We start from the raw sequence: 102,756 nt of genomic DNA, 5'->3' as shown, positions 1-102,756 counted from the left end.
TGTTTTTAGGTGCTCTGATAGTGGCATGAGCAGCACTGGGGAAGGCTCTCTCCCACTGTCTCTCTGCTCCCCAAGCAGCTGTGGCTCCATCCAGACCAATCTCATGAACTCCTCAAGTGTTTGGGGAGCTCTTCATGCTGGCAGTAGTACAGCCTTGAGGTGGAATTAGCAGAATTACCTCTGTTCCACTGTCCCACAGTCCTCCTCCTTGCAAGAAAACCTGTAACACAGCTGGTCCTGTGGCAGCTCCGAGGTCAGGGAAATCAGGGAGGGGCTGTGACTGGAGAAAACACCTGTGGGGAAGTGGCAGCCCCGGGGATGCAACAATGTGGCTCCAGTTGTCTGCCTGAGCCACCTCCCCCCTGGGTGCAACGCAGAGACCAGCACAGGCACCCGTGGCTCGCTGTCACCCTCAGCATGCTGGCCCATGGTGGCACTGCCTTCAGCTTCGGGGAGGGCCCCCCATCCCGCATGGATCCCAAGTGGTGGCTCTCAGCCTCGCTGCTGGTTTGTCACCGGGCTGGTGGGGACAGCCAGTGTGTGCTGAGCTGCTCCGTGACTCACACGGGGGGTCCGGGTGGTGCCGCTGCGGTGACACGGCTGCGACAGCCCAGGAGCAGGGATGGGCACGGCTCCCCTTCCTCTGGATGCAGCTCCCCCTGGCCGTGATGTCCAGCCCAGGTATGACCACCCTGTCCCACCTGCACCCAGCGATGGGGGTATGAGGGGCAAACCAGAGACACCCTCTTTGCTTGGGAGACAGCGCCTTCCTCGGGGGACAGCCCTTCCATCGGGGGACAGCGCCTTCCTCGGGGGACAGCCCTTCCATCGAGGGACAGCCCTTCCCTCGGGGGAAAGCCCCTTCCTCGGGGACAGCTCCTTCCTCGGGGAACAGCCCTTCCATCAGGGGACAGCGCCTGCCTCGGGGAACAGCCCTTCCATCGGGGGACAGCGCCTTCCCCGGGGAACAGCCCTTCCATCGGGGACAGCCTTTCCCTCGGAGGACACCCCAGTCCTCGGGGGACACTCCAGTCCTCGGGGTACAGCTCTGTTCTCAGGGGACAGCCCTTCCCTCGGGGGACACTCCAGTCCCCGGAAGACAGCCCAGTCCTCGGCGGGGACAGCCCTTTCCTCCCACACTTGCTGCTCTGCCCCAGCAGTGCCCCGGGAGGGATCCAGAAGGAGGCTACACTGGCAGTGCAGGTGCCCAGAGCCCCCGATTTCTTTGTTTCCAGGGTGGGAACTGCTGCAGAGCCACTGTCAGCCGGGCCGGGCATCCCCAGCACGCAGTGCCACAGCCCCAACGGGGTTGTTTAACCCACCCTGGGCATTGCAGGGTGCCCAACTGCTTCCTCTCCTGCAGAAATGAGTGTCACGAGCATTTCTGTGTTTAGGGCACTGCACACGTGCAAAGCCCCTGGAATGTTCGCAGGTGGCTCAGGGAAGGGGCTCGGTCAACCCCCACAGTGGAGTCTGGTGTGGCGCAATCCCTGTGTCCGGGCTCCTCCTGTGCAGACCCCGCTGTCCCCAGGGCTGCCGTGGCCAAAACTGCCCCGGAGAACCCCAATCTCTGTCCCTTGGGAAGGGACGGGCAGTTCCCCAAACACTTCATGGGTGTTTGTGCCCAAACCCGCCTCTCTGGGTGCCCGAGTTCCCCAAATCCCGCCCTCGGGGTCCCTGCATTCCAAATCCTGCCTTGTTGCCTCCCAGCCCTCCAGATCCGCCTGAGCCTCCAATCCTGCCTCGTTCAGTTCCTACATCCCAAGGGGCACGACCCCAGAGGGCACAGCCTTGCCCACACCCCACCCTGTCCAAGGGGAAGTGGGAGATGCTACGTGGCCAAGCAACGAAATCGTTACAGCTTAAATAAATCCCATCCAAAATCATCAACCTTGGGCTAATCTGTGGCCAGGTGGCTATTCCAGCAAAGAAAAAAACCCCCTGCTTTCGCCATCAGGTGTTTCTTGAGGCAGACAAGAGGCGAAATAGGTTCTTTAAATAGCGCAGCACAAGAGGCCGCTCGCTGGGGAGGAGGCGGAGTAGCTCCCGCTGCTTGGGGCTGAGGGTCGGCCCCGCACACGGCCCCGTGGGGGACACCGAGCGAGCACAACGCTATTTATAGTGCTTGGCTTTTTAAGAAAACAAAACCCCATCCAGGAAAAACAGCGCTGGTACATCGGGAAAAGTAAAGCGGGCACCGAGCCCGGTCCTTGGGAGCGCCCTGTGCCCTCTGGGGAACACCCCAGCACCCTCCGGCGCTCGCTGGTGCTGAGCCACAACTGGGGACGGGAATCACTGCAAATTTAGGGAATTATAGGGAAATTCGCTCCGAGGAATGGGCTGCTGGCATTCCATGGCTCTGTTAAACTGGAAGTAGGGAGATGAAGGCTCAGATGTGCTGGATGGGGGCTGTGGGATTAATTAATGCCACTCCTGAGGGAGTGGGGAAGGGGAGGGGAGTGGGTGGCAGCCAGGGGTTGTTGGCAAAGTACCCAGGGTTTGTGGGACCACGGCTGCCCCCCGAGCCCAGGGCACACCCAGAGCCCCCCCACAGCAGCCTTGCTCAGCCCTTTGGGGTTGTTTTGGTTTGGAACACCCCTCATGGCCTGGACACCTGCCTGGGGCTTGGACCCACCCCTGGCAGCCCCAGCAAAGGTGTCCCAGCATTGGGTGCCTGTGAGCACCTTCCCCTCCCACTGCCCTTACACGACCAGGCACAACCAGGGGTGTATTTTTTTCTCCTTAGTTACAGCATTTTCATCCTTAAAACCTCTCAAGGCACCATGACCCCAGCTCAGTCCAGTGCCAGGGGCTCACCTTCCCCGTGCCCTGCAGTGGGATGGGAGCTGGCCCTGGCCCTGCTGCCCAGCCAAGTGGCTACCACAGCTGCCCTGGCAAGGGGAGCAGGGCTGTGTCTGACTCAGCAGGATAAATAGAGGAGTTAATACCCAAGAGCTGCTGGACACCCCTTGGCCAGACCATCCAGCTCATTCCTGCATCTGCTCCTGACCCACTGGAGCTCTGGGGCAGCTCCAAGAGAGCCTCAAGTAATGCTGCAGTGAGGGAAGAAGGGGGAAAAGAGAAAGTTCTTCTTCCAGCACCTGAGGAGGAGGGGACACCATTCCTGCAGTGCTGGGGACAGCAGGAGCTGCCAGTGCCAGCTCAGGGAGTGTTGGCTCCCAGTGGGGTGAGCAGCAGTTTGAAGCCATCAGAGACACATAGCTGGAAGAAAAACCTGCCTAAATGCCTCCCAGCAGGCTTGGGGGAAAATCAGGGTAGAAATGAATGGGATGAAACCCACAGTGAGATGACTTTCCATCTTGGGAAGTGTTCAAGCCCAGTTTGGATGGGGCTTGGAGCAACCCGGACTAGCGGAAGGTGTCCCTGCCCATGGCAGGGGGATTGGAATGAGCTAAGCCTTAAGGTGCCTTTCAGCCCAAACCTTTCTGTGATTCTGTGGTGATTCCATGACATGAGCAATGCCTGAACATACAGCAGAGAGATGGAGGAGGGCTCTGTGGGTCTGCAGAGGGGCTGCTCGGTGGGTTTTGGGGCACCCCAGTTGCTCCCAGGAGTGCTCAGAGTGCATCCAGCTCCCTCCCAGCTCCCTCTCCCAGCAGGATTCGCCAGTCTGGCTTGTGCTTTTCAGTGCTGAGATATAATTAGTGCCAGTTCCTCAGAAGCTGTCACTCACCATCACGCAGCGTTTGCTTTTCTTAGGAATGTGACTAACTGGGAACGACTGAACACGCCCGGGAAGGTGGAGGTGAAAGCGAATATTTTCCTTCCTTCCTGGGAAGGAAAAAAAAACAACTTCAGGAGCCACTTTGCAGCCTCAGAGAGCAGAATAAACTTTGACAGCGCTCGAGGAGGGATGTGCCACGTGCCAGTCACACCAGGACACCCACGGTGCCTCCAAACACAGGGAATCTTGGAGCCACGGGCAGGTGGTGGAAGCCACGGGCAGGTGGTGGGAGCCACGGGCAGGTGGTGAGAGCCATGAGCAGGTGGTGAGAGCCATGAGCAGGTGGTGAGAGCCATGGGCAGGTGGTGGGAGCCATGGGCAGGTGGTGGGAGGCGGTGGGAGCCAAGGGCAGGGAGGATGGACAGGTTATGGGAGGCATGGACAGGTGGTGGGAGCCAAGGGCAGGTGGTGGGAGCCATGGACTGGTGGTGGGAGCCACGGACAGGTGGTGGGAGCCACAGACAGGTGGTGGGAGCCACGGGCAGGTGGTGGGAGCCATGGGCAGGTGGTGGGAGGCGGTGGGAGCCAAGGGCAGGGAGGATGGACAGGTGGTGGGAGCCAAGGGCAGGTGGTGGGAGCCATGGATAAGTGGTGGGAGCCATAGGCAGGTGGTGGGAGCTATGGACAAGCTGTGGGAGCCATGGACAGGTGGTGGGAGCTATGGACAGGTGGTGGGAGCCACGAGCAGGTGCTGAGAGCCATGGAGAGGTGGTGGGAGCCACGGAGAGGTGGTGGGAGCCACAGACAGGTGGTGGGAGCCACGAACAGGCGGTGGGAGCCACGAACAGGCGGTGGGAGCCACGGACAGGCGGTGGGAGCCATGGACAGGCAGTGGGAGCCATGGATAAGTGGTGGGAGCCATGGGCAGGTGGTGGGAGCCATGGACAGGTGGCGGTAGCCACAGGGAGGTGGTGGGAGCCATGGGCAGGTGGTGGGAGCCATGGGCAGGTGGTGGGAGCCATGGACAGGTGGCGGTAGCCACAGGGAGGTGGTGGGAGCCATGGGCAGGTGGTGGGAGCTATGGACAGATGATGGGAGCCATGGGCAGGTGGTGGGAGCCCTCGAGATGCTCATCATAGCAGGGATAGGACCACACAGAAATCAACCCACCCCTCTGCCAACCCCTTGTTTTCCCCCTTCTGCTTTCCCCATCTCTTGCACCTCCTCGCTCCACTTGTGCCCCCTCCCAGCACAGCCCCTTTACCATGGGGGGTTTCTTCCCCCATTGCTGTTGTTGTCCCGGGCCTGAAGGGGCAGCATCGCCCCATTCCTGCCCTCTGGCTGTGACCCACCTACAGCTGAGGCCTCCAGGGAGCCCAGAATCTGCTCCTGCTCTTTCAGATGGGTTATTTCAGAGAGGTTTTATGTTTTGTTGGGAGGTATTTTTAGAAGAAGATAATGTGGCTGCAGCTCTCTTGGGAATCCTTCTGTCCCCGAGTCATTGTTCCTGGAGCTCTTGGCTCAAACTGTGCAGGACCAGTGTGGAGAAATTGGGTTTCTCAAAGCCAGTAATTAGGGGTTAAATGGGAAACTTTGGCTAAACCAAAACTTGGCTTTTTTGTTGGGTCTGAGGTCCAAGAAACTGGGAGGGCCCAAAAATCTAAACTCAGGTTTATGGTCAGTTTTATACAACCCATGAGAAACCAAGCAAATAAAAGTCAAATCTGAGTTCAACTCTTTGCTTTAATGCACCTTGGAGATAAGTTAATGAAAATATCCTCATTTCTGCTCTGTCTGGTGACCTCAGACATCCCTCAAAGCCCCTTCTTGGCCTGAAAACTCCCCCTCTGATCCTCACTAACCCACACTGGTCCCCATGCTCCCTGTGCACCTGGGGAGATGAGCACCTTTGGCACAGGGGCATGGAGGTGTCGGGTCCATCCCTCCATCCTCATCAGCACCAGCAACCAGCCTGGTTTGGCTCTTTTGTGCTGAAATGATGGCAAAGAATTCTGAAGGAATACACTGGATTTTTTCCAAATTCGTGGCCTTTCGCTTGGAGAAATATTGTGACTCAAGATCTGAAAATGAACAGTTTAACATATGAAAAAAAAGGACTTGGGAAGGATGGCCGAGAATAACCCTTTTCCCCATCACCCCCACATGTTGCCTGTGCAATTCCCTTTGCCCTTGGCAGGGAGGAGCTGAGGGTTTGCTGGAGTGAGGGTGGAAGCAAAGGAACCTGGAGCAGTTTCCTAACAGAGGAATCTCTTGGCACTGAGGTGTTTTACCTTGGCCTGTCCAGGTGATGGGGAACAGGGACCTACAGGTGTGGGTCAGACCCACACGGGTTTCATTGCCCAAGGACTCTCCAGGACACAGAGGCAGGGCTGGGAGGCAAAGCTGGGACTTCCCACCTGCCACAGCCCCCTCCTCCACACCCAGAGACCCCACAGCCTGCAAAGACATGGATGTGGAGCTGAGGCTTCAGGAATACCCAGAGCATTTCAAATTACCCACCACTAGAAGGACCAACAGACACGAATTGCGGGGAATGCAAATGAGTCATGACCAGGAGGTCTCACAAGGTCTGAAAGCCATGGGAGGCTCCTGGCCATCTTTCCTGCTGGCTTTGATCGGGCTCTATCCCACAAAGACCTCTGAGACATCAACCTTTGGTCCCAACTGCCCCAGGACACTGCTGGTCCTGTACAGCAGCACTGCCAGATGTAATTCCCCTTCCCTCAGGCTGGGCCATGCCATCCATCCATCTATCCATCCATCCATCCATCCATCCATCCATCCATCCATCCATCCATCCATCCATCCATCCATCCATCCCTCTCTCTCTCCCTTCCTCCCTCCCTCCTCCCGGCAGCGCTCCGCAGTGATTTGTTGCAGTGCCGGCTGCTCCTCAGGGAAGGAAATAAACGCACTTAATAGAGTGTTAATTAGGGTACTTAATCACTACCAAAGGTCCTGGTGGAATCCACCTGCTCTTTCCTGAGCTATCTGCACCTGGGGGTGGACAGAACAAATGGCTTCAGCTGCACTTGACCTTCTCCTCACCCCGGCCGTGGTCTGGTGGGCAGCAGCAGCCCAAGGTTCGCTCCAGCTGGAGCTCCTGGTGGCTCATCCCTTCCAACTCCACGCTTTAGAACCAAGGAAATGTCTCTTCCCACCTCTGTATTCCTCACCCAACATATTCTGCTGGAGCAGCTCCACTCCAGATACAAACCATGCTGAAAATGAAGTGGACTCTGGGAGATCCAAGGACATTCCTAACTCCAGGTGCAGCTCTCGCCCCCATCCTTCCCCTCTGCCCTTCCTTCACAGTGCCTGTGACCTGGAAATCACAGGGAAGGCCCAGCTGGGACTACCTGCATGTTTTTAGTTTATTTGACACAGACTGCAGTGGAACCTGTGTCTCTGCTGGTGTTGGTGCAGCTCCCTGGGGCTGGACCAGGTGCAGAGGACACTTCTCAGCGTAGCTCTGAAAGCATTTTGCCCTCAATAAATCTGGGCCAAGGTACCTAAAGCAATACTGCAGGGGCTCTGGGATTTAAAGGCCTTCATAAATCCTTCCTTAGCTTTGCCCTTCAGGTCCAGCTCCTGTTCCTCTCCTCAAGGCCCTTGTGCTTCACTCCCACCCAAGCTGATCCCAGCCCGTGGGTCCAGTCCCCTCTCACCTCACGGGTCTTGGGGAGCAGCTTCTCCTTCTCCCATTGTCTCCCACATTCCAGACCCACCTCCAGCAGCTCCTTGGGCATCTCCTTTGGGAAGCAGGTCCCACAGCAGCCCCTGATCAGCATCCAGCAGTTCTGTTTGCCCCTCCATCACCCTGCTCCTCACAGGGAGTGCAGCAGGACACAGGGCTGGCCATGTGTCCAGCCTCATGTCCTCAAATGTCACAATCCACTTCCCCAGGCCCAGCTGATCTCACTCCACTTCCAAGAAAACGCTTTGCAGGAGGTAACCAACTCTCTTACAACTAGTCCTAAAGTCAGATTTTCATAATCTTATGCAGTTTTTAGTACTTTCTGGAAAAAATTCCTGGAGATTGCACTGTTTCTTACAAAGATGAAGGGGGAGAACAGTCGAGTAGGTTGTCCAAGTGTGGAAACCACCGCAGTGGTTTGTATTTGTGTTTGTTATTTTCTTTAGGAGCTTTTAGAACAAATGACAACCACTAAAGGTGCTCATTACTGGCAACTCAAATATTTAACATGCTGCTGCTGTGTAATTAATTCATCCTTCCCTTCCTTGGCTTTCTCTGTCCTGTCAGGGCACTGCAGAGGTTCCAGCAGGTCCATACAAGCACCAGCCCATCAGGGAGGGACTGAGAGGGACCCAAAGAACATCCAGTGCCACCACCTGCCATGGGCAGGGACATCTTTCAGCAGCCCAGGTTGCTCCGAGCCCTGTCCAACCTGGCCTTGGACACTTCCAGGGATGGGGCAGCCACAGCTTCTCTGCCCAACCTGTGCCTGCCCACCCTCACAGGGAAAAATTCCTTCCCCATATCCCACCTAAACTGCCCCCTGTCACTTTTTTTGAGGCCGTTAACTCGGACACAAAGGGGAGGCATTTACAAAAAACAGCCAGAGGTACAAAGGGGCAAACCATTTCCCTTTGCAGAGCTTTGCCTCCAGCACAGAGGATGAGGTGCCCTGACAGGTCGCCCTGGCACCGCTTCATCCATTCTCCTCACTCCCAGACTCGCCATCCCACCCGGCTGCTGCTCTGGGGACCAACCACAGCAGTGGGATGGGCAGGGGGTACAAACTGCAGCCAGGCCTGGCCGAGCAGGAGTGGGCAGAAGGGGAGAAGGAGGGGGCAGGAGTGGGCAGGAGGAGAGAAGGAAGGAGAAGGAGGGGGCAGGAGGGGGGCAGGATGGGGCAGGAGGGAGCAGGGGGGGAGAAGGAGAGGGCAGGAGAGGAGCAGGAGTGGGCAGGAGGAGCCAGGAAGGGAGAAGGAGGGGGCAGGAGAGGAGCAGGAGGGAGCAGAGGGGGAGCAGGAGGGGAAAGGGAGGGGGCAGGGGGGAGCAAGAGGGGAGCAGGAGGGGGGCAGGATGGGGGAGAAGGGGAGAGGGAGGGGGCAGAGTGGAACAGGAAGGGAGCAGGATGGGGCAGGAGGGGAGAAGGAGGGGGCAGGGGGGAACAGGAAGGGAGCAGGAGGGGAGCAGAATGGGGCAGGAGGGGAGCAGGGTGGGAGCAGAGGGGCAGCAGGCAGCGGCAGCCCCGAGGTTAATTAGTGCACAGAGAACAAGTGCTGGCAGGACTGTCCACGTGGGGAATTATTAACAATGTTCCAGGGGATTGTTTCCTCTCCAGGGCCGCCGTGGGAAGGTTTGACTTGTCTCAGGGGCCTCTGTTAGTCTATTTTCTTTCTTGTACCAATCAAATGTGGTTTGTTTTAAACAGCCACTAACCCAGGCTGGCACAGTGACTTTAAAAGCTCCTGTGGCAACCAGGACATGCCAGGCACAAACAGCAGCTCAGAAACCACCTCTGCTGCAGAGGCTCTCCACAAACACACTGGAGCATCTGTGGAATTAGCAGGAAAATGGGAACACCAAGTGTGCTCAGAGAGAGATAAAATCCTTGTGATGGCTATTATTGTGCAGGTTCTGGAGTCACCTGCTGTGACAATCCCAGCCCCGAGTGCCAACATCAGTCCTGCCCTGCTGGCACTCAGAACTCTCCTCCTTCAGACCTTCTGACTTTGGTCCTTTGCCTTCAATGGAGTTATTTCTGGGTGATGCTCCTTGTGCAGTGACTCAAAGTCAAGCTCACACACACTGGAGTTAAAATTAGCTCCATTTATTTGTTGCCAATGTGTGGCCCAGCAGGGCAAAGACCAGGCAGTGTTTTGGATTTAAAACGTGGTTTTACAGAGCAGCTGCCCTTTGAAACCCCACCTTGTTCTACTGCATCTAATCCCATAAGTTCCTACTCCTGAGAGCATCTTTGATCCAGTTTTCCCCATACAAAGGTGAGCTGCAGTGAACCACACAGAAGTGAAGACCTGTCCTGTAACAAACCTGAAAAGCTCCGAGCACATGGTCCTATTTTTGCTGTTAAATGTCTGTTCCAGATCAGTCAGTATTTGTAACAGTCTCACAGAGACCAACACGGGGGGAAAGAGGGAGGAAACCAGGAATCCAGGGAAAGGCAAGGGCAGAGCTGCAGGGGAGGATGGAGGGATGGGGAGCAGGGGTGGGATGGTGGCAGGGGAGGCCCTGGGTGACCCCCTCCTTCACCAGCACATCAGCTGTAATGTGTGACACTGAATTATGAGCTGCTCCTGCCTTACACCTCTGCTGCACAGCTGTGTGGCTGCACACACAGCAGGGCCAGGACCCCTCAGTCAGCAGGGAGGGAAAGCCAAGGCCTGGAATTCTGTCCCAGCCTGAAGTTCAAGGAAGAGCCTCTGGGCCATGTGCCTTTGATCATACATGACCTTTATTGGAGACAGGTGGGGTCACTTATTATACAGAAGTAACATCACGCCATTCTCTTCCCATTTATTTCCTTTTAGTCTCCTTATAAATCTGTAGCAAAAGTGCACTTTTAACAGTTTTTAATCTATAGTATATATCTTTCAATATTATCTCTCAGTCAGGTATTTTATTTGTAAAAATGTATCACCAGATATACAAAATACATGTCTAGTGTACTACATTAATTTTTGTATTTACTGTTTAGATTATTTTTAACTCAGTGCTCTCACTTTTATTCCATTTTTTTGCAAGACTGAGTGATGACAGTCTCCTGGTGGCACCACCAGGAGAGGACTCACAGCTTGTGTGTGGAGAAGGGGAGAAGACTCTTAGCCAGGAACAATTGTCACACAATAGGAACAAGATGACAAGAACATTTGCTGCTGTTGAATGTGTCTCTTAAAATGACAGTACTCTGTATAATAAAAATAATTAAAAAACCCAATGTCCATAATTCATCTTCTGGAAGAGGAGATGTGCCAGGAGAGTGGGAGCTGCACCCAGCTGGAGCACAATGGTAATGATTAATTTGCAGGTGGAAGGCAGGAGTTAATTGCTAAACATTACATTTGTGGTCATGAGAAGAAGAAACAGACACATAGAGCCAGCACAAGGAACTGTGAAATGCTGCTTTCCTGAGGACAGTGTTTTGGTAAAATACTGAATATCCTGCACAAGCCACAGAATTGCATAAGTTAAACATCCTCAAGAACAACAGCCACTGGAGGACAGATGAGGGGCTGTGCTGAACAGCCACACACAGCACAGGGTCACCCAGCACGGTGGACACAGGGACACACTCGCTCCCACTGGGCTCCAGAGCCAGCTCTGACAAGCTTTGGCACAGCAACAGGGCTTCTCAGAAAGAAACTTGCACCAGATTTTCTGAGAGTTCTTACAAACTTCCTTAGTCTTTCCTTTCTAGTTGTCCTTGAGATTATAATATATACACATGTAATGGACAACTGCTTGGTTTCAGTCTCCAAAAGACCAACAATTCCCTGTTAAGCAAGGCCTTGAGAGGTAAAACAATCAGAAGCATTTTGAGGGGGTATTATGGTTCCCAGATACCAACAGATGACAAGGAACACTTACAAGGCAATGTCTGAGTGGGTTGGTTGGTTTTGTTTCTTACCTGTTCATTACCTTGAAGCCTAAGAACACCTGGATTAGTTCCATAAATTCTTCCCTCAGGTAACCCTTCCCAATTAGTGCTGTTTCTGTGGATTAGCATAGATTCAAAATGCACCAGTTTGCTTGGAATTGAATGAAATGTGGAACAGATCCTGTCTCAGAATGAGGGCACTTTTGGTTTATGCAACACCTCCAGGGAACGCTGGAACTTCAACTTCCTACAGCAACTGGTTGCAGAGATGTTTCTTGACAGGTCCCTGCTCTGCTCCCCTGGGATCTGCAGTGATGGGACCTGCAGGCAAGAGAGCTGCTTCCACAGCCAAACAGCACAGGCTGAACATGAACACAGTTCTCTGCCTTCTGCAGAGGGGACAGAAGAGTAAAAATCAGCATACAAAAGGAGCAGTGCTGTTAGTGTTATCTAAACCCACCACAATGCATCCTGGGGAGGTTTACAATGCTGCAGAGAGAGGGTTTTGTCTGGTTTTCTTTATGAAAATTACAGACATGACATTTCCAGTATGTCTTAGCTTTGCACTGCTTCTCAAGTCTGAGTCACCAAAAATATCCAGCAACCAGCTGCTGTTCTTACCCTAAAATACGCCTTCAGCTGACACTGAATGTTGGAATCGTTCTGCTACAATACAGAAAAGCCACAAAGGCAGAAACCAAGGGACAGCCTCGGGCCAACAGCAAATGGGAAACAGCCTACAATGCCACTGCTCCACCTCTTGCTCTGCTCATGGCCAAACAGGCAGCCAGGATTCAAGGAGAGGTAACAGAGAGTTTGGAAGATAGCACGTGAAAGAAGCCCCGGAAGGAAAGTGGAACGGAAGCTCTTCTGGTGACGGCAGCAGCACTAACCCCCAGAGGGCAGGGGAGACCTTCCTCCTCCTCCTCCTCCTGCTGCATCTGTCCTGGTCCTACAGCAACAACAGAGCTGCTCCTGCTCCCACAGGCACCTTCCACCCTTGATCCCTTTGTTTCTTGTACATGTTCCTTCTGCCTCAGTCCCTTGACTGGTAGAAGAGGATGTACCCAGACTCGGAGTTCTTGGAAATGTCTGATGTTAACCCATAGAATTCTTCAATGGCCTGTGCATCAATTTTCTGGAAATGAATGAGAGTTACAATTAGTTGCAGTCAAAACACCCCCCTAAGAAGGACTTTCCCACATAAAGTGGTATTTCCAGCTCTTGGAGGTGATGCTGGAAAGCTGAGCAGTCCTGACACAGTGACACCCCAACATCACTGAATCCAACCAAACACTCTTTCCACTTTGTAACTTATTCACTGTGGAAAAACCAGGAAATCAGGATGAAATAATAAACCTCACAGAGTGGGTGCACTCTTAAGCTGGGCTACAGCAGAAGGGATCCATGAAAATGTATCCTTAAAAGAGTACATGACATTTTCCTATTTGCTTTCTCATCCAGACTGGGATTACCTTTCCTGGGTATTTTGCAATGGAAATGAAAGAAAAGGCAGTTAATGATCAGCACAGAGGGGGTTTTGTGCAGTACATGTTGAGTAGATTTAACACCCAGCTAAAGTAACTCCAGATTCTGTCATTATTGTGACCCTCTTAAGAAGTCCTGCAAGTGCTGTTGGGAATCCCACCAGGAAATCTGTGGATCTCATCTCCTTAGGATCTCCTGGTCATGAGAGCTTTCCTTCCTTAGGATCTGCTGGCACAGACCCTACAGCAGGATTACAACAAGGTTTTGTTTCAAGAACTAATTATTTGCTGTATTAATGAAATTAAGTGGTCTGCTTATATTTAAAGCTGTGAACTCTGTGCAGAAAAGTTGCCTTTTCTTCCTACTCCAACCAGCAAGGCCTGTAGGGTGTTTTAAAGGCTTTTAAAGATGCAAGTTCTTTGCATCTTTGCAATGTCTTGGTCCTGTCCTGCTCCTGCCAACAACTGGCTTCAGATTCCTGAGTTGGATTCTGCAGTCAGGGGAGGGGAAAACACTGAAACAAAACCCTCCCAGGGTCCTGTGCTGCTCAGCACTGCACTGGGGCAGTGATCTGAAATACCTTTAGAAAATGGTCCTAAAATACCTTCAGGACTCTGGATCCACAGAGATGAGAGGCTGGAGGGAGTCTGAATTAGTTGTGGACCCAAAGGGAGACAGAGGCTAAAGTTTCCCTTTTTATTTATATATTTGTGTTTATATGAAGTTCAAGAAGCAAAAAAATGTTCAGAATACAGAAGGCTCTGGGCTGACACCTGCTCTGACTGTGAGAGGGACAAGCAGAGCCCAAGCTGTGCTTCCATCTCGAAGGAAAGGGCCCTGCTCTGACCACCCAGGAGCCTCCTCAGCTGCAGAACTGTTTGGCACGAGGTGAAATCCCTGAACACAGCCTGGCACCCCCAGCAGGCTCAGCAGCACTGGTTTCTCCAAGTGGCACTGCCAAACTCCCTGTGAGCTGAGCCCAGCCTTTCCCAGCCTTTCCCAATCACAAAGAACAGACAGGAGTTTTCAGAGGGTGCATCAACTGCAGAAATTCTCTCTTGAACAGTTTTAAACACCTTCTGTTACAAAAAAACCCCATGAGGAGTGGGGGAAAAAATAACCAGGTGTTTTGTCTTTTCCTCTTCTCCATTTAGGGAGTGCAGAGAGGCTGAAATATCCTGCTGAGGGCTGTGGCATTTTCACACCATTTATTAACATAACGTTACTACAGACTGTTAGACCCACATTTTAACACAAATGCAGGGAAAGAACATCCTCCAGTTCTTGCAATATATTTAGCAGACAACTCAAACGTTTTATTTTAAGTGCCAACCAACTTGCCGTGCAATCAAGCCCATTTCCACTACTCATTCCAAATGCAAGTCAAACATTTGATTAATTCATCCCACAGATATTTTTAGTTTTATCACAGCAAAACTGGCTCCTTCTTTCATATCACTATCCACAGAAAGCACAGTGGAACTGGAAGAGGATTATTTACACTGTTCTTCCCATCCCTGGGTGACCACAGAGTGTGGACAGCAAGGTTCACCCCCTGCACCTCTGGGGTAACAACCAGTGGATGGTTTCACAGCTCTGAGGATTCTGCAGCCTCACCTGGCATTGGAAATGGTGTTTCCTGTTAACTGAGCTCAAGTCTCCTTTGTTCATTTCCAGACATCAGTGCTGGTTTTCCAAACCAAACCCTGTCCTTGCAGACCATTCACAGCATTCAACTGACTCCTGCAAATCCCTGAACTGACTTTTAGGCAAAGCCACTCCCTCCCTTCCCTGCATGTGTAGAGCTCCCTGGGTGGATGCTTTTCCCTTCTCTGCTTCAGGTAAATATTGTCACTGATTTATCACTTAATTGCTCTAATAACAGTATGTCAAATTAGCCAGAGATGAGCTTAGCCAGAGAAACTCAGGGTTCTCAATTCATTTTGCTTGGCACAGGATCCCACTTGGACTAATTTGCCTCCTGGATCTGGTGCTTTTCCACATATGCTGCAGAATGTTGATCATCCATCTCCAATCTAATTGAAAGTTGGCCTCCCAATGAAATCCTAACAGACCAATAAATATGCCTTCCCCACCCCTGACATTCAGTGGGTGATCAGGATAAACTCCTTCCTATTGGCAGTTCAGAGCTATTCATTCCCATCCCTTGCCAAAAATGCAATACAGCTTTTTAACTGTATTTCAGGGGGAAAAGGTTCCTCCTGTGCTCTCTCTCAGCTGCAGAGTCTGCTCAGAGCTCTGCACTCAGCTGCCCAAGTCTGGGTTTTTAGGGAGCCACATCTGGAATGTGAAGCACCCAAAGAGCTTTATTTTTGCAGCTTTTTAGATAAACTCTATGAAGATGAGCTTGAAAAAAAGAAAGGCACCGTTAAAATTAGAAAAGCTCCTTGAATGTCCTGCCCAATAACAGACAGCACATATTTCAGAGCCATGTTTTGGCACATCTATGGAAGTGCCAACAGTGTTTGCTGATAAACAGAAATTTGGTTTTGACCTGAAAGCTGAGGTACAACACAGGAGGGACTGATAAAAAAACAAATACAGAGGAACAAGAGAGTTATTTTACACCCACTTTTAAAATGCACCCACTTTTATTTCCTGAAAGACAGTGCATTTAAAAACTATTTCCAAAATGAGGTGACAGAATTCTGTACTTGGCCCATGACAGAAACAGAGGAAAATAACCCCAAAAACAGAAAAATGGGAGAAAGGCAACTGCTGATAGTCACACAATCAGCTCATACCCCTGGGAAGTCACAGCTGATGCTCAGAGCTGAGCAATTATTTGAAACAACTTTAAAATTGACAAGTCATTACATTTTTACTTCAACCCAAGCAAGGCTTCTGCTGCACCTATTTAACACCTGCCAACAGGCCTTGACCACAAGATGTCAGAGGAAAACAGGACACTTTCATCTTTACAGAAAGCAACTCCCCTGTGGCATTTGTTCTGCTGATATTAATAATTATGTGGAACACGTGGACACAGAAACCCTGTGGGTATCAGCCCTTACAGGTATGTTAGCAGAGAAGGTAAGGAAAAGTCTGTCTCAGCTATTTAAACATCATCAGTAACAGCCCCAACATTTATGGCATCTCAGGGCCTTACTACAGCCTCCCAAATGTTGCTTTTTCAGTTTTTCTACACTTCAATTTGCTGGGGAAAACTGCCTGCAAAAACATAAGGGAGAAGCTCTGAAAGGCAGGAATGAAATGCAAGTTAGAAACAAAAAGGAGCCAAAAAGCTGGGCTGAAATAGGGGCACATGACACCCACCTCTACAATGTCATCATCAAACAGCAACCAGAAGCCATGGCTCTTCACAATGGTGATGTAATGTCCTCGGTTTGGGCCACTGCCAGAGAGAAGGGTTGGAGCTCATTACTCTGTGCCTCCCAAGGCAGGAGCACAGGACCCACCACTGCTGTCCCACAGGATCCACCCACTGCTGTCCCACAGGACCTACCACTGCTGTCCCACAGGATCCACCCACTGCTGTCCCACAGGATCCACCCACTGCTGTCCCACAGGATCCCCCCACTGCTGTTCCACAGGATGCCCCACTGCTGTCCCACAGGATCCACCCACTGCTGTCCCACAGGATCCACCCACTGCTGTCCCACAGGATCCCCCCCACTGCTGTCCCACAGGATCCCACCCACTCACTGCTGTCCCACAGGATCCCACCCACCCACTGCTGTCCCACAGGATCCACCACTGCTGTCCCACAGGATCCCACCCACTGCTGTCCCACAGGATCCACCCACTGCTGCCCCACAGGATCCACCCACTGCTGCCCCACAGGATCCACCCACTGCTGTCCCACAGGATCCACCCACTGCTGTCCCACAGGATCCCACCCACCCACTGCTGTCCCACAGGATCCACCCACCCACTGCTGTCCCACAGGATCCACCACTGCTGTCCCACAGGATCCCACCCACCCACTGCTGTCCCACAGGATCCACCCACCCACTGCTGTCCCACAGGATCCACCCACTGCTGTCCCACAGGATCCCACCCACCCACTGCTGTCCCATAGGACCCACCACTGCTGTCCCACAGGACCCACCACTGCTGTCCCACAGGATCCCACCCACCCACTGCTGTCCCACAAGATTCCCCACTGCTGTCCCACAGCATTTCCCACTGCTGTCCCACAGGACACACCACTGCTGTCCCACAGGATCCACCACTGCTGTCCCACAGGATCCACCACTGCTGTCCCACAGCATTTCCCACTGCTGTCCCACAGGATTCCCCACTGCTGTCCCACAGGATTCCCTACTGCTGTCCCACAGGATCCACCCACCCAATGCTGTCCCACAGGATCCCCCACTGCTGTCCCACAGGACCCACCACTGCTGTCCCACAGCATTTCCCACTGCTGTCCCACAGGATCCCACCCACCCACTGCTGTCCCACAGGAGCCACCACTGCTGTCCCACAGGATCCACCACTGCTGTCCCACAGAATCCCACACTGCTGTCCCACAGGATCCCACACTGCTGTCCCACAGGATCCACCCACTGCTGTCCCACAGGATCCACCCACTGCTGTCCCACAGGATCCACCACTGCTGTCCCACAGAATCCCACACTGCTGTCCCACAGGATCCACCCACTGCTGTCCCACAGGATCCACCCACTGCTGTCCCACAGGATCCACCCACTGCTGTCCCACAGGATCCACCACTGCTGTCCCACAGGATCGATCCACCCACCCACTGCTGTCCCACATGATCGATCCACCCACTGCTGTCCCACAGGATCCCACCCACTGCTGTCCCACAGGATCCCCCACTGCTGTCCCACAGGATCCACCCACTGCTGTCCCACAGGATCGATCCACCCACCCACTGCTGTCCCACATGATCGATCCACCCACTGCTGTCCCACAGGATCCCACCCACTGCTGTCCCACAGGATCCCCCACTGCTGTCCCAGAGGACCCACCACTGCTGTCCCACAGGATCCCACCCACCCACTGCTGTCCCACATGATCGATCCACCCACCCACTGCTGTCCCACAGGATCCACCACTGCTGTCCCACAGGATCCCACCCACTGCTGTCCCACAGGATCCCCCCACTGCTGTCCCACAGGACCCACCACTGCTGTCCCACAGGATCCCACCCACCCACTGCTGTCCCACATGATCGATCCACCCACCCACTGCTGTCCCACAGGATCCCCCCACTGCTGTCCCACAGGACCCACCACTGCTGTCCCACAAGATCCCACCCACCCACTGCTGTCCCACAGGATCCCACCCACCACTGCCCACAGGATCCCACCCACCCACTGCTGTCCCACAGGATCCCACCACTGCTGTTCCACAGGATGCCCCACTGCTGTCCCACAGCATTCCCCACTGCTGTCCCACAGGATCCCCCACTGCTGTCCCACAGGATCCCCCACTGCTGTCCCACAGGATCCCACCCACCCACTGCTGTCCCACTGGATCCCACCCACCCACTGCTGTCCCAAAGGATCCCACCCACCCACTGCTGTCCCACAGGATCCACCCTCTGCCATCCCAGCTGCACTTCCCAGCTCTTCCTGTTGTCTGCTGTTACCCACAACACTGTTTAGGTGCTTAATGTTTTTACCAAACTGCTTGAAATCAAATTTCTGACTTCTGCTACTTGCAGACAAAATATAATCAAAATACACAATTTCACATCTTTAAAAAACCCCCACAATTAAAATGTGCTATTTCAATCCCTGCTTTGCTGCATTCACCCCTGCTGGGCATTCTGATCACTGTTCAGGAACTTTAACTTTTGAATTAACTCAGGTCTGAAATATTTCATGTGCACAGGAGGTATTTCTTGAATTCTCAGGCTTTCTGTGACTGCTGTTCCCACTTTCCTGGTGGCAGCTTCCCAGTCCAATCCCACTGCCTGGATTCTCACCTTAAAGGTAGGGTCAGCAAAATGACTTTATTCCAAGAGTAAAGGCAGGCAGAGTGCCCTGAGACCAGAGCAACTGAGATAATAAACTATATGGATGGAAAACTACAATTTACTGACCTCAAATCCTGAGAAAACAGCCCAGGAACAAGTGGAAAACCAAAATATTCCCACTCTCCAGCTTTAGTTTTCCTTTAGGAACTACATGAGACTTTAAAACAACCAATATTAGCACCAGCTTTAGCTTTTCCAGTCTGTCCAGAATTATTGATAACCAAATTATCCAACACAACATGGAACTTCCTTATTTAGAGGAACCAAATGAAAACTGTCAGGGCAAAAGATTTAAAACAATTATTTAGAAAATCTCATTTATCTTAAGCCTTTGGTAAGTTCCCAGTAAGGACTGAAACCAGAGGAGTCACAGGACTCCTAAAAACCCAGTGCAGGATAACAGGTAAAAACAAAGGCATTTAATACCTCTGAGTTATTTAATCAGCATTATCAAAATATGTAAGTGGAGGTACAGGGGTGGCAAATCAGGAACTACAGAAGAAAATGCAGAGAATGAGATCTTAAAATGATAAAAATTAAATAAAACTGTTGTACCACAACAGAAATCCCCTAGAATTATCTAGTTTGTATTACATTTAGTCATTGTATTTAGCTGTACTAAATCTATGCAATGTTAGTATTGATTGTATTTGTTCCTCACAAAGATATCTCAAAACATCTGTGAGCTCTAATAACTTATTACTTTAAAACCCACCCTTCCAGAAGGCACTTCTAAACATTTCTTTTGCCTTCCATAAGCACCTTTTTCCCTAAAGTGCTTAAAATTTTTTCTTCTTTGCATCTAAAAACAGAAGCAAAGCCACTACAACAAAAGTTGATGAAGAAAACAAGGCTTTTAAAACCTCAGCAGTGCACAGTTTATTCCACATGATGGCACCAGCTTGTAAAGGAACTTCAGGGAGAAATGGGACTTGATTTTCTTTTAGTAAGTGCTTTTCCAGATTTGTTTTTATTCCATTCAGCTTTCCTGGAAAGCAGGGTCAGGTTTTTGGGTTGTTGTTGTGTTTTTCCAGACTGCTCTTACTTTGCTACAGCCTGTCTGAATTGCCACTGTATTTGACAGCTGACAAAAAGACAAACCTCAGACCCAGAAAGTAAAATTTACCCCAGCAAAAAGCAGTGAAAAAGACAGAAACCTTTTTAAAACACTTTCAGCCAGTGCTTTGCCCATTCCAGTGTGTTTGTGATCTCCCAATACCTGAGGTAATTGGTGAGTGCTGCCTTAAGGAGCAGAGAGCCACCTGTAGGATGTGGGATACCTTGGAACCAGTAGGATGTTTCCATGTATGGCTGGTGAACTGACTAACCAACAGTGTGCTGGCATGTTATACAGAAGAGTAGATAAAAGGTGAAGCTGTAACTAAAAATGAACTCTAAGTACTAAGCCTTCTGATGCTGCTGTGCCTGATCTCTTCTGTCAGGGTAAAGTAGATTTGTGGTGGTCAGAGGAGGCAGAGACAACTCAGGCTGCAGTGGGATCAGAAGGCTCACTGAAGACAAAGGACTTGATTTTTAGCTACAGCTTCACTTTTATCTACTCTTGTATATACCATGCCAGCACACTCTTGGTTAGTCAGTTCACCTAACATACATAAAGACATTTCACTAGTTACAAAGTATCACACATTCTACAAATAGCTCTCCAGTCACAGAATCATAGAATCGATTGGGTTGGAAAAGACCTCTGATATCATCAAGTCCAACCCTTGGTCCAACTCCAGTTCCTTTACCAGATCATGGCACTCAGTGCCACGGCCAAGCTCAGCTGAAAAACCTCCAAGAATGGGGAATCCACCCCCTCTCTGGGCAGCCCATTCCAATGCCTGAGCACTCTCTCTGCAAAGAATTTGTTTCTGCTCTCCAACTTCAATTTCCCCTGGCAGAGCTTGAGCCCATCGTGCCCCCTTGTCCTATTGCTGAGTGCCTGGGAGAAGAGACCAACCCCCACCTGGCCAGAACTTCCCTTCAGGCAGTTCCAGACAGTGCTGAGGTCACCTCTGAGCCTCCTCTTCTCCAGCCTGAACACCCCCAGCTCCCTCAGCCTCTCCCCACAGCACTTGTGCTCCAGTCCCTTCTCCAGCCTCGTTGCTCTTCTCTGGCTCCGCTCCAGCCCCTCAATCTCTTTCCTGAACTGAGGGGCCCAGATCTGAACACAACACTCAAGGTGTGGCCTCACCAACGCAGAGTCCAGGGGAAGGGTCACTGTCCTGGGCCTGCTGGCCATGCTAGTTTTGATACAGCCCAGGATCCCACTGGCCTTCTACTTAGTCCTTAAAGATGCATTTATCAATACTGCAAACCTTAAGAAATACACACACACACAGAGTCATCCCCTACACTCTTCTGACCAGCCCCTTCACCCCCATAAATGGTGACCCCAACAGCCAACCACCATTCCCAAGGGATGCTCTGGGCCCAGACTCCTTCCCACGGCAAGAGGGGCACCCCCAGTGCCAGGCACAGCCACACACCTGCCACAGTGCACCACCACAGCCACCAGGTCGTACATCCTGTCGGGGTTGGTGGCGTCGCCCGAGGTGTTGAAGAGCCGCAGCTCCAGCGGGAACACCACGCGGTAGGACAGCTTCGTGTAGCGGTGCAGCTGGTCCATGTACTTGAACCTCTTCAGGTGCAGGGCCAGGATCATGGGCAGCTTCTTCACCCTCATCCTGCACACAAAAGCGGGTTCAGCAAGGCACAGGGAGTTCAGGTCACCCCTGACAAAGCTGTGCTCAGCAACAGGGAGAAGCTTCTTAAAAACGTGGGTCAGATTTTTAAAGTGCTGCTTTTTCCCACTTATGTTCCACTGAGAACAGGCAATATTTATTCTGAATTATTAACTGCACAACTGACACCTGAATGCAGGACAACAGTCTATGCTGAAAACATCAATTTTTCATCACATCAGTGGGAAGAAAGAGGTGCAATAAATCTCTCACTGCTCTGGCTGTGACTGAGTCTGAGGTGAGAAAGAAGATTTTTCTCATTTTCTTATTGCTCCCAGACAAAGCAGATGGGATGGTTTGCAGGGCCTGTAAGCTGATTAATCCTAACTGGGCAAAATGTGCGTGTCTGGAAGCACCAGATATAAACTCTCCTGGGAGAAATACAAAATTAATCTCTTTATTTCTCTGATGAGGTCAACACAAAGTTGCTTGGTCTCTCCTCTCTTCCTTACTCCCTTCCCCACCAAAAAGACAGACATGAACAATCTTACCTTTTCTTTTTACTGCCTTCACAAGGTGTGTTTTCCCAACAACTGCCCTGTAGCCTGAACACTTGGCCCTTACCTCTTCTGTGCCTCCTGTTTGCTGCGACACTGCTCACAGTAGTACTTATATTCACTGCATAGAGTTTCAGTGTTACTAAATCCCCTGTGGACAGGAGAGAAGAGTGGGATAAGCAGGAATATTCCAGACCATCCAGGTAAAAGTTACAGCTGATAATGCTGAAAAAACCCAAACAACACATGGAAGATGAAGCTCCTTTTATTCACATGGCTCAGAAACCCATTTCAGGTGTATTTGTCCCACTCCTGGGATGTTCAGCTGGAAACACCTGGAAACATCAGCCCCTCAAGCACTAACTGCGTATTTTCTGGGCAGGAAAGGAAAGAAACAGCCATGAGGTGCCTGAGGTTTGCTGGCATCAGTAGCCACTCCATGTTTTCTTTGGTGGCAGAAATGAGATGTTCAGCTCTGCAGCCACTGCCCAGCCAAGGTCTGGGTTATCCTGCAGCCCCAGCAGCTCCACTTCCATTATCAGGCACTCAATTCCAGAGCTGGGAGCAGCTCCAGTGTCCAAGCAGCTGCTAAGCCTGGGATGTACCACACAAACACGTGGAGCAACCCAGGGAAAACAAACCTCACCCCAGCACGAGGAGCAGGCAGCTGAAATGCTGTAACAATGTTAAAATAATCAGGGATTTATCATGAAGCCAAATAGAGCCTGTTTAGTTTTGATAAACCCTCACTGTACGATGGAGCAAATTCAAATGCCCATTAAAGAAAGTGAAAATCAATCTTACATGCCATTAGTGCTCATTAACTACCAAAACCACTGAAACCCCACAATATTTTACCACACAGAGCTACTAAACCAGGCTCTTTCCTCCTGACCAAGGGCAGGTGTTTCTTCCCTTCCCCAATAATCCTGTTTACCTTAGACAATGTGTAATGGATGTATTTTGTTCCACATCAACCGAGAGATCCAGAAAGTCCTCATCTTTGCTACTAACCTTAAAAAAAATAATAAGAGGGATTTGGTAGCTGTTTAGAACTGGCAGATTTCTTTGAACCATCTCTGGAATGGTGCAATGCCCTCAGTGGTAAAAAATAAATATACACACACATACAGGTCCTTTCTTGAGGCAAACTAAAATGCAGAAATAATCTGATGTGTTGTGAAAATCCAAAGAGGAGTATTAAATAAAACCCCAAACCAACAACAATCCAAACCCCAACACCCATGAAATAAGGCACAAAAACCCAAACCCAAAAGCCTTTCTCAGTAAACCTCTCTCCTCCTCAAGACCTGAAGACACATCGGATTATTTCAGTGGCAAACCCAAGTTTTTAACCCCTCAGAGCAGCTTTCCCCACATTCCATTCTGCTCTGCAGACTGGTACAGCTTTTTGCTGCATTTCAGGGTGTTAACAGCCACAGCTCAGAGGAAAGGCAGGAACAGGCAGATGGCTCTTCAATTAAATGGGTTAGGAGGGAGGAAAACCATCTTTCCATTTGTGGAACACTCACATTTCATTTCAAAATCCCTGAGACAGAACCCTCTTAATGTCATTTTTAGAGCTTCTCTTCACCACAGAGCCGTAACTTTAGATCTAAAATGCCAAGAATGGTCCTTTCTGTTGTAATCACTTCTCTGTTTGTTTTTTTTTTATTTTGTATCTCCATCTGGGTTTTCATTTTTTTAGAACTATTAAGTCAGAGCATATGACTAACTACAAATTTCTAGTCTGAAGGTGGTGTGGTTCTAATTCTGGATTTCATGGCACTTTTTTTGCTCTCAGAGAAGAGTGGCCACAGAGCAGCACCAAGCAGAGAATTGCAACAGCAACTCAGTTCATCCCTGAGTTAAATAAAGAGGGAGCAGCTCTCATGGAGGAACACGACATGAACTGTCAGTCACTGACACAGGCAGTAATAAGGAGACAAAAAGGCAGCTTGGATCAGCCAGGTGGGGCCTGCCAGGCTGGGAACAGGGAGGAGAACAAGGCAAACACCACGCTCTGCTAAGCAACACCCCTTCACAGAGGTGAGACACTCCCAGAACAGGCTCTGCTCTGTATTTAATAGGGAGAGTGCAATTTCATCCACCCTAATGAATGAAAAAGGGGGCTCAGCATTGGGGCAGAGGCTGCAGCCCCTGGGGAGCTCTAAGGGGTCTGGGTGTGGTTTGCACGTACAGCCTCACAGTTAAGACATCTGGTTTCATTGGTTAGTGTTCCTTGGAAGATGTCATGGACCCACGTCAGATCAGGCTTGTCTCCCTCGTCACTCTCCACGCTGCCGTTCTGCAGCTTCCCATTCTGCTTCTCCTGCTTCTTCTCCTCTTGCAGCAAGTCAGCAATAGTGTTAAGCAGGTAGTTCAGGAATTCATGTGCATCCTGCTGCATGTAATTATCAAATAATTCTGGAAAGGAAGAGACCAAGAATGAAAACATGCAGTTCCTTCACAACCCCAAGTTAAAATGCTTGTAGCACTCAGTGCATGCCCTGCCCCTCCTCTGCCCTGTTACACAACTGGGGGTGACACTGGGGGGGTTTGAAGAACTGCCCTTTGTTGTTCTCACAAAGGGTGTTTGGTTTATCCTCAGGCTGCAACAAACACACAGCTGAAAAATAACATTAAGGAAACTTAGTTTGGGCATTTCTCAGAACTGAAGAAAACCATAATTAGTTTGGAGTTTGGGGGGGGGGGGTTGTAGGTTTTTTCCTTTTCTTTGGAGAGGGAGAGAAATGAAGAAATTCAGATGTGTTGCCCTGGGCCATCAGCTCATTAAGTCCAGCATCAAGGGGCAAAAATCCCCTACTCTAAGTTTGTTATCTTTTCAAGTTCAAGCAGAGATGATAACTCAACATCCAGAACTTTTCCTCACCAATAGCCCTGGGAAATAACCGCGAGTTCTCATCCCAAGGAATCCATCCCACCACAAATGTGAGGGCAGGACAGGAGGGGCTGAGTCTCATCCCAAGGAATCCATCCCACCACAAATGTGAGGGCAGGACAGGAGGGGCTGAGTCTCATCCCAAGGAATCCATCCCACCACAAATGTGAGGGCAGGAAAGGAGGGGCTGAGTCTCATCCCAAGGAATCCATCCCACCACAAATGTGAGGGCAGGACAGGAGGGGCTGAGTCTCATCGCAAGGAATCCACCCCACCACAAATGTGAGGGCAGGATAGGAGGGGCTGAGCCTCATCCCAAGGAATCCATCCCACCACAAATGTGAGGGCAGGAGAGGAGGGGCTGAGTCTCATCGCAAGGAATCCACCCCACCACAAATGTGAGGGCAGGAGAGGAGGGGCTGAGTCTCATCGCAAGGAATCCACCCCACCACAAATGTGAGGGCAGGCTGGGAGGGGCTGAGTCTCCTCAGGGTTCAGCTCTGGCCAAGTCCTGCTGCCTGTTTGGCCCGGGCCAGCCTGGAGCAGTGCCCTGGGGTGTGCTGACTGCAGCACAGCCCCACAGGGCTGCCAGTGTGGGGAACTGGAATGCTGGGGCTTTGCAAAGGCTCTGCACAGGCTCTGAGCTAGCCCAGCAACAAAGACATCAGGATAACCCTCAGAGGACCAGCCCAGTGCTGGTACAGCCCCAGAGGTTTGGAATTCCCACCACAAAACCCTTCAGGAAACCTGTTAAAACCTGACAATTCAGACTCACAAAGGAAGTTGCATTTACATTTTCCAAGCCTTAAAATCCCTCATATCCCCATTTACCATTTTCCTTCCTCAGTCTGGATATAAATTTCTTGGGTGGGATGACTCCCACCTTCTTCTTTTGCGTGGCAATACTGTTGAAGAGATCAGAGAGGCAGGTCAGGAGGCTCTCCTTCTTTCGGGGCTGCACCTTGTATGCCAACACTTTTTCCCGAAATGGACGACAAAAATAAAGTGCCTGTAAGACTGAGTTGCAGTAGCAGGTATTGCCGAACTGGTCAAAACAGAAGAGAGGAGAATAAACGGCCTTGTAGCAGGGCTGCCAACAGCAGGGACAGAGGCTGCTCGCTCAGAGGGACACACTGGGGCACTGGGAATGCTGCGTGTCAGGGTTAATTGCTGGGGAAATGCAGAGGTCATTTGCTGGGGAAATACAGTTCACTTACTGGGAAAATGCAGAGTTCATTTACTGAGGAAACAGAGTTCACTCAGTGGGGAAATACAGAGTTCACTTAGTGGGGAAACAGTTCACTTAGTGGGGAAACAGAGTTCACTTAGTGGGGAAATACAGAGTTCATTTACTGGGGAAATACAGAGTTCATTTACTGGGGAAATACAGTTCATTTAGTGGGGAAATACAGAGTTCATTTCCTGAGGAAACAGAGTTAACTTACTGGGGATATAGAGATCACTTAATGGGGAAATACAGAGTTCACTTAGTGGGGAAACAGAGTTCACTTACTGGGGAAATACAGTTCATTTAGTGGGGAAATAAAGAGTTCATTTCCTGAAGAAACAAAGTTCATTTACTGGGCAAATACAGAGTTCATTTACTGGGGAAATAGAGTTCACTTAGTGGGGAAATACAGTTCATTTAGTGGGGAAATAAAGAGTTCATTTCCTGAAGAAACAGAGTTCATTTACTGGGCAAATACAGAGTTCATTTACTGGGGAAATACAGAGTTCACCTAGTGGGGAAATAGAGTTCATTTACTGGGGAAATGGAGTTCATTTACTGGGGAAATGGAGTTCACCTAGTGGGGAAATAGAGTTCATTTACTGGGGAAATACAGTTCACTTCCTGGGGAAATAAAGAGTTCATTTCCTGAGGAAATAAGAGTTCATTTACTGGGCAAATACAGAGTTCATTTCCTGAGGAAATAGAGTTCACTTACTGGGGAAATACAGTTCATTTACTGGGGAAATACAAGCAGGGATGGTGTGAAAGACTGAGGCTGCTGGGAACAGCAAGGGAAGGCAGAGACAAGGATACAGGGATACTGGGAATGCACATCAAAAGTAATTAAGGGATTGTCACAAAAGCAAAAGTTCTGGAGACACAGCAGTGCTCATCCTGAGAAGGGAGGGGTGCCAAGGCCATGAAATAAAATAAATAATATATTATGAATTACTAATATAATCAGTAACTATGGCCTGTTTCTAATGGACTGCCTGGAACAGGGAATGCAGCGAGCAGTCCCCCAGCCCTGCCTGAGGGCAGTGCCACTCAGTGATAAGCACCCCCAGGGGCACCCCCAGGGGCAGCTGGGAGGGAGGGACACTGAGATAGCCCCACATCACCCAACCCACAGCTCTGCAGCTGCTCCTCTGAAATTCAAGGCCCAGCTGCCTGGGATGAGGCTGGGGCTCCAAGGCAGTGACACAAACCCTGGGTCTGCCAGTCCACACACATTCTGGGCATGAGATTCTGCATCTCCAGAGCACCCAGAGCAAAATATTTTAAATGAATCCAAAAATGACAGCAAAATACTTGAACTAACCCAACAAAGCACACAGATGTGCCTCCAGAGCACAGACTGTTTGGGTGAGTGGCACTCAGAGGCCCAGCCAGTGCTCACCAACATCTGGTGTGGCCACTTCAGCAGAGTGAGTTCAACAATCACTGCGCTGACTGAAACAGTTCAACTCACACAGCTGAGGGTTACAGGTTACAGATACATCAACAGGAATTTATACTGTTTCAAACAGCACAGAACAACAGTTACAACTTATTGGAAAATAAGGAAAATAAACATGCAAGCTGAGCAAACAGAGGAATTGGGATAGAGCCTCACTCACATGCTTGTTAGGGACCTAGAAAACAAATACCACACTAATTAAACTTACCAAATAAATTGGCATACAACACAAAATAGGCAAGATTATCAAAATAGACAAAACTACTAAAAGTCTCATTAAATATTACTGTTTTCATGTGAGGTATCTACAGGACCTTTCTGTAACCACCTCAGGAAATTAAGAGAGAACTAGAAATGAGCATCTTAAAAAATGGAAGGTCAAGGTGCATCAACTCAAAAAAGTTTGCAACACAAGGAGTTAAAGAGATTTCAGGACTCTGTTCATGGAAAAATCATGTCAAAAAGCAGGAAGGCAACTGGTCATCCATGTCTTGCTTTGATGCTGCCCACACAGGAGATAAATTGTTAGAACCAAACTAAATGGAAGAGTTAAAGGACTTAAAGAACTAAAATTCCATCCAAATAGCTTTAAAAATTCCCGATGGTGAGATGTTTTACAGTAGCCCAAGTGATGTGGTGAAAAATTCACCTCACAGCATGATTTAGGGTTTAAAATATCCTTCTAAGTAGTATTTCCACTCTTTGCTATCACCTTTACAGAGGGCAACGTGGAAGAACTTTTATTCCTTGAGCATTTCAGGTATTTCACAACATGCCAAGTACTTTACAAGACCAAGTGATGCATTTCATTCCAGCAAATCTGTCTTTTTCCATGTTAGAACAAAACCCTTGCAACTGTGAGCAACTCAGGGCCTTGGGAAACCTCTGAATGTCTCAGTTATTGATCTGCCCCTCTCTGTATCAGAGTTCTCCACAAAGGGCCACTGTTATGTGGCAGCATCACACTGAAACTACAACCAGTTGGTGTTTAGAACTACACAGCAACCAGATCTTTCCAACCATGACCTGAACTTTGCTAGAAAATCTGCCTGAAAAAGAAGAGGGCTCCAACCATTTGTCTTTAACAGAGCCCCCAACCCAGATTTTCAAGGCAGTTGCTCCAAACCTGGACCTGCATGCACAGATCACTTACACCAACTGTGCATAAAGGCTAATGTTAAATAAAACACATGAGGAAAAAAGAAAGGAGCAAACACAAAGATTTTAAAAGCTTTTTGGTCCCTCTGGTACAAATAAATACTTTAAATAGATGCCAAATCATGGGGGGTTGCTTAAAACTGCCTGTTTTTAGAGTCAGCATTACCTAACTTCCTAAGAACTTGTCCAGTGTAAAGTTAGAAAGCTTATTTTAACATAGAAGGTTCTTAAAATGAGAACTGAGATGAAATTCTGGAATGCAAACATTGTTCCCTCCCTCCTGCACTACATTACACACTATTTCAGCAGGCTGGCCCCCTCTGCCACCTCCTCTGCAGAGGCTTTAGCACAGTTTCACTGCAGCCAGGCTGGCTCAGCTCACTGACCCAAAAAGAAAAGAACGATTAAACCCAAATTTTGCAGCCTCCATTGGCCACGAGTCCCACACCTGACTCTATCTGCAGTGCAACCACATGTCCAAGAGCATTGATGTTGAAGCCATGAAAGCCTTTAAAATGCTCCAAATCGTGAAAGGACTGGAAATAACTCAGGCAAAAGCTCTGCAGAACAATGGCATGAAAATCGTCACCCGAAAGAAACCGGCTGCAAGAAACGAAGCACAACAGTGTTAGTCACATTCTGTCCTTCAAAACACAGAATGGACGTGGTTATAACAACTCTGGTTATTTTTAGGCCGCTATTTTTCCTCCTCACACTATTCAACACTCTGCTATTTATGTTACAATGGAGATGCCTCCCATTTTTCTCATCCTGTGCAAACCTCAGCAGCTTTGGAATGGCCATTAACGCCGTCCGTAAGGAGCTGAGCTCTGCTGGGTGTCTGCAAACACAGCCTGGCACAAACCCACCCACACGGCAATTAATGGGTTTCTAATGAGCAGCAATTAATATCACTTCGGAGCTACGGCCTTATTTGGTGTGTGAAGAGACTGAGCATCTTTCAGCTCTCAGCACAACACACCCCGAGGAGCAGCAAACACAAATATCCTGTTTCTGTTGTGCCAAACCTGCACTTCCCCATCCTAAACAGGAGCCACAGAACCACTCTCTGCATGAACTGACTCCCTTCCTTCCCTGGGGAAAGATGTCACAGGCCCAAAAGATCAACATCCATGCTCTCCACAGCTAATCAGGCAGACAAGCCCTGCTGCCCAACAGATCCCACTTGCCAGGATCTGATCAGACCCACACACTGACTGAGACAAAGTACAGCCTCTTGGGGGATTCACAGTGACCCAAGGCTGGGGGAAAATCAAAAAGGAATTCCTGGCCAAGTCCCTGCCATTCCTGCCCTGGAAATGCTCCTGCTGCTCCCACCATGGATGTGCTTTTAGCAAAGTGACACATTCCCATATTCAGCTGTCCCCACACCTGCAGCTTCAGGGTAAAACCCAACCCCTCTTCCCCAGAAGAGCAGGTGAACAACGTGCACTCTTCATTAACTCACACTCTGCATTAGAACAGTGTCATTGCAAATGTACCAGAGTGGGAAGGTTTCTCTCAAAGGCTTTTTAATAAACACTCTGTATTTCAGGTGAAATTTCTATCTTGTTCATAACCAGGCGGAGCCCCACATTGCAGGATGAGGTGTCTGTGCAGAATCCCACCCCAAGTGAGAACTGCCCATCAATAAAGACCTCACAGACAATCCTGTTAAATTCAAATTAAGGCATGAATTAAAAAACAGTTTTGCAACCACAGAAAAGTTCACTTACATTGACCAAGCCAAAATAATGCTCATTCACAGGGAACTGCTCAGGACCAATCTCTTTCTCCAAAGCAGAGGCATTGGCGCCCTACAAAAAAACATGTTTATGTTAGAGAGAATAAAAACGTCCTAAACAATCCCAAGAGATTTCAGAGCACTGCTGTAAAAACAAGGTGAGAATTAGCACCTCAGGTTTGCTGTGTTCTTCGAAAGAAAATCACTGTGATGCTTTATTTGTTATAAAGGTACCGAGGTTTCATTCTGAAACTCAGCTCCAGGAGCCAGAATTAGTTACCTGATGCAACAAAGGGTTTTCTGCTCCTGAATTTATTTGAAAATTAACACAAGAAATTGTTTTTACTTATTAAAACATCAGGTGAGTCACAGTGACCCAGAAACACCAATTTAGCCAAGAAACTTGTAAGACACAGAGAACTTGTAAAACTAAAGAACAGAAACCATGGGATAAAAACACCTGTTGATGTGAATGGCACAAAGGGCTGATGTGGCTCTTTATTATTTGCACCTCATATAAAGAATTCTTGACAAAAATCTTGCCTTCATTGACACCACATCAGAAATACTGCCATTATCTACCTTATTTGTGGACAAGAGAAGCACAATTAGAGCCCCAAAAGAACAGAAACACGAATTTTATCAGACACAAACACAGATCACCTAAAAGTGCTTTGGCCTCACTTGATTTAAGGCTGATACACTTAATTTTGTGATGCATTTTGAGACAACCTTGAGTTTGGAGCAACACAATGAGGACAGAACTTATTTTAGATACAACTGAAAGATATCACTGCACATCCATATGGGTTCACTTGGCATGTAAAGCAACAACTACACCATACCAACATGTTTTTTTAGTTTTTTACAGAGTGGTTTATGCATCTCTTTCCATTTTCAATCCACCAACACCTGATGTCAGGCTCCCACTTGGGATCTGGCCCTTCCCTCATTCCCTCCATCTTTGCTCTTTAATGTTTCCTCTTGACCCTCCATCAGCCCTGTGCTGTTATTTATGCAGAATCCAAACACTGTGGACTCTTAATTCTGTTTGAAATATCCAAGTCACACCAAGTATAACCTTCTGCAACCAGAAATCCTTCCTGAAACACCTCAGAAAAGCACGAAACCAAAAATTACAGTCCAGCAAAACCCAATCCATCTATTTCCCTGAAGCAACTAAAGCTTTTTAATTGCTGAGCAAATATTTCAATCATGTCCCTATTAACATAAACCACAGGCAAGTGGAGACTGGATGGACAGTTCCATCTAGATTGTCTTTAACAGAGAAATGACTAAAAAACTAAGAGACAGGAAACAAACCAAGAACACCCTGGTTCACCAGGAGGGTGCAAACTGTAGCTGATGTCCCCCCACCAGGTTTGCAGTGAGTCACATAAACCAAACCAGACAGAAACACAGGCCCAAAACTGGGACTATAAACCCCACAAAGGCCTCACTGGGTGCTGACAGATTTACAACCAAAGCTCTGCACAAGCAGCAATTACACCCAATTTTTTGAGGCATCAGTGCCAGCTGGAGCAGCTCCTCTCATTTGTTTCCCTGAATCCACTCCCTGCTCCCAAGGAGTGATTTTTTCCCCCCACTGTGTCCTCCCAAAAAACCCCAAACCAAACCTGGATCCTGCACTTTGGCCACAGCAATCCCCTGCAGCAGCACAGGGTGGGCACAGAGTGGCTGGAGAGCAGCCAGGCAGAGGGACCTGGGGGTTGGATTGACAGGAGGCTGAAGATGAGCCAGCAGAGTGTGCCCAGGTGGGCAAGAAGGCCAATGGCATCCTGGCCTGGCTCAGCAATGGGGTGGCAGCAGGCCCAGGGCAGTGACCCTTCCCCTGGACTCAGCACTGGGGAGGCCACACCTGGAGTGTTGTGTTCAGTTCTGGGCCCCTCAGGTCAGGAAAGAGATTGAGGGGCTGGAGCAGGGCCAGAGAAGAGCAACGAGGCTGGAGAAGGGACTGGATGTGGCACTGAGTGTCCTCTGAAACACCTCCAGGGACAGAGAATCCAACATGTCTTGATCCAACCCCACTCTGTGCCCTGGGCTGGTGATCACAGTGGGGTTGGATCAAGGGTTGGATTTGATGATCTCAGAGGTCTCTTCCAACCCAACTGAGAAGAGCAATGAGGCTGGAGAAGGGACTGGAGCACAAGTGCTGTGGGGAGAGGCTGAGGGAGCTGGGGGTGTTCAGCCTGGAGAAGAGGAGGCTCAGAGGTGACCTCAGCACTGTCTGGAACTGCCTGAAGGGAAGTTCTGGCCAGGTGGGGGTTGGTCTCTTCTCCCAGGCACTCAGCAACAGGACAAGGGGGCACGATGGGCTCAAGCTCTGCCAGGGGAAATTGAAGTTGGAGAGCAGGAAGAAATTCTTTGCAGAGAGAGTGCTCAGGCATTGGAATGGGCTGCCCAGAGAGGGGGTGGATTCCCCATCCCTGGAGGTTTTTCAGCTGAGCTTGGCCGTGGCACTGAGTGCCATGATCTGGTAAAGGGACTGGAGCTGGACCAAGGGTTGGACTTGATGATCTCGGAGGTCTTTTCCAACCCAATCCATTCTGTGATTCTGTGGTTACAGAGATAACCATCAGCAAGGGAGAGCTGCTGATATGGGGCTCTCCAGGGGCTACTCCAGCTCTTCCTTTACACTGGTTTGATCCACACTGACCTTGGGTAATGGTGTAACAGGAAATTATAACCAAAATTCCATTAAATTCACCAGAGGTGATGCTGGTTTTGAAGAACTCTCAGTCTGGAAAAGGGCACTGAGGTCACATTCTGTGTGTTTGGAGATAGGGAAGGGACATGTGCAAATCCTGCAGGGTTGGGGAGTTCAGTTTAAGTTTCTCTGAACAGTTTTTCTGCCTCCTTTGTGATCTCCAAATTTATATCAAAGAACACTGGAAAACAGCCAGTTAAAGGAGGTACCACACCCCACAGAACCAGTGAAACCAGACAGCCCAAACACTCCACTCTGGAGAGCAACACATGGAATAAATACTGAGCAAAGAAATAAGGGCATCAGACAAATCTCTGCAGTAAGTAATTTAATAACCCAGCATAAAGCAGTGTTGCAATTCAACTGAGCCACCACCTTGTACCCCACATGCACCAACCCAACCAACCCATCAGGGCTTTCCCCAAGTGTTTCCTTGTATCCACTGCCCAGAGTTCATCAACTCGGGTGAGTCAACTGCAGGGCAGATACAAAAAATAAGGTTCCTTAATCAATTCAATGCTAATTAATGTGTTAATTACACCTGAAGCTGTAAATGCCCCACCCCTGAAAGAGTCCAAGGCCAGGCTGGGGCAGTCTGGTCTAGTGAAGGTGTCCCTGCCCACAGCAGGGGTGGAACTGGGAGGGCTTTGGGGTCCCTCCCAACACAAACCATTCCATGATTCTGTGATGATTCTGAAGTGTCTTGACAGAGAATATTTTAAATCAGCCCACCCAAATCATTAAAGAAACCAAAGCAAAACAGGCCTCAAAACAATTGTGGGAGGAATCAAAAAATCACCAACTAGTCATGAATAGTCCTGAAGATGCAAACTTGCAAATTAAATACAAAACACACGGAAGAGGCTCCAGGAAAGGGACATTCCTGGCATTCCATGGCCAAACAACTACACTGCAGAAGTGCAGATGGTCCCTCAGGAGGGTCAATGTCCAGGAGAGCGGCACTGAACAACAAGGACGTGGGGTGGGGAAACTCCTTCATGGCAATGGCACAGCTTGGCCTTGGCTGCACTTCCTGCTGGAAACTCGTCCTGTTGGTGAGTCAGGGGCAGAACTGCAGCCAAAGAGCAGCCACTCATCACCAGGGATCTTTGCAACTCGGGCTGCAATTAGCAAATTAACCAGCTGGAGATGGAATCCAGGGCAGCAGGAACCATCTCTTGCCATAATGAAGCCTAAAGAGCAGCTTGTTTTCTGACTGAGGGGTTTCATACACACCTTCCCACCCAGGCTAAAAGATGTTTCCATCTGCCTCAGATCACAGGAGTATTTGCTCACAAGAAACAACCCACACTTCATAACTGTAGAAACATAAAAGTCACATTATGATCTAGAAATAAAATCCAACCAAAGTGGCAAGTCTGAAAATCTGTAGTTATTATTTGGGGGGTCAAGAGAAAGGCATCACTTCTGGGTGCCACTGACAAACTTCTGCATCTTATGGTTCTTTGCACATCTAAAAACATAACAAAATTGATGCTGTTTGGCTGAACTACGACAGATACTGTGGGAGCAACAAAAAATGACCAGCAACATCAGTAGAATGTCCCAACTGAGTGAGTTTGGCACAGAAAAGCCAAGCAAACCGTGTAGACTAAAATATAAATATAAAGCTTAATGCAGAATAGAAGTGGCTTCTCATTGCTAGTGCAAGGCAAAGAAACAGTGGGGTAATATCCTGGAGCCTTCCAGGAGGCCCAAGGAATTGCTCTGCTGCTCCAGCTCAGGAGGATGAAGCTCCCTGTACCAAGCTCTGTGAGCAGAAATGAAACACAGATTTATAGACTCGACATCTAATTCCCTAGGGAGGAAAACCTGCCCCTGGCTCAAGCACATGTAACACTGATTTATTTACTGACAGCATCAGACTGGGAGATGAGAATGTAACACAGTCACACTGCTGGGGGAGGTGACAACGGAAGCTTCAGCCACTTGTAATCAGGATTTTTATTTTCTACCAGTTCCTGTGACTGAGAGTGTTGTCTCAGAGGTTGGACACGCTGCTCAAGAGCTCCCCTGTTCTGTTCTGGCATTCTCAGGCAGAAAAATGAAACCTGAACCACCCCCCTCTTATCAGTTCAGAATATATACAGCTAAAAATGGTTAAGGCGGCCCCAAAACCACCAAAAAAGTACCTCCTGCCAGAGCTGCAGTAATTTTTTTTATGTATATTAGCTAATTGAAAAAGGATCTATCCAGAACATTTGTGCTCACTCATTTCCATCTGAAAAGACAAAGAAGACCCTTAAAAATTCCAGTGTATCAAATGTTGAGGTATCAAACAAAAGCACAGGGAATTGTTAATATTCATGTGTTTCTCCATTTTTCACACCAATCCAGTGAGGGACATCATCACATGAACATCAAGGAATGTGAGAAGTGACTGGCAAGTGGGGATCAAAGGTTGGACTCCATGACCTTGGAGGTGTTTTCCAACCCCAGTGATTCTGGAATTCTCTTCTATGATTAGATATGTATGAGAGACAGAAAACAGGACTGAGCAAACCCAGTATTTACCCAAAGAACCCCAAAAGGTCTCCAAGGCAGGTTTTGTTGAGTTCAGTAAAGCAAAAAGGGCTGTGAAAAGACCAACCTGAGGCCGCTGTCCAAGCAGGCCATCCCAGATGGAGAGACCCCAGAGTATCCCTGAAACTTTAACTGAATAACTCACCAAAATCACAACAGGCACCTGTCAGGGCTCCCACCTTGTAAGCTGTGAGGGAGTTTTGCTCATAAAGATGTCTCAAAGATTTATTTCCAGATCAATACACCGTGGAACTGGATGAAACAGCAGCAGGTTTGTGTTTCTCAGCCAGATGACTCTGGTAACTCCCTGAGCCCCACAGAGGGGCAGAGAGAAAGATCCTCAGGCACTGTGGGCTCCTTTAAGCTCTGCAAAGAGTTTGTGACTATTCCTGACAAGAAAATGGGGATTGTGCCTGGTCTAGCTTGAATTGATTTCAGGAACTGGAAATGTATCAGTGATTTCCAGGGGCTTCAATAGTTTTATGACCTTAAACTTGTTGGATTTGTAATTACTCTTACAGGGAAAAGGCTTTTAGATTGTACTCACTTATCTGACAGGAATTGTAGGAGGATGAAGAAGAGTGATCAGCTTTTTACACACTACATAATTATCATCATAGAATGGACTGGGTTGGAAAAGCCCTCTGAGATCATCAAGTCCAACCCTTGGTCCAACTCCAGTCCCTTTACCAGATCATGGCACTCAGTGCCACGGCCAAGCTCAGTTGAAAAACCTCCAGGGATGGGGAATCCACCCCCTCTCTGGGCAGCCCATTCCAATCCCTGAGCACTCTCTCTGCAAAGAATTTTTTTCTGCTCTCCAACTTCAATTTCCCCTGGCAGAGCTTGAGCCCATCGTGCCCCCTTGTCCTATTGCTGAGTGCCTGGGAGAAGAGACCAACCCCCACCTGGCCAGAACTTCCCTTCAGGAATTAGCTCCATGGCAGAAATTTTAACAATAACATATAATAAAACATGAATATAAAATAATAGCAAAAATATTATATATAAAAATAAAATAGATAATTATGTCATAATAAAACATAATAATATTAACAACTCAGAGCTAAAGAGTTCCTGTGAAGCTACAGATGAACACAGAGTGATTAACAGATGAGCTGCTGCCAGCTGAGAAATCCACATTTCCAGCATCCTCCTGGTGTTTTGTGGAAAGAAGACTCCACATCCAGTGAGGTTTTAGAGAGGGACGTTTATCCCAGGCCTGGGTGCAGGGGGGAAGCTCCTCCAAGAACATGCACCCCTGGTCGAGTTAACAACTGCTTTATATGCAAGTTCTACATATTTATTATTTCTCATGCATAAACATTATTTTCTTAGAGAGGGCAGGGTTATTATAATGAGTTTCAAGAACTCATTTCCCTTTTCTCTGCCCCTGCCACTCCTTCCTGTGCCTGCGTTTTCCCTCCTGGGAATTCGGGGCAGGGTCTCTGCTGGGCTTTGGGGATGAAGTTGATGGTCTTCCTCCTGTGAACTTTTTACCTTTTGCTCAAAACTGCCCCAAACCGGCCTTGTTGGCACCTGCAACTGGTCTAATTGGTGAATTTCTCTCCTTATCTTGTTCTTTTGACATGTTTCCTGGTTTATCCTCGTTTCCTGGGGTATCCCGGCTGTTTTAATTAGTCCAACAGGCTCTGGGGCCTCTTGGTGTGGCACCTTCAAGGACAGGTCTGTGCCTTGTGAGTTTTGCTGTATGTTCTACAGTGAATTTTATAATAACTACTAAGCAAATTCTATGATAGGTATATCAATTAATAACATTATCAATTAATAACATCAATTAATAAGCATAAGTAAAATAAGCATAAGTCTCCTCAGTCACTGGTTCTTGCTTCAAGCTACAACTTTCCCCCTTCCTGGTGTTCTGAATTTGACTGTTTGAGTGAAATCCTGACCAGTCACAACAACGACTGGACTATCATGACAAGGAGTTCCCACTCACGGCCGAGGCAGCTGCTTTGGGCTGCTCTGAGGCCCCTCTGCAGCCCCGGGGGTGGTTCCACAGCGCTGAGCAGGGGGCGAGGCGCCCTCGGGGCACGAAGCAGCTGCTGCTGCTGCAGCTCCAGTCAGAGAAAGGATCCAAATCAGCCCAGCATTGGGTCAGCACCCCAGCCCTTGTTCAGAGCTCTTGTCAAAATAATCAGGTCAATGCTGTGCTGCTGCTTGAGCAAACAGGGAGCTCAGAGCTCCAAAATGGGAAAGAGCCACGAGTGGGAGATCCCACTGCGGCCTCTGTAACAGCCCTGGGATTGGGGAAGGGGCAGCAGAGGAGACCAGGGCTCTGTACCAGCCCTGGGACTGGGGAAGGGGCAGCAGAGGAGACCAGGGCTCTGTAACAGCCCTGGGATTTGGGAAAGGGCAGCAGAGGAGACCAGGGCTCTGTAACAGCCCTGGGACTGGGGAAGGGGCAGCAGAGGAGACCAGGGCTCTGTAACAGCCCTGGGACTGGGGAAGGGGCAGCAGAGGAGACCAGGGCTCTGTACCAGCCCTGGGATTTGGGAAAGGGCAGCAGAGGAGACCAGGGCTCTGTAACAGCCCTGGGATTTGGGAAGGGGCAGCAGAGGAGACCAGGGCTCTGTAACAGCCCTGGGATTTGGGAAAGGGCAGCAGAGGAGACCAGGGCTCTGTAACAGCCCTGGGATTGGGGAAGGGGCACCAGAGGAGACCAGGACTCTGTAACAGCCCTGGGATTTGGGAAAGGGCAGCAGAGGAGACCAGGGCTCTGTAACAGCCCTGGGATTGGGGAAGGGGCAGCAGAGGAGACCAGGACTCTGTAACAGCCCTGGGATTTGGGAAGGGGCAGCAGAGGAGACCAGGGCTCTGTAACAGCCCTGGGATTTGGGAAAGGGCAGCAGAGGAGACCAGGGCTCTGTAACAGCCCTGGGATTGGGGAAGGGGCAGCAGAGGAGACCAGGGCTCTGTAACAGCCCTGGGATTGGGGAAGGGGCACCAGAGGAGACCAGGACTCTGTAACAGCCCTGGGATTTGGGAAAGGGCAGCAGAGGAGACCAGGGCTCTGTAACAGCCCTGGGATTGGGGAAGGGGCAGCAGAGGAGACCAGGGCTGAGCTCCAGCTCTGGGGACTCCAGTTATACAGTGGTTTTGAAATCATGCAGGAAAATCCATGTAACAGCAGGATTTATAACTCTTCCCTAACCATTCATGACTGGCTCAACATAATGAGACAAACTACTGATGGTTCCTTTGGTTTCACTGAAGGACATGGAAATTTAGACACATCTAAGCATGTCAAGCAATGCTGTATGAGTTTTTTTAAATGCTAACAGGGATAAAGCAGTTGCTTAAATATAAGAAAAGGAAGTCCTTCTCATCTTTGCACAAAACACAGCTACAAATTTCCAGTCTGATCTTTTCTCAGTACTGCTGGTCCTGACAAAGTGTACAGGAAGTCAAAATAAGTGTTTGCTGAGCTCACTTTGGGGCACTCAAGCACTTCAGATGCTCCATTTACGGTTCATTTGAAGACAATGAGAGATTTCCAGAACTCTTAAAATCTGGATGTCTCCCCCAAAGTTCCAGAAAAATTAATACCTACACATTGTGCAATGTTTAAACTGTAGTTTCCTCTGCTTGCCTACAAACTTCAGCTGCTTCAGTCTCACCTAAACCACACACAAGCCTAATCCCATCAGCAGATCCCTTTTAAAAGCTGCAGAGGATTGGTTAATTTAAAGTCCTCTCCTTACAGCCCATGGAAATCTAAAGATTCAGCCTTTCTTCAAGGCTAAACTACTATTTTTTTAGCTCAGTGCAGGATGTTAATTCCCACATTGCATGATTTTACAGTTATGCTTCTCTCCTTGCAGTTAATACTCAGTTCAAACAGAATAATAAAAGCACCATAACTCTGGGTATCTGTAACCTTTGACTGGAGCTGTGTAGCATCATTGGTGTAGAAATAAAAATCCCTCATGATAGATTAGCTTGGACTCAACACCACCCTAACTTGGCTTCTGGACTGGAACAGCTTCTTCCCACTGAGCACCCGCCTGCGAGAGACATTTCCCTTAAAGAAAGGGAGAAAAAGGAAAAATACCTAAGAGATTTTGGTGTCCACATCACACCTGATGAGGTCTCTAATTACTCACTTGACTCTTTTAACAAATTAGAGCAGGGTCATACTAACAACAGCTGGGCAGCAGCTTTCAGGATGTGCAGCCTCAGCATCAGAGGAGCTGCTTAAACACACTGCATGGCTGAGGAGTGTATAAACCAACAAAAAAAGGGAAAAAAAGAACAAGCACGCCAAGGCAGAGCCAGTTAAAACCTTTCAGGAAAGAATGTGCAGGAGAGGAAGCAGCTCACAGTCTGCCTGCACTTGCTTTGCTGCAAACCCCGATCATTGTTCCAGCTCCAGGACTATCAAAGTCGCCCTGTGGGGGAGTGGAAGTGGAGCAGACTGGGGTTGTATTGCTCAAAGTTTACAGAACACACTGTCATGATTGTCTAAACACAGCAGATGCTGCTTCCCCATCTTTAGAACTCCCGGGCTGTGCAGCCCCGAGGTCAGACAACAGGAGTTGTGAGCTCAGTCACCGCTCAGCGATTGCAACAATCCCTTTCCATGTGTCCAGGAGGGCCGTCCCTGCAGGCAGAACAAATTCCATGGAGCTCTGGACTCCAGCACTTTGCCTGCACAGGCAGGCTGAGCACACCGATAACCTGGAGAGGAGCAGGTGGAACTGTCACAGACAAGACAAAACTCCTCCAAGCGCCACGGGATCTGCACAACGCCAGGAAAGCCTCCCATGTCCAACAGGGAGAGGAGCTCACAGAGCACTCTGGCTGCTGCAGTGCCATGGAGACCACAGGGAAACCAGAAAGGGCTGTATTTCAAAATCAGTTTGTTCCTGTGAAGCCTTAATTGGAGCTGTCTGACACAAATGAAAGCTGTGCCACACACACCTTTATTCACGGAGCAGCTGGTCCTGCAGGGGCCACAGGAGCCACAGCTCAGAGGCAGAGCCTCAGGCACTTGTGCAACCCCCTCACCTCGTGCTCTTAAATCAGACAGCAAAGCTGGGCTCCAGAGAAAAGGATGCTGGAGAAAAGGCAGCAGGGACAGGAACTGCTGCTGAGTCTCCTCTGGGGAAGCAACTCATGTCCCCTCCTCACTGCATCCCAGATTTCCAGAGCTCCCAGATCATCCCTCTGAGAGCAGCCCTGCCACATCCCTCCTGACAAGGGGCTTCTCTCACTGCATCCCAGATTTCCAGAGCTCCCAGATCATCCCTCTGAGAGCAGCCCTGCCACACCCCTCCTGACATGGGGCTTCTCTCACTGCATCCCAGATTTCCAGAGTTCCCAGGTCATCCCTCTCACAGCAGCCCTGCCACATCCCTCCTGACATGGGGCTTCTCTCACTGCATCCCAGATTTCCAGAGCTCCCAGGTCATCCCCCTGAGAGCAGCCCTGCCACATCCCTCCTGACATGGGGCTTCTCTCACTGCATCCCAGATTTCCAGAGCTCCCAGGTCATCCCTCTCACAGCAGCCCTGCCACATCCCTCCTGACATGGGGCTTCTCTCACTGCATCCCAGATTTCCAGAGCTCCCAGGTCATCCCCCTGAGAGCAGCCCTGCCACATCCCTCCTGACATGGGGCTTCTCTCACTGCATCCCAGATTTCCAGAGCTCCCAGATCACCCCCTGAGAGCAGCCCTGCCACATCCCTCCTGACGTGGGGCTTCTCCTCACTGCATCCCAGATTTCCAGAGCTCCCAGATCACCCCCTGAGAGCAGCCCTGCCACATCCCTCCTGACATGGGGCTTCTCCTCACTGCATCCCAGATTTCCAGAGCTCCCAGATCATCCCTCTGAGAGCAGCCCTGCCACATCCCTCCTGACAAGGGGCTTCTCTCACTGCATCCCAGATTTCCAGAGCTCCCAGATCATCCCTCTGAGAGCAGCCCTGCCACACCCCTCCTGACATGGGGCTTCTCTCACTGCATCCCAGATTTCCAGAGTTCCCAGGTCATCCCTCTCACAGCAGCCCTGCCACATCCCTCCTGACATGGGGCTTCTCTCACTGCATCCCAGATTTCCAGAGCTCCCAGGTCATCCCCCTGAGAGCAGCCCTGCCACATCCCTCCTGACATGGGGCTTCTCTCACTGCATCCCAGATTTCCAGAGCTCCCAGGTCATCCCCCTGAGAGCAGCCCTGCCACATCCCTCCTGACATGGGGCTTCTCTCACTGCATCCCAGATTTCCAGAGCTCCCAGATCACCCCCTGAGAGCAGCCCTGCCACATCCCTCCTGACAAGGGGCTTCTCTCACTGCATCCCAGATTTCCAGAGCTCCCAGATCACCCCCTGAGAGCAGCCCTGCCACATCCCTCCTGACGTGGGGCTTCTCCTCACTGCATCCCAGATTTCCAGAGCTCCCAGGTCATCTCCCTGAGAGCAGCCCTGCCACATCCCTCCTGACATGGGGCTTCTCTCACTGACCCAGTGACACACACAATAGTCGGGTCTTGCTGCTGCAGCTCTCAGATATTCTGCAGCTTTTCAGGTCTCTGAAAGAACAAACACAAACAGATCCCCAGCTGTCCAAACCCAGTGTTTTCCAGCATTGTTCTTCTGGGAGCTGGCAATGAGGTCTTACCATGACCCTCACACATCCAACAGTGGAGGAACAATGCTGGAAAAAGGGGGGAAGTGGATGCTGAGGGAAGGCAAAGCCAAACACCAGGAATTTATGAATATGTTGTAACTTCAGACATTACACAAGTTTCACAGGCAGTAAATTCACACATCGATGGATCTGGATGTTCACAGCTCAGGAGAGGTTAAGTGGATAAATCAGGGAATGGTTTGGGTTGGAAGAACCTCAAAGCTCACCCAGTGCCACCCCCTGCCATGGGCAGGGACACCTCCCACCAGCCCAGGTTGCTCCAAGCCCTGTCCAACCTGGTCTGGGACACTCCCAGGGATGGGGCAGCCACAGCTTCTCTGGGCACCTGCCCACCCTCCCAGCCAGGAATTCCTTCTTTAAATGTAGCCTAAATCAACCCTTGTTTAGTTTAAAACCACTCTCCTTTGTCCTATCACAACAAAGTTTATCTCTGTCTTATAAGCCCCCTTTCAGTTTTCACTAGAAAAGGAGCTGAAAATATAAAGTACAACACAAAAACAAATCCAAAAGATCTTCAGTGCTGCCCTTTATTTTGGCCACAGGTCCAGGAATCTCCCAAACTGGCATTTGTTGCAGGAAGCACTGAAAGCTACTCCCTTTTTTCTTAGCAACAAGACACTACTGCATGTAAGCACAGGTTAAGTCAATTTATTCAAGGTATTTGCTCTAGATCCTGATTAAAGCATGAAATAAGAAAGATTCAGTAACACAGAGCACCTCTTGAACACTCTGTTGTCCTTTCACCATCTTTCCCCAGGGACTCACTCCATGCTTAAATTGTAACACCCCATCAGTCCTCTGGTACAATCCATGTTTAGTTTCCATGAGTGGCCCAGGTACTGCCCAATTTCCTCAGCTCCCCAGGGCACAACACATTTCAGAGCTCAGTGAAGCCATGGAACTGTAGAGGTTTACAGACAATCCAGGCTAACACCAAACACCAGAACAGCAGAAAACCCTCATCCATGTGGTAGTTTGGGGCTCCTGCAAAATCCCAAAGCTCATTCCAAGGGAACTGCCCATGGAAGGTTTACCACTGGCTGCTTTGCTTCCACTCCAAACTGCTGCAAGTCCCAAACCTGGGGCAGCAACAACAAACACCCCTCACACCACCAGAGCACAAACAACACGTGGGAAACTCTGCACACCTGACCCACCACACAAGGGTCCACATGTGCCTTCCCCTCAACCAAAGTGGGTTATTCTCAAGATGGGTTTCAAGTGCAAGGATGAGTCTTTGTTTCCTTCAGCTTCCCAAGCAGCAGAGCTCTGCTGGAAGCAGAAATCTGCTGAGCCAGCTCTGCTTTTATCCTCCCTCCTTTCCCCTTCCTCAGTGATAAACGTAAATGCTGTAAAGGCTGTTTGTCTGATAAAGCCAAACCAAAGTTCTGTGGCCCCAGGTGAGGTGAGGTGACATCACACAGCAGTGACAGCCCTCTGGGGCTCAGCCCTGCCAGTTATTCAGGTGGCAAATGGAAATGTGGCCCTTACAAAGGATGCACTCAGCTCCTCTCCAGCACTGAGGTCCGTAATTATGCCCACACTGTTCTGATTCAGAGCAGTGTGTAAAGCACCACCAATTTGTACACTGGATTGGAGCTCTTCAGGCATGTCTTACTGGTTTAACAAACAATTACACATGGATCCAGGGCAGGTGGCTCTAATTGCCTTCCAAGAAACAATATTTCTGCTAACAGCTCACTGCTGACTTTCCCCAAGCTGGCAGAGAGGAAAAGGCCAGATCTGGGTCTCACACTTTGCTCCAGTCTCGTGTTCTGGTTCAATTCTCCAACAAAAAGTGGCAGTTCTGTCAGTGCAACAAACAGCCCCAAGTTCTGACTCAAAAACTCATTTCCAGAACTGTCCCAGAGCACAGAAGACACACTCTGGGTTAGGGGATGCAGCCAGACCTTGGGAATTCAGCCCTCCTTGCTCTCTCTGCTCAGCCAAGGCAGGATTCAAACCTTCCCATCACACAGGACTGCACAGACTCCACCTTTCAGCACCACACATTTTCCCCACAGAACAAAATGCCTCAGCAGTGCTCTCTGTCTCCCCTCCCACTTGCTGTTGCAGTGGCTGCAGAGAAGCCCCTGGGAAAAGGCTGGGACAAAGTGAGGGAAGGGGCAGGGCAGGGAGCAGAGCCCTGCTGGTGGCTCCTGGCCACGATGTGTTTGGCCATGTGGTGTCACAGCCTCCCAACAGTGAATCACAGCACGGGGACACGGGTTTGCCTCAGCTCCCCATCCCTGCAAGGCCGTGGCTGCCACAGGGACCTTATGAAATCAGGGGAAAGGAAATGCAACAATCCCCAGGCACAGGGCAGCTGATCCACTCTGAAACCTGCAGTTATGGCAGGGTGGGGGATATGATTAAACCTAAACCTCATTACTCTCTCCTAATGAGTTCAGGCACTGACTTAATTTTGAAAGAGATCCTGGAGAGGACTGGAGTGTCTGAGGTGCAAAGGCAGGTCCTGGGATGCTGAGGGGTCTGACACTGTCACAAGCCTGTGTTTCACTGTCCCAGCCTGAAGCACAGGTGACGACTGGAAGTGTTGGTAAAAACTGCATATTTTCCTAAAAAAAATATGTAAAGTACTGTACAATCACTACATATTGTCATAATCCTGAGAAAAGCAGTTTCCCAAAGGAACTTTATTCACATATTTAAGTGATTTTATGAAGAAGGCTCAGGTTTTTCATATTCACTTTATGACAAAGCAAACAGTACTTTTACCTACTGGCATTCATTGAAATAGATGCAAATAAACTGACTCGGTTTTAAAACACACCACCCAGACCTTAATTTTCTTGGGCCAACTGAAACAAAAATGATAATACTGACACTGAGTTTAGCCAAGCTCCACACCCACCTACAACACTGGTGCTGAAAATCCCCCAGCGTTTGATGCCACAGCTCCACAGGAAATGTGGGAGCCAGTTTCCTACAATTATTCAGCACTGGCTGCACTGCTCAGCATGATTTCTGCTGGGAAACAGCAACTTCTCCACTCCAAACAAAGCCAGCAGAACCTGCTTCCCCCAACGCTGGAAAGGCTCCTGGAGGAAACACCCAGAGTATCTCAGGAGGGACTCTGGGAGGCCACAAACACCTGCTCAGCTCCCACCTCTCAGCCCAACCAAAACCAAGGCAAGCACAGCAGCAGAAATGAATCCAAAGCTGGGTTTGTGCAGCCAGAGCCTCCAAAACCAAATCCCACTGGAATGTGCTCAGGTTTGGCTGCACAATCCCTGGGAGATGCACTGGCTCCCATGTGCCCTCTTAACCTGAGGGCCAGTCAGCTGATCTCAGGAATGCATCCAAAATATTCTCTGGATTGGGTCAGTCCCTCTGGGGTGTAGAATTCCACAGCACAGTCAGGACTCAGGCACCTCTCAAGGCCTCAATCTCACCTGTATCCAGGATGGACAACTAAAAAAACCAAATTATGTTGAAAAAACCCATCTAGGGAGGTCAGTGAAGTTCTGGGAAGTCTTGTCCCCAAAACTCTCAGTCAGGTATCCACTGCCAGAACTTTGAGAAGGAAAGATTCACCTCTCTTGGTGAGAGTGTTCCTGGGAAACTGCACTCAGTTTGTCCTGTGTTCAGCTCCTGGGTCTGGAGTTAAACTGGGAGTCACTGGGAAAGACCCAGGAGAATCCTGCACCCTTTGCACAGGGGCAGTCAGTGAGCTGGTGTGCAGGAGCCCCTCCCAGGGCTGCAGTTTGCTCCCGAGCCAAAGGACATGAAACCTGCCCTTGGAGCCCTCCAGACACGGCACTATGAAAATCCTACTGAGCCCGAGCACCCCCAGCCCGACCCTGTGCCGGATTTCAGGGATTCAGCCCCTGGCACAGGGCAGGGCCTCTGGGGGAGCTCTGGCTGGTGGCAGTGCCAGGCTGCACTGGTGCCCGTGTGCCCGCGCCAGCCCCGGCACTGCCGCTCTGACACCGCACGGAGCTTCATTAGGGATTCTGCACAACCCGGCAATCACCGCCCGCCCCGAGCGGGCCCTGGGGGGACTGCAGACCCTCCCGAAGGAGCAGCCGCCTTTTACACCCACCCGGCGGCAACACGGCCCGGCCGGGAGCGCTCCGGGCCCCGGAGTGTCCCTTCTCCCCTCTGCGGGACGGGGGCAGCTCACACACAGCCCACCGGGACCTCTCCGAGCCCGGAGTGCCCCTTCTCCCCCCCTGGGGGACGGGGGTAGCTCACACACAGCCCACCGGGAGCGCTCCGAGCCCGGAGTGTCCCTTCTCCCCCCTGCGGGACGGGGGCAGCTCACACACAGCCCACCGGGAGCGCTCCGAGCCCGGAGTGTCCCTTCTCCCCCCTGCGGGACGGGGGCAGCTCACCCACAGCCCACCGGGAGCGCTCCGAGCCCGGAGTGTCCCTTCTCCCCTCTGCGGGACGGGGGGAGCTCACACACGGCCCACCGGGAGCGCTCCGAGCCCGGAGTGTCCCTTCTCCCCCCTGTGGGACGGGGGCAGCTCACCCACAGCCCACCGGGAGCGCTTCGGGCCCCGCAGTTCCTCTCTCTCCCCTGCGGGACGGGGGCAGCTCACACACGGCCCACCGGGAGCGCTCCGAGCCCGGAGTGTCCCTTCTCCCCCCTGCGGGACGGGGGCAGCTCACCCACAGCCCACCGGGAGCGCTCCGAGCCCGGAGTGTCCCTTCTCCCCTCTGCGGGACGGGGGGAGCTCACACACAGCCCACCGGGAGCGCTTCGGGCCCCGCAGCTCCTCTCTCTCCCCTGCGGGACGGGGGCAGCTCACACACAGCCCACCGGGAGCGCTTCGGGCCCCGGAGTGTCCCTTCTGCCCGAGGGGAAGCACCGCCTGCCCCAGCCCCGCTGCGGGACGGGGGCAGCTCACACGCCCCCACCGGGAGCGCTGCCCACCCATCCCCGCGGCGCTCCGGGCCCACCCACACCCTGCACACCTTTCCCACCAAGATTCGGGGCCGATTATCCCAAATCCTGCCCCGGCATAGCCACCCCGCTCCGGCCACGGGGACCCCTCACCGCCCTCACACCCCCCACACCCTTCACACCCCACTCAGACACCTTTCACACCCCTTACACCCCTCAGACCCCCCTCACACTCCTCACACCCATCAGACACCTCCCGCACCCACCAGACCTCTTTCCCAACCCTCAGACACCCCTCAGACCCCACATACACCTTCAGACCTTCTACACACCCCTCTCACGCTCATCACAGCCCCCACACTCCCTCACTCTCCTCGGGGCCGGCGGGACCTCCCCGAGCGATGTATGTAACCCCTTGTGCTGATCTCAGAGCGCCCCCGGGACAGACTGCCGAGCCCCGAACCCCCAGGGAGAGACTGCCGGGCCCCGAGACCCCCCCCGGGACAGACTGCCGAGCCCCGAACCCCCAGGGAGAGACTGCCGGGCCCCGAACCCCCAGGGAGAGACTGCCGGGCCCCGAACCCCACCGCGGGTGGCCCCAGGCCCCGAGCCCCGCCGGGAGCGGATGCCGGGCCCCGACCCCCCGCCGGGAGCGGATGCCGGGCCCCGAGACCCGCCGGGAGACACTGCCGGGCCCCGAGACCCGCCGGGAGACACTGCCGGGCCCCGAGACCCCCCGGGAGACACTGCCGGGCCCCGAGACCCCCCGGGAGACACTGCCGGGCCCCGAGACCCCCCGGGAGACACTGCCGGGCCCCGAGACCCCCCGGGAGACACTGCCGGGCCCCGAGACCCCCCGGGAGACACTGCCGGGCCCCGAGACCCGCCGGGAGACACTGCCGGGCCCCGAGACCCGCCGGGAGACACTGCCGGGCCCCGAGACCGCCCCTCGGGAGAGACTGCCGGGCCCCGAGCCCCCCTTCAGGAGAGACTGCCGGGCCCCGAGCCCCACCGCGGGTGGCCCCAGGCCCCGAGCCCCGCCGGGAGACACTGCCGGGCCCCCCGGGAGCGGCTGCCGGGCCCCGAACCCCACCGCGGGTGGCCCCAGGCTCCAAGCCCCGCCGGGAGCGGCTGCCCGGCTCCGAGCCCCCGCGGGAAACACTGCCGGGCCCCGAACCCCTCTGGGAACGGCTGCCGGGCCCCGAGCCCCCCGGGGACAGACTGCCGGGCCCCGAGCCCCGCCGGGAGCGGCCCCGGGCACTCACCATGGTACAGACCGCGGCGAGTCTCCGCACCGTCACCAGCGCCTCCATCCGCGCGCGGCCGCCGCCATCTTGGGCCGCGACTGACAGCGCCAGCTGCGCACCCTCTCACCGGGCCCTGCGCGGCACCGCCCTCCCTGCGCCGCGGAAAGTGCGTTCCGGGGCACGAACGGTCCTACGGCGGGGATGGGGATGGGAGAGACACCGGGATATGGGAGAGAGAGAGGGATATCGGATAGAGAGAGGGATATGGGAGAGAGAGAGGGATATGGGGGAGAGAGAGGGATATGGGGGAGAGAGAGGGATATGGGAGAGAGAGAGGGATATGGGAGAGAGAGAGGGATATGGGGGAGAGAGAGGGATATGGGGGGGAGAGAGAGGGATATGGGATAGAGAGAGGGATATGGGATAGAGAGAGGGATATGGGGGAGAGAGAGGGATATGGGAGAGAGAGAGGGATATGGGGGAGAGAGAGGGATATGGGATAGAGAGAGGGATATGGGATAGAGAGAGGGATATGGGATAGAGAGAGGGATATGGGGGAGAGAGAGGGATATGGGAGAGAAAGAGGGATATGGGAGAGAAAGAGGGATATGGGGGAGAGAGGGATATGGGAGAGAAAGAGGGATATGGGAGAGAAAGAGGGATATGGGGTAGAGAGAGGGATATGGGGGAGAGAGGGATATGGGAGAGACAGATTTGGGAGAGAAAGCAGGATATGGGATAGAGAGAGGGATATGGGAGAGAGAGCAGGATATGGGAGAGACCAGGATGGGAGACAGCTCGGGATGGGGGACAATGCTGTGATTTGGGAGAGACACCAGGATATGGGAGAGAGCCCGGAATGGGGCAGTGACGGGATTTGGGGAGCCTGGAATAGGGCACTGAGCAGGATGAGGGGCAGCCCCGGGTATGGGACCCTGCGGGACCCCCTCGCTCCAAGGGCCCTGGGATGTGGGACAGACCCTGGATGTAGGAGAGCCCCAGCATCCCAGGAGAGCCCAGAACCTCCCAAGCTGAGAGGGACACACCAGGATCAGCGAGCCCAACCCTCAGCCCTACACAGGACCATGCCCAGGAGTCACACTCTGTGCCCCAGAGCATCATCCAAACCCTCCTGGAGCTCTGGGAGCCTCGGGGCTGTGCCCACTGCCCTGGGGAGCCTGGTCAGTGCCCACCACCCTCTGGGGGAAGAACCTTTGCCTGAGATCCAACCCGACCCTGCCCTGGCACAGCTCCAGCCATTCCCTGGGTGCTGTCCCTGCCCTGACACAGCTCCAGCCATTCCCTGGGTGCTGTCCCTGGCCTGGCACAGCTCCAGCCATTCCCGGGGTGCTGTGTCTGCCCTGACACAGCTCCAGCCATTCCCTGGGTGCTGTCCCTGCCCTGGCACAGCTCCAGCCATTCCCTGGGTGCTGTCCCTGCCCTGGCACAGCTCCAGCCATTCCCTGGGTGCTGTCCCTGGTCCCACAGAGCAGAGATCAGTGCCTGCCCCTCCTCTGCCCCTGCCCGGGAAGTTGTACCTGCAATGAGGTCTCCCCTTAGCCTCCTCTTCTCCAGCTGGACACACCAAGTGCCCTCAGTGCCCTCACACCTTCCCCTCCATGCCCTTCCATCACTGCAGGACCCCCTTCACTCCAGGACTCTGGAGGGGGCTGTGCCAGCCTGGATTCCCACAAGGGGAGGGAAGTTCCTCAGGAACAGGAGCCACAGGACAAGGGGGAATGAGTGTGAACTGAAAGAGGGGAGATTTAGGTTGGATATTGGGAAGGAATTCTTGGCTGTGAGGGTGGGCAGGCCCTGGCACAGGGTGCCCAGAGAAGCTGTGGCTGCCCCATCCCTGGAAGTGTCCAAGGCCAGGCTGGACAGGGCTTGGAGCTGCCTGGGACAGTGGGAGGCGTCCCTGCCCATGACAGGATGAGCTTTAAGGTCCTTCCAAGCCTTAACAAGCCTTAACTCTGTGGTTCTACAGTCCCTGTGGGTTCCTTCCAGCTCGGGCTATTCTGTGATTCCCTGATTCCCTGGGCTCAGGCAGGAGCCTGGAGGCCCCAGTGGGATGTTTCCTTGGCCCAGAGTGGAGGCTGGAGCCCCACTGGGATGGGCAGTGCAGGTGTCACTGGTGGAACTGGAGGATGGCCATGGGGAGCTGGGGGATGGGGCCACCCTGGAGCACGATGGAACTGCCACTCCCAGGGCTCTTCCCAGGGTTTGGGAGCACCCACAAATGGGATTTGGTGGGAATGGGACAGTGTTGCCCCAGTGACACTTTGCTGTCCCACACTGAGTGTCCTGCCCCAGCACAACTGCTGAAAATGGAAACTGTCCAGTGTAAACCCAGGGAAAAGGAGTGGAAAATGCTCCTGAGCCACCACACAACTCTGCCCTCAGTACACCCCAAAGGCAAATGCTGCTCAGAGGAATCCTCCCTTGGGCAGCCTGGGCTGGGTGGGGATGTTTGTCCTCTGGCTGGTTCAGGTCTCCAGGCTGTGTCCAAGCTCGAAGGAGCCTGGTTCCTGTTCCATGTTACCCACGAGCTGAGGGTGTCCAAAGGTGGCTGGAGCTCCCTGTCACCCCCCCAGCATGACAGCACCAGTGCCACCCCCCAGCCCTGGCTGGAGCTCCCTGTCACTCCCCCAGCATGACAGCACCAGTGCCACCCCCCAGCCCTGGCTGGAGCTCCCTGTCACCCCCCCAGCATGACAGCACCAGTGCCACCCCCCAGCCCTGGCTGGAGCTCCCTGTCACCCCCCCCAGCATGACAGCACCAGTGCCACCCCCAGCCCTGGCTGGAGCTCCCTGTCACCCCCCCCGCCCCAGCATGACAGCACCAGTGCCACCCCCCAGCCCTGGCTGGAGCTCCCTGTCACCCCCCCAGCATGACAGCACCAGTGCCACCCCCCAGCCCTGGCTGGAGCTCCCTGTCACCCACCCCCCCAGCATGACAGCACCAGTGCCACCCCCTAGCCCTGGCTGGAGCTCCCTGTCACCCACCCAGCATGACAGCACCAGTGCCACCCCCCAGCCCTTGCTGGAGCTCCCTGTCACCCACCCCCCCAGCATGACAGCACCAGTGCCACCCTCAGCCCTGGCTGGAGCTCCCTGTCCCCCCACCCCCCCAGCATGACAGCACCAGTGCCACCCCCCAGCCCTGGCTGGAGCTCCCTGTCACCCCCCCAGCATGACAGCACCATTTCCCACCTCCAGCCCTGACCCCGTGGGAATATCTGCAGGGAAGGGAGGCTGCTTCAGTTCCCAAAGCACAGAATTTTTCCAAGGCCAGGACGTTTCCATCCTCTCTGAGTCACTGCCTGCAGTGATGTTCTCTGGTGCACCCTGAGCTCTCCACGTCACCCACTGCAGCCTCCCTAGGGAGGGGGTTCAACAACCCCAAACCCACCCTCACAAAACATCCTGGAAGTGAAAAAGGACATGTGCTCCTCACAGGGCTGCCACCAATGGCACTGCACCAAAATCAGGGGCAGGAAACCCAGAAACAGTGGAGTCTGAGCAGTGTTTAACCAGACTGAACTGTGCATTTAAATGCTCTCTCTCACACCCCCAGACAGAACCCAATGTGATTCATCACAGCTGGAACAGCAGCATCTGGGCACGTTTCCTCCCCCTTTGGCCTCAGAGTCAGAACAACTTGGTGCTGGGTATAATTATGGGGCTAAACCAGTGGTCTTGTCCCCAAAACACCTTCTGAGGTTACTGCTGGAGCACACACAGATGCACTTTTAATCCACTTGGCACACAGCCGGGCTCTGTGCAAGGTGAAACCCCAGGCACACAAACTCTGGTTCCTCAAGCATGTCACATCCCTTTCTGCTCCTTTCTTCTCTCCTCCTCTTTTGCCTCTCCCACCTTTGAGGGTGTTTAGTCCCTGGGAGCAAAAAGGTAGTTAAAGAATAGTTTTTGCTGAGTGCAGGGTGAGAATTGACCTTTTGGGTCCTGAGTTTGCAACAGAGAGGGTCAGCCAGAGCTGCAAGGATCAGAGTGCTGCTGTTGGGATGGGTTCAGGAGTTTTATCTCAGCATCTGCCAAGGCAAGAGGCCTTTCCCCAGGGTCACATTCACCATTTCTGCTCCAAAATGAGCCGTGTTTCTCCATCCAAGCCCCCCTGACATCGACATACTGTACAAAAGATGTACTAGAGGCAAATGCAGCTGTCACAGAGGGACTTTTGGTGGGAAGATCCTTTTTGGCAGGAAGGGCAACCTCTTTCCAATGTTCTGGGATCTTTGCAAGGTCGTTCTGGCTCTGCTCATCTCTCACTCCTTTTGTACAATGTGTGAGGAATCACTACAGCCAGTTTTAACAGCAACCTGACATCCCCCTGGGACAAGCACTGTGGTAATGGCAAATAGTTTTATTTTTGGGAAGCTTCATCTCTGAAGATGTGTAGGAGGGCCAAAAACAATATAAATAGAAAATCTTATAAAAGCAGAGCCAAAAGCAACACAGACCAATAAATAAATCTGTAAAATATCTGGTGTGGAAATAACACAATTTATGTACAACATTCAAAGGCACAAATCGTTGCATGAGCAACCCAAGGAGTGGTTTGTGAAATCTCCAGAACCATCCAAGTGTTCCCAAAGTCACTCTCAGTTTTGCAAACATTCTCCCTCTAACTTAAGCTATTGTTTTTCCAAGAGAATTTGAATTTAAAACATGGGTTTCTTAGCTAAATATAAGTCCATTGTGCACAAACAATGAAAGCCTCCTTTAAAAACAATTGTTATTCTACATGCCCAGGGTTATACAGTGTCAAAGAGTGTGAATCCTTCTGCATGGTTTCACTCAGTGAAAAGACTGTTCTGACAATTTAGAAAATCAGAGAAGGATCAGGCTGGAAAACCTCTGGGGTTGGTTCTATATCTCACTTGAATTCTTTCACAATTATAGGCTAAAAGTTATAAGGAACTTGAGAATAGATTTGAAGCTTTTGGAGAATGTGCTGGGGTTTTATTTTTACCCAAAGCCCTTCTCTCTGGGCAGAGATTTCTGCACCCAGTGGAACAAGCCTTGGGCAGAAGCACAAAGAGGCCTTGGCTGGTGCATCAGAAATTCAGACTGAACCCAGTTGCAGAGGAACTAGAAATGAACCCACTGCTCTGCTTCCAACATGCAGCCTAAAACTGCTTTCACATTTGATTTAAGCAGCCAGAAGCCCTCACAGCTGCCAAAAGCAGCAGTTCAACATTTCCTGCACCACTGCTCTCCCCATCCTGCCCCCACACACGTCCTCTCCTGTGTCAGCACCAGCAGCCACCCCTCCAGCACATGGGAAGCAGCTCTCCCAGCTCCTCACGCTGCTCCGTGCCCGTGGTCCTGACTCCCCTTTTCACATCCCACAGCCAAGCTCAGCAGCCTCTAAGCTCAGTTTACATTCTTCCCTCTGCCTTACATTTATCCAGCCTAAAGCTCAGCCTCCAGCTTTATGTGGCTCCAACTGACTCACTTCAGGGGATCCCTCTGGAGCTCCTCAGCACTGGCACAGCGTTGGGTGTCCCAGAAGGACTTTAATTGTTTCAGGCAACCTTGGAACAAGCCACGAGTTGTGTTTTCAGCTAGGAAGGTCTTTGCTCATACAGAATATTCTTCATGATCTTGTTTAAGTCCTCTGGCCTTTTTCCTGGGCTGAGACTCCCGTGGCCACCTAGAAGCTGATAGATATCCTCCTGCTTGGATTTGCAGGACTGTTGTGATGGATACTTTTACATTACTCACCAACATATGCTTTTAATAGCAAAATGGAACAAAGGTTCCAACCTCCTTCTCTGGAAGAGGCAGACAGTGACACGCTGCTTCTAATCCCAGATTTACAACATGTCCAGCTCAAGAACACATTTCAAAGTACTCTATTAATTGACCACAAGGTTTTGAGCTTTTTCCTGTTTCTCCTCTCGTTTGGCCTGTTCTTACAAAACTTGTGTGAGATTAAAGCAGCCTGGTAATGAAATTTCCTGGAAAAGATTTTTTTTTTTGTAGTGTTTTAGTGTTTTAAGTCTGGAAGCAAATTTACAGTGGACGATTTGAACACCATTCCCTCGGGAACTGTGTCCCCAAAGACACATGATCTGGAGGCTCCCTCCCAGGACCACAAGCTGCGAGAGCCTCCAAACATATTTTCCACCTCTTCATCAGCTGACTGTCATGATGGTCACAGTCATAGCACCCAGTGCTTGCACAAATACTGCTGCACAAGTAGCTCTTGGAGGGGAAACAGGACCTTAGAGAAGTGACATGTCCATAAATCTTCAGATTCTTGTGCTGATTTCACTGGACTGCTCTGTCCCAAAGCTGGAGTTTTGTAAAGACTGTTCACATCCTCTCAATGCTGGTGTGGAAACTGAGACCGTGGTCTCCAGAGCTTTGGGAAGGGGCAGCGCCCTGGGGACCGGCTCTGATTTCCCAGCCTCTGGTTGTGCCTCCCCCCCAGCGCTGCCCTCGGGCCCTGCTGGGCAGAGCTGGGGGGTATGCTGGGGGTGCAGGCGGTGCTGTGGCACAGCTGGGCACTCACTGGAACCTCCATCCTCCCCACAGGGAGCCGAGCCCACTTCTTCCTGCGGGAGCGCACGGAGCACGGGAAGGATCTGCATCCTCCGTCCCCCAGGGCTGTGGGTGGATCAGCTCGTGGTGCCGCTCTCGTTTCCGTGTCTCCCACACAGCGGGGCAGGATCCATGTCCCAGAGCTCCTCTGCCTGCACCGGGCTCGGCTCTGCAGCTCCTGCCCTGCAGACCTCTCTAGAGAATGAGCCTTTCAAAGATGAAATGCTCTAACTGCATTTTCTGTCGTTTTGTTTCCATCTGGTTTATATTATTTGCAGTTTTGCTTTATCTGGGTCATTCCCTCCCCAGTGTTCTTCCCGTTTTCTTCCCTGTTCATTATCCCTGGGAACTGGGAGTTGGTTGTGGTTCCAATTCCACCCTGTCACCCCAACAGGCCTGGCAGCCCCAGCTGGCCCAAAGCTATGCTCACTTTTCCTATGGAAGTCATTCTTCCTTCACTCCCTCTGTCTGGCTCACCCCACCAAAGGATGCCAAGTCCTTCCTCAGCTTCCCAAGGCTGTCACCAGCCCTAAATTCCCTTTTATATGCTCGGAGAAGCTGCTCTGTCCCAAGCCAAGGCTGCCCCACGTTCCAGCAGGCCATTAGGACTAACAACACGTACAAACCAGTGGCTCAAATGTATCTTGGAGGACACACATGTCAGCTGGGATTTGGGAAAACCCCACAGCTGCCTGGAAACTCTGAGGGGGAGAAAATGGGGTTGTTTTGCTGAAGAGGAGTGTCCCACCAGTGCTCCAAAGGGGCCCAAGTGCAGGACACAATAGGACAGGGAGAACAACAGTGAGCAGAGTTGGAGCCCATTGAAAACGCAAAGGGACTGGACAGGCAGAACCGGATTATTCAGAGTGGAATTAGGGCAGAGTATGGAGGTGACTGTGTCGTGGTGGCTGGAAAACAGAGGGAGCTCGTTTTAGCAGAGAGCCAAGGGACAACCCCGAAACAGGCCGTGGGGAGAGATAAAGGAGAGGCAGAGCAGCGGATGGAGGCTCAGGCTCCCCGTGCCCGGCTCCAGGAATGTCCTCGTTCCTCTTGTGATTGGCTGCGCAACGCAGGAGTCAGTTTTCACGGGGGCCGATCAAAAAGTTCCCTTTGGCTTTCCCAAGTCGCTGTCTGAGCGGAGGCAGCGGGGAGAGGAGTCCTGGCGCTGCCGCATTCCTGGGGAGGCTGCTCGGGGCGATGAGAGCGCTGCTCCCCCCGAGGAGCCGCAGCCGGGACCGGGCGCTCCGGGGCCGCTTTCCAAACTCTGCCCCGCGCCGGGCCGGGCCGAGCAGCTCCCGAGCCTGGCATGCGGCTCATCCCCGCGGCCACCATGGCTCAGTACTGCCCTAATTTCCTGCTGCTGCCCATCCCGGAGTGCCCCGCGCTGGACTGCGCGCCCACCAAGATCCTCAAGCTGGTGGTGCTGGGTGGCAGCAGCGTGGGCAAGACAGGTAAGGACGGGGCTGTGCCGCTCCTCCAGCCCGCTCGGCTGCACCTCGGGCACAGCCACGCTGCGAGTTTGCTGCAGCTTGCACAATTTAATGGGTGTTTGTTAAAGTGGGGCAGATCAGCTGTCGGGGTGTGAGAGGGCAGGGGAGGGAGCAGCGCGGGCAGTTCGGGACTCACGGGTGGGTCTCTCTGGTTTCGTGTCAATTATTGCCCCGCGGCTGAACCTGCACAGCCCAACACGGGACAGCGGCTCTTACCCCCTGCTGCAGGGGGTTTGTGCTCTGCACACAAATAGCAGCCTGCAAGAGGTGTCTTCTGTGTTATTCTCCAACGGAGATGGAAAGAAAAGAGGGTAAAATGAGCATTTTCGCTTTTGAATATATGGCTCGTGAGTTCAGCAAGTATTAAAACCAGATCTGACTGATTACATCTGAGATTCCACAGGACTCTGTGGAATAAATACTGAAAAAATACTGAATTGGTTTGGCTTTGAAGCAGCCACATTTTCCTGTTATTTTGAAGTAGTTTGTTGAAGATCATTGCACCGACAATTTCATCTAAGGGTGCTAAAGGGTGGCCACAGTGAGAAAAATGAAACTGTTTAAAATTAAATGTGTAATGAGAGTTCTTTGCAGATTAAACCATTTTATTTAGCCAGCAATTAAGTGGTTTTGCAAGTTACTAGGGATCTACTGAGAGGAAAGCACTGCAGGGATATAAGTTACTGTTGCCTTAATGTGATTGTAAGCAGCGTAATATATCAAGAAAAAGGAGACTGTTCTAATGTAAAAGCCACAGAGGTTAAGGTGGGTAAGAAGGCCCAGGGTGCTGCAGGAGCCCCAGAGCAGTTTGCTGGGTGTGATCGCATCTCACTCCTGTGGATCACCGGGAAGGACCATTCCATCCACAGCCTCACTTCTTGTGTGGCACAGGATGCTTAAATGTGGCGTTGGGACCAGATGCAGTCTCCTGGCTTGTTAAGTCTTTTCCTGCATTCTTTCAGAGCAAAGGACAGATTGTTTTACCTGCAGTCACAAGGAACAACTTCTGTGTCCCACACTGAACCAAGGGCTCGTTTCCAAGACAAGCTGTGAAAAGCTCCGTATCAGATATCACAGCCTGGCCCCAGACCTTTCTCTGTCGGTGCTGAGAGAAGCATTTGCAGAACAATGTGTGAGCCATCCCAAGATTAACTGGGTTTCATATGAGGCTAATTTTTCCAGTGAGATATTACACATGTTGTGCAAAGGTTGATTTTGGTTTGCATTGAGGCCCTGAATTGTTTTCATTGTTTTACAGCTCTGGTTGTGCGTTTCCTCACCAAGAGATTTATTGGAGACTACGAAGCCAACACTGGTGAGTCTCTCTCTCTCCAGCAGGGCTGCAGAGGGTTCGAAAATAAATCCACTCTGTTTAGTGGCTGGTGCACATTACAGGAAAGCCAAGTGGTGTTAGATGTCCATAAGGTGCATATTTTCAGCTAATAGCCTCAAGCTATGAAAGCAATAAATCAAAGGCTCGTTATTTATGATCCTTTCAGCTATTTTTTTTTCCTACTCAATGGAAAAGGATCAGAGTAAAAGGTTTGCTTGGGGACATACCTGTATTAAAATACAGATTCAAGGAACAACTTACATACCTCCTAACCCATGGAAAGCCAGTGCTGCTCTGCCTGGAACCCCAGGGAAGCCAGAGAATTCCAAGGGGTGTAAAAGGCAGTTCAGAAGGTTTTCTGTGCACTCCCTTTTTTTCAGAGGTTTTTATGACCAGAGAGGCTCCCAAATTGAGGTCTTCTTTCCATCAGACAAGCAAAGTGACCATCCCTCCCTTGTTGAATCCTGGCTGCTCAGAGGTGTGTCCATTCACAGCCTCTGCTCCCAGAAGTGCCACCTCCCCTGGGCAGTGTTCAGGATGGATCACGTGCCCCGTGCCCATTCCTGCTGTCACATCCCACTCGTGGGCCAGCACAGGTTTGGGTGGAGTGGACACGACTCAGAGCAGCGATTGCTTCACTTTGGAGCTGCCTGCACAGTTCAGGATGAGGGCTGGGAAACAAAGAGCAGTGCAAGACACCTTTGATCTCTGCCTGTCTGGTGACATACAATCTGGAGGCTCCTCCTGACAGCTCCCCCTCACTGGCCCTGAGTAACCCTGGTGCTTGGCTGCACTATCCTCTTCCTTTTCCGTCCTCCCTTCTCTGGGAGGTTGTACATCAAGTCAGGAGCTGTGCACTGGATTGCTGCCAGAGCCCTGCCTGGGAACCACATGCTTTCCTCATTAAGCTCCAGCCCAACAGCCATGCTGGAGGGGAACTAAATATGCCAGAAAAAAGAAACAGGTGGCAGTGGGTTTGTGCCCATCCAGCCGTTGCTTCTCCTTCCTGGGGGATTGGAGCACATACCTGGTTGTCTGCTCCTGGATCAGGAGTGCAACATCTTCCCATGAAACAGTATCATCTCAGTTTAAGATCTGCTCTGCTTAAAAAGCCCAAAATAAACCCCTCAAGGGCCACACCCCCTCCCAGTGAGTTTTAAAACACAGTATGATAATGTTGGATTCAGATGCTAAATTTCCTTGCATTGTGAATGTTTCTATGAGCTCAGACTCTTTTCCACTGGAATAAACCCACTTGTTTCCTTGAAACAAAGATGATTTTCAGAAGCATTCTTGTCACTAGCTGACCTCCTTGTTAATCTGAATTCCTCACTCTCCAGTAGCTGAGATTTCTCTGTGTTTGAGCTGCAGCACATTGTTTTAGAGGCAGCAGTGACAATGGTATTTGGACAAGACAGAAGGGCTGTACAAAACAGCTGTGCAGAGAGCATTTCTTCACATACCCACGTGACTGGTATTCAATTCTACAGAAAACCCCTGAAAATCCACCTCTGAAGTTGTTCTTGTTGCGACCATAGACAGTTCATAAGATCAAGACTTACATTTTCATTGTCACTTAGTAAAGTTCAAGCCCATAATAGTGATGGTTTTCTTAGATCTAAATCAGTCCTAGAGGTCTGAGCTGGCACTTGGCCCTGATGTGTCATCCAGATTGACCACAGGTCAGGTTCAAAGTGGCCACTCCTGGGGGATTTCAACCAAACTCTGCTGAAATCACACAAACCCAAAGAGCATCTGGGTGGTTTGGATACAGCCAATCCCTCTGTCCCAAACTTTTCTTCTTTAAAGACATCCAGAAAAATGCAGTAGGAAACAGCTCATTCCTTTTCCCAGACAACACCTGGATATCTTGGTTTGAGATTAGATATCAATGCAGTTCACATTTTATAAAGTGAACAATATGGATTGGGACCTGGCTGGGATTTATGCACCCACTTGGAGCATTTGATCCCATACCAAGTGCCCCTTTCCCAGCCCCATCCTGGCTGTCCATTCAACCTCCCCAGCACCCACAGACCCACCTCACTCAGCACAGCCACTGCAGTGCCACCCATGTTCCACACACCCAAAGCCTCAAATCTCTGTTTCAACAGTTCCCTTTTGCCTTTCTGCTCTTCCTCCTCACCAGCCCCTGACTAACGCTCTCCCTTCTCCACCAGGTGCTTTGTATTCCAGGAAGTTCACCATAGATGGGGAGCAGATCTCTCTGCAGGTGCAGGACACTCCCTTTGTCTCACTGGAGGTAAAACATCTGCTCGGTGCTTTGCCACACACTTACTGTCTCCTGTTTGTTGCCAGCACTTCCACCTCTAAGTAACTCCACTCAGCAGCAGGAAAATGCCTGGGCCTAAACCCAGGACTAACAGAGGTCCCTTAAGCTCCACCAAAAGGAGCCCTTGGAGTGGTTAAATCAGGCTCCTGAAAGAGTAAATCAGAGTTAAACCAAGTCTGTTCCAAACACATGAGGGCATCCAGAGACTAAACTGCAGGAAATCGCTGATCTGGTTTGTTCCTGCCAACTCCTGGGTTGTTCTATTTCCTGTCAGGTGGTTTCTGTCCCTGATGGCAGAAAACTCACCTGCCCGGAGGCCCAGCTGGCTGAGCTTAGACCTTTCCACACACCCAGAGTCCCCCACATAGAAAAGTGTTTCTTTCCAGGGGACAGCCCTCCCAGCAGTTGTCACTCTCAGTGCTTTGCTCTGGTTTCCTTGCTTTGTTTGTAACTAATTCCTTATTTTTAAGGTGTTAGAATTCACCTACCCCCCTCTTTCTATCAGTGTTTTAGATATTCTATAGGACCTGATGATCTTGGAGGTCTTTTCCAACACTAAGGATTCTATGACTTTCTAGATTTCATATTTCACTGGGAACCTGCTTCTGGAAATAATTTTCCAAGGAGGATTTAAGGTTAAGATGCCTCTCCTTGAAGATCTGCTTCACATGCAGAACAGGAGGATGAAAACAGGGTCAAAGCAACAGGAAATGTATTGAAATTTGGTTTTACCTGAGTGGTGGAAATCTCATGAGAGCAATAATTCCTGTAGCACAGCTGAGATGTCATGGGGAAATTGAGTATCCTCTTTCCTCCATCAAGCCTAAACATCTTGGTGTGGCCTTAAGCTCAGTCTAAACTTAAGCTTGGCCAGAGATTTGTCTGGATGGGATCACCACCTTCTGTCCCTGTGTTTCAGGCCAGCCCTGGGCAGCTTTGCAGGGTTTTTTTTCCCTCCCCAGAGCCCTCTGTGCCTCTCTGGGCTGTTACAGGATGGGACAAGCAATGCTCCTCAGCCTCCATTCCCACTTCCAACTTCTCCCATGACTGAAGTACACTGAGTGGAAAGCTTTGGTGAAGTTCCACTCTCTGCTGCCTCTGGGGTGCTCAGAGGGGGGTGAGGAGCCCTCCTTTGCTCTGGACACTAAAAACCAAACAAAAGCTGCTGTGCAAGTCCTCCAAATGAATGTTCAAGTGGGACTGCACAGCCCCAAGGCCCTTTGCCAGTTTGCCTGGGGAGGATCTGCAAAGAGGAGCTGTGGGTGGTGATCCCATGGCTGGGATTGCTCTTCTCACAGGGAACCCCCTCTCTGCTCTATCCCATGCACAAAGGAGGCTGTGGAAGGATTTCATTCCCTCTTTCAGACCAGATATATGTTGTTTTCCTGTTTTTATTAAGACTGTGCTCTGTAGTTCAGGGGGTGTCACCAGAGCTCCACAAAATTTAGTCTTGCCAACAGCTGAGATTTCTTAATCAGAAATAATTTTAATTTAGTTACGAGAGAGTTTCACTTTCTTTGTCCCAGTCAAAGGTCTGCACAGCAATCCCCACAAACATCCTTATCCCTGTTTCTGTTTGCATCAAATGGTGTGTCTGAAACAACTGGAGGGACTGGTCCCTAACAGGACTGGTGAAAACTGAGAATAGGTTGTGTTTTTTGTTCAAATCCTTGAGGAACAGAGTCTCTTGCACCCTGCAGGCTGAGCACAGTGTTTCAGGAGGAAGTCACGTGGAATCCCTCGGGATTCAAGCACCAGAAATGTTAAGAGAGAAACAGAAGCAAGCAGATAACTGGTTTTGTTGGGTGATTCGTTGCTGCTGGGTCTATCCATAGCAAAGGGCTGTGTGCTTCAAAATCCATTCTGGAGCAGGGATTTCCATTTAAAAAGTAGCCCATTAGCCTTTGATTTTCCCAATAAAGCATTCCACTTGGGATTATCCCCCCTGTCCCTCCCGGGTGGGCCGGGCTGGGTAACCGAGTTTCTGCTCATTAGGGCTCCCTGGATGTGCCTCCCCTCCAAACCAAACGCTTGCCAGTGCAATTAGTTCTCTTTTTGTGCCATGAAAGGAGTTTGCTGGTGAAAAGAGGCCTCCAGGCCGTGGATGGTGGCTGATTATCCCCGGAGTGGGGACAGTCCAGCAGTGCAAACTGCCCTTCTGCCCCCCGGGGCTGCTCTCACTGACCTCCAGCAGGGCTGGGGTGAGGATGCTCCTCACTCACTGCATGGGCAGCTCTGCTGGGCTGGGGGGCTCAGGGGCCTGGGGAGGAGCGAGGAGAGTTAAACACCTTCACCCTGACAGGGTGTGAGCTGGCAGGGGACCACAGGGTGTGATGAGCCTCTGTGGGCAGTGCTGAAATACCCACTAAGGGCAGCTGGTTGGCACAACTCCTGATGAAAACTGTCAGCCTAATTTATACTCTGAGCCTTCAGAATCTCTGCTTCCTTCTTCTCACAGAAGAGCTTGTCAGTAGTTCTTTTTTTACTGCCTGATCTACCATAAAAGAGCTGATTAGTTTTACTCCTTTCTACCTCTACTTCCTGAATTTAGGCTTTGTAATCCATATTTAGGTGCCTAAATAAAAGTGATCAGTTGGGGGAGGTTGCTGAGCACATGCAAATTCTGTTAAAATGGGTGTGAGTGGCAGGTATTTAATCTGTAGATAATGGAACATGTGCTCTAATAGTCACACTGAACTCAAGGAAATGTCCTGAGTGGCATTTTGCAACAATAATAAAAGTTTGGGCTCTGTATTTATGATGTTGAACTCCCCCCAAAACACACAAAGGCCTCTAATTCCTCCCAGGTTCACGAAGAGCTGGACACAGAATGTTCTTGGTGCCTTGTTGGACAGGAAAGCAGTGACAAAGTCCCAGCAATGCTGTCATGTTGATGGGAACATCAGTCCTTCCACTCCAGGCAGTGGCTGCAGAGGGATCTCCTGGCTGGGCCACAGGCAGCAGGGACAACAAAGGGGCAGGATTAGCTGGAATAGCTTCATCCTGAAAACTGAGCAGGTCTCTTTTCAAGCCCCACATTCATTCTGAGCTCCCAGTGCTGGTGAGTGGTGGCTGTGTGAGTAGGAGTGGGGATGGGCTGAGCAAAGGTGTGACCAGCAGAAATGATATGAACTCATCACTGCCAAGGAGATCTCACCTCATTTGCAGTTCCTGTCATTGGTTCTTTGTAACAAATTGCTTTCTTGAATGCCTTTGGCTATCTGGAGACCTGCAAGGCAGGAAAACCTGTCAGGCTTCTCCAAATAGAGTTAGTGAGGATCTCTGTTTCATGGAAACTGAATAAAGGACTGGAATAAGCCCTAAATCACACCATGGGGGACACTGAATGACAAGGCTGCTGAATTTTATAGTGTTCTTACTGTGCCCATGACAGTTTTATCCTCAATATCAGTGGGAGTTTCTGACAGGTTTGGTGCAGTAGAATACAGAGCAAACTTTCCCACAGCAGTATTTTGGCTGTTCTCTTCAACCAATTTGCTCTGCCCCCTCTCCATTTTATTGCTTACCTGGAATGTGTTCATGGAGTCACAGAATCATTTTGGTTGGAAAACACCCATCAAGCCCATCCTGTGCCAAATGCCCACCTTGTCCCCCAGCCCAGAGCACTGAGTGTCCTTCCTTGGGCACCTCCAGGACTGGGCACTCCAAATCTCCCTGAGCAGCCCCTTCCAGTGCCTGCCCACCCTTTCCATGAGGAAATCCCTCCTGCTGTCCCCCCTGCCCCTGCCCTGGCCCAGCCTGAGACTGTTCCCTCTGCTTCTGTTCCTGTGCCCTGGAGCAGAGCCCGACCCCCTGTCTTGGCTCCCCGCTCCTGGCAGGGATTGCAGAGCCAGAAGGTCCCCCCTGAGCCTCCTTTTCGCCAGGCTGAGTGACCTGGCACAGTGTGACTGGCATTTCCCCTGTCCCTGGGGGATCCAGAGAGGCTTCTGCCTGTGGGATGAGAAAACCCCACACTGACACTGAGCTCTGGGTGCTGTTGGTGCTGTGGGGCTGTTGGCTCCCTGTTGTCCCTGCCCTCTGTGCTGGTTTAAAGGCAAACCAGCAGGAGAAATGAACCCAGACCAGGAGAGCTTGTAAGTCAGAGTTACAATTTAGTAACAATATTACAATAAATGCAGTGGCACAAACAGAAATTGGTTTTAACCCACAAACCCAGAAGCGTAACCCAGTGGGGTTTGGTGGCCCCTGTGCTGAGCTCCACGTGGTTCCCTGGAGTCCAAAATAAAAGGAGGTGAAAAACCTGTTGGTGCAGATGATGTCACAGTCTGGTGGAGAGTGGTGGGCTCCTCCTGTCCAGGTTCTGCTCCTCCTCTGGATCCCACAAGTGGTCCCCCAAGTCCCCAAACCCCAAGATTCCATCCCCTCAGGTGCCGGTGGGAGCCCCCAGTGCCTCCCCCAGGGCAGGGAGTTCCACGCTGGGGGATCTGACTCTGGCAGTCAGGGGGGATTTTGGAATGGTTGCTGGCCCCTGAGCAGAGCTGAACCCTCAGGTGGGTGTGGAGGTGCCAAGGAGTCCCTGCAGGGCAGTTCTCCCAGCTCCTCTGCCAGGCTTCTTTCCCAGCCAGCTCCCAGCCTGAGGGCTCAGCTGTGCCCTGGGCAGCTGCTGCCAATGGGCCCTTGGGAACAGTTGCTGGGCAATGGCCCAGAGGGTTTAGAATGCACAGCTTTGGTCACACCCACACAGGGATAAACTGGTCCCACCTGCTGAACTGGGACACTCCCCTTTTCCTGACATCCCCCTCTTGCCTTGGCACAGGACGACACCGACAGCATCTGCTGCCAGGAGCAGATAAACCGCTCCATCTACTGGGCCGACGGCTTCGTGCTCGTTTACTCCATCACGGACTACGAGAGTTACCGCGTGCTGCGCCCGCTGCACCAGCACATCCGCCGCATCCACCCCACCGCCAACCTGCCGCTGCTGCTGGTGGCCAACAAGGGCGACCTGCCGCGCGCCAGGCAGGTGCCCTGCAGCGAGGGGCTGCGCCTGGCCGGGGAGCTGGGCGGCTCCTACCACGAGGTGTCGGCGAGGGAGGGCGGCGAGGCCGTGCACGAGGCCTTCCAGCAGCTGTGCCAGGAGCTCAGCAGGGTCATGGGCAGCGCCGGCGCCGAGAAGCGCCGCGGCCTCCACCTCGCCCGGCCCAAGTCGCCCAACATGCAGGACCTGAAGAGGCGCCTGAAGCAGGCGCTGACCTCCAAGGGGAAATCGGCCACGGCGCTCTGATGGCGGTGCTCCCCAGCCTGACTGAGCTGTGGCACCTTGGCCAGCAGTTGGGTGAGAGGCTCCTCCACTTCTCCTCTGCATCTGCCTTAAAAAGGCCACAGCTCGTTCTGCAGAGGAACTCACAGGATTTGCACTTTGGGGCAAGAATTTACAAACTGGGATATAAAACCAGGATGTGTGTATGGCTTGGCTTCGAGAACGAGGATTTGGGAAGGGCTCACCCACGTGGGTGTGTCCTTGGAGCCTGCACAGGGGATGTTTTAGGTGGAACTGCCCCCACCCAGTAACTCCTGAGGTTCATCTGCCACGGCTGAGCGAGCTTGGATGGGACAGGGAAGTCCTCAGGACTCGAACCTACAGCCCTCCAGTACTCCCAGGAGGTCTCCCATCCAAGTACGACCCTGCTCAGCTTCCAGATCTGACGGGATCAGTGTCAGGGAGGATTTAACTGCCTCTAAAACCAGTATTTCCGTGCTGAAAGGAGCTCGGCCAGATGGTTTAGTCTTCAAGAAGGGATTTGATTAATGAAAATAATTCAATCCTGCTTTTAAGAGATGTGTCTCTTCCTGGGGGTGGCTGTGCTCCCAAACACAGTCCCTGAGCCACAGCGAGGCGTGAGGAGAGCGACGTGAGCAGCACTGAGCAGCAAAGTGTCCAGACTGGTTTGGTCACAGCAGTGGAAAACAAAGGCAAAAAGGAAATGAAGAGCACAAATAGTGAAAAGTAGTAACTGAAAAATTTTAAATTGCAGTTTAGAAAGTGTTCGTAGCAGCCTGGGGACAGATTTGCTCAAATGCAAGTTGTAGCCTCACAGTGTCTCTTCAAAGGCAGATTTTTTAAAATATCACTATTTTTCCAGATTGTTTTTCTTTAAAAGCACATTGACTGTTTCTGAAAGGTGATTATTTCAGCAAAATACATCCTTGGGGCAGTGATTTGTAAGCCATCTCTCAATGGCACATCTCTCATTTTTCTGGAGGTGCCCTACATGGCAATGGGAGAGGAACAAAGAGATCAGAGAGGTGTAAAACCTGCCCCAAAATGGACTGTATTGACCAAGAGCAAGGAGGGCACCTAAAACTACTTTTTTTCCAAGCCAGTTGGACTTCAAGATGCTGTTTTAAAGAAACAAGGCCTTCACATGAAGTATATTTAAATCAGTAGGTTTATTTTTTGAAGAAGAAGAAGAAAAGGTTTTATGATGCCTGAAATTTTGGGCTTCGGGGATTGCTGGTTTTGTTGTTTTGCTGAAGACCAGACTTCACTGGTACCTCCCAGAGCACCCAAATCATAATAACACCTATTTCAGTGGCAGTGCCTCACTGGGCTGTGTCCCAGCACATCCAAGGATTTGAAGCTGCACCCCATGACCTTGCCTGATTTATTTATGGAACAACACCACCAACTTCCCTCATTCAGTTCTCAAGGAGAGTGGGAAGAAACGGGCTTGGACCACGAAAAATTCATGATGCTACAACCTTTCCTTCCAAAGACTCATGTGAGCAGCTCCTGGGACCATGAAGTGAAGTGAATCTCAGTGATTCCTACTCAGGGACACAGAAGGGGAACCCCAGATTTGATGGATATGGAAAAGACTCCCAGCTGCAGTTTCAGCTGAAAATAGGAGCTAAATCAACCTTCCACTCATTCTGAGGAGCAAAACTGTAAACTGAGCCTGATGAGGATTTGTGTAGCTCAGGGCTTGGAAATGTGTTCTGTATTTTTGTGTGCCCACGTGAGACAGCTCTGATCACCTGGATTTGCCTTATCTACAGCTCACTTTCTGTTTATTTATTGTTTTCCACAGCTGGGCATTGGAGAATGTCTGTGTTCTGATTAATTTAGAATTCTTTTATTCCCACAAGTGACCTGCACCTGTTCTTAAGTTCAGTTTCAAGTGATGGTGGGAGGGGAGAAGGGAAGTTGAATCACCCAAACAGGGACTCAGAGGAGATCAGGGACTTTCTGCTTTGGCTAATGGTTAATCACCAATCTGATGTTTCATTAATCATTGCAGGCACTTCAGAATGGTATTTATGGCTCAGAATTTCAGTGTTTTAAATTACTAATAGCACAGCTCAAATATTGAATGTAAAGATTCAATAGCTCAAATATTGAACCTAAAGATCCAATATCATGAGGTAGAGCAGCTTGTAAGAGACACACAGACTGAAATATTTTTCTATTGGAAAAATGATCATCAGTTTTGAACAACAATTAAGTATTTTGCCATCCCAGTACTTTGTACAAGGGCTAAATTTGCTGAAGGCAATTTGCTGACATCTATTTTCATAAAAGCCTAAGAGAATTTGGTGCTCCAGCTTGTTGGATTTGTTTGTAACTCGCTCCTCCAGCTCTAATCCTTTCTTATTTGGGAAGGAAGTTCATCTGATTTCAAACCTGTCCATGTTTTATTTTCATCAGTGATTAATAAAAACATGCAAGGTCTTTCCTGAGTAGTGAATAAAACGGCCCCTTCATGTCTCACAGCTCCAAACATTCCTTGTTTACACTAAAGGATATTGTTTTCCCTCTTGTAACCTCAGACACCCTGCTTTGCAAGTGCACAGAAATATTCCTTACACAAGTGAGTATTCCCACTTTCCTGTGGGGGAAACCCCTACATTTTAGCTAAAGGAAAAAACTTAAAGCCAAAAAATATTGAAACACTCAAGTCTCCTCTGAAACACCAACTTGTGGCAAACATTTATTCTGCTACAGAAACTTCAGTATTTCCTTTGTTTGACCAGCAACACTGATCCTGTAGTGGCTTTGACACTGGTTTTGAGCCAGGATGTACCATCTACAGAAGGCAGAAAAGCTCAGCATGGGTTCTGGGGGCAGCAGCTGAGCCCCAGAACATCCCTGTGCCATGAGGGGAGTGGCAGCAGGAAAGGCAGGGAGAAAAGAATGCTAGAGAATGAAATGCCTAAAAATAATCATGTAAAAGATCAAAGTTTAGTCATGTAGAACCTGATCCTGAATTAGAAACTTCAGGCTGCCAGGGAAAAACATGTATTCACTGAAGGTTTAAATTAACCCTCTAGAGAGAAGGTACTTGACATAAAGTCAAGAGAGGAAAGGGGAAAAAAAATATTTGAGAGTGTGGGGTGTTTTTTGGGTATCAAAGAAAATTCTCTTCTCAGTTGTGTTGGTTTAGTGCAGACTAACCCTGCTGGAATCGATACCAACATACTGTAGAATTCCTTTTCCCCTCCAACCCTCATCATTCTCCTGAGCATTTTGAGTCTTGTGCACCATCTGGTTTTCAGGATGGTTTCCAGCTGGGTTTACTTGGGCACAGAACAGCTGAGTGTTTGCCCCAGGGTGACACAGCTGAGCAGTGCCTGAGAGGAACTCCAGCCCTGTGTCCTTTGGAACTAATTCCCAACTCTTTACAACAACTGCCAGACCATGCAGCTCCCTCCAGGTATGCACAGGGAGCTGTGTCTCACCAGGGTGTAATTAAAACCTGGGAAAAGTGGCTGAAATTCCGAGCTGTGGTAGGAGCTGAGTGAGCCAAGCCTGACTGAAGGCTGGCACTGAGCAGCTACAGCAATACTGGGAATTACTGAGGATGTTTGTAAATGCCTTTTTTCTGCCTTGTTCCTGACAGTTGCATTTCTCACACATCCCCAGTGGCTCCCCATGGAAATCCAGTGTGACCTGGGAGATGGGAAAATCAGCCTCTATTTTTGGGGTTTGCTGGGACTTGCTGCTGCTTTTGGCCAGATGTCTCAGCTGGAGTCACTGTGTGCATGGGTGAGAGGAAGGGCATGGACACGTGTCTGTCCCTCCCCTGAGCACCCAGGGGAAAGGATCAGCACTGAGGAATAAAGGAATAAAGGCCCAAAGCGCAGCAGGGAGGGCTGAACTGTCAACGGCTGAATTCACACCTTGCTTCTGCATCCCTTAAAGGCTCAGCTGGTTGGATCCCACATTTACACTGAAGCAGAGGATCAGAACAGGAAATTCAGATCCTGATTCCGGGGACCAGCTCAGACAGAAATGTTTGTGTCCAGGGCACCTGGCTACTCCCAGGATTTGGGTCAGGTGTACAAACGGAGAGGAAAGAATAACTTCCTGAAACATCAAAAGAAACTTGGGCTGTACCAGAAATCTCATTGTTTTCCAGGGGCAAACTGGAGGGCTGCCAGCTGATTGTTCCTGCTGGATTGCCCTCTGCCCCCTGGCAAGTGGCAGAGTCTGAGCCAAACTCCCACTGCCTCGCGCAGAGCTGTTTGCAGGACCAGCACAGACCCTGAAGCAGCAGAACACAACCTGCATATCCCGAGTTGTTGGTGCGTTCTCAGAGCCCTTCCCAGCTGTGCCTGTGTCCTCTGGGGCCAGCACAGCAAAACCATGTCATTAAAGCTACAAAGGATCTGCACTTTCACTCAAAAAGCCTCAAAAACAGGGACAATGGGGCTAGAGAAGGTGATCCAATCCATCACTAGTAGAGACAATGCAAGACTCTTCCTCTGGTAGTTTTCCCCCCAGTTCTCACTGGCTTTCCCCTCTTTGTCCCTCTCCATTCATGTCTTTGTTCTCATTTAACTTGGCCAGCAAAAACTCCTGCAATTCTTCTTCCTTTGGCTTAGAAACAGAATTTTTGCTGGTTAGTTTAAAATTTATTTCCCAATATTTGAACTCCAAACATGGTTTATAGAGAAAGAAGAGCGTCTACTTAGTCTTTTGACCTTATTTACCTAAAGCATCTTAAAGCACAGCTAAATTAAATCAGTCCAACTGTGTAGTCAGACAAACTCTTGAATTCCTGCCATTTCTTCCCAAGTGCTCTCAGTGACTCAGCCCAATATTTCCTTCCCCTGCTTTGTGCTTGATGTCGAGCTCATTAACGTTGTGTTGTCATTGCTCACTTAAACCTGTTCGGCTCTGAAGTTTTGCTGCTCTCCTCTGAAGTCCCTTTGGTTTAATCAAGCAGAATCTCCTCTCCAAGCAGCTGTGCAAGGGGTAGGTGAGCACAGAACAGCTCATTTTCTGCTCTGTCAGATTTTTGCCCATTATTGAAGGTTTTTGAATAAACAGGAGCCTGGAAAGCAATACAGCAAACCCACTTCTAATCTCCCTTCATCTCTCAGCCTCCTTTGGTGCGATAATTCCATCCATCAAGAAGTGGCCAAAGTTCATCCTAAATGAGAGTGTTTCAGTTATTCCTGCAGATGGAAAAACACCAAATATGAAGCAGAGAGCTGAGCTGATGGGCTCTGTAAACCCCGGGCTCCAATTCATTCAGGAGCTGTCACACCAATCTCCTCTCCCTCAGAAGATACATTTTTCACATTTTCCTCCTTATCCAAATGGGTTTCAAGGCTCAGCCTCTGGATCTCATCACACAGACACTTTCAGGCTCCTCAGGCAGGTCAAGGGGAAGCTGCACATTTTCCTTGGGCTGTTATTATGGATGATTGTGGAGACTGTTCCTAAGGACATTTTTCTTCTTTCTGGGCAGTAATGCAGAACACTTCCAATCAGTAACCATCATTTTGGAAAGACATTAGGGGGTTTTTTGCTGAATCTGGAGACACACTGTACCTTCTCTGCTGGTTAGAGAGCTCTCCAGATAAGCAGAGCTTGGGCTTTTTCTGGCCTTTGAACTCTCTCAGAGAGGGTTAAATGATGTCACTTTTGGCTGTGCTCCAGGTTTGCAGATGCTTGCAGGGCCACCACTCTCCACAGTGTTCTGCACTGTATTTCACTTCAAAGCTCAAAGTTTTCCTGTGCCATGAGGAAAAAGCAAAATTACTTTGGAATATCACACTGAACTGCAGCAGCCTCTTCTCTTGCCTCCCTGTTTTTGATGAAGATCATGGGTTTACATCTGTTAGGGACTAGAACTCACACTCAAAGCAAAGGTGTTTGACCATTTTTCCAGAGGAGCTGTGGCTGCCCCATCCCTGGAAGTGTCCAAGGCCAGGCTGGATGGGACTCGGAGAAACCTGGGCTGGTGGGAGGTGTCCCTGCCCATGGCAGGGCCTGGAATGAGATGAGTTTTAAGGTCCCTTCCAACCCAAACCACTCTGTGTTTGTGTGATTTTGAATGAGCAAGACTCTTTATTTCATTTTCATTTCATTATTTCCCCAGCAGATCAAGGTCCAACGCTGTGCACCTCAGCAAAGAGCAGTGGGGCAGAGGGGATGGAATAGGTAGGAAAGCTTTAAATTTGTGTGGTTTTGGGGTTTGCTAGGACAGACTAACCCTCCCTGAAGCCCTGGGATGGGTAATAGGCTGGTGGCAGTGCTGAGTACAGAGCAAGTGGCAGCTGTGCCTCAGCAGTCTGTGCTCCAGTCCCCCCATGTGGGAATGCTGGGGGAGCTCAACATTTGTGAGACCCTCCCAGATGCACAAAAAAGGGAAACCATGGGCCCTCTGAGGCTGAGCCAAAACGGTGTTTCTGGGAACTCCATGTCTGGAGCTGCTCTGTTGAGGTGGAAACCAGACTGAGACCCTGCAGAGCCACTCCTGTTCCCACCTGCACCTCTCAGGGCAGTGGTGACACCCACGCCTTGGTCACCTCTCTGGTGACACCCCTGCCTTGGTCACGTCCCTGGTGACACCCATGCCTTGGTCATGTCCCTGGTGACACCCATGCCTTGGTCACCTCTCTGGTGACATCCCATGCCTGGTCACCTCCCTGATGACACCCCACACCTTGGTCACCTCCCTGATGACACCCTATGCCTGGTCACCTCCCTGCACTGGTGGTTCCACCATGGCAAAGTCCCTTCTGCTCCTCAAGGACCACAGTGGCACTGCTGCTGGCAGTGCAGACACTGGGGCAGCTCCAGCAGGGAGTGGAGGGGTTGAGGTGCCACTCCCGTCCACCCTTCAGCTGCCAAGACCACCTAAGAAGTCCAGAGTGCAAGAGCCAGCACCAAATACCACATGTATCTGACCAGGGTTCATCAGTCACTGCTGGAGAGCAGGAACTGGCTCTCAGGAGAGCCACAATCTGCCAAAAGAGCAGCTTTTAAACCCCAGAATACATATTTGTGTCAGGGCTGTGAAATGATGCATTTTATAAGTAAGTGCTATTCTGCTGGTGTTATTTATTAGGCAGCTTTAAAGAAAGCAAGAGGCTTTGTTTCTAAATCCTGAGAGCTCATCATTGAGAGTCCTCATTTTATCTATTTTTGTAGTTTTAATTTTAGCCATTTGCACTCATGAACCTCAAACTGGGGAATGAAGTGAAGCACATGGTTCATGTCTTTTTTGGCAATGCACATCTTCTCCACACTGCAAATATGTCCCAGCCCTTGAGGAACCAGGAGTTGTGAGTGGGGCTGGGAGAAAATATTCAGTTTGCAAAGCCCAGACAGGCCTGACCCCTCATGCTGTGGCTGCTGGGGAGAGCCACTGGTGAGACAAGAACACACATCCAAACCCCACCAGTGCTCACCACCCTGAGACAGGAACACACATCCAAACCCCACCAGTGCTCACCACCCTGAGACAAGAACACACATCCAAACCCCACCAGTGCTCACCACCCTGAGACAAGAACACACATCCAAACCCCACCAGTGCTCACCACCCTGAGACAAGAACACACATCCAAACCCCACCAGTGCTCACCACCCTGAGACAAGAACACACATCCAAACCCCACCAGTGCTCACCACCCTGGGACAAGAACACACATCCAAACCCCACCAGTGCTCACCACCCATTCACACATGGCCTGGAAGGTGTTTTGGAACCAAGGCATCACAGGATGGGGGGAGGAGGCTGTCCAAGGGTTAAATGTTTCCTGCCTTTAAATCAGGGATCACGTAATGTGGAATGAATGTTTCAGCTTCAACTGTTTCCTCACTCTGACAGTTTCATGGTGTGAGGTCAAAGTGTGGGAGAGATGTGGAGAGTAGAGGGGAGCAGGGAGTGGGGAGCTGGGGAAGTCAGAGGAGCACAGGGACACCAGGGACAGGGACAGAGACAGGGACACCAGGGACAGGGACAGGGACAGGGACAGGGACAGGGACAGGGACAGGGTGGTTCCTCAGGAGCCCAGCTGGGATGGCCCTGGTGGAGCCAGAGGAGCACAGGGACACCCAGGGCCAGGTGGTTCCTCAGGCAGCCCAGCTGGGCTGGTGTGGTGGAGCCAAAGGAGCACAGGGACACCAGGGACAGGGACAGGGACAGGGACAGGGACAGGGACAGGGACAGGGACAGGGACAAGGACAGGGACAGGGACAGGGTGGTTCCTCAGGCAGCCCAGCTGGGATGGCCCTGGTGGAGCCAGAGGAGCACAGGGACACCAGGGACAGGGACAGGGACAGAGTGGTTCCTCAGGCAGCCCAGCTAGGATGGCCCTGGTGGAGCCAGAGGAGCACAGGGACAGGGACAGGTGGTTTCTCAGGCAGCCCAGCTGGGATGAGCATGGTGGAGCTGTGGGCACAGGGCTATCTATGACTTTAAGGACTTCCTGCCTCTCTTCCCAGTGTTCCTGCTCTGCCCTGGGCACAGTTCCCACGCCACAGTGCAACGTGGGCCTTGAGTTTCTCACAGTGCTCCTGCCCAGACACCAAGTGCAGCCTCAGTCCTTCCTGCGCCCTGCAAGTTCAGGAGGGGGGACTCCTTTGGGGGTACTCACTATATTTGGGTTTCCTTCTGAGCAAGGGCACCATGTCCCCCTTTGGGGCTGATGGGGTGTGGCAGGCACAGGGCACTGCACAAACCCTACAGTTTGTGCCCAACAAACCCCTCCCAAGGAGCAAAGATAAGGACAGCCCTTCCCCAAAGGATGGAGGAGCACAGAGAGATTTGGGAGCTCAGCCTACTGCTGAGAATAGTAAATTCTGCATCTTCCCACCAAATGATAACAAATGTCTGAAGGGAATCAGCTGACAAATCCTCTTGCTCAACACTACTTGTCCCTAAGCTGCATGAAAAAAACAAACTCCTTTCATGGCAGGAAATCCTCAGGCCAGTTTGTCACCAGGATTCAGAGAGATTTAGCAAACAGAGCTGCTAACAGTGGATTTGGGGTGGTGAATGATACAGCCAGGAAAGCTGGGCAGGGAGCATTTCTGGGGGCTGAGAGGTACAAATCCTATTTTTAAGGCAAACGTGGGTTCTAAAGCTCTCAGGATAAAGCTGCAGCTCCTCAAGGAGGGCTCTAGAAATCTTTTTAGGAGTTCTACATTTCTTGTGATTTAGGAAAAGCTCAAACTCCTGCCCACAGCTCCAAATGTTTTATTTCCAAAATGAGCCACACGAACATTCCCTGGGCCAGACCTACCAGTGTTCAGCCTTTGAACAGAACTTAAAGATCCTAATTTAAATCTCTTGTTACTGCTACTCTGTGTACTTTGGAACCTCCTTTGTGGGACACCCCCAGTTCCTCCAGCCTCATATCTCCTCATTCCCTGTCTCTCAGGTGTGTTCTCCTGCCAGTCCAAGCAAAGCAACCCAAGGGCCCGGGAGCTCTGCAGGTGCTGCTCAGGTTGTCCCAGCCCTGTGCTTCAATCCCAGCAGAATGAAAATGATATTCCTTCCTTTGGGAAGTGTTTGCAGGTCTATTGATGGAGCTCCCACGTGCAGGTCAGGTGTTACACTGCTTCAGTATTCCATGTCTGCTCCCTTGTGTGGGGAAGAGCTGAGGGTTTGTTATTAATGGAGCTGGAAGTAGGGATTAAACTTTGCTCTCTAATTACAAACAAAAGATACAAGAGCTCTGCAGCTTCTGGGTAAACCTAAGAATGAGGAACTCTTTCTAAGGAAAGTGAATCCCAGAAGGAGAAACTCAGATGGATGTCTCCCAGGGAGCTGAATTAAAGCAAGGTCGGGCTTGGCAGCCTCTTCACCTTGTGAATGTTCTCCAGGGGACAGCTGTGGGACAAACTGCTTTGACACAGTGCTTCCTGTTGCAAATGCTCTGTGCAGGCTGGGATTTTGTATTTTATTTGTGCCTAAGCCTCATGTTCAAGTGGTGTGAATTGCTGTAGCCCCCGAGGGTCTCGTGGCTCAAAAGAAATGCAGCTGCTGGTTCTTATTCACCGAGGATTTAACCCAACCTGGAAATCTCCCCCAGCAAGAGCCATTTCTGGGGCTGGGAAGGCACTTTCAGACGTGCAAACAAAGCAGGGCACCCAAAGGCTGGGATGTATCTGTAGTGGCAGAGCCAGCCCTGCAGAGAAGCGTTGGAGCCTACTGGGCATCTCCGTGAAGTCACACGGGAAAAGTTTGGAGCTGTGTAACCCAAAGCTCTGCATGTTTCATGGCCCTCTGATTTGCTGTAAACTCCTCATGCACACTTTGCATCCACTTTCCAGGAGTAGCCCAGTAAGATTCACCCTGGCACAGGAATTCCTGGTCACTGGGGTTGATGTCTTTAGGATATCAAGTAGCCTGTGATGGATGTGGGAGTGCTGAGCCATCTGTGGGCCCCTGGACTGCCACAAAACAACTGTGCTATCACAGCAACAACCCCAGCATTTCCAGAAGCACCAGTACCTTCCATGTGGTACAGAAGGCCGTGAGCTCCCACTGGCCATGCTGGTACATCCAGACCCAGAGCTGAAGCAGCAGGAAGTGGATTCCAGCTGAAACCCCAATTTAAGTGCAGAGCAGAGCACTGTGCTAACACAGCCCTGCTGCCTCCAGGCTTGGGGCTGCTGTGGTTGGCACTCCCTGAGGACTGGCTGCCCCGCACTCTGTGCTGTGAGCTGGACATGCCCTTGGAGTTACAGAGCTGGGAAATGCTCTGGAAATGCTCACACCCTCACCCAGTGCAGGGAGAGGGGCATGGGGGGTTTAATAAGTGGCCATAATTAACAAAGCACAACCCATATAATCACACAGCACTGCTCAACATGAGTGGAAAAATACACAGCAAGAGAATCACCTTCTCACCACTTTTGAATGGCACAATAGGATAAATAACCTCCCCACATGAATTCAGGGAGCAAAACAAAGCCTTAATTCCCCAGCATGTCCCTCCCTCAGAGCTCAGGCAGTGCTGGATGGGTGCTCTGTGGCATGGCTGTGCTGTGAGGTTGGAGAGGTGACAGCACAGTGTCCCCTGAACATCTCAGCCCTGCAGAGCATCTCCTTTATCCCAGCCCCAGTGGTGGCAGGAGCCTGGGCAGTGCCCGCCCACAAACACAGGTCTGAGGAAGAGCTATCACATAAAAACAAACAGGACTCCCTCTGCTGTTATTTACCTGGGCATAAACACAACGAGAAAGGGACTGATGAAACCAGCCATGAAAAATTAGGTTATATTATTTAAATTCAGGTTTATGGTTATGCTCCCTCTTTGGTGTGTTTCCCTCCCTGTGCTTTACTGTTGTTTCTGATGCTGTGGCAGCTACATAAATATCCAGATCTTTGAGGGCTCTTCTGGCTATTCATGCCCAATTTACCTTCCAGTGTTGCAGCAAGTCCAGATGCCCCACCAATAAAGATATCATCACTACCTGTAAAGAAAAGAGCAGGAAATAAAATGAACTATAAGGAGCCACTTGGCCTTGTACATTATGTGAGTTTTATGAAGTCTAAAAATTTTAAAGACATAAATTTAATACCATCATATTTCAAGCATTTAGAGAGCAAAAGAAAGAGCCTTGTCAGTGTAAACCTGTTTTTCTATAACCAGTACTTGTGTATGCATGAGATTTTTCATTTGATTTCAGTGGACCAGCTTGTTGGATAAATTTTTGCCTTGAAATTCTATGCTCTTTTAAGGAAGACGCTTTAACCTCAGTTCTAAGAAGGAGAAAAAAGAAGCTGAAACACTGTCTGGTGCTGCAGCTGTGCTTCTCAGGTAGGTGCTTTACAAGGCCAGGAGAAAAAACCTGCAATTGTCTTTTCTGGGCTTCTCACTGAAAATGCTGGGCAGGGGCATGGCATTCCCTTTATGGCTGGTCACTCTGCAGCCCACAGACCTGGGCACTGGCACTCTGGGCTTGGTCAGATGTTAAAGAAAGGATAATAGCAAGTTAGTGTTGCATTCTACTAAGCCAGTTAATATATTATACAGTAAATTATTATCCTTGGTTCTTCACTTGTGCCTCATGTCTGACATCCTCTCTACATAGTCCATGGAGGCAGTTCTGTGTCACACTCAGTGTTGTGTGTACCCCTTGTGAGTGCCAGAGGGGCTGCAGGAGGGGCACCCTTCATGCCAGAGGAGCTGCAGGAGGGGCACCCTTCATGCCAGAGGGGCTGCAGGAGGGGCACCCTTCGTGCCAGAGGGGCTGCAGGAGGGGCACCCTTCATGCCAGAGGAGCTGCAGGAGGGGCACCCTTTGTGCCAGAGGAGCTGCAGGAAGGGCACCCTTCGTGCCAGAGGGGCTGCAGGAGGGGTATCCTTTGTGCCAGAGGAACTGCAGGAGGGGCACCCTTCGTGCCAGAGGGGCTGCAGGAGGGGTATCCTTTGTGCCAGAGGAACTGCAGGAGGGGCACCCTTTGTGCCAGAGGAGCTGCAGGAAGGGCACCCTTCGTGCCAGAGGAGCTGCAGGAGGGGCACCCTTTGTGCCAGAGGGGCTGCAGGAGGGGCACCCTTTGTGCCAGCAGGGCCAGCACTTCCCACCCCTAAGATCCCAAACCATGTGCTTTAGCTGCCCCCCTTGGGCACCCCAGCAACCATCAGGGATTTAATGAGAGAGGATGGCACTTCAGCAGATGTCCATGGGCATGGAACTGCTCTGGGCTGTGTGGGCACCAGTGGCAGAATATCAGGTGGGACATCAGTAGGTAAACCACAGGAAACAAGACTTGGTGTAAGAATTTTGCTGTAGATAGAAAACTATTTAAAAATAATGATAACAGAAAGGACCAAGAAGGATTGGACTCATGAGGTCCAATTACTTGAATTTCTGAAGACTCAGACTGGCAACCAGTCTTGTAAAATATTGCCATGAACGGTCAGAGCATGGAGTAGAACTTGCTAATGTTGTAAAGCTGAGAGGCACCATCAGCATCCAGGAGGATCAGAGTGGCCTCCAGGAAGAATGGCATTCCTCTGGGGAATTGGATCATGGTAATGGGATGCAAGAACAAACACCTTGGGACTGAGAACAAGATCTCCTCTCATCAGTCAGAAGAGAAAGGCCAAGGTGTGTTCCAGCAGCAGGGATGGATCCCAGTGTGCTGCAGCCATGGAACAGGGAGTGTGATCTGAACAGTCACAGCAAAGCCACTTCCACTGCTGCCTGAGCCCTTCCCTGAGTCCTCCACAGGCCTGGCCACCCACACCCCATGTGGGACAAGGGTGGCAGAGCAGTGACTGAGGGCAGGACACCTGTCCTGTCAGAGGGGGCTGGAGCTGTGAGTGTGTGTCTGTACCTCTGACCTCCAGCCATTATGGAGGAGAACAAAAAGATGGGTTTCTGACCACATGGCACAGCAGCTGCACATGGAAATATCAGCTCAGGTGGGGCTGATGTTTGGGAGTGGGCTGGCAAACACAGCTCCTGTGCCCCCACTGCAGCCTCCAGTTCTTGTTCTTGCCCCACAAGCTGCTTGTTCTTCTCTGCTGTGCTCATACAAACCTGGGAATGGAGTCAGAAAACTGATCCACCCAAAGAACAAGGCACCAAAAACAAAAAGGTGATTTTTCTAGATCAGGTCTCTAGACAGTCAATAATGTCTTGGACATCATTGAAATCTGATATTTGCTTGGGAATGTTGGTGGAGTCGTGTTCCCATTGCAGAGCCAGGCCTTCCAAAGGTGCCCCCTTTGGGGTGTGCCCAGCACAAACGCAGCTGCTCACTACACACTCACTGGGTGCTGAAGGAAAATCTGTGAGCTAAGGAACAACCCGAGCAGGACTTGCTGAAGGAAGTGGCCATGAACTCCCAGTAGTGTGGGAATTAGAGGTGGGTTTCTCTCCATGGGAGCAGTTCCAAGGAGCATGGCCATGGCTGTGGCGTGTCCCAGAGCTGGGCCCAGTGTCCACAACCCTGCAATGACACCTACTGGTAACCAGAGGTGTTCCTGCTCACGGGCTGAGCCTGTTCCCTTCCAACCGTCAGAGATGGATTGTGTATCCCGGCTTTCCCACAGCAAGGCTCCCCACAGTGCTTTGGGACATCCTGGGGCAGGAACCTGGGCTCTGTTTAGCCACATTTTCAAACCACCCATTTACCATTTCTGTCTTCTGATCTGAGCTGAATCACCCGTGTTGGAGCAGATCAGTGTGTGCCCGATGTGTGTGGGCACTGGAGCTCAGACTCCTCTTGGTCAGCTCAGTGAGGGGTGGGTGGTCTGGACCTTCCATGGGCCATTCTGTACTCCCACATTAAGGGCTCTGTTACCACAGGTTCACAGAATGTGCTGAGTTGGAAGGAACCCACCAGGACCACTGAGTCCAACCCTCAGCCCTGCATAGGACTATCCCCAAGAGTCACACCCTGTGCCCCAGAGCATCATCCAAACACTCCTGGAGCTCTGACAGCCTTGGGGCTGTGCCCACTGCCTTGGGGAACCTGGTCAGTGCCCACCACCCTCTGGGGGAAGGACCTTGTCCTGAGATCCAACCTGACCCTGCCCTGGCACAGCTCCAGCCCTTCCCTGGATGCTGTCCCTGCCCTGGCACAGCTCCAGCCATTCCCTGGGTGCTGTCCCTGCCCTGACACAGCTCCAGCCATTCCCTGGGTGCTGTCCTTGCCCTGACACAGCTCCAGCCATTCCCGGGGTGCTGTGTCTGCCCTGACACAGCTCCAGCCATTCCCTGGGTGCTGTCCCTGCCCTGACACAGCTCCAGCCATTCCCTGGGTGCTGTCCCTGCCCTGGCACAGCTCCAACCATTCCCTGGGTGCTGTCCCTGGTCCCCACAGAGCAGAGATCAGTGCCTGCCCCTCCTCTGCCCCTCCCAAGGAAGTTGTACCTGCACTGAGGTCTCCCCTCAGCCTCCTCTTCTCCAACTGAACAGGGCAGGAGTTATCCTCAACTGCAGTCCTTGGCACACCTAATTACCTGCTCTCTGAAGGCCTGGGAAGGTGACCCTCTTTATCAGCACTTGCCTGATAGAAGGTCATCCCTGACCACCCCTGGTCACCCCTGAACTGGGGGAGCAGCACTTCCAATAATGTAGTGTTGATGCAGAGAGCAAGGGGAGCCAGCAGGGTTTGATAAGAAAAGATCAGCTTGGTTTAGAACCCAGAACTGCAAAATTTCACAGTCAGGGATAACAGATTTCCCTCAGAAAAACACTGTTTCCTCACTTTAGAATAAAGACTTGGAGGACATCTCTGGAGCACTGGTGGCACACTGAGCACTCACCAGGCAGAGAGGTGACCAGACTGTGAGAATCTCAATGCTCAGCTGGGGGTAGTGCTGGGCTTTCTCCTTTTGAAGATAAAATATGGAAAGGAAGGGAGGAGTGGGGAGGGAGAAGCTTCATCTCCTTGGAAAGCTGGCTGGGTTTTAACATGTATCCTGTCAGTCTGCTGGAACACTGCCAGGATGATCAACACTTGGACAGGGTGCCATAAATTACAGGGAAAATCCAGCACAGTAATTAGCCCAGGAATGCCACGTGAGACTTTCTTACCAAAACCCTTGGATTTGTCCCAAATTTTGAACCGTCTCCTTTGTCTTTTCCTAACACATTTCTGGGTGACACTACAGCCATGCCTAAGTGATGGAAGTCCCTGAGTTATCCCTAAGACTGGAAGACTTGGTTGAAATCATTCATTTGCATTAAAGAAAATCCCCAGCGAGAATGTTCTGTTCTTGTTAACAGGTAAAGGGTTGGACAGAGGGATTATCTGCTGGCACAGCCCACAGTAATGTCAGGAACTCGGGATATCTGCAGAGCACACAGAAATCTATCTGAGGGCTAATTTTCCAACTTCTCTCTACAGCTGGGAGAAATAAGTACTTGAAGGGCACACTTTGTCTTATCCTGGACATCTGGAAATATCTCTGCCAGGGTGAGATGAATTGTGCCTCAGAGAAGAACCTGTTTTTCCCTAATATGGAGACACTATATAGATCAACTCTATACAATAGATATAAAAACTTTGTCTAAAAGATCCTAAAAGGAGAGCCTGGACCACTCTCTGGTGTGGTAAATGCCTGACAAATATCCTGTGTGGACACATTGACTCTCCCCTCATGTTACAAGAGATTTTCTTGCATCAGCCTGAACTTCCACTGTGAAGGCATAATGAGAGGCCTTGTTAGTTCCTTTGATGAAGAGATTAGAAGATTTTAATTAAATTTTCAGCTGAAATAGGTTTGATATGATCAGATTAGCCCACATATTTTAAGGCTTACCTTTACCTCTTTGATTTACACACGTGGGACAAATAACACCATAAGAAGGGATGGTCCAAGACTGGGCACCCAAACTCCAGTGGCTCTTACACAAAACCCCTCAGCCAAGGCTGGGCCAATGAACTGTCACAGGGGCAGTGCCAGTGCCTGGGGAGGGGTACAATGCATCATATAGTGGGGGGGTTCCATCAAATCACCCCATGGTTCAGGGTGTCTGTTTGAGACACCAGGAGCAAAATCAGCTGGAGGTGTAACTTCCCAGAGCAGCTCCCAGGAGTTCCCCCTTCCCTGATCCCAGTGCTCCTGGGAGCTGTGCAGCTGCAGGCACTGAGTGAGGGGCAACTCCCACCAGCACAGAAAGCCAGCACGAGCTGCAGAGCAACAACTGGGAGCTTAACTGGGGCAGAAGTAGCATTTTGCTCATCCCAAACTTTCTGTGCTGGAATAACACATAGAACACACTCTTTTTATGTGCCTCCAGGAAGCAATTCAGCTTCCAAAGGGACTAGTTTGTCCATGGCTATAACACACAGAGCTAATACAGTATTTACTTAATCTGGCAAATATTGAAACTGTCCTTAAATTAGAGCTAAATACAGTCTGTTCTTGGGATTCATTTATTTATACTACTCAGTGTCCCCACTGATAGAATCAAGTGAAAACTCTGCCTGCAAATATGTTTCCCCTCCTGCATTTGGAGCTCATGGCATTCCACAACACTTGGAGGCCAAAGTCTGCGACTCAAGAGAGCCAGTTCTTTGGCAGAAGTCACTTCTTGAGAGCATATTTTTGGCCCAGGATGACAAGGCTTGTGCAGCTCCCCACAGTTCCCTATCACTGAAATACCACAGGCTATTATGGAATGAAAAGGAGTCATGAGGCTAAGCCAATGTCCTTTGGATCACTGAAAATCCAGGAAGCTGATCCAATTTGAGAGTCTGCCCTAAGAAAATATGGATTTCCTTTTCCCCCAAATCACATTCTCATTAGCAGTTCTCTGGCCAGATGTTTCTCTTTGGATCAGTTCCTGAAGCACCCAAGTAGAGGGATGCCCAGTTGCCATCCCTGTGCATGTCTGGGATAACCATGGGGTGGGAATCTCACAAATTTACACTCAGTGCATCATTCTCACACACACAGAGGCTGCAGGGAAAGTGAGTGTGTTTCTGGTTGCACAATTCCCTGCAATGTGGCAGACACCTCCAAAGGAACTCTGTGGAAGGTCTGATTAGAGGGAGCAGAGCACTGGGGACTGATCAGGAGAGCCCAGCACTGCCTGGCCAAAGCCAGGAATTCCCATAGTGCAGCACATGCCTCCAACACTTTCCAGGTATTTTTTCCCCCTCAGGCCCCAAACCTGAGCGTTATCCTTGTGCTGCTCTGAGACAGAGGGGTGGTGGCCCTGGGTGCTGTCAGATCCAAGGATATCCTGGGCTTCCTCGGGGGGCAAGACTTGACTAAAAAACTAAAAGCAAAAGTCCCTTGTCCTCCACTTTTCTAATTATTTCGACCTCTATAAGGAAAGCTGAAACACATGAAAATTTCCCAATAGAGCCTTGTGGCACTTTACAGCCCTTTGGAGGTGGAAGTAGCTACAGAAATTTTCATAAAACAGAACCAAAGCTGCTGGATGACAGCATGAAATTAATCTGTTTTCATTTGCTACTTCAGGTTTTATTAATAAAGCAGAAATAAAATCAGGGGAACAGAGCAGAACCAAACACTTCACACCAAGGAGATTTGGGATGTTTTCTCTAAAATCTTGTTATTTTCTAGCATTCAATAGAAACCAAATGTCTCCATCAGGATTAGGCCACAAGCCACCCACAAAAAAGCAAGCATTGCCAAATATAAACTGGCCTGGTTCTTTTTTTTCTGTCAGCAAAGAAAACACCATCAGCTTGTTTACACGGAGGAGTAACCAGCTTGCAATTAAGGAAGGCAAAAATTCCACACCGATTTGCATTATTTGCCATGCAAATGGAGCATTTATGGAGGCAGCAGAAAGGGAGGAATGGGCAGTTCTCTCCCAGGAACAACTCACCAGGTTAATTGCACTGTTTGCTGATCTCTGAACAGCAACCACAATAAAAGAGCATGAAGGGCCACCCATTCCCACTTGACTCTGGGAAGCTATTAGCATAAATTAGGAACTGTTAGTCACTGCCTTCTGTGGGTGCAGGACACTGGGGCAATCGGCATCACTTTCAGGAGAGTTTTTCCAAACCCATAAACTAATTTATTAAAAAGAAACTCCTTCCCCAACACAGAACTACACGTACTTGACCCTGATGCCACCCCTGGGCAAGGCACAGGGACTTACTCTCTTTTTTTTAAGCTGGTGCCTGCTGAAGGATTGTCTTGATCCTGTCCCAGAGCACCTGGAGCACAGTGGAGGTGTTCCTGTAACAGAGAATGGTGGTTACAATTCCAGGAAAGTACCATAAATGTAGGGAAAACCCATCTGTCCCCAACACAACTGGAACTCCAGCAGAGGGAACGTGGGAAACGGCAGCTCAGGATCAGGGGGTCTCTGCTCTTGAACTTTTCCAAAGATGAGGTTTAAGCTGCAGACTGAGACCTAAGGACAGTTTTACATTTAGCTCAAGTGGTGGCTTAGAAGGGTTTCAGTTATTCCCAGCCTTCTTGTCATAAAGCCTCAGCTCTGTGGGTATTTTTCTGTGCACTTGTACGTGGAATCAGGCCCAGTTTGAGATCTGACACACAGCAAAGCTTTGGGGATCAGCAAAGCAAGGGCCAACTGCTGTTGTTTGGAGAGATGCTTGTTCACCACATCAAAAATCCAACATGAAGTCAATCAACGTGGTGTAAAGAACACTTGGGTTTCAAAAGATGCATCACTTTTCTCTCTGTTGTTTCCAGAGGGTAGGCAGAATTCTTGCAGTTGTGCTTTACAACAACCTTCACATATTTAGTCAGAAATCTCTGCTTCTGGAATCTTTCTGTGTTGTCATGGAAATTATCACCGTGTCCCTAAGACCAGGATAAGAATTTTATGACAAATTACAGGAGATAGAAAAGGAGAATATTTTGGCATAAGACAAAAAAAAATCACACATTTTTGCACTCTTAAAAGGCATCCAATTAAAGATTAGTCTCTAATCTCTGCCCATTCTTTATAACTAGTCAAGTACAAAATCCAACAATGTGGAGGAGATTTTTTTTGCAGGATTCAATATACTCTATATCATCCAGGAAAGGCTGGCCAGGACATCTCAGGCTGCTTCCAACCTCTCTTCCTAAGCACATCTCACAGCAAAATGCCAGAACAAACCATCCCAGAACACCTGATTCCAATTTCTGACCATTTCAATGTCTGACTCCTGTCTGTTAAAGACACCCTGGGCAATCACCAGGTCTCCAAACCTCTGTGAGGTTGTTCCTACATGACAATCATCTCAGTGGTGCCAAGAGAGATTTTTAACAATAGAGGAAACTCTTACTAAGTAAGGAAAGGGATGTGGAAAGTGATTTCTGCAGAGGAGAAGAGAAGCTTTCCTGTTGGTGTGCTCTGAGATTGCAGCAGTGTCCATCATCTGGCAGGAGAAGAGGAAAGACTCACAGGAGGCAGCTTTGCCTTCACCAGGCCTGGCAGAGCCAAAAGGCTGATCACAGTCAGATTAAAGCCCAGATACTGAACAATCCATCTCTTCCTAGAACTTCAGCCCTGTTGCCTTTCATGGTTACCCGAACTCACTGACCAGAACACTAAAAAAGTGCAAAATTCCTGTTGCTTTCCATCTAGAGAATAACTAACTGGCCTACAAACATAAGCAGCTGTTAAGAAGCTGCCTAGAAAACAAAAATACCTAAAATTATTCACACAAACAGAATTGATACTTCTTATATTTTTTAAAGTGGAAAAACAAATGGTGAAAATGAAGCTTGAAAAAATATCAAGAAATGGGGGGTTTGGTTGTTGGTTTTTTTTTTTATGCTCAAGAGACATTGTTGATTATTTTGGTTTTCAGACTATTTTTAAGATTAATTTTAATTTTTTGTGTGTGTGTTTGTACCAACACAGCAGTTCATGGAACCAAAGTGAAGGTGTTTCAATCAGCAGAGCACAACTTTGTGTCAGATGCAGGGAAGAGGCTCCCAGGGAAGTCCCCACCCCTGAGGGATGTAAAAGACATGCAGATGTGACACTTGAGGACATGGGTTAGTGGTGGCCTTGGCAGTGCTGGACTCAATGATCTTAAGGGTCTTTTCTAACCTAAATTATTCCATGAGTCTGAGCTGCTTTTAGTCCAGGTCTTGGAAAACCTATAAAAAGACTCAGTCAGATCCTGGATTTAAAAAAGCTCTTTGTAATGATTTGCAAATATTTTTATTGGGTTTTTTTTTTCTAATATTGATATTCAAAACTGTAACTTCAAGAATTTGGAGTTTCCAGATTTTACTTTTCTCTCCATTTTCTAATTGTCAAAAACACTTATGAAGGATTTTTCACACTAAAAGAGATTTGGCAAAGCGAGAGGGTCTTAAAATAAACCTCAACAAATTCCAGGTGCTTTGAATTAGGTTTCACTAATTAGCTCAGTTGGTTAAAACCTGGTTGAAAGAATGCCAAGGTCATGAGTTCAATCCCCTGGGGGGGCCATGGACTTAAAGTTGGACTCAATGATCCTTGTGGGTCCCTTCCAACTCAGAATAGTCTGTGATTCTAATGCAAATAATTTAATTTCTCCTTCCACCACGATTTACGTGCTCAAGGAGCAATTCCAAGCACTGGCCAGGAGAGAGCAGGCGCTGACAATGAGCTGAGGATGCAGCAAAAGCCACAGCAAGCTCCTGTTCAAGTGCTAAACCTGGGAAAAGCAACAGGATGCATTTTAAGACCATCATTTCCTCATGTGTGAGTATGATTAAAGGTCTCCAAAAGGCAACCATTCCAGCTGACAGTAAAGGAGACTCGGTCCTGAGGGGTGAAACCTTCTCCTTAAAATCCAAGCCAAATCCCTTATTTTCTTCCCATTGGACAGTAACTAATTTCAACCCAATTATTTATTGCAAAAGAACAAAGAAACTTCCATGTCTGCAAAGCACACAGAGAAGTGTTTCGCCACAGAACACCCAGCCCTGGTTCTGGTGCCAGGGCTGCTCTGTTGGGATGGGGTTGGCTTTGAAGGCTGGAATGGCTGGTTAAAGGCCTGCACAGAAGGACCAGGGAAAGGCAAACAAGCCTCGAAGGCACAACACACCGATAGAATCCTGCAGCCACTTCAAAAGAGCGCAGCTACGTTGGATAATCACTTTTCCTCCTTGAATTTGGAAACATGTAAACAGAGAGCAGCAGCCTTGAGCCTGGAGCAGGATGGGCAGGGGGAGGTGGGAGGGGCCGTGGCACAGCTGGGCTGGCTCTCGTCAGACGGAAAGGTCTCTGTGCTGCTGCCTCCTGCAGATCAAAGCAGAGATACAGCCCTGGTGAGGATACAGGACTGCACACACTTGGTGTCCTAGTTGAGCAGGAGGGACCAGTTGACACTGTGTGGGGGTGATCAAAGCTGTGTATTCTACCCCCTCTATTCATTCCCCAAGGACAATGGACCATTAGCAGCAGCTGCCCAGGGAGCCATTATCACCTTCACACTCAGCCTGAGGGGGCGGAGCTGCCAATGGGCCATCAACAGTTCAATACCCCCTGGCTCCCAGAGTTAATCACCCATTGTGTGAGTCCCTGCCCAGGGGGAGGGACTGGGTGCTCCCTGAGGGTACATAAGTGGTGGGTAAGAAGACTGGTAACTTCTCGTCAGATCCAGAGGAGCAGCAGGACCTTGACAGGAGGAGATCACTGCTCTCGCCCAGACCACAGCCCTCGCCTGCACCAACAGGTTTTTCATTTCCTTTTGCTCTGGACTTGAGGGAGCCACAGGGGTCTCAGCACAAGGGCAAACAAACCCCATTGGGTTTGTGCCCCAGGACACTGGGTTATACTGTTGGGGTTTTGTGAGTTGAAAGCAATTTCCCTTTTGTGTCAGTGTTTTTATTGTAATATTATTATTAAATTTTAGGTCTGACTTATAATCTCTCATGGTGAGTTCATTTCCCCTGCTGGTTCACCTTTAAACCAGCACACTTGGGAACATCCTGGCCTGGCACAAGGCTCTTGTGCAGGATTTCGTGCCAGACCTTTGCTTGCTGTCAGGATTTTGTTGCAGCTCTTAAGGGTTGTCCAGCTCCTCTGGATGACCTCACCCCTGGAATCTGCTGTGCACAGCCTTCGTAATAAGGAGCACACTTTAGACAGTCAAAGGAGAAAACCCAAACCCTGGAACCCTAAAGGATGCAAATCCAGGAAGAAAGCAAAAATAACCCAGTCCAGGAAGAAAGCAAAAATAACGCAGTGTTTATTATTTTTATGTCAGTGAGAATTTTATGAACCATCTCATAGTTGGATGTCTGACTCATGACACTTAAAAGCTTGAGGATGTCAAACCTGTAATTATTTACTAGTGGAAAATCAAAGAGAAACATCAATTTTCATAAACCTCAAGCTTCAGAACATGAGCCAATCTCTGCTTGCACCAAAGGGCCTCTTTTTGAAGTAAGTTATTTTGGAAAGGCTCTTTACAGAAGTTCCTCAGAAACATCCTGTCCTGATGTTTGCAGAAGGGCAAACAGTAAACAGGGCCCATGTCACATGGGTGAGCAGTTCCTCGAGTTCTGAGGTGCCTGCTGACCAAAATATGTGCTCAGCACAACATGTGACTAATTCCTCACATGCTCACTGAACCCACCCCTGTCCACCCTGAGGTGTCACCACTTTTGTTGCTACTCTGCTGGAAAATAAGAGGATGAAAAAAACATTTTGCCTGAGCTTCTGTTTGTTGATACCTCCCCCCAGAGCCCTCCACCAAGAGGAATTTCTCATCATCTCTCCACAGCCCTCACTGACTCTCCCAGCCTGCCCTCAAAGGACCTTTTTACAGGTCCCACAGAACTTTTGCAACAGTTCTTACTCTGCAAAACAAATTGCTGCTACCCTCCCACCCTTGTCAATCAGGTCCCACCTTCTTCCTTCTCGCTGAAAAGTGTCAGTCTGGATACTGACACTGGTGAGGGCTTGTGAATGCCCCATCACTGACACCAGAAACACTCCAGGGACCAAAGAGCATGGAAAACATATCTGTGGCTAGGGAAGTTTTTCCCTTCTCCAGTTTTTGGAAGTTCAGGAGGGCTGAGTGTCCAGGCTCGCCTCTGAAGGCAGCCCCTGTGCAGACAGGGCTCTGCGGCGGAGTAGAGCGGGGCAGACCCGGGAGATCTGAAGGCTCCTGTCTGAGTGTGCTGGGGCTCTCCCTCGGCCCTCCCAGGCTCCGCACACGGCAAGGACTGTCCCGGCTGAAAGGCCGTGCCGGTTCGCAGCTGCTCTGAAGGCTCCGGTGGCACTCCGTGCCCGGGGGCGCGGGTGGGATGGCCCGAGCACGGCCACTCGTGGGGACCCCCTGCCATGGAGCGCCGAGCGCTGCCCCTGTTCTGCCTGCCCCCTCCTGCCCGCTCCTGCCCCTGCCTGCTCCTTCCCGCCCCTTCTGCCTCTGCCTGCCCCCTCCTGCCCGCTCCTGCCCCTTCTGCCCCCTCCTGCCCCTGCCTGCTCCTTCCCACCCCTGCCTGCCCCTTTCTGCCCGCTCCTGCCCCTGCCTGCTCCTTCCTACCCCTTCTGCCCTCTCCTGCCCCTGCCTGCCCCCTCCTGCCCCCTTCTGCCCTTTCTGCCTCTTCCTGTCCCTTCCTGCCCTTGCCTGCCCGCTCCTGCCCCTTCCTGCCCTTTCTGCCTCTTCCTGTCCCCTCCTGTCTCCTCCTGTCCCTGCCTGCCTCTTCCTGTTCCTTCCTGCCCCTGCCTGCTCCTTCCCACCCCTTCCCATTCCTTCTGCCCTCTCCGGCCCCTTCCTGCACCTGCCTGCCTCTTCCTGTCCCTTCCCGCCCCTGCTCTGCCCCCTTCCTGCCCCCTTCTGCCGCTGCCTGCCCCTTCCTGCTGCTTCCTGCCCCTGCCTGCCCCTCTCTGCCCCCTCCTGCCCCTTCCTGCCCGCACTGTCCCGTTCCGCGCTCCAGAGCTGCGCTCTTGGCTCGCCAGGGTCAGCACAAGGGCATGACTTGGGACATGAGGTTAATGTAGTTGTTAAGTAACAACATGAGTGTTTTTAAAGGCATGAATATTCCACCCCGCCCTCTCCCAGAGCACACGCGCTCCGTCTCCGGCAGCAGCCGCGGCTCAGAACCCGTCCCGTGAGGCTCTGGGACACCGCGCCGCGCAGTCACACGGGGTTAACCAGCACACAGCCAGCAAATAAAGCTGTTTCATACACACCATCCAGATGTTTGCAGTCATTTAGAAAAGTTGGGCAAATACTGCGCCAGCCTTTAGAGAGCTGAGAATGAATGATAAATATTGGCTGTGCTGTTGACACTGCACTGTGAGCAGGGACAGGAAAGTGCAGGTTGACCCAAACCTCTGAATTTGCTGAACATCTGCAGTATTCATTTACTTTAAGGGGCGCTGCACATACTTAGGAATCAGCTTAGGTGACCTGGCTGAGACTTTTGAGAATGGAGATGTAAAAATCATGGAATTGTGTTTCAAAATTGCAAATTTTTGCAGTCAGAACACTTTGATGAGAGGGTTGTTTGGGGGAGGATGAGGAGAAAGATGGGGATCAAAGAAGGTTTTAGAAAGTGTTAAGCCAAGAAGCACCAAATTTTTGTTTTACCCTCTTCTGACAACCTCCAACAAATGCCTTATTGGTCCAATACCTTAACAGATATTTCCCATTTCTATTTTCTGTGCTTTGGGTGCACATTCTCCAGGTAGTTTGCAATGATCCAGCAAAAATGACAGCAGACACTGGATGAGAAATCAGCATCATAACATGGTACAAGGCTCCTGTTTGATAACCACAGTGTGAGAGGGCCGATAGTTATGGCTGGAGAGGAGAAATCCAAGTGTCTGCTTTGCTAATGACACAGCTCTGTCTGTGTCTGAATTCTGAGAGGGGTCTCGGCAGAGCTATTTACATCCCTCCCTTAATCTGATGGCAACCTTTTGATCTCAGCTGGGTCTGACCCGCTCCGTTCACAGAGCAGAGTCAAAGAACAGATAAAGCCTCTTGAAAACAAATCATTCAAATCAGAAGACCCTAGAAAAGGAGCCCAGTGATATAAAGTAAAAAATCTGCAGCATCACTAGGATTTTGAATTCCTGAAATAAGAAAGGGGTTGAGGTGAACTATACCTATGTCTGGCTCCACAAAGGAACCAGAGCAGCAAGACAAAGCAAACCAAACTGTACAACTTCCCTCCTAGAAAGACAACCAAAAATCCAAATCTGTTAGTTTAGCAGACGTCTCTATCTTCAGTGTTCACAGAGCTTCAGACTTGCAAATTTACAACTCTGTGGGACTTGTAACCCGCCAGGTAATTCACAGCTACATTTCACAGTTTGACAGAGCTATCAGGAAAAGAAAGCGGATCTCACTTCCAAGCAGATGTCAAAGCACCTTGAAATGGTTTTGTCAGAATTGGGAATTTTGGGCTGCAGTGTAAACTGCAAAGCCATGGCTTAGCCTTCACAGGCAATACTAACCAGCAGAAACACAGACATTCAGAACTGAACTCCTCTTAGGTGCAAGTCCCTCTGGAAGGTGCTGTCCCAAGAACTGCTGTCTCACAAGGTGACACATCCAGGCAGGGCCGTGCCAGTCATCAGGGATCCCCCAGGTGCCAAGGGCAGGAAGGGGAATCAAGCTGTGCTGTTTTTCTCTTCAGCCCAGCTGTTGCCCAATCAATGGGTGTGGTGGTGGAGCTGTGGAATCTCCCAAAGACTCATTCTTAGAGACACCTCTCAAAGACTGCTTTGCTTTTGTTTCAGACCTCCGAAGGACTGTTTGAGATGAACAGAGAATATAAATACATTAATTTACTGTTCTGTGTACAGCCTAGTGTGCTATTCACCATCTCTTCAACGGTGCTTGCTCAGTGGCAGTTTTATTGCTCTAGATGGGTCTGATGTTTCATGGAAATCAGAGGCACCAGGTTTTGTTTTAGACACTTGTTACTAAAGAAGCTTTAAGAGCGACTGTCATGGTTTTACGTGGGTTTCTATGAATGTCCAACAGCTGCTCAGTTGTAAAGAAGCTACAAAACATCTGTAGAGGCCCCAGAGAAAGCAGAGATGTGCGGACAGCAGGCAAGTTAAACACAGCAGGACAATTAGGGCCAGAGGCAACTCGGGCTTGTCTTCCCTAAAGGTGTCCTGAGCTGTTTAGGGGAGAGAATGGCCAGAAGCAGCCAAGGGCAACCCGCAGGCAGCACAATCTGTCTCCTCCTTCCTTGCCCGGAGGAGATTTCTAATCTCGATCTGCAGTTACTCCTTTCCCCCAGCTGTGTAAATGTCCATTGTAATCAAGACCCACCAACCAGGCCCACATCTCGGGGTCTCCCCTCTGAGACTCTCCAAGAGTGGCAGAACAGGCCCCCTGGAGCCAGCAGCCAAATATTGCCTCTAACTCAAGATAAATTTGCTTCCCAGTTATTTCTCCAGAAGAGCAATTCTTCTTTCTTAATTACTTCCCTTGTATGAAATAAGACAAAACTGTCCTTTCCCTTCTATTTCTGTTGTAAGATTCTTCCTCAAGACTCTCCCTGTTGAGCCGTGATCCCTGCAAACTATCAGCACTCCATGTAACTTGGGATCAAGTGTATCAGTACTAAAAACCAAATAATAATAATAACAACAACAACAACAATGTTATTATTATAATATCATTATAACAATAATATCTTTTGTCCAAGTTCTGATTGTTGGAGAAAATATTGAAGTCAAGGACCTAAACACAAGCAGGGAAAGAAATTACTTACAATGATCTACGTGTGGCACACTATGAAGAAAAAAATACAAAATTTAGGTAGAATAGTAAAACTTAGTCAATTATAAAAATGCCTCTGATGGGAAATCTATCCCTAACAGTGTTCTGTGTTGGACACTGATGTTATTTTGAATAGCTTCTTTCATAATGTAGTGAGACATCATCAAACATTTGAACTAATGCAATACTTTATAGATATATATACATACACATACATATAAAATTAAGAGAAATTAAGTAAAAAAATAGCTTTTCAACATAACTTAAGGACAACCTTTTTTTCACTGGAATAAATTTCCTAAATGGGCACATGGAGATAACTGGCAATGAACTATGCATTGATAGAGGCAGACTGGAGAGCTGTGGGGCAGAGCCCAGGACAAAACATGCCAGCAGAGGGTACTCCTACTTTACTATCCCAGTGCCACCGTACACTGCAGTGCTGGGGACAGCCCTGGGGACAACCCTGGGGACAGCACTGGGGACAGCACTGGGGACAGCACTGGGGACAGCAGGGCACCTTCAGCAATAAACAAAGTACTGAAGGGAATGAAGGAATGCCCACAGCTGCTCACCCTGTCACTAAGGAGCTTCGTCAGGAGCAGCCCTGAGTAATGGAGCAAGGAAAAGACATAAATCAAACTTTGAAAATGTTGCCAAAGACAAGGGATTTATGGGCTGTTTCCAAAGAGCTGTTCTTGAATGCTCACTCTGCCAGGACAGGAGGGTCACAACTATTACAAACCAGCTGGATTGATGGAACTATCAGCATGGATTTTTATGCTTCTGTAGTTAAAATGTCACAGGTAGGGGAATGCAAGGCCAAGAGTAAGCAATATTATCAGTGTATACGTGCTCACAGCAGTGCAGGCTTGGAAAATAAACAACAGGATATAAGCACTTTAGCTGCTTGTAGGCATTAATTGATGTCAAACCCTCCCCAAACCTCTTTGCTGAAGCAGTGGAACCACTACAAACCTGGGGTTTGAGCTCACCCCCCTCCAGACCCTGCTGTCCACCACAAGGGCACATGCTGGGCTGGGAGTAGCCAGGAGAAAGCCCCCAGAGCCACCCATTCCTCAGGGAAAGGGGAGTTAGGCATTGAGATTGGTTTATTACAAAGGTAGCTTGAGAGCAGTAAGAGAAGTTCATGTCTCAACTATCACATGATCTATTCCTAAATCAGACCTAGCTGTGGTGTTTAGAGTAACCTCATCTTAATTTGTGTAGTCTGACCATGCAGGGCAAGAGCTCGAGGACTCTTCCTCTTCCTGAGCTTGGTGTCACACCAGGACAGGTATTTAACCTGTTCCTGAAGTCACTGCCCACACCTGCAGTGTTGTTTGAGGCAGGCAGAGAGCACACCTGATTGCAGAGGCACTGCTGGACTGCCCTGTGTGTCAGTATCAGCATTTGGGTTGTGCACAGACAGCTGACCATAATTAGTACAGCTGTCCCCTTGGTTTGATTTCGTTATTAGCTCACATGAACCAAGCTTTGCTGTGGATTGTAACAACGAGACACACTGCTCTGTGCCAAAAGACATGGAAGCAACATCTTGACACCAAGGAAAAGGAGTTTCCTTGTGATGTACCTACAAAACAGCCTTCTAAAAGTGACATTTCCTAACCAACGGATAATAATACAAAATTACTGAGTACCCAGTTGATTTTTACCTTGATTTGAGCCCTCAGCACCGAATTAACTGCTACTGTAACATCACTACTGCAACTGAGGGTCATATCAGAGATAAATATAGCAAGTCTGGCTTTGACTGGGGGCCTTATCTGGCAAACTCCTCACAAAATTCCACACACAAGCTCTTCCTCTCCCCAGCAGCAAATTAACCTCTCAGAAAGCCTTCCCTTTTGTAGAAAGCAAGACACTGCTGAACTAATTCCACAATTAACAAAAGAATAAAGACATATACAAGCTGATGTAAATGAGAATAAAAGCAGCTCCCTGTTCTATTAAACATGTTCTTTGTTGTGCTGCAGTGACTAAACTACCTACCTCAGTTTCTAAGTCAGCAACTCGGAAACTGCGGGTCTGCCAGGAGGCAACTCTGCAAATTAACATCTGCAAACTGCTTTTTGATGATTAGGTAAAAAGGAACTAAGAAGGAGCAAGTGTTAGGAGTAAAGAAGGCAAACTTGCTACTGGACTCAGCAGCAGAGGGGAACTTCCATGGAAAATGAGGAATGTAGTTAGACCAGAAATCAAAAGATGTCCTATGAGCTGCAAAACCAAAACAAAAGCATTGTCAGCCACACGGGAGAATTGCTGGATCCACGAGATGGAGCAGCCTGATGAAAATACTGGTTTGGTAGTTCATTTTTGGGGATATATTTCAGTCTCGCAGTTCATAAAATTCTTCTTAAACCAGCTAAACCTTGGGATGCAGATTAATAATTCAGACAACTCTCATTCAAGCAAGGATGTAGAATTTGTGGGTTTGGCTCTTTTGGTTGGTGGGTTGGTTTTTGGAAGGGTTTTTTATTTGTTTTTAATATATAAGGACCATTACTTCAACCAGTGGGTCTTCAAAAAAATGTAAAAAGGATAATATTAGAAGTGAGACTTCTGGTCTTGAGAGCTGAACAGATTTCATATGAATTCCCTTCATGTCAGAAAATACTCCAGGATATATCAGATGACAGAGTCAGTCAGGTCCATTGTAGGACCTTGGTGGCCAAAACACAAATGAAGGCTCTTCAGGCAAAGGTGTTTTTAAAACCTCTTGACTGCAATCACGGAGATTCTATTTCTGAAAGTAACTGTTTCATATCAAGGTCAGATTCCCTAATTTTCCTGGTAAAAATGCTTTTACTTATTTCAGTATTTTGAAGTTCGTACAAGTGTGGATCACTGGGCTGGAGGGCGACACGCTTTGCCCAAAACCCTTTTACTGTGTTCAGGATTTAGAGTCTTAACTCGAGCGAAATAAATTATTCACAGTCTAAGTCCAGCTGAGTTAGCAGCACTTTTGCTAACATTGTATGGAAAAGATGTGTTTTCTTATGTTAACTCCCCTCTGGAATGTATTTAACAAGTTGTGCATAGCGTGAATGGCTCTCCGACTGGTCAGAACAGTCTCTCAGGGCTGCTCACATTCTTCGACAGGATGAGCCCATAAATACTGTCAATAGTCTTGTGAACAAAAGAACAAAATTGTTGGTTTCCTGATGACTTGAGTCTCCAGGAAGAGAACTGGCTGGAAGGGAATTAGTGTTGGAATATCCTGTGGCAAATGCAGGTATCTTTGTTTGTTTTGTTTTTTTTTTTACTGAACTTACCACCATCCCCTGCATCTGAATTCAGCTTAATGGGGAAGCACAGCAGAGGACTTTTATTACTGCAAAGATCCATAATTATGGTCAAGAAACTCATGTAATACATCCATGAAAATATGCAGGAAATCTGAGGCATCTGAATTAAAGGAGGCAACTGTGCAGAATTACATTTCTCCAGAAAAGAACTAAAGTACATGTTGCAGAACAGGGAGGATTTAACAACTGGGTCTGCCAAAAACCAGTCCCAAGTTGTGGTGGAATTATTTTTTAAAATGAGGTATTCCTAGGAAAGGTTTATTCTATTTTCACAACTATGTTATTGTTGTGACACTTTAGGTTTCTATTCTACAGTTCCCCTAAAACCCCAGAAGTGATGTACAAGTACAAAGATCGTTGAAAGTCCTATGGTTGGAGTTGTGGTGTCCTTTCCCAGCTGGAATCTGGGACGACACCATGAAGGTGTGTGTGTCCCTCTCACAGCGCCTCCAGTGGCACTGCGACAAGCAGAAGCAAAGAGCCAGAGCTGCAGGTCCCCTGGGATGTGTGCGGAGCTCCCAACTGATGCCTAAACAAATGTAACCTCTGGATTTGGATATGGAGTAGCTTGGTCTAGGAACGTGAGAAATAACTCCTACCAGATGCCACAATGGCATTTTCAGAGAAGGTCTATTAATTATATAATTGTACTTTTAGCAGCTGTATTGCTTCTTTTTCTGATCTCCCTCTCAGTGCTGTGGCAGAAGGAATTCTTGTGGATTAGCTTGTTCATAGGTAATCCTGTTCAGTGGGTGTCTGTGCTGCAAGGCACTCTTGGCTTCCCATCCATTCAGTCAGGAATGTTTATATTTAGCTATTTTCTGGAAACAGAGCTCCAGCTGCAGCACATTGCAATTACTTTGGATGGATCTTGTTTTTCCTCAGGACATGTCTTTTTCTTGGTGGAGACTGAACAGTCTCACTACAAATATGTCACTTTGCCTCAGCAGAGTTTTGAAGAAAAGTATCTTTAACTAGTGTGGCTCCAGATCTGTGGTAGAGCTTGATCAGACTTGCAGCCACCCCACGTTCTCCTTTTCATTCCTTTGGGATGTATATTACTGTTATTAAAAACTGATTTGTAAATACCAAAAGTATTCTGGGGCAATTTTAGTAACCAAAAGCTCCACTGAGAAATGTCAAAGTGTCTCAACACATTTTGCCCCTGAACACCCTCATGTTGAGATGCTTTTCCACTTTCTTGGAGGATGGGGCTAAATACTATCAAATAAGTGGACACCTTTTCTTTGTCTGTTCCAGGAGTGTTTAGCCTGGAGAAGAGGAGGCTCAGAGGTGACCTCAGCACTGTCTGGAACTCCCTGAAGGGAAGTTCTGGCCAGGTGAGGGCTGGTCTCTTCTCCCAGGCACTCAGCAATAGGACAAGGGGGCACGATGGGCTCAAGCTCTGCCAGGGGAAATTGGAGATCAGAAAAAACTTCTTTGCAGAGAGAGTGCTCAGGCATTGGAATGGACTGCCCAGAGAGGGGGTGGATTTCCCATCCCTGGAGGTTTTCCAACTGAGCTTGGCCGTGGCACTGAGTGCCATGATCTGGTAAAGGGACTGGAGTTGGACCAAGGGTTGGACTTGATGATCTTGGAGGTCTTTTCCAACCCAATCGATTCTATGATTCTATGAAATTCAGGCAACCAAGCAGAGATCCCTATGGAGATATTTTCTACACACACATTTGGATTGCTCTGGCACCTGCTGTGCTGAAGGGCTTGCAGCAAGCTGATGATGGAGAACTGATGAAAGGGACTTGTCAGTTTTTATGAGTTTTAGGATCTTCATTTTCATCTTTTAACATTCTTTGCATAGCCATCCAGGTAGCTTGTCCCAGCAGTGATGGCCAGTTCCACACTCAGGGCTATAAGCAAATATTTCTTGAATCCAGGTGTCAGCTGCAGCTGAATGACTGGATGAAATACCACCAAAAAGAGACACTTGGAAAGATTCTGCTCTTGAAAAGTGTTTGGAAGATGTTGTGGTGGTGTGAACCAGGGATCCCTGGTCTGCTTTTCAAATGCAGATGACTGCCCAGCAAAGAACACGGTGTGTCCAGGCAGGGTGCAAACAGCACACCCTGTAAGACTGGGAGGCCCTATGGCTATCCAAAGATTATCCTCTAGCAACAATTCCAAAGGAAAGGTGATTACAATCCCCAAACTCATATCTACCAAGTATTTTACACTTATGCTGGAGAAACAAAGGTACTTTATCTATTACCTTGAAATAATGATTGAACAGGACTTGAACATGCTCCATAAATAGCACACTGTGCTCTGTTCACACTCATTGCTGCTGCTGCTGCTGCTGCTGCTGCTGCACCTCGTGGCAGGGAGTTTGCTGCTCAGGCTTCCTGTGCCTCCTGTGAGCTCCTCCAGGAAGATTGCAGCAGGCTGCACAGTCTCACTTGGGACTTCAAGGGGAAGTGTTTCCTGTCAGGGACAGGATAATACCCCTTGTCATACACAGCCCTTTCCTCCGGCCCAGCTGCCCAAGAAGAGTCTGCTCATAAACACAGACAGCAGAAAGTCAGGTTTGGTTTTAAACAGTTAACAGAACAAAAGTGACTGGAGGTCAAATTCTAAATCCTGCAGAAACACATTATTTACTTCATACTCCATGTCAGAGGGCAGCAGTACCTCCCAGGCACAAAACTATATAGATAATATTCCTGAATTGGATCAAGTCTACTTGGTATCTGTTACCAGTTTCAACCAAGAGAACAGAGTTGCAATTACAGGCTCTAAAGTAAATTGAATATCATATTTGCTTTATAGAAATAATTCCTAGAAACTTGGTGGTGCCTTATCTCTTTTCTTCAAGAAGTTAACAAGGGAGGGGAGTCAAGGCATTTGGGCTGAGCATCAAGTCCAATCCTGTAAAATAGTAACAGAAAATTCAAAGGTACCCAAAGTTGGCCTAATGGAATCTTATTTTATCTATTGCTACAGTATCTTTTGGGGTAGGTTATATGTTTCTGAAGTCTTTTAAAATCCTGCAACAGAAGCATTATAATAAAAAGAAATCTAAGTTGCTTTCATAGCAGCTGCAACATTTCAACAGTGTAATTTAAAAATTAGGAAATAGGCATCAATATTATTCATGACAGCAAACCAGGGAAGTGTTTTGCTTCATGTACCACTTTTCCCCCTCTTATATTATCATATCTTCTCCACTGTAAAAAGCCAGGTGGGTTATTCCCCTCCTAAGAAAAGCCAGATGCCCTCTCCATATCTGCCAACAGGCACTTTTCTGTAAGCAGAGGATCAATCTGTTTATATGTAATGAAAACATTCTGCAGACCCATCAAATGAAGTACTCCAACATTGTTAATAACTGACTACTGTTAATAAAACACCACAAGGAAAGACAATGTAAAACAGTCCTAAAGCATTAGCAACATATACAAGATTTTTATACTGTATTTCTTAATATTCTGGTTGCTCCCATTTATAAATTCCAGACTCTGGGACTCTGACTGCTTCCTGTGAATACACAGCATGCAATGCACAGGTAGAAATAATTTGCAGCAAATGTAACAAAATACTGCAAAAGTAACAGAAGTGCTGTAAATCTGGCAGGATGAACCCAAATCATGTGCTCAGGGCCTTGGGTTTGCCAGAATCCCCTGTGTCTTCATGCACGTGTGCTTCCCTTTCCACAAAAGGGAGATTCCAGGCCATTTAATCATAAATTCCTGGGATGACTCTCTCTCCTTGTTTGTGGGATTTGTTTTTTAATTGTGTTTACATTCTTGTGTGTGGGTTGGGAATTTAAGTTTGTTTGTCATGAAACATCAAAGTTGAGGCCCAAATTAATACCGTGTAGTCATATATTCCTTGCACCTTCCCACAAGAGGACAATGGCAACACACAGAACTACCCAGATTTATGCAACATTAATGGGATTAAACTAATCTATAAACCTTTGTGTAATGTGATTTTGCTTTCTCATTCAATCTCCCTGCTGATATTTTTCTCTTGTTTGCTTTTTGAATCTTTATGTTATTTTTCAGATTTTACAAAAAAGGTTTCCAAATCCTCATGAGAAATAAATATAATTGTTAATATTCTGTAAACATCCACGTGTTTGATACTGCTTGTCAGAAAGCAGCATTTTAATCCTGACATATGGATTGCTCAGGTGTGTGGCCCATAATCTTTCCCACACAGCAGCACGGTGGTTACTGCACAAATCACATGCAGGAAATTATCAGCAGGTCCAGCAGATAAAAGCTCAGACTGAGATTGCTGTACTTTTTTCAACAGAGTCTTTTCAGCCATCAAAAGCTGCACACGTAATTTAGCAGAACTGCTGTAAATAAGAACTCCTTGAGTTTGCAGAAGAACTTTGGTGTTTTGAAATCCACAGGCCGAAGACCAACAGAGTGTGGGGTTTATGAGAGGTGCCAGTGAAGACGAAGGTGACAGAGATTCCCACCAACATAAAGTTAACCAAAGATACCATGTGAGTTACCCCAGAAACTATTTCTCTCCCAGATGTTGAGATGTTTTCCAAGCAAAATATTTACATCTGAAACTGCTGTGCAGATTTACACAACAGATTAACTGCTAGCACAACACTCCAGTGGAGAAATCTGTTTATGGTTTTCACACTGAATATTCAGCTCTGGTTTGGGATCCTTCTTCACCAGGATCAGTGTCATATTTTGCCACTTTGCTCTTCAGATTGTTTCCTTCTGTACTAGCAGGGAAGAACCTTATCTGTCCATTCCACCTCTGAATTAGAAACCAGGTTGGGGAACTGATCTATCTGGCTTAAAAAAAATATGCATCTATTTTGAATGTGTTGTTGAATGCATTTTACATAAAATATCTTTGCAGAGATTTTCACCTGGTTTATTTTTCAGTGCCCTGAGCTGGTTCCCAGTGCAGGCACACAGAGAGTTGCTGGTGTTCTGTGTTGCAAGGGCAGGAACAAGGCACAGGTAGGAACCAGTAATGCAGCAAAGGCTTTGTGTCATCAAGCCACAGCCTTATTTACAGTATGGCTGCTTTTACCTGGACTAAAAAAGAAATTAATTTTAGTTCCTTATGTTTGTGTGAGCTCTGCAGGAGAGAACAGTGTCCTCCATGAGTCCATTTAATAACCATGACTCAGTGTCCTTCCTTTATTGCAAAACCAAACCAAAATTCCAGCACACTTATACAATAAACTTTCACTGTATGTTAATTATGCATGGACACACTGTCCATTCACAAAACAGGTCATCACACATGATAAAAATCTCCAGCAAGTGCTAACTAGACAGAATTCCTACTTTTAAAGGAATTTCCCTGGGGTTTGTCTCAATGCCCCAAGTACACCCACACATTTCCTGTCCTCACCAAGGGAGCTGCAGGAGCAGAGGGTTCTGTGCTAGGTGTTAAACCTCTCCCCTCAAGGAGTGCTCCAGCTCCACAGAGCTCAGCTTAAGCCTTTGCCTGTTTACACACAAGACTATTCAGTATAAATGAGTTCTGGCTTAATAAATTCAGACTGTGGTGTGAGGTTGGCTGCCAGTACAGACACAGCCTAATGTCTCTGTAAGAGGCTCTAGTGTTCATGTCTGAGCTGGTAAAGCACTTCCAGCTTTATCCCTAAAATATTTTTTATTCAGAATGGTTCAATAGATGCTATCCATCCTCCTCAGCCTTGGTGCTTCAGAGGAAATCCTATAAAATATTTCATTCAGGCTAAACAAAATCGATGGGTTTGCAAAAGTGGATCACAGTTCCCAGTCGAGCCCTATGAAAATACCTTACACTTCATGTGCTGTGGTGACGTGGATCCTGTTGAGCATTGATGCATTGATGGTGTGCCTCGACTCCAGCAGAATTCCAACAATGGTCTAAATGGAAAGAAGAAAAGGCCTTGCTGCATTTTTGGTGTGTGCTGCATCTCCCACAGTCTCCCCTGTGTGACAAAGATCCCTCACTGACAAGCACAGCCCCTCATTAGGATTCTTCAACAGACAAAAACAGGGAACAGGAGGGATTAGAGGCAGCAAAGAACCAGAAAGTTTACATGGGAAACTTAACACAAAATGGATAAACTGAAATAAAATCATAGAATGGCTTAGGCTGGAAAGGACCTTAAAGATCATATAGTTCCAGTCCACAAATAAAAGCCAATTGATCTCTTCTCTCTGTGCCAACATTTATTGAGTATTCTGGAATAACACAACTCCCCAGCCCTCCTGAAACAGGGAAGGTGTTCTTTTAGGACATGGAAAGCACTGCCTTTCTCTCCATTGAGGTCTGTATGGGCAACTTTGGGACATTCCTAAATGACCTCATGCAGACAGGTGTGTGCTGGTTTCACCTGCACTCATGTTACCTCTATCAATGTACAAAGGTCTCCTCCTCAGAGATCCTCCTCTAGACAATGGTTTAAAGTTCATTTTTTTCTTTATTGGCTGAAACATCATCGTCTTTATTTCTTCATGATGCTCTCATCAGCAGAAAGAGCATTTCCAAGGCTGTGTGATGAACCAGAGAAAGCAATTACAACTCAGAAAATATGATGGGGTGGATTTTGGGGGGTTAGTGTCTTCCTTTGGGAGGAATTCCTACTTGGAATTAGTACTAACATAGCTTGGAAATGTTTAAAACCCACCTGGTTTGTCATTTTGCTGATTTGAAGCATGAGAGTTACAGGGAGCTGCCTCAGTGTGAACACTGAACCTGGACCTATTTATAGAACCAGCAGAGAAACCAGCACTCCCTTGTATCCACTGCCATCCTTTCCCTGGCTCTTATAAGCTATTCTAAGGTGCTCCCTGGCCCCACAGCA

At 49.7% G+C, this 102,756-nt stretch overlaps 2 protein-coding genes across 3 annotated transcripts; one reads left to right on the top strand and one right to left on the bottom strand.

Annotated features, from left to right (window-relative positions):
• Window positions 1-10,131: 10,131 nt before the first annotated feature.
• LOC139678345 (ubiquitin carboxyl-terminal hydrolase 12-like) lies at window positions 10,132-48,680 on the bottom strand. 2 transcript variants are annotated; one of them, XM_071569097.1, is made up of 9 exons: window positions 48,590-48,680; window positions 30,500-30,580; window positions 25,747-25,960; window positions 24,214-24,440; window positions 22,951-23,027; window positions 22,081-22,164; window positions 21,262-21,459; window positions 16,078-16,156; window positions 10,132-12,430 (listed from the first exon to the last, which is right to left on the bottom strand). In XM_071569097.1, the coding sequence occupies exons 1-9, from the start codon at window positions 48,635-48,637 to the stop codon at window positions 12,329-12,331; spliced, it is 1,110 nt and encodes a 369-aa protein (XP_071425198.1). In that variant the 5' UTR covers window positions 48,638-48,680; the 3' UTR covers window positions 10,132-12,328. The 2 variants fall into 2 exon arrangements, with proteins under 2 accessions (XP_071425198.1, XP_071425199.1); XM_071569098.1 differs by having other exon boundaries at window positions 25,747-25,820; window positions 48,590-48,674.
• A 7,677-nt stretch (window positions 48,681-56,357) lies between these two features.
• Window positions 56,358-66,864, top strand: LOC139678339 (ras-like protein family member 11A-like). Its single transcript, XM_071569080.1, has 4 exons — window positions 56,358-56,592; window positions 57,890-57,946; window positions 60,145-60,227; window positions 65,035-66,864. The coding sequence occupies exons 1-4, from the start codon at window positions 56,448-56,450 to the stop codon at window positions 65,500-65,502; spliced, it is 753 nt and encodes a 250-aa protein (XP_071425181.1). The 5' UTR covers window positions 56,358-56,447; the 3' UTR covers window positions 65,503-66,864.
• The last annotated feature ends 35,892 nt before the right edge of the window (window positions 66,865-102,756 follow it).

This window comes from Pithys albifrons, chromosome 14 (assembly GCF_047495875.1).
Source record: "Pithys albifrons albifrons isolate INPA30051 chromosome 14, PitAlb_v1, whole genome shotgun sequence".
In the NCBI taxonomy this organism is placed as follows: domain Eukaryota; kingdom Metazoa; phylum Chordata; class Aves; order Passeriformes; family Thamnophilidae; genus Pithys; species Pithys albifrons.
The sequence above is the reverse complement of the archived record's forward strand: the minus strand, read 5'-3'. Positions and strand labels throughout refer to the sequence as shown.

What these genes read in the sequence shown, in the direction of transcription:
- LOC139678345 (XM_071569097.1), bottom strand. Translation starts at nt 48,637, where the DNA reads ATGGAGGCGCTGGTGACGGTGCGGAGACTCGCCGCGGTCTGTACCATG. An exon ending in CAGACTGAGGAAGGAAAATG is followed by an intron (nt 24,441 to 25,746) that starts GTAAATGGGGAT and finishes CTTCCTTTCCAG; the next exon opens with AATTATTTGATAATTACATG. An exon ending in GATGTCTTAACTGTGAGGCT is followed by an intron (nt 23,028 to 24,213) that starts GTACGTGCAAAC and finishes ATTTTTTTTAAG; the next exon opens with GTTAGTAGCAAAGATGAGGA.
- LOC139678339 (XM_071569080.1), top strand. Translation starts at nt 56,448, where the DNA reads ATGCGGCTCATCCCCGCGGCCACCATGGCTCAGTACTGCCCTAATTTC. An exon ending in AGACTACGAAGCCAACACTG is followed by an intron (nt 57,947 to 60,144) that starts GTGAGTCTCTCT and finishes CTTCTCCACCAG; the next exon opens with GTGCTTTGTATTCCAGGAAG. An exon ending in CTCCCTTTGTCTCACTGGAG is followed by an intron (nt 60,228 to 65,034) that starts GTAAAACATCTG and finishes GCCTTGGCACAG; the next exon opens with GACGACACCGACAGCATCTG.